General features: G+C 41.1%; 4 protein-coding genes across 10 annotated transcripts in view; 2 read left to right on the forward strand and 2 right to left on the reverse strand.

Annotated features, from left to right (window-relative positions):
- LOC146304733 (uncharacterized) overlaps positions 1–1092 on the reverse strand; it is an 8367-nt gene extending 7275 nt beyond the window's left edge. The window contains exon 1 of the mRNA XM_084713963.1: positions 830–1092. The gene's annotated coding sequence lies outside the window, so the exon portion shown is untranslated. The remainder of the gene's footprint in view (positions 1–829) is intronic.
- A 6744-nt stretch (positions 1093–7836) lies between these two features.
- On the forward strand, positions 7837–51860 carry LOC146304734 (sodium channel protein type 2 subunit alpha-like). Of its 5 annotated transcripts, XM_084713276.1 has the most exons (28): positions 7837–8348; positions 15068–15387; positions 17302–17419; positions 17758–17848; positions 20530–20658; positions 22097–22188; positions 23882–24178; positions 25670–25733; positions 27676–27817; positions 28322–28528; positions 30059–30337; positions 30699–31040; positions 32035–32167; positions 32307–32545; positions 32653–32826; positions 34083–34439; positions 35626–36153; positions 40898–41033; positions 42251–42405; positions 42832–43005; positions 43543–43665; positions 44588–44623; positions 44957–45232; positions 45740–45793; positions 45904–46041; positions 48603–48707; positions 48800–49070; positions 49407–51860. In XM_084713276.1, exons 2-28 carry the CDS (start codon positions 15121–15123, stop codon positions 50597–50599), a joined length of 6120 nt encoding a protein of 2039 aa, XP_084569402.1. In that variant the 5' UTR covers positions 7837–8348; positions 15068–15120; the 3' UTR covers positions 50600–51860. The 5 variants fall into 5 exon arrangements, with proteins under 5 accessions (XP_084569402.1, XP_084569399.1, XP_084569398.1 ...); XM_084713273.1 differs by lacking the exons at positions 7837–8348; positions 15068–15387; positions 22097–22188; positions 44588–44623 and adding an exon at positions 21761–21852 and having other exon boundaries at positions 17306–17419; XM_084713272.1 differs by lacking the exons at positions 7837–8348; positions 15068–15387; positions 44588–44623 and having other exon boundaries at positions 17306–17419.
- Positions 51861–56936: 5076 nt separating this feature from the next.
- LOC146304735 (uncharacterized) lies at positions 56937–63460 on the reverse strand. 3 transcript variants are annotated; one of them, XM_084713602.1, is made up of 6 exons: positions 63148–63460; positions 62625–62692; positions 60787–60960; positions 60418–60674; positions 59793–60104; positions 56937–58600 (listed from the first exon to the last, which is right to left on the reverse strand). In XM_084713602.1, exons 3-6 carry the CDS (start codon positions 60935–60937, stop codon positions 57461–57463), a joined length of 1860 nt encoding a protein of 619 aa, XP_084569728.1. In that variant the 5' UTR covers positions 60938–60960; positions 62625–62692; positions 63148–63460; the 3' UTR covers positions 56937–57460. The 3 variants fall into 3 exon arrangements, with proteins under 3 accessions (XP_084569728.1, XP_084569729.1, XP_084569727.1); XM_084713603.1 differs by lacking the exon at positions 62625–62692 and having other exon boundaries at positions 59808–60104; XM_084713601.1 differs by lacking the exon at positions 62625–62692.
- Positions 63461–81126: 17666 nt separating this feature from the next.
- xirp2a (xin actin binding repeat containing 2a) lies at positions 81127–142575 on the forward strand. Its single transcript, XM_084713278.1, has 10 exons — positions 81127–81535; positions 105655–105766; positions 118248–118405; positions 126762–126899; positions 129112–129195; positions 129425–129494; positions 129840–129943; positions 130881–140136; positions 142203–142336; positions 142438–142575. The coding sequence occupies exons 1-9, from the start codon at positions 81323–81325 to the stop codon at positions 142295–142297; spliced, it is 10230 nt and encodes a 3409-aa protein (XP_084569404.1). The 5' UTR covers positions 81127–81322; the 3' UTR covers positions 142298–142336; positions 142438–142575.
- The last annotated feature ends 1604 nt before the right edge of the window (positions 142576–144179 follow it).

Raw genomic sequence — 144179 nt, forward strand, 5'->3', positions numbered from 1 at the left:
AACCCAAATCTGTTCATTTTTCTATCATTGACTTTGAGGAAAACAGCAAATATTGAGCCACACAAGTACAAGAGACTTGAGTATTTCTGTTTTCCCCTACTTCTATAGGCCTATACCTTCACATAAAGTACTGTATATCTACCTACTATACTTCTACTCCACTCTACTAGTATTTTTTACTCCACTACATTTATCTGACAGCTAAAGTTACTAGTTACTTTGCAGATTCACAACTTAAATGTGAATATTTTCTGGTTTCTTTACTCCTCTGAGACAGTAAACTGATTATCTTTGGGTTGTGAGCAAAACAAGACATTTGAGGACATCATCTTCAGTTTTTGGGATCTTTTTCACCACTTTCACAAAGAAACAACTATTAATCCATTAATCAAGAAAATAATGTGCTAATTAATTGACAATGAAAATTATTTTTAGTTCCATTCCTTAATACAAAACCTAATTATTAGATCAATAAAGATGTACTGATCCCTAAAGAAAAGCAGGAGGATCAGTATGTAAAGTAATATATAGAATACATATAAATAATTCATAAATAATTTAAATTTAACACATTTGCCAACTTGTAACAGAGTATTTCTGCAGGGTGGTTTAAGGTTAAAGATCTCATAGATCTGAGTACTTCTGTCACCTTTGTTGTACAAATGTTATTCAACACTGACGATCTGCTGAAAAACAGATTCACATTCATTCAAAACAATAACAGGAAAACCACAGCTTACTTTCCAATGTCTAAATATTGACTGTTAGTCTATCAAATGCCAAACCCATTAGGTAAATAATATATACAGAGTCAAATGTCAACTGTTACCTGGAAAGCTTCTTCCTCAAAGGTGAAACATGACAATCCAAAAATCCCACAACCATCAAACGCGTCGCTGAAACTTCAGTTACGACCACTGAGTAACATTAACTGATTTTTTGCCGTTTTCCCGGAGCAACGGTCGGTAACCGACGGTGTCTGTCGTTGAAATTAAAGACACTCCTCTCGTCTCTGTCCAGGAATTTAAGCAGCCTCAGTCTTCACCTTTGACCTTGTGTAGTTCTTCAACACAGGCAGGAAAAGGCCTCTTTAAACAGTTTGATTAAAGTCACCGCCCTGCTCTCTCCCACACAGCTGTGTCTATGAGCTCATCAGCACGGACACTGACGTCATGACGTGACTGAATACGACACACACTTTAATTAACTTTAAATTTTATACCTCTATCACGTTATTTAATTTTTAATTTTATTTTTTTTTTTATTACTATTATTATTACAATTTATTTATTTTATTACTTACTTCACAGTTTCCTCCCGATGGTCTTATATATATATTTGTCACTTGAATTTAAAATTGTAAAATGCAAAATTAAGTTTACATGTGCTAGCTGATTGTTTGTATATATTCATCCTGTTGCAAAAAAAAATACAAAAAAAAAAATCAAAATACACAATAATAATAAAAAGAAGAAGAAGAAGATAATATTACAAAACATATTTGTTTTTATCCTCCATTTTTCAGTGTTTACTTGATTATTTTTCTTTTTTGTTATCAGCTCTCCGTGTTGTGTAACCTACTTTGGTATGTGTCTTACATAATACATTTATTATCATAATGCACACCATATAAACATTTGTCAGCCCCATATTAAATGCACAAAACTAAAATAATTCATTATTTATTTAGCTGCTAATGGACTAATTTATGTTTATGTATTTATACTGAAACACAGCTAAATTTTCAACAGCTATTCCTGCTATTTTAACATAAGCTGTTAAATAAATAAATCATCTCTTTCAAAAGTACAGCACATTAAGACCAGGTTAACACGAGGACCACTGATCCATTTGGAGAAAGAGACAAATAATTGCACATCTTCATACTTCTGCTGGTTAATTTCCCCTCTACGTCATTGCGATTTAAAACAAAAACAAAATTAAACTTAAGTCACTTTGCTATCTATCCATCTACCTGTCCATGACACTGTAAACAGTCATGTTTATCTTCAAACAGTGTATGTGAGTGACTCATACAGGATAAGATCCACGCAGCCTGTCTGTCTGCAGCCATGTTGTTCAAGCAGTACTGCTCAGTTGCAAATAAGCTTATACTGTTTCTCGAGTAAGAGGGATTAGTGCTTTTTAAAGGTCTCCTCTCTGCGTGCTGCCACATCCAGAAATGTTTAATTAATTATTTATCAATGCACCCATAGCTTGTTTCACTTACCTCTGTTCACAGTGTCCCATTCTGCTTCAACTTTCTCTTCTGTTATTAAGTGGCAGGAGGAGAGAGGCTGGAGAAGAGAGAGGGTTCCTTCCCCTGCATGTAATCCCTGTTTAGCAGACTAACCTACCACACCTACAGGCCCTGCCCAGTCATGTGACAGCACTTTGCATGTCTGTCTTTGTGTGTATCCTGTGTGGGAGGTGGTGATGGTGGTGGGGAGGCGGGGGTGTATTTGCACGGGCACGCTTGTCCTAACCTGGTGAACCAGTCTGCATTGAAAGCTCTTCCCTGACCACATCAATGTTAAAAGAGAGTACCACCCAATTTGTAAAAAGGCCTCTAATCCACATAAGCTACTGATCCTCTCTATAGAATCTGGCAAATTTACTGCTGATCAGCCATAATACAGTCCATCATACTGTATAGCATGCAGACGCACTTAATCCCCTTTTCTAATAAAAAAGACTTGGTGGACAATGGTGTTTAAAGGAATACATCAATTAATGTTAAAGGGTCAGCTCAATAGAATTACTTCTTATCAGCACAGAAAACTGGATAAACAAAGCATTATGCAATCAATCATGCAATCAGAAATTTATAAAAAAGGGTAGAAAACCCATTCTTCCCCTGACAATAGTCCAGAATTAAATGCAGCCGCTTTATTGGGCTTTCAGTTTTGCACCGGGTCGTTTTTGCTCCACTGGAAAATCCCGCTCTCTTGCACCTGCTGAGCCTTGTATAACACAGCTGAATGAAAGAAGTTCATGTCAGTCCTCCTCAGGGCTGTTAAGGTCTTCTGGGAAATGTAGTAAATCACTAATTGAGTATAGTTGAGCCAAGTTGAGGGAGTGTAGACTAAAAATAACACCTGGAATGTGTTAAAGCGGTGGTTCCCGACCTGGCGGTCAGGACTTTTAATAAGAGCTATTTATGGGGTCAGATTTTCCTGTAGTGTTTTGCTTTTATTCCCAGTGAACCACTGGATAATTTTTCCTCTTTGGGCCCCAAAAATATCTGAGAAGCATGGATAATGTATTGGTGACAACTCATAAATATACTGGCTTGTTAATATATAGGCTAGTTAGCTGGCAACAGCGTGATTCTTGGCTTTCATCTAGAATGTAAACATCACAAATTGGAAATATCTACAGGTGGAGCTTTTTATTTGACATTACGTTAACAATAGCAATGTTAGTTAGTCAGATTATATTAATACAGAAAGTAAACATAACAAACTATTTAAGTGTCTGCTTGTTGAAATTAAAATAATAATAATATACATTTATTAAACCTTTTTTATTTTAAGCATTGCTATACCATTTTCCTCCTAAGCCTAATCAAGACGGTCTTTCTGGCAGAAAGCACTGAAGACTAACTGCTCCCAACAGCACTAAAGATCAGCCTGTTAGCATTACTACATTAGCCACAGAGCCATTAGTCTTGCTAGATTAATCAGTTACATAACTTTGGATTAATAGGCTTAATCTCAGTATTTAAAACATCTCCAAGTGGTTGCCATGTAGAGGAAAGGTGTAAAAATACTCCAGTAACCTACTTTACACATGTATTTTTACTTGTTCTGTAGGGCAGCAGAGTAATTAGGGCAGTTATTTACCTCCAGCATTGATTCAGCGAAGGCTTTTGTATTTTTAGATAACATGTGATTAGTCAAGCATTCCTCACAGAGATAATGTTTTGTAACGCACTAATGAATTACAAAAACTTAAATGAATGTTAGCCACGAGGCACGCCGCTGGAGCGCCGCACAAAGCCCTCGATTCATCTGCATACAGTAGGTGAGCAGGGAAGCATGCAGTTAAGTGGGAGTTTTAATCAAATTAAGCGCAGGGAACACATGTCCGCACTGACTGTAATCTTGTAATCTCATTGTGGAGTCTGTCAGCGGAGTCTCAATGAGCCTCTGCAGCGGCTGGCTGCAGTAAACACATCACTGTGTGTGACTGTGTCGCCTAATGAACTTCTTCTGATGACTAACAGACGAACAGAGAGCCTGTTAGTCACACCATCATCCAGTCTGTCTCTCTGCATCATCACTTAGTTACCATGTGGTGAAATGGAAGAACACACACACACACACACACACACACACACACACAGATAAACAGGTACAATGTGTTCAACTGTCCATTTCCATCTTTCTTTTTTAAATGCATCTGCACTCTTAGAATTTAGGTGATAACTAGAACCAAAGGGTTCTTTGGCTTGTCCCCATTGGAGAACCCTTTTCGCTTCCTGGTAGATCCTTTTATAAAGGTTCCACCTCTAACATTATCAGAGAGTTCTGCCCTGAACCCAGCATAAAGGGTTAGAACGATCTGTAAAAAGTTTCACCCAGAACTTCCTATTCTTTCTATCATGTAATGGTTCCACCCAAAACCCCGTCTCTTCTACTACACTTAGGGGGTTCTACCAAGAACCGTTCTGATATGACAAGGGTTTTATTTAGAACCAACTCAGGGAGTTCTACTGAAAGCCTTTTAAATTCAAAGGGTTTCTATTGAAGCCACTCAGGGGATTCTACCAAGAACCCTTTTTATTTTTCAAGGGTTTTATCTAGAACCCACTTTTGAGGTTCTATGGAGAACCCTTATATGAGGATTATTGAGCTCCTTGAAAACCCAAAGAGGGTTCTTCACAAGCAAAAGGTTCTGAGAGAAGCTCATCACGTCAGGGAGAACCCTTTGGAACCCCTAGCATGATTTCCAGCCTGGACCAGCTGTGTGGCGAAATAAGTGGCGTGATGCTGACATGCTTTATTTTTCCTGTCAGAGGAAATCAAAATGGCAACAATGTGAATTCATTTCCTCGCGTTGGGATCACGTAAACTCTGCTCTTGAATAGATGAATGTAAACTCAGGATGTGCACCGCTGAATCTATGTTCTGTTTTTCGGCCTGAACATTTATAGAAAGCGATGTTTGCGAGGTCGTCCGGGCGACACAAACTCCCATGAACTGTCTTTTTTTTTTTTTTTTTTTTTACTATTTTCCAGATTTACTCTAACATAGACGAGGCCAGAAACACAGAGCTGAACTGGAGTGTCAGAGCAACGGAGTCAAATGAAGGCTACTCATGCCTCACTGTGGAAACACGGGCTTCCAAATTCATCACTTAGCTTCTAATGAGACGTGGTGTAAAGTCACAGAGAGCTGCCGAGAACTCAGCTTTGGAAATATCGTTCACACCAGGGAAACACTCTATATACAGGAGCTCTCCATCTGCTCTCTGCACTATTATATATCTGAATTAGGATGACTGCAAACCATAAGTATCTGCTATACAAACGATCACACATGCAGTCACATTTGTATGATCTGGTCAAAATCTTTTCGCTTCACTTCATTTGCTGCTGCAAAATTATAAGGACCTATTTTAAAGTGTTGATGAAATGCATTATAAAACCGATTATCATACAAAAGTGGTTCGTCAAAATAAAAGTCCTCTGCTCCTGCTCTGTTTTTATTCAAAGTGTGCCTGTTCCAAATATTGAGGGGGACCTCGATGTCTGATTTAGTGAGATGAAACCAATCGTATCAAAGCCTGATTGTAAAAATGTGTTCAAAGGAGTCATCAGTTATGGTCACATAGTGTGACATGCGACATGGAGCTTTAAGGGTGTGTCCACTTCTGCCCGCTGAATGTGTGGGGAATGTCAGGCATTCTCATTCAGGGGCAGAGGTGGGGCATGGTCTAAAAGACAAAAAAAAACTCAAGGGGAAAAAATAGTCCACCGAGCACCTCATGGCACTCCACATACCTTCATAAAGCTGTGAGCACACTCTGGTGAGAATATCCACATTATGATCAGTCTGTTGCTTAGATTTGGTTTGCTTGAGGGTCAGAGGACAAAGAAAAAACAGTAGAAATTCATCATGCATGAGGAAAAACAGGAAATGATTAGATAAATACTACAGCAGCAAAACAAGAAATTAAATTAAAGAGCTCATATTAATTCTTGCATGTAAAATGTGTTTAAAGGAGGAGCTCACATGCTGAAGTGAAACTGCTGCAGTCATGTGAGAGTGACGGCTGAAGGGTGTGTCTGTGAAGAATGGAGTTTACCCTCTTTTTCGTCTCCAAAGCGGACTTCTTGAATCAGTCTTTGATTATTTAAATCACAAAATTATGACATTTTTGTTTTAGCATTGCAGTTGTTTGTATTGCCGGATATATACTCCCACCTGTGAGCTTCCTGTGAAGAAAAACAGTTTCACAAGAGCTTGATTTTAATCCTATCTGCAAACTTTATTCCAGGTATTTGTGCTACTGGTGTAATATCATCAACTGTCCACCAGGTGGCACAAATGTACAAGAAAAAATGCAGAGGGGACACTAAACGGTGAAGTCTGTACCCTACAATGTGGCGTCCACGTGCCTTTGGACAACTCACCTCCACCTCCATGTGAGTAAAATCATTAATAGTCTATAAATATCACCTTTCATGTTAAAAATAACCTGTAATTACTGCCACCGACCCTCTAAACACAATCAATATCTTATGAATGACTAAATGTGGTGTCAACAAGTATGCCACATATTAATAAGCTATATTATGATATGTAGTGTAATCAATTGAGACAAATTTTCATTTCTAAACCTTATTTTTGTATTGTTTTATTGTCATTTTACTTATAACTACTTCTGGAAAAAGCTTGGAAAGCCTTAAGTGACAAAAACAAATATTGTCCCAAAAGGAACAAAGACCAAAAAAAAAAAAAATGTTGTTTTGTTGTACATCATGTTGTACGGGTCTGTCGTATTCAAATTAAAGTACCAAAAGTAAAAGTACTCCTTATGCAGAACGGACAATTTCAGAATCATATTTATTATATTACATGGTTGTCAAAAGAAAGGACAGGAGTTTTTCCTGTGTTTCACTCATGTAATATCTAGTGTGACATGCAAGTAAATAAAATACCTTGGCCATTTTTTCACTGTTTATTTGAACGATAACAGTGATATTTAGTATGTTTTCTATCAGTATAAAATGTTCATTATACAGCTCAAGTCTGTTGTAACTACTGGAAAAGACTGATGAATTGTTGTGTTTTTGTAATTGGTCTTATTTCCTTTTCTTTTCTTTTTTGTTGCTATGGTGAATGTGACATTAAGTTTTGATTAAACTGAATATAATTATTAATGTGTTCATCAATTTAATATTGCAGCTTGTAAAGGCAGAGCAAATTGAAATTATTTGATATACTGGTTGCTTATGAATTAACCACTGAAGATAAAATAAGTCTTAAGTCTTATCTTCATTTATAACAGTCAATTAGAACTGACTGATTAGACTGTGTTTTTTATAGACCTTTTTTATGGTGGCAATATTGACATGAAATAGTCGGGTAAACACGGGTGTTATCACTGCTATTAAATAAGGCTCTGTTCCATTTAGTGTAGCAGAGCTGCAGTGAGCCAACATGCACCCTGACACTGCTTGACCTGAATGGAACACATCCTTAATTAGCATCATTGGTTGCACATGTGTTTACACATGTGTTTACACTTATTTCATGTCAAAATAGCTGCAAAATGACGAGGAACTAAACTTATCAAATATAGTATGATGTAGTAATAATGAAAATACTGAAGTACGTCAAGATTGTACTCGAACTACTTAGTTACTTTACATGACTGAACGGCTTAGGCAAATAATTTAAATTTAATTAAATATATAATATTAATTTATTCAGTCTGCCTTGTACTTAAAGAGCAACACGATGATTTTCTGTTATTTTTTATCTTTTTATACCTGCCAACAGGTTGCTCTCTTTCACTTGTGATATTTTCTCTACATCCAGGCCATTTTGTGACAGTCACAGCTTTAAGGACATTCATTCCCAGCCTGATGCCTCACCAACAGGAAGCGCGGATTGATTTCTCCATGGCGAGCAAGGGCGGCTAAAAAAAAAAAAAAAAAAAAAAAATCAAAGGGAGCGCTTATTAAATGATAATCCATCAACCTCCGGACGGGATTTCACAAAAGGAGACGAGCTTTTAAATCACACGTTGACAAGCTAACCGGCTAAATCGAGGATTATTCTTTCGGATATGGGATGTACCTTCAGGGTCCCCACCTGCTGAGCACCGTAATGGTGGTGAGTATTCAGATCTTTGCCTCTTTTTTTTTTGACGTGACAGGTTACTTTAACTGAGGAACAGTCCGACTTCTATTCTATTCTTTACCGAGACAACACGACATTTGCATTTTAAATGTCTTTTGTGCTAAATGGACGCGACACGAACGAGGTATGAGGATTTTTAAATCGTTTTTTGTTTTAATTATGTTTGATTTTCCTCCGCTAATTGCGCGCGTGTCACACCGATAGAATGTTACTGTACTGTAGAATGTTACAGTTTAAAATAACGGTTACGGTGCAACGGTTGTTTTAACGTTTTTTCTCCGAAAAAACAAAAAATAGTTTAAACACGCAAAAAAAACATTAGTATTTACTTCGCAGAGGCTGCCATTTCAGTTGCGGCGTTATTAATTGACTCATTATGGACTGTCTGAGCATTTAGGCGCATATTTCCCCGAATTTTCAAACAAATAAACGAACGAAAATAACCTCCACGTCGTGACAAACAAAATAGGATTCAAATATAAGCAACCCCCCCTCCTTCCTCCCTCTGTGCTGGGAGGGAGAGCCCTCACAGTTACAGGCCTATTTGGTGTGAAAATGTCTCCTATTTATAACGTGATGCAATAACATTTCAATGGGTTTTGTATATAATGTGACAGAATAAACACAGGTCTGTTTCTATTTTGGGTGAGCCGCTGTGAAAGGGATTGATTACAAGCAATAGACACATCTGGCAAGGACACGCCCAGACTCATTCAAACCCATTCATGCTTAGACCAGGGAGCAAAATACACGTTTAGCGTATTAAAATAAGGTTTGACCTTCATATGGAGCATTCAACCCGAGTTGTTGGTCTGTATTTAATTGTATAATGATATGGAAGTGAGGAGAAAACAAGGATATATCAGTTAAAGGATAGCACTCGTGGTTTTGCTTGGAGCCATTTCAATCACAGTTCAAGAGGACCACAGGTGGCCCTCGGACCCCAGTTTGGCCACCGTTTGTTTCCAGGGGAGGTTGATGGGAGGCTGCCGACGCGACTGAAAGCCTCGAGCTCGGTCACCGGTGTGTACGTGCCTTCGTCTTTCTTGTTTTATTATTATTATTATTTTTGTCATTTCTTCCTCCTCCCGGGTGTCGTCGTATCTGGAGGGAAGGGAGGAGGAGGAGGAAGACATGATGGCCGCGGCCACTTCGACGGGAGGCTCTCGTCTGTGACCAAAGGTGTCGATTTTTCGGAGTCCTTGTGGAGAAAAACGCGGAGACATCATCATCACCATCAACATGGCGACAGCTGCTGCTGCTGCGGCCCCCTCGGCTCGTTTTGAAACCGCGAACGATTAAGGTGTCGTCTCTCTTTACCTTTATCTCTGTTTCCCAGTTAAGCCTCACAAACTGGTACCAGTGTAACTGACGCTCAGTCAGTCTCTGTCTGTTGCTCTGAGTTGTTCAGAAAATCAATACCTGTATTAATATCAGGTAAGTTTCCATTTGTTTTGGGTTTTTTTTCGGCGCTCTTCTTCTCCTTTAAGAACCGTGGACAGCAGCGCCCTTTTGACACCATGTCAGCTCAGATTGAAGTCATCCAGTTAAAATGTGGGTAACTCAGGTTAGGATTTAGCCCAGCGAGCGAGATGAGAGCGAATAGACGCCATATATATGTTATTTAACAAAAATGTCTGATTCATTGAGGCAGGTCTCCACTTGTTGTTTGTTCTCTGAGGCAGCTGCCTCTCAGGCTTTAGCACCATGGACAGAGAAACATCTGCACATGGAAAAAAAATAGACCTCAAGGCCACTTAAAGGAGGCAATACTGCTGTGGAGAAGTGATAGGTACTTTGTAAAGCTTTTATCTAATGAGTAAACTGATGACCTCTGACTAAATTACATATTTTATGCATACTTCGTATTATATTCAATGCCAGTAACTGATAAACTACACAATTATGTTTGAGCAAATTATTTCCTGTGAATATTGCAACAGAGATCAGTTTTCCTGAATTTTTATGCAACTTTCTGTCTTTATTACACTTTTTATATTATTTAACAATCATAAATAGCTAATAAGCTTCCTTTTTTGATCATTCAGTGTTTTCCCCTCCTTGATACTAAGCCATTGTTCTACATAGATGAAATACTAAAATATAGGGCTACTATAAATTAAAAAAAAAATCTTACACTACTTAAAATCGAGGAGGCTTTGCACCTCCCCATGAAGCTTTGGTGACCCCAGGTTGGGATTCAGTGTAACAATGACAGGTTGATGATTTTAAAACATCACTCACATGCCCATATGCACATTAAAACAACTTAAATGTTCCTCCTGGCCATACTGTCCACTCTGCAAAAAGTTTCTGTTGTCTGTAATGTTGTGTTTGCAAAAGCTGTAGTATGAGGATGAAACCACCACAGGGGGCCACCAACAAGTAGTATTTGGTGGCCACAGAGTAACTTTTTGTACACAAACCCTGTGTTTGTATTGTTATTGTATGACTTATCTACTGGGCCGCTGTACTGATACTGCCTGCCAACAAGATTTAGAGCATGATGAGGCCTTGCATCGAGGTTTCATGTAGTCATTTTAAAGGTTTTGAATGTTATCTTATTTTGTGGCCATTAATAAAGAAGACTGAGATCAGTTCTTTGCCATTTCCAAAGGCTTTTGATCTTTTAGCAACAATGTCAGTGCAGAAAAACAGTTTTTCGGTGCTGTAACCATGTGCAGGCTGTCTAAGTGTGAACCAGATTGCTTCTGATTTCATAGACACTGTGATTCCTCTCGGTGCCAGGATACAGTCAGTGCAGAAATGTCAGCTGTCCCTACATGTTGTCAGTCTGTCATGTTATATTTGACTGCAGGGATGACCATGCTGATAGCTGGGCTCAGAGGTGGGTGTAGATGTTGGGCCTACAGGGTCCATCAGACCTCACAACCCCCCTCCCACCACCATCACTACCACCCAGCAGCTCATGCTAGACAAGCTGTCAGGCCACACATCACAACACTGGGTCCCGGGGCAGTCTTTGGGACTCTAGCAGATGTGTTTTATGAGATGTCCCTATGGGAGAAGCTGCAATTAATTCCCAGTTTATGCCTGATGAATACTTAGAAACACATTTGCTGGCTACTTTGGCTTTCTAATAAGCCTCCACTCCAGATATAATGGAAGCCATGCTTGGCTGACTGGATTTTATGAGCCATGCCACTTATCTTCTCTGTTTTCACTCTAAACAAGAACTGGTTAAAGTTAAATGCTTTATTGTGTGTGTCATGGCATAGCAATGCATGGTTCTTTTTGTGACAAAAGGCTTGTGATTGTGATTACATTTTCAAATTTTCCAGTGCTAATTACAGTTGAATTTTTAGATAGAAATGTTTGGAGTTGAGGCTGTAATAGATGCAACAAGTACTAGCCAATCAGAGGCCTCAGAGTGCAGGCGGGATAAAAAGGCGTCAATCAATCAGTGTCACACTAAAATTTCCCACCATCCAGCAACTGCACAAATGGCGAAAACTGGGGCTCCACTGGAGTAGAGAGCTTAAATTAAAGAACCAGTCTGCAGGATTTAGTAGCACACAGCAGTGAGCTCACAGATTGCAAACATCTCATCTCACCTTTCACACACATAGGAGAACTTACAGTGGCTGCAAAACTTGCGTGAAAGGCCGCATCTAGAGATTCTTTAGATCAAAGTTAAGCATTACTATGTTTTGGGGATGACACTGTGTTCCCGACCTTCCCTTGAGTTGCTTGCTACTCCGGAGTGGCTTGAATGTCAAAATAGCTTAAAATTGTCTCTTGATCTACCCACTGCTCTTTAAAGTGGAAGGAAAAAATGGGTTGCAGGTGACTAAGGCGACCTCTGTTCCTCCATTTCCACTTGGAAAAAGTAAGACAAACTAGTGATTGAAGCAGACGTCACTTTTTAGACTCTGCCAGAGGGGAGGTTCCTGTTTTCTGGGCCAGTACAGTGTCCCACGAGGAGCGAGACCCACCTGTGAGACTGCAGAGACCAGGAGGCTCCAAGGATGTGGTGATAATGGCTCACCAGGGTTTTTTGGGAAGGTCTTGTTTGTGTGCCTTCCCTCTATTTCCTGTGGGAGCGCGATGGTCTTGTGGGTGTGAAGGGTGGCAGGTGGTATACAGGGGGAGTCTGCTGCTCATTGGTGCAGAAGAAAAGAAATCAATACTCTCATTTGTTACTTTCTGAAAGCCATTGTGAAAACAGTTCATTTTTTACTAATTTGAGGCCATCCACCGATTAATTATGCAATAAAAGGACATCATTTCCTCTAACTCTCCAGAAACCACTTTATCTAAATGCAGCAATAAATAGAGGCACACGCTGAGTGATAAATGAGGGAAAGTGGCGAGACCGCGTTCTCTTGAGACAGTCTTTTTGCTTGCTTGTTTCTCATGCTGTCCGTCTCAGTTGGTGCTGGCTATTTCTGTGTCCCTGTGAATCAGCTGAAGGCGTGTCACCAGCGTCAGACCCCCTATTTACTGCCTCTCTAAAGCCTCCATCCTACCTGTGACCTCTAACTGCTTTGATTCTACCCAGAGGTCGACGTGACACACAGCACCGTCTCTATTCTCCTTCACAGAATTTGAAACACTCATGTGCCTTTTAGCAGACAGTTTCCAAACTAGCTCAAAGCAAAAACGTTAGCGCTAGTCATGTTGATTCATTCTATTTAAAGCCGGTTTAAGATAAAGATGATGCTGCACTATTATTTGCAGTATTATTAGGATTGTTTTGTAATACAAACACTTCCAATAACTGCACAGCTTTTTAAAGTCCAAAAGGCAAAAAATATTGAGAAAAATAGATGTAATCAATTCCAAAATTCACATAATGTTTCTATCAAAACATAATATTCAGCTCCAGTCCATTTTGGTGGGAGTTCAGTCTGTCAAAAATATCTAACAAACACTAAAGTTAACTGTTGTGTTTATTCCAGGGCTGCAGCGTCTATAAATGCCAGAAAATAGTGAAAAAATGTCCATTCCAGTCCTAGGTGATATTTTTCAATGTCTTGTCAGTCCAAAACCCAAAGATATTCAGTTAATATGATAATAAACAGAGAAAAGCAGGAAATCTCCACGTTTTAGAGGCTGCTTTTTGTATTAAAGATGACTGTAACCATTAAGTGATTATCAAAATAGTTTAATTGTTGAAGTCTGTTTTTGCCACTTGCCCGCTCAGGCAAGTGAGCTGCTACATTTACTAGCCTGAGGTGGGACTTGCAGTCCTTATTGCTGAGTGCTGAAAGAAAGAAATGCTTGACGTATGTTATATATTTTGTGTACTTTAGCGCTGCAACAAGTAATCAATTAGCAATTGATTATTAAATTCATCACTAACTATTTTGATAAGCAATTAATCTCCTTGATTATCTTTAAGAAAACAAAGTAAAAATGAATATTTTCTGGTTTCTGTACTCCTCTATGACAGTAAACGTAATGTTTTTGGGGAAAACAAGACATTTGAGGACCTCATCTTGGGCTTTGGGAAACACTTATTGACATTTTTCAACATTTTCTGACATTTTATAAACCTAACAACTAATCAGTTCATCAAAAAAAATTATCAACAGATTAATTTTTTAACAGTGACTATTTTTTTCATGTGAGAGGGACCCCAAGCAGCTCATTGGATATCCTAAAAGGCATATATATATTATGTTTGTGATGTGTCGACATGATGATCCTGTTATAAATTCTTGTCATTAGTCATTGGTTATAAAACTGAAGTCAGAGGCAAATTGGTAGTAGTCATTCTGGATCATTTGCGTATGGAAATGTGCTCTCCTCGATATTTTTACCAGCCTTTCAGATGCATCTTTTTATCACCTCTTTAATGTATGTGTTTATCATGAAGAAGAAATTCATAAATATGAATATGAAGGCCATTTACACATCTCAGGTCATATTTCTTTCTAGTCACTTTGAGGCATTCGCCTCTTTATGTAAATGTGATGGCAATTTAACATTGTGGTCTAATGTCTGAATAAGTGTCTGAGTCACTTTTATGTAAAAGTCACAACTGCAATCTTACAGTTTTGTAACAGTTGAAATAAACAGACATTAGAGACATTAAATGTATGTCATGCATGTCTGACTAAGATTACTGTAATACATTTCACAGTTATGTATCGTCACCTACGCTCAAATAAAACAAAATACGTTATAAAATCCATCTCTGATCATTGATGCAGCCTGAAAACACTCTTCTTCCCTCATCTCTTACTTTCTGACTCACCGCCTCTGCTGTCGAATATTGTTCAAGCGAGCAAGTATTGTAGTCCTTTCCATAAATGTTTTTCATTAATGCAAATGCCACCAAAACACCATTACTTTAACAGCTTGATGAAATTAATGAAATCTAAAATATGTAAGAATAAGGAGAGTTTCTCTTGTTTTTGACAGTGTCTCCACTCTAAATGACACAGAAAAGCACAAAATCCTCACACTTAAGAAGTTTGAACCTGCAAATATTTTACATTTTTGCTTGACTGAAATGATTAATTGATTAGCAAAATAGTTGGTGATTAATTTTCTTTCTATTAATAGTTGATTAATCAACAAATTGTTGCAGCTCTAATCTATGTAGGTTTGTCAGTTTACTGCCAGTGTGATCCAGGAACCTCCACAGGTGAACACGCCAGCTATTTTCAGAATCCTGTTTGTGACTCTTGACCCATTTCTTCCTAATTTCCATCTCCCCGCAGCTCCCTGCCCCAGCTGAGCCCCTCGCTGCCCTCTGAAGGAGCAGGATGACAAGATGGCACAGCTGCTTGTACCGCCCGGACCTGACAGCTTCCGCCCCTTCGTCCCCGAGTCGCTGGCCGCCATCGAGAGGCGCATCGCCGAGGAGGAGGCCCGGAGACCACGGGCGGAGCGCCGCAGCGACAGCGACGATGAAAATGGGCCTAAGCCCAACAGCGACCTGGAGGCGGGGAAGTCCCTCCCCTTCATCTATGGGGACACCCCTCCCCACCTGGTGTCCACCCCTCTCGAGGACCTTGACCCCTTCTACAGCAATCAGAAGGTCTGTCTCAAAGTCATTTCCAACAAGGAAATACAAACTCAACAGACACCTTTACAACATGTTATTGGCTAGTCTGGCCATGAAGCATCATTATGTATACTGATTTAGCTTAATTATGAGTCACAAACTGAATTTTGATGCATTACAGGTTTTTTGTCCAAGCTTTTTAGCCCCTAAAAGCTTGCAGTTAATTGCCCGATGCTCTCAACAAACTATTTAAAGGAACGCATATGCAGACATAGCAATTTCCTCCCACGCAAGGCAAACTTCTGCTGGAGAAAGATAACACCTGAATACATTAATGTCCTGTCTTCAGTGTGGGCAGGTGTTTTTTTTTTAAGGGTATAGTGCAGCTCAAGTCTTCTGTAATCATGGTCACTGCCATTCAAGAGTTTTGTAGACTTTACTTGGCTATTCTCTGCCCCTTCATACTTCTACTCCACTTTGTTTGAGAGGGAAATATTGCAGCTTTTACTTCACGACATTTGTCTGACAGCTATAGTTTCTTTTCAGACTAAGATTTTTCATACAAACCATATGACATATTTTTACATTGCTGTTTCAGTACTGAATTATCTGAATATTTCTTCTATCACTGGTAATATCTTTATATAGAGGCAAAGACCCTTCCCTTCCAGTGGAACACTATAGGATTTCATTTGGGGTGGGGTGTTCGTCAATTTAAAATACAATTCTTTTTTATTCTGTTTTTTTGAGACTGTGAAAATACATATTTAGAAAGTTGCAAAAGTGACGCCATAACCTTGTAGCACCTGTCCTTCATGTTAGCTCTCACAGAACTGAGTAAGTCTGCGTTCAGACCAAAGCAGTGCCGCGATTCGTGCAGGATTGTGCTGCAGTGTGGGCGTTTATTTGTTCTTAGAACATAACCGCTGTGAAACCTTGAAAACAAAAGTTTTACTTCTCTGATTCACAGACTTTCCCGCTACCTTTCACGACTACAGCTGTGCGTTCTCTCTTTCACTCTCTCACATAATGAAATGAATACAAACCACAGGAAGCTAGACTGCAAGGAAGCTAGGAACTGCAAGCTAGACACAGATATTGAAGCTGGTTACACAAAGTAAACCAAGCGAGGACACAGCTGGGAGAGTATCATCATTTGGTCCATGAACTCTGCTTGGATAACACCCGCTAGTCTGATATCACGTTGCATTTCTCCAAAAGTTGGCTCTGTTTCACTCTGTTGCCCCCATCGCCACAGCCTTAACAGACGACCCCTGTCTCACCTTTCACATACCTGCAGCTCTCAACATGGCCAGACTTGTAGTGATTTCCACCTAAATGTGCCAAGATGACGTCCATGTTGGCGTTGGTGACGTACATTGTGTGAGAGGAGAAATGTGATTCACAAAAATCTAAACAGTACTTTATTATTGTTACACTTAATTCTTTAAAGCAGGGAACGTTTTGTGGTGATATAGATTGACAAACATCATATGTGTAATTTATTTGTCCCTCACCATTGACTAGGACACCAGGAGGAGTGGGACTTTGCCTCTGGCCAATCTGTTACTGCATTAAATGCAAACAATTAGCAGCATTAGCATTTACTATATCAACAGGCGAGATGCCCATTTCAACAGCCAAGTCAGAGCCTTTAAAGCATGAGCCAGCAGAGGTGCTAAATGCTAATCTGAGCTGCTGTGCCAGTTGAACTGCGGTGCCAGCATGTCCTGCCTGAAGTGGACTCATCCAGCTTCATTATAATAACAACCACAGAGGCTGGACGGCTTAGTCTTCTCTGCTGTTATGACTAATCACATACGCACAAAGGCAGATACTGTAGGACACACATTTCATTTCAGTACTGTTTTATGTCTCCCCTGGGTGCTGCATCTTTCACGTATAAAAGATACAGTGAACTAATTCTGTTCTCTCTCTCTCTTTCAGACCTTCATAGTATTGAATCGCGGGAAGGCAATCTTCCGTTTCAACGCCACTCCTGCCTTGTACATCTTAAACCCCTTCAACCCTCTAAGGAGGATAGCTATTAGAGTTTTAGTACACTCATATCCTTTCAGAGTTTGCTGCGGACACAGCTTGATTTGGATTAAAAGGTTTATCAGACAAAAGGAGGATTTAAAAGGACTCATTACGAAGACTAAATGTCATGATTGGTTTAGAATTTCTATGTAGACATGCATTAAGGCTTAACTGCTGCTACCAAGTAGTTGAAGACATAAATTATGCATTAAAGGTTTTTTAATACTTACCATAGCAATTATAGATGGGGAAATATTGCTGTCTTGTTTGTTTGTTGTGTATCATATATAGCATGCATGAGTACAAGGATTGGTGCTAAAAAAAAACAAATCTGTTCCCGTGTGTTCCTTAACTTTGTCTCTACGTTGTTTAGCATGTTGATCATGTTCACCATCCTGACCAACTGTGCTTTCATGACCCTCAGTAATCCCCCGGAATGGGCCAAGAATGTAGAGTAAGTCCACATTTTTTCTTATCTCAGTCTGTAAAACGAGGCATTTTTTGGTTTTGCGTTGGCACAGAAGTTTATTTAACCTTTGAGCCTGATTGCATTTTGCATCGAACGCCACAATCCTTGTTCTCAGAGTCATAACTCAGTCAAATCTTAACACAAAGACGTGCTACACACACACACATAAATGAGCATGACCTACACTTTCTGGAGTTATCAGTTTATTGTGGATAAATGTACAAATCTGCAAAAACAAATTAGAAAAAAGACAGTCCTTTTAACTCGAGAGCTTGCCTAATAATCCTCATGTTATGTGTTTTCTTAAGTATCAGAATTAATAATGCAGCATGAAAATCTGCGATGCAGATTTGGTAAAAATGTAAAAACTGGTAAGTTAGCGCTGAGTCAGTGTGTTAGCCCACAGCAAACTTGTTCCATCATCTACTCATTCATTACTACCTATATGATAGACAGTAGTTCAGTCTTTTAGTGAGGAGGAGGTGGTGTGGCGAGGTGTAATTTATGAGGTGTCAGACACTTATGAATCACCACGATTTGGTGGACAAAACTTTCATAGCTTGACTGGCTGTTGTGAAGCGTCCATGTTTGTTTGGTTTTCAAGCTCTTTTGCATCATGTATTGAGTGCCAAATTTGATATATCTGGGCTTTCTGAGACTCCAAATACATTTACGACTTAAATGTTGTTAATGCTAAGGAACTTTCATGTTGTGTTGATTGTGGAGGCCCCTGTGGACAGAAGCTGTAGTGTTTCCTGCACCACAACCAAAACATATAACATCAAAACTAAAATTATCTAAAGAAAAATCTCACAGCTGATCTGTAGGTCATATAGAGGCATCAGTTGAGACTGTTTTATAACCAGTTAACTAATAATATGCAAAAGATCGCAAGGTGATTGTTTTTTTTTCAGGAGACAAACCCATTTATCCCATGTGAAAGTCCAGTGTTTAACTCATGCATCCACCCCGTTGTGCTCTTTTGCTCTCTGTTGCTGTTTTTGCTCTTTTGCTTAAAGTAACTCATTTTAACCCACACCATGATCTCACCAAGTATTTTTAGTGCCTCACTCCAACTACACACTGATGAATGAGCTCCATTCTTAATACAAATCTTAATTAATGTTCTCAGCCAAGTGTTCTCTGCAATAGACATACCTCTATGCGGCAATGACCAGTGATTCCATGGCAACATGATACATCTTGCGGGAATCACACAAAACATGATGGGAACTGTAGTCCCAAAAATAACAAAAAGGGGGGAAAAAACAGTAAGAGTGGCGAAAAAAAGCCATTAACAGTGTTGGGCAGTAGCGGCGTTACTAGTTTAATCATATTTGTCAGTAACGTGGTCGTAACGTCGCTGTTTTCTTCATCAAATAGCTTTTCAGTAGTTTCCTATTTCTGAACCTTAAATGCGTCGCTTCCATTTGACGTCACGTACCTGCCCTCCTGCTGATCCAAAAAGATTCCCGCGAATTGTCGCAGCGGGGCAAGATGGAAGGTGCACAGCGGGAGACGGTGGCAGAGGAGGGGGCCAGAGACGTGTACGTGTCGTGAATCTCCATGGCCAAACCTTAGCAAGTTCATGTTACTTATCGAGTCTTCACAGAAAAGTTAGTTACACGTTCCGGTGTTTACTTTGCAACCCCCAAATGAAAAGCTCCTGTCAGCATCCAAGACGTCCAACACAAATTTAAGGACACACATTCAGGTATTTCCCGACGTTAACACAACCATCGCTAGCTAAGCTAATCATCACAACTCAGTGAGCAAACAACAACAGCTAACATGGCGCTAGCTAGCAACATGTCTTCTTCTTCTTCGGTTTAAATGGCGGACTACAAACCAACGTTAAGGTGCATGGCGCCACCTATTGTATCAGTGTGTAATATCATGACTTAGGTTCTTTTCAAAAGTCAAAATAAAATAAATAAAAATCATAATCATAATAATATATAATCATATTCTGGACATTAAACCTGTTTAGTATATGTACTTACTTAAACTATGTGTGTGTGTGCGCGCATGTGTGTGTGTGATGAAGATGTAGGAAAAATGAGAAGACAGGAGAAGCTGAAAAGTATGTTACTCAGAAATATTACTTGTGCAGTTTTTTTTTTAGACTTATCTACAAAACCAAATTGTTGTGGTCAATTTAAATAAATAATTTGATATTTGTGTAGATGGCTCCTAGTACAAGAGAGGGCTAATAAATATACTACTAAACACAGACAGACAGATACATAGATACTTTATTTTTACTTTAAAAAAATAGCTTTTATGTAGTTAAGCTACATTTGTCGTTTTATTGTAGATTTCTCTGGTGGGTAGCTCCAGTGTAGTGAAGCTTCATTTAATGTAGAATAACTTGTAGCTTAGCTCACTACATTTTCCAAGTAGCTTGTCCAACACTGGCCATTAACAAACAACATTTTTATAAAACAGCAGTCATATAAAAGTTGGAATTTCTGAATAGCAAAACTTATCCTGAAAATAATATGATTAATTAAAATGCTCACAGGAGATCTGGAAAAGTTATTTCAGTACAAAATAGTGCAGTGGGCAGATCTCAAATTCTCAAATCATTATTTCTCTCTGCGTGTATTTTCTGCCTCCCTCCCCATACTTCCTCTCTTCCTCACCCCTTTTTTTTTTTTTACCAGGTACACATTCACAGGGATTTACACCTTCGAGTCCCTTATAAAGATCCTGGCCAGAGGCTTCTGTGTGGGGAAGTTCACTTTCCTGCGGGACCCGTGGAACTGGCTGGATTTCAGTGTTATCCTCATGGCGTAAGTATCCTGACAAGCCAAGTTAGGATGATCTTAACATGATCTGGCGTAGATTAAGAGGCCAAATGCTTTTAATGCTAATCAGCTCCAGCAGCTTATTAAGTCCCATTGAATGTGAAGAGAAGAACAGAGAGAATGAAGATAATCTGCAGTTGAAAGCATGGGCATAAATCTCAACTCTGCTCTGTTGTAGTGGATGTGAGCCCTCAAAGCACGGAGTATCTTGGCCCATATTTGTCCTACGCTTCAGTAGCTGCACCTACTTGTCTAGAAACAAAGCCTTAAGCATTAGGTTACACATTGAATGTTAAAGGGATAGTTTGGTTTATATGACGTGGGGTTATATGAGGTACTTGTTGATATTAACTACAGTAGATGGAAGCTGGGACGACCCCATTTTGGAGAGGCAGAGAGGAGAACCAGCATCAGACAGCCTTTTCAATCTGAAAACTGCCATAATATAAGCCAAATATCACTCTCTCCAATGCCACCAGACTCCGTAGAGTGTGATATTTTAGAGTTTCTGGTCTACTGCGGCCTAGCTTACTTTGTTTCTGTTATTGTGTGATTTTGCTGTTTTAAAAAGATAGTCTAGATTCACAGCAGTCGCATGATAACTAACAGATCAAGGCAGCATAAACTAGCAGCTCCTGTGTTCTGCAAGGTAAAATTACTGATTTCGTCTGTGGAGTTTGGTTGGTTTGGAGAGAGCAGTATTTGTCTTATATAACAGTGGTTTCCTGTCAGAAAAGACTGTCTGATGGCATGGTAAAGTGGTGAAAATGTTCTAAATATAGCATACTTTTAAAAATGGCGCTGACCCCATCCACAACAGTGGATTGCTTAACTGCCGCGCTGGTACTCTTCTCAGTTTCACCTAACTGGCATCTACTGTCGGTAATACACTGATTATCGTTGAGTACCTCATACAGCTCCACTTCAAATAATCCAAACCATCCCTTTAATATGATCAGCCTGTAATCTTGTTTTGTCTGAGAGATTCCTGTCATTCATGATGCTGTTATGAGAGGCGGTTTTGTGCACGTGTAATGGGTTTGTGCCTGTGTGATGCTGTGTAGTAACTGTGCATTTGATCCTGCAGGTATATAACAGAGTTTGTAAACCTAGGCAATGTTTCAGCTCTGCGCACGTTCAGAGTTTTGCGAGCTTTGAAAACAATCTCAGTTATACCAGGTAAGGCTGCCCGTGCCTGCTGCCAGCACTCCTGCCATTTGTCCTCTGTGCGTGACCGTTTGCCGTTCCCTCCTCTCCCCTCCCCTTCCCACGACCCTCCTTTTGTCTTGTCACGCCATGTGTGTGCGGTGCCTGATTTGTGTGGGTGCGCGTATGTGCGTGTGTGTTTCCCACACCTTTTCCCGAATTGCCCTTCTACCCACCTCCTACCCATCCCTCCTCCTCCCCCTACCTTCCCTTACAGATATGTCACAGAGTTTGTGGACCTGGGCAATGTCTCAGCACTGCGAACCTTCAGGGTTCTGCGAGCCCTGAAAACTATATCAGTCATCCCAGGTGAGAGAGCCATCCAGGCCCATAGGATCAATGAAATGCTAACGGCTAACTGGCTAACATCCAAGCACCCCCCCGCCCCCCTCTCAGCTCATCTCACTGTAGCTAAGCCTGATGACGCCCGTCGCCGTCTCTCTCATGCTGCCTTCGCCCCAAGGCCAGTAAAAGCTGGAATCTGGCTCCAATCTGCACAGATTGACAGGATTCTTAGCTTTTAGAAACATCCTTTAAGGCAGAATTCTTTTTGGTTGAAATCTATTCTTGCCTTGGGAGACTTTACGAGTAGATTTTGTGCACTATTTGTTTTTTTCCTTTTTGCATGAGACATTGCAAAAGCCGATTTTCTGGTGGCAAGCACTTCTCGTGTGTGTAGGGTTCCTCCTTACCTTGTTTTTCCTGTGCATGTCTTGTTCAGTGTTGTGTGTTTTTTGGAGAAATTGTGGTATGGTGAGTGGTGGTTGGGTAATGGCATTCCAAACACTAACACGATTCACATCACAAACTAACAAAAAGGTCATATGTAAAGCACCCAGGAAAACTTGTCTTTGGCTCTTTGTATAAAGAGGATCATCTTACTCTACAATATACATTATTTATTCTAGCTGTCACAACTACATTTGGACCTAGGTTAAACATTTTGGGCTCTGTTTATATGGCAGTGCAAAGTCGTGCAAGCAGTGCTCACATATGTTTGTATTTTTCCTTCAGTGAACAGTATGTTGCAAAGCAGGAAGAAGAGGTGCATTAAGATTGAGAGTGGTGTTTATGTCAGGTCTGTTTTCTGTGCAGCATCACCTTTATATAGGAATGCTTTAAAATTTTGGGAAATAGACATACTGGCTCATGTTTTCATGCTAAATATGAAGCTAAAGCAAGCAGGAAATTAGATTAGCTTAGCATAGAAACTAGAAGCAGATAGAAACAGCAAGCCTGGCTCTGTCCAAAGTAAAACTACTAAAGCACACTATTTGACTTGCTGTATCTCAGCAAGTCTAGCTTAACTAGCTTTTTCTATGCCAGGGGCAGAGGTGTTTTTACATTTTGGTTTTTGTATGGCTTTAACAAATTATAATTTTAAAAACCGAATGATACCCAACCCATCAAGGCATCAGAAAATGCAACCCGTCATGTGACCGACTAAGAGGATAACGTCTCATCACCTCAGTTGATACACCACTTCACTCCAGCCTCTTGCACATACTGCTGGGCCTCCATGAGTAAAACAGCAGCTTGGGTACGTCCTCGTTGACCTTGTGCATAGTACTATACTTAGTATTGTGTGCTGGTATTTGCAACTGCACTAAAACAGAGCTCAATTAAATGTTTCAAGTGGCATTTAAAGCAGAAGACAACAACACAGACCCTCTGTAAATACAGAAAGAACAACAACACAAACAAAGGCATCATCCATTAATGATCGTTTTCCTAGAGACCAGTACCATTGAACTATAATGGGCATGAGAAACATGAGTTTCTCTAGTGGTTTATCCATGATTAGCAGTGATCTGTGTCAGCTTGGTTCCTGTATGACAGCACACAGTTCATACAGGAACCTCCACTGCAGATCCCCCGGCTGCTTGCTACTGTAAGCTCTTATTAGCAGCTTCTTCTCTATACAAGCTTGTGGCTGTAATTAGCAGGCAGTAATCACTCTGCGATGTCCCCCTCCCGCCCCCTCGCCCCCTCTCTTGTTTAGGCTTGAAGACCATCGTTGGTGCACTGATCCAGTCGGTAAAAAAGCTGTCAGACGTCATGATCCTCACCGTGTTCTGCCTCAGCGTCTTCGCCCTCATCGGCCTGCAGCTCTTCATGGGCAACCTGAGGCAGAAGTGCGTGCGTATTCCAGTCAACAGCAACGCCACCAACAGCAGCAACATCACTGCCGAGGACATGCTGTTCAGCAACATCAACAGCTCCCTGCTGGACATCAACACCACGTTCCTGCAGAACACCACGGAGATGTTCAACTGGACGGAGTACATCAGCGATGATCGTAAGCCGAGTGAAGTGGCGTGAAAGTGCTGTTACATGTCTGCCAGGCGCACGTAGGGGTTAACCGGGGTCAAGTTAGCATCAGACCCAGACGGCCTGAGTCAGATACTGGCTACTTCATATGCAGAAATGGGTCAGGGTGGTGGTGGTGGTAGTCGTATGGGGGAGGTCAGGCTCGCTGGCCCACTGCCGTGATAAGGAGTGACAGCAATGGCTGGGAGCAGGGGCCGCGCTCTCTAACAAGGGCTGGTGGGAGAATGTGGCAAATGTGGCAGATAATCGCCACAACAATAAAACCCTCGACTGCTTTACCCCCTCACTACCCTCCATCAGTCTCCCATAGCCCATCTGTGTGGCATGAGCAGCCTAAAGTGCTAGAGGAGGCTGAGTCACCGGCTGCCAGCAGGATATCGAGGAGACGTGCACCAGCTACATGACAAGCTGAGAGGAGAAGAAGAAGGCTGAGCTGATTAAAGCTGCAGAAATGATATAAAGTCTGGCATCTAAATTGTATCCATGACTATATTTGCCCCTAAAAAAATCAGATTGACAATTATGTGTTAAAGGGATAGTTGGGCTATTTGAAGAGGGGTTGTATGAGATGCCCTAAAATTGGAGAAGCAGAGGGAGTACCATGACGGAAGCTGCTGTGGACAGGGTCAGCAGCAAAATGTATTTTAGCCACTTAAAACAAGGTTAAAGCGTACGCTATATTTAGAATATTTCTACCACTTTACCTTGCTGTTCGGTAGCCTTTTCCAGCTGTTATATAAATCAAATATCACCCTCTCCAAACCAGCCAAACAGAACACAGGACTTGCTGACCTACTGCCGCCTCCACTTGTTCGCCTGTTTGTGTTATTGTGTTATAGCGTACGAAATTAACCTTTTGTAAAGGGACAATTCACCCCCAAATCAAATGCCAATTTTTCCTCTAACCTATAGTGTTATTCATCAGTCGGATTGTTTGGTTGTGAATTGCAGAGTTTTAGAGATATTGGCCTTCTCTCAAATATAATACGATTAAATGTCACTTGGCTTGTTCAAAGTGCTAAAAAACTATTTTCTTACTGCAGTAGAATCCACCGGAAAATGCTCACGACGTCAGCCTATCAAGACATTGCTGTTTTTGGTTTGTTTTTCAAACGGGCATCTACTGAAGATAACACACTGACTATGGATAAGTATCTCTTAAAAACCCACTTCAAATAATCTTAACTGTCCCTTTAAATGAGAACAGATTGCTTCCAAAGTCACCCAAGGGATGACTAATGTGGTTGGGTGTTAAAACGAAACAAATCACCACCTTTCTCTCTGTCTCCCAGCCACTCTACAACATTAAACCACAAACACAAACTGAAGAAAACCCACTGGGTGTGATAATATTGTCTTTCTGTTCCCCCACTCACCTTTTCTGTTTCTTCTCACCTCTGTGCTGAGACTCTGACTGATTCCCTCTGTCTCCCCTCTCCTCTCCTCTCCTCTCCTTTAGGCAATTACTATTACCTCCCTGGCCGTAGGGATGCTCTGCTCTGTGGGAATGGCAGTGGCGCTGGGTAAGGCTTGACATGTTTTATTTATATGGCCAATTAGATGCACCACAAAGCTGAGCATACACAATTAGTGTCGACACTCACCACCGCGCTGAGGCATCACAGGAATCTAAACTGCTGGTTAACTATGGGCGCGTTTCATTTAATGTGTTTTGGAAGACGTAACTCCCTCCTTTTTGCGTATGTTCCTATGAGAACTTTTTGATTTAAGTTGATATTTAAGACCTTTATCAAAAAGTCACTCCTAAAAGGCACACAGGCGTTGCAGTTTCAGACTTTCTCTTTAAGGTCAAAGTCAAAGGAACTGGATTTCCTTTACTCCCAGTCCAGGACTTTATTCCACACGGTCCTGCATCACTGCCTCCCAGTGCTTGGACAAGATTTGCTTATAAAAATTGTTACTGGATGAATTTTGAAAACACAAACACACAGGATGGATGGGAGTCTTGTTGGAAACCTACAAGATAAACAACAACAACATCAGGTGGTTGTAAACAAAAAACATGATTTATTCTGACAGGAAATGCTCTTTTCAATTACAGTCAACACAAACCATGTAAAATGAGGGATGGCAGCTCCTTTTTTTTATATATATATATATCTTTTGGCCGCTGAGCAGGAGATAATCCTGCAGTTTACCGGGTGCTGTGTCGTCTCCACCCTTAACGACAACAGGTTTAACATTTGACCAGCAAAAAGAGTAACTGATGTTATGTCACACGCTGTCACACTCGAATGTGATAAATCCAAATTAAAAGCAGTTTGATAAAGAAATAGCTGTAAAGACAACGTGTCAGCAGACTGAATGGACCAGATTGGAGCTGATTAGGGAAGGCAAGCTGTCCGCCACCCATGAGTTGAGTAGAAAGTTGTCTCTTTCCTCCTTCTACCATTAACAATTTGTGGATGTTTCTTATGTATTGGGAAACTGCATTTCCCCTGTTTTTTTGTCATGGCTTCTGAGGCCGTGACAAATTGGGGGCTCATCCTGGACTGATATTTACAGTACAGTCTTGTTTCAGGACCAAATCAGCTTTAGATTCTTGAAGACCTTTTGCCTTATACTCCAGCGTCCAACAATAAGCATTACACAATGGCTCGGGGCCAATAAAAAGTTATGTTGGGCCAGTAAAATCAATCAGTTGCCTGATTGGGCTAGTGCTTGAACAATCGTCCAGACGTTGCTTCACAAGCCGTGTTCTGTTTCTGCTCTACTCTCCGAGGCTCTGCTCTGCCTGCGTCTGTGCTCACGCAAATGTGGGTAGACAGGCTTATTTACTTTAATACTGACGTGAAAAAGCAAAAGAACGATTATTGAGTCTTGGACAAAGACACATGACTGGGCTGAGAATGATGACTTGATTCATAGGTTTGTCGTAAGTGCCCAGGAATGTCTGATAAATCAGGACTGATTTTTAAAAAGGGGCAGATACTTATTGCAAACCGCCAGACAAGCCAGCAACATGTGCTGAGTGTGGTGGGACAGAAAGTGGTGGAAAAGGGTTATTGTTGGACCCTGTGCTTTAAAGAAGCTTTTTGTATGTGAGGTGAAACATCTTCATGAATCTAAAGAAAGCCCAGTTGCCTGTGACGTGCTGCATTTCTGGACGCACCCGGATCTGGTTGATCTGATTATCATGGAAACTATAAGACTTTAACGTCCTGTAGGAAGATTGAAATGCTTCTTTAAGAAGTAGGATATCCCAGTATTTAATTTGGATCGTTGTTTGTTGTTGTTTTCCATGTTTCTCCAAGTTTGTGGCAGGAGTCAAGTCTGATAAAACAGGACGTTTCATAATCAGTGTTTGAATTCGTAACATGATGTTCAGTCTTCATGCAGCATCACAGTTTTGTATATGAGCTATTAACACTGATTTCTCAGCCTAATTATGTTAAAATATTACACATGGTACCTCCTGTTTGTAACACCTGTGTGTCCTGACAGGCTCTGTCCAGAGGGCTTCGCATGTGTCAAGGCGGGTCGTAATCCAGACTACGGCTATACCAGCTTCGACACCTTCAGCTGGGCGTTCCTCTCCCTGTTCCGACTCATGACCCAGGACTATTGGGAAAACCTCTACCAGCAGGTTGGTAGGACTCTGCAGGAGTGCTGTGACTCATTCATGATCACATGCGATATTTACTATCTGTAAAGTTTGGTGACAGTGAACAATATGGAACATATTCAACCCGTCATATTCTCAAACATGTCTGTTCTGTTGTGCGTGAAATTAAAACAGTTCGTTTCATCATAAAAGCAAATATTTGAGCAAACATATCCAGTTAGTTTTTTCAAAAGGGTGTGTCATCCTGTAATTACAGACTAGGCCTGTTATGTAAGAGGTTTTTTTGTCTTTTTGTCTGGTGTTTTGTACTGCAGCAGTACAATGCAGCAACTTGACTTTTGTAAAGTCATCAAACAGTGGGATGACCACAACTGAACACGACATATTGTGTTACCTCAGTTACAAAGAAAAGACAGAACAAAAGTCCATCATGACATCCTTCTTTTACTCATACAGATCTTGATTTTTCAATTAAATTCCTAACAACCTCCTGCTCTTCTTTCTGGTCTGTCTTGTGTCCATCAGACTTTGCGCGCAGCAGGAAAACCCTACATGATCTTCTTTGTTCTGGTGATCTTCCTGGGCTCCTTCTACCTGGTCAACCTGATCCTGGCCGTGGTGGCCATGGCTTACGACGAACAGAACCAGGCGACGATCGAGGAGGCTCAGCAGAAGGAGGAGGAGTTCCAGGCCATGCTGGAGCAGCTGAAGAGACAGCAGGAGGAAGCACAGGCAGGAAAATTCATCTTTGTTTGATCAAATTCAAGTTAGAATTGAGGATAATAATCTGTATCTAATGGAAATGTGTCCATTTCATTAGAGTGATTATCTTTTCCATTAAGGAAGTGAAACTGTTAAAGCGACAGGCAAGTTTTATATGGAGCATTTCATAACATAGATGAGTGGCCTTTGAGAATCTCTTTGTTACCGGGGAGACTCTCTGTTGATCCTTGTGCTTAAAGTCGTGAGCCAGCTGCCAAAAGCAGCGTTGCCTGGGGCAACAGAGGGAATTACTGTCCTGGATGACTGGCACCCCTCTGCCGCTCCCTCAGGGCTCAGAAGTCCTTGGTCGACCTACAGGAAGTAAAATTAGCAGACTGATTGGAGTGAGAGTGAAATGATGGATAATGGAAATATATTTATTGTAGCTTTAACTGCTGATTCAGTAATCTGTATGTCATCTGGCTCATTAACAATGGAGAACTATAACTTATGTTAAGATGAAATAGCTAACAGTAATGGATACATATGGATAAAAAAAGTTATCTAAAAAAAATGGATGAACAAACTACAATGGTTAGCTGAAAATAATGGATGAACAGTTGAAATGCTTCGCTAAAAGTAACTCATAAAGAGTTCAGGTGTATGTGAAAAAATATGTATAACAATATGTTCATCCTCTTCAATTTAGGAACATTAGGATGGGTTGATGAGTGGGGACCTGAGCTCATCTGATGTGACGTGGGGCTACGTGAACCACTGATACCTAGTCTGTATATTATAGCGTAAGATAGTTCAAAGCTGTATTTCACTTTTACTTTCTAGATTTCCTTTTGTGCAGTACCACATGACAGCCTTCTTATCTCATCCTCATTAGTGGAAGGTCAGATAGCTTGTCTTCTATATTCCTGCTTTGCTTTATGTTTTCACCTCTGGAAACAATCTGCCGGGCTCAACGCTGTCTTATCGGGCTCGTGCACACTCAGATTGTTGTTGCTGATCAGGCTGCAGTTGCTACGACAGACTCGTAAATCCTTATACAATAGTGTTGTATGTTTTGTGGGACACAGAGGCATTTCTCTCCATTAAAACAGAGGCAGTAGTCGAAGTATAAAAATCTAAATTGAGCGACAAACTGTATTCTTTGATTGTTTGATTGTTGGCTGTACAGTGGCTGATATTTTTGACAGTACAGAAAATCTTTTGCTTCTAAAACACCCGATTTTATCCACTCACATCCCCCCACCTAGCTTCAAAAAAGCATGTCATGGGTAGTAAATCATATTTCATATGATATTTTAGAAATTCTGTCCCTCTGATGTATTTTTTTCTTTGCGTTGTGTTCCATGAAATATTTTGATTTGCTTGAAAACATTCAGGCGTCCATTTTTAGATGGTGTCTGAGGCTTATTTGGCTCTTCATGCTGCTGCTGCTGCTGCTCTCAGCTGCCAGGCTTTCTCCTCCACTCCAGTCCGCGAGAGCCTTTGAGACAGGCACGGGGTCGCCATGACAACTGTGTTTGTGCTCTGATTGGCTGGCAGGTTGCCGCGGCAGCAGCCACGGAGAGCGGAGAGTACAGCGGGAGAGGGGGCCCCACCTCCGAGTCGTCCTCAGGGACGTCAAAGCTCAGCTCGAAAAGTGCCAAGGAGCGACGCAACAGGCGGAAGAAGAGGAAGCAGAGGGAGGAGGAGGAGGAGAGGGGGGCCCGAGACAAGTTCCACAAGTCCGAATCCGAGGACAGCATCAAGAGGTCCAGCTTCCGCTTCTCCATCGACGCCAACAGACTCTCTTATGAGAAGAGATGCTCCTCACCCAACCAGGTGAATTTGTTCCCTGAGAAGTGGTGCATTATGGGGGCTCAAATTAGACTGAAGTTTTGTGAAAGATCAATATCAGACATGTCACATCATGACAGTGGCAGAAAAAATAATTCAAAATAAAGTAAGATAAGATGATTCTTTTAAAATAAATAATTCTCTCTTTTTTTTAACTAAAACCTACATTTTTTTTATACATTTTATTTTTTTTATAACTTTTACTTTCTATTTATGCTTTTGATGATAGCAGATGTTAGTATATCATTTTAATCACATGGTATGAAAAAGGAATCAAAATATCAATACTTTTGAAAATCTTACTGTAACCCCACATTCCCTTTCTCTGTTTCTCTCTCTCTCTCAGTCTCTCCTCAGTATCCGCGGATCCCTCTTCTCACCTCGGAGGAACAGCCGCGCCAGTCTGTTCAGCTTCCGCGGCCGCGCGCGTGACATGGGCTCCGAGAACGACTTCGCCGACGACGAGCACAGCACCTTCGAGGAGAGCGACAGCCGCCGGGGTTCCCTGTTCTTGCCGCGCCGTCTCGAGCGCCGCTGCAGTGCCGTCAGCCAGACCAGCCTCGGCGCGCCGCGGGTCATGCTGCCCGCCAATGGCAAGATGCACTGTGCTGTGGACTGCAACGGTGTGGTGTCGCTGGTCGGTGGAACTTCTGTAACAACCTCCCCTGTAGGTCTCCTGCTGCCTGAGGTGACTTAACTGCCTGTTTCATGAATTTTTTTTGCTCATAGACCTGCTTTAAGTTTATATCTTGTAGTATATTTTTTATTTTAGCTAATTTATTTACTTTAAGGACACAATCATATATAATAACATGACAATAATATCATTTCAGTTGGTGAATCAATCTTTAGTCCCTCAGTAAATACTTTCCCACCTCCCAAACCAATTTGAGCGTCGGAGGTTGAGCTACTTTAACTTTTTATTAGCTGCTGCAGAGACTGGCATTAAAACTTGACATTCATGGTAGAAGAGCATGAATCCTGGTGACTTTGGTGATGCCCTGACTTTTTCTCGAGCAGCACAACGAGGATGACATTTCTGTTTTATCATGAAATGTCTCAACGGTCATTGGATGGATTGCTGTGAAGTTTGGTAGAGACGCTCATGTCCTCCACAGGATGAATTGTATTCACTCTGGCAATAAATATCAGACAGCTGCAAATCTAATGGCAGTCTCATGAGTTCATGTTGAGAGTATTATTTATTTATTTACTTTTATTTGACCAGATAAGTCAATTGAGAACTAATTCTCATTTATAAAGATGACCTGGCCAAGAGGCAGCGACAGGAAGCAAGTCAATATGAGACATCAAAACAACTCTTATTGATCAACAAGGAATCTCTGTTGCACAGAGAACTTGAATACATGCACAGTGGTTGTTAGTAGATATATTCATTGTTTGTTTTGCTCTTTTCATGGGATTTACACACAAGAAAAGTCTAGGATAGACTCCCAGAAGGCAACTGGTTTTGCCGCAAGTCATACATGCAGTACATAAAAGCATAGACACAGACAGTACAGGTTGCTGTCTGTCACAAACCACTGCAACAAGAACATCTTAAAAATACAAGCCAAAAAGACTGTATAAACACACAGTACGGGTTTTATACATATCTGCCTTTGTTCCAAACAGTGCTCAAATATGTTGGCATTAATCTGTTTATGTTTTTTTTTCCCCAGGGGACGACTACAGATACTGAGCTAAAGAAACGCCGGTCAGGTTTTCACCAGCCGTCCATGGATTATTTAGATGAACCAAGCGGCAGGCAGAGAGCCATGAGCGTGGCCAGTATCCTCACCAACACCATGGAAGGTAAGAGTCAGGACATACATTTTAGGTCTTAGTCTTTCTTGGCTTTATCCCGTGACCCTTTATTTAAAGTATAAAAGGATAATCCTACAGAAACAGAAATGAATATTATAAAGAAATGTGGTCATTTCTCCTTTTCCAGAGCTTGAAGAGTCGAGACAGAAATGCCCCCCTTGCTGGTACAGATTCGCCAACACCTGTCTGATCTGGGACTGTTGCCCTGTGTGGCTGAAAATCAAGGAGGTGGTCAGCTTGGTGGTCATGGACCCATTTGTTGATCTGGCCATCACAATTTGCATCGTCCTCAACACCCTTTTCATGGCCATGGAGCATTACCCCATGACTGAACAGTTTGATAACGTCCTCTCAGTTGGAAACCTGGTGAGTATTGGCTGATATGCTCAAAAACTAGAGGACACTTAAAAATAAATCAGTTTCATGATGCAGATTCAGGTTTAAAAGTATAATTTTCCTCTCTTTGTCTTTAGGTTTTCACAGGCATCTTCACAGCAGAAATGTGCTTTAAGATCATCGCCCTGGATCCTTACTACTACTTCCAGGAGGGCTGGAACATCTTCGACGGCATCATAGTCAGCCTGAGTCTAATGGAGCTCGGCTTGGCCAACGTAGAAGGCCTGTCTGTGCTCAGGTCCTTCAGATTGGTAAGAGCCCCTGCTGAGTAGTTTCTTTTGACAAAAGCTGAATTACATGATTCGTCTGTCCTTTTAGTTGAGAAAAGTTAAGATGTACCTGTACTCGGAGGGTCAGGCCCCGATGGCTCTCAATAACATTCATGTTAATAATGAGGTAGTGATGTAATGAGAGCTTTTGTGCAGCACATGAAAGGCTCCACTGAGAGTTGTTGTGGCCTTTGGGGCATGATGTGTTTTTTTCTGTTCACCTGATTACCTTTCTGAGTGTTGCTGTGCTTCAAGTTTCTTTGAGGCCACACTCAGTCAGCTTTTATACATTGAAATACAACCTATATTCGCCTGATACTAGATTCTCGAGTACTTTAAAAGCTGATGTAATATTACAGCTTCATAAAGTTTGTTCTACTTTCCAATCTGGCATTTTGGGAAATGTGCTCGCTTTTTGCTGGGAGTTAGATAATCTTAATACCACTCTCATATCTGTCCCTTTAAAATGTAGAGCTAGATAATGTTTTAATATTCTACTAAAAGTCTTCATATAGGCGTATCTTTTTAAATCAAACCAAAAAACTTTAAAGGGGCCAACAACAAACAAATTTTAATTTGTTGTATGTGAAACAAAAACAGGAAAGAGAAGGAAACCTGGGAATAATGGATGAGGAGCCATCAGCTCATATTATCTAAAAATCTGGAAGCAAGAGGAAGATTTAACCTCTTCAAAACAGACCGATCAGCACCTTGCATGCTCACAAAATAACACACTATATATATATTTTTTTTTTAACCCATCCAAAAACTGAAAACAAAGGACAAGTTTTGGGTTTATGGGGAGTTACGTGCTGTGGCTATTTAGCCAGTTGCAGTGACCTCTGGCAGTCTTGGAGTTGTTGTGAGGTTAGTGGTTAGTTGGTTGCCAGATATTTTTTTTAACCTTTATGCTTGCTGTTTCCCCCTGCTTCCACTCTAAACTAACCATCTCCTATCTCTAGCTACATACGTAGCATACACACATGAGAATGATATCAATTTTATCATCTAATTTGGGGCAAAAAAAGTGAATAAGTGCAGCTGCCAAAATGTCAAACTATTCTTTCAAACGTCTAAAAGGTGAGTACGTGTTTTAGTACCTGAAATTAAATACTTTCCTCACCCAATCTCATGTTTAAAAAAGTACTCTCTAGTCTTACCTTTGTGATGAGTGCAGTACTTACACACTTTTTGGTTAAAAATGTATTTAAAAATGTTTGTCTGTCTGTTTGAAACAGTTGAGGGTCTTCAAACTTGCCAAGTCATGGCCCACTCTGAACATGCTGATCAAGATCATCGGTAACTCGGTGGGCGCTCTGGGGAATTTGACTCTGGTGCTGGCCATCATCGTCTTCATCTTCGCCGTGGTGGGCATGCAGCTGTTTGGCAAGAGCTACAAGGAGTGTGTGTGTAAGATTTCTGAGGACTGTGAGCTGCCTCGCTGGCACATGCACGACTTCTTCCACTCCTTCCTCATCGTGTTCCGGGTGCTGTGCGGCGAGTGGATCGAGACCATGTGGGACTGCATGGAGGTGGCTGGACAGAGCATGTGCCTGATCGTCTTCATGATGGTCATGGTCATTGGAAACCTGGTGGTATGGGGTTCTTCTTCTTTATTTCCTTTTTGTAATCTGGATAGCACTGTTATGATTACAACAACAGTTTAATTTAATTACCAACATTTTGTTTGATGGAATAGCTGGCAGAGCGCTTATTACAAACAGATACTTACTTCTTTCCTCTAAGAAGAGGCAGATATGGAGGGACTTTTCTCAGATATTGATTGCAAACAGAAAACAACCTCTGAGACAAATATTCTTCTTTGTATTCAGAGTATATCAAAATCCAATCATGCTTTATTCCCCTAAAACAAAATATGACGTGTGCTTACCTAGGCTTGAACCAGTTTCAAGTAATAATATCACAGCATCCTCCGATCGATCCAATCTTTCACATTTAGTTGCACAGGGTGGGCGCCCCTATAGCTCAGTCGGTAGGGTGTGCGCACCATGTATTGAGGCTGTTAGTTCTCTGCAGCAGCCGCTGGTTCGAATCCCGCCTGCGGCTCATTTGCTGTGTGTCATCCCCTCTATCTTCACCCCCCTTTCCTGTCATACCTTCAGCTTTCGCTATCAATAAAGGCAAAAAGCCCCAAAAAAAATCTTCAGTTGCACAGGGTTAAGAGTCATTAGTTAATGGGTAGAGGAGTGCTTATTACTAATGCATATTTGTTTCCTGTAGAAAGAGACAGCTATGGACGGATTTCTTGCAGATATTGATTGGTGTTTACTGTAGTCAGTAGCGCTGCATGTGCATTAGGCGTCCCTGTAACTGAACTGGTAACACAGTTGGACAAAGACCAAAAACAGCCTTCTAAACCGACAGAGTACCAAGGTGGTTTTCCTGCCACGTTTGACTCCCGGCACCATGGGGCTGACCCATTTTCTCCATAAAATGTGATCCAGTTTCACCCAAAGCAGTGTACAGAGTTATACAGTAGTAATTTTGTAGCTAAGGTGAGGCGCACTTCACTCCTGCATTTTCATAAGACATAAACCAAGAAAGTGTTTCATTGGATGCAAAATAAGTGCATGATGAGTCATCAGCATTTTCCAGGAAAGGACTAACTCTAAAATACATTTTTGTTATTGTTGGGCCAGATACTGGCGTCTAGGTGACATATAGCTTAAGACGTGATAAAAAACACATGGCATTATGGGAAATTTAAGGCACAGATGCTCTATTTACAAGTAATAATGCCTTATGTCCACTTCTTCCCAGGTGCTAAACCTGTTCTTGGCTCTCCTCCTGAGCTCGTTCAGCGCTGACAACCTGGCAGCAACTGACGATGACAGCGAGATGAACAACCTGCAGATCGCAGTGGGCCGGATCCAGCGGGGCATCGCATTTGTCAAAACCACAGTGCGGCATTTCCTCCAGAGCGTTTGCTTTGGTGGGGGCGGTAAGGGCGCCGGTCTGGCTGAGGAGAGCAAACCCCTGGACGAGCTGCACAGCAATGGCAAGGGCAACTGCATCTCCAACCACACGTCAGTGGAGATCACCAAAGACCCCAGCGGGGTGTATATGAAAGAGGGGAATGGACGGCCGGGAGGAGGGCTGGTGGTTGGGGTTGTGGTTGGTGGGGACACTACAGGGAAGTACCCGATGGACGAGTGTGACTACATGTCATTTATTCATAACCCCAGCCTGACAGTCACGGTGCCCATCGCTGTGGGCGAGTCGGACTTTGAGAACCTGAACACAGAGGATTTCAGCAGCGACTCGTCAGATGTGGAGGGCAGCAAAGAGGTAAGATGAACGTCTTTCTTTAGACGACTGAAGTGTCTGTCATAGGAAATCTCTTGAGTCACACAGCCTTTGTATTTGATTAGCTCCTTTATATGTGTGATAGTTAAGACCCGACGCAAGTCAGTCAGTCGATATATGAATATGTCAAGATTTGCATAGAGATGGCCTTTTCAGAAGATCTTCCAACAGTCACTCAGGCAGTTTGAAAATAGCATACCTGCTGACTCATTTGTACATTCGTCACGCTGTGCCGCTGAGGGAATCTTCTCGAGTCAGACTCAGTCCTGAAGCCCATAGCAGCAGAAGAAAGAACCATGACAAATAATGACTCAAATTAGCCTCTGACCTTTGTAGCAGGTTCACTTTCTAGATGCACTCATTAGAGTGTCTGTGTCAGTGTGTGTGTGTGTGTGTGTGTGTGTGTGTGTGTGTGTGTGTGTGCGTACAGTGTTACATGGTTGAATTGACAGCAAGTAGTAGTAGTAGTTCACTTTTATACACAGACTGCTTAATTCATTGTTCTATGCTTCAGGGGAAACAACATGCATATAATGTGCATGTGTTAAGATGGAACTAATAAAACTTTTTTTTAGAAATGGATAGAGTTGATCTCTTTCTGAGTAATAGTGCACCAAATTAATTATCCATCTACATCAGAATCTAAATTAGATATACAACATTGTATTAGTGCAACTGTAGATTAAATTGTGAGTTTTTCTAGTACATTTACCACTTTAATCTCATAGAATATCCAAGGTTTTCTCTCATGAATTTACCAATTTAATCTCTGAGAAGATGCATATTTTTTTCTTGTAAATTTACTACCTTAATCACCTTTAATCTCTAAATTTCTGAGTTTTTATCTCATAATACCCCCATCCCACGCCTGTAATTTCTTGTGTGTGTTTTTTTTTTTTTACCTACGGTGGTCCTATGAAATATTCTGCAATTTAAATAAGATCAAATACTTCACAATTGGCAAATAATTTGCATGAAAGGCTTCTGTTTTTCTTTTATTTTTTTGTAAATCATTGGCTATTCCAAGAGAGCAAATGCCAGGTCTGCTGTTAGGTGTTGCCAGGCTGACAGAGCATTGGGACTGTGCTCCCTGGTGATGTCAACCTGCCACTATGGGTGTGGTGCCAATTCCCTGTGATTCAAAACAACCCAGGAGACTATTTCTAGCTATTGCACCACATGCACACCACATGCACCATCCATATCTGGATCAAGCACTGCTGTCTCACGTCACTGCCGATCCAAACACCCTGTAGACGGGGGTCATGATTTGTTATAGTTAAACGCCAGTTAAATATATTGGGACACTTCTTACCTACTTTTGTCTTCGAGTTTGATCAAAGTTGAGTTAATTTATGCATTCAGAGTTGCACAGTGAACATTTGGTGTGTGCTGTTTGTGTGCCTGTTGTGTGAGAGGAGTGTCAAGTGTCACTGCCCTTATATAAAAACAGTATCCCACTCTTTTCTAATAAGGAATATGCTTTCAGGGAAATCTTAATTGTTGTTCTTTGTGGCTAACGTGTTCCCCCACTGTGCCTTGCAGTGAAAGGAGACTTGAGGTTGTATGCTGGCTTTTGGTGTGTTTGACTTACTTTGTTTAACCCCCCGTTTGTTATTGCAGCTGTGTCACAGGCGCTCTCAAGGTTTTCTGTGAGAGGAGAATTGTAAGACCACTTTATTGTACCATAGCACTAACCATGAGGACTGCCTATGCCATTTACAGACAAACAACATATTTTTTCTCATACCTTCAATGGATTGCCCATTTTCGTTCTTTGCCTGGTCTGCCCTCCGTCCCCTGCCCCCCCACCCTACCCTCTTTGCTTTAAACCTCCCCTTACCCATACAGCAGCACAATGCTGTATTCTTTTCAGTTTTCCCTTTACCCCCTCCCCCCTTTCATAACTTATCTCCAAGCATCAGGCTGTATTGCAGTTACAAACCATTAGGAATGAGCAACACCACCTTTTCCATCGATAGACAAACTCATCTAACATGATCTTTGCTTTTGATTTCATTGCTTGGTTTTTGACTTGGTTTTGGGACTTGATTGGCATCCAACACTCCGAGCTTGAGAATGAAGGAAGAGAGGAGGTGGAGGAGAATGAGGAGAAAAAATAGACAGATGGAATGGAGGAATGAATTTTGCTGTAGTTTGACAAAATTCATTTGTCTGGTTCATAGCCCATGCATACACACATGAAAAACTTGAATGTACTTGTTTTCTGTGACACTCAAATACTAGTGGAATGATGAAAGATTCTTCACAGAATTCTTTCCAAGGACATAATTTTGAAATACAAATGAATCAATACTGATTTTTGCAGGGTGGCAAAAGAAAATAACACATGGCACTTCATAATGGATCAGACTTATTTATGAACAGTGTTGGTGGTAACCTGTTACAATAAAATATTAATTTAGCAGCAGACAGAAATTAGTTACACTAATAGGATTCAGGTAATATTATTACAATTACATTGTCAAGTACCACATTACCAAAGTTGATGGGGTCCTGTAAAAGTGACACATATATATTCACATATCAAGTTAGTTAATGCTTGCAAAACACTGGCTAATTATCTAGCTAGCGATCAATATTGATTAGTGTTTTTCTAATACAATCCATCAGAAGTAGCTAGCTAGCTAATGACTGATGTAGATTACCTAGCTGGTCAGGTAGCAGCAAACTTAACAAACCACTCAGTCCAGCAGAATATGCATGATGGGAAATGTGGGCAGTTGCTTGTCACTGCAGTATAACCTGCATTACAAACAGGAGCAGAGAAGCAGAGGACAACACACTCTGCTCTGCCTAGGTTGCAAAATGTTGAATATGTTTACTTAGTGCTTTTTTATCGAGCATCAACCTTGCATTTAGGCGCGCACTGTCGATGAAACAGAATTGAAGTGTAAACATACACTTCAGGTTGTAGTTAATCCCGTGAGACACAGCTGAGTGCGCCTACACAGAGCCAGTGCAGACATGGGGTGGATGGGAATAATTAGGCTAAAATGTCTTTACTGTAAGTGTTGCAGTATGAGGGCATTTGTGGGGCTGCAGCTATGAAACAGCAGTACTCAGCACTCTGCACAGTCAGTAATATTATAAAGTAACTTATAACTTCCAAATTAAAGTAACTAGTAATAAGTGAGATATTATATTTTGAAATTAACTTGTCCAACACTGTTTATGAATGATAAGCAGAATTTATTCATTCTATATCCTCCTCAAATATAAAATTGGAGAACCTCCAGTCCAAAGTACATTGAATGCTATAAGATAAAGTGCATATACACAATTTTTGTACACTAGCCTCCCCTATTTATGTGCTTTTACGCCTGTGTTATCCGCTTTCCTTCCACTGCAAATATCTGTACAAATACAGTAAAACTTGCCAACACAATCTTCCATAGAAAAGCATGTTAGGTTAAAGAGTAAAAGCCTCATAAAATCCACAGCAGAGGAGGTAAAATGGGTCTCTTGCTGAAGGGGAGAAAGAGAAATCGGAGGGAAACACCCCTCCAGAAAGCGATGCACTTGTGAGCAGCATGCTTCCATCATTCCCATGCCGTATTAGCTGGGTCCCACGGCAATCAGAGCTGCTGCACTGTCTAGGATGACATGTTCTTGTACCTCACACCCCAGGCAGATCAGACATGAGGCCACATAACACCATGTTTGCCCAAAGAAAAACAGACAGGAAGCCTTACGACACCAAAAAGTCTCACAATATGCAGATGATGTTGTAACATACATACAAAGAAATCACTGCATTTTAGGGGTTTCAAAGGAGTGTTTCCAGGGTTCAAAATCAGAGTTAGCAAGGACAACAGAGTAAGATTAACTTTAGAACGGCAGCAACACTTGTCCTTACATGTGTTTTGCATATTACTGAGAAGAAGGAAGAAAACCGTACCACACTTAGTCCTGTATGTTTTCTGGGTATGCATGGGTGCTAATTCAACATGTTACAAGCATGGGTTAACAAAAAAAAAGCCAGACCACATGCTGTCTTATGAACAGTGCACAGTACTGGTTTTTGCTGGTAAGCTAATGTGGTTATCCGTCTACTTCAACACAAACAGAAGAAGCTTGTACACTGCTTTCAAGGAATGGAAATAATGTGTTTTCATGTCACTGAGGAAGGTGTTTAGTGGTCCTTCTGTGGGTGGATTCTAGCTTTACGGGAGGGGAAATCATTATTCATAGAAGCAATGTTGATATAATTGGGATAAATTCTAGACAGACCAACTTGATTTGGGGTCATTTTTCAGTGGACATGAAAATACTTAAGCACATGTTCTGCTTGGTACTATTTCAGGCTTGGATTGATAATGCACTGGAATACTGCATGCACTCTTCCTCGAACTGAGGTCACATCAAACGTACCCACAGTGCATTTCTGTAAGGCCAACCTCCCTGTGCCATATGTTGCCACATAATTTGATTTGAGCTATCTGATAAAACTAATATCAAAGCCTGTAGGTACATTTGATCGATGCTGCATGTGATGATGACACAATGACTTGAAAGAGCCCAACTCTGTGAGCTATTACAGTGCCTAGTCTAAGGTATACAGTAGTGGCACTGGAGTAGATGTGAATGGAGAATCACAGTGATAACCAGCTCAGAAGGTTGGCTCCAATAACCACTGAACCACCATTGTTTTAGGCACTGCCACGTAACTTTGTCCTCTTCGTCTTCTTCCTCGTCCATGCAGAAGCTCGATGCAGAGCCCCAGCGTCTGAGCTCATCCGAAGGGAGCACAGTTGATATCCGCCCCCCAGGAGACGGGGTGGATTCAGTGGAGCTGGAGCCAGAGGAATCGCTGGACCCAGAGGCCTGCTTCACGGAGGGTGAGAGGGATGTGAGGGTGACGGGTTTTGAGAAAAGTGGGACAGAGCGAGAAAGGTGGGGGGCTGAAATGCTTCCACGGCCCATTTCAAGACGTAGAGTAAATCGCATTAACTGCTTGTGCTTAGCACCGGTGTGTTATACTCACCGCTGAGTGACAGTGGATACAAATGCTCAACAGGACAGAAAGAGAAGTAGTCTGTGCGATTGTCTGGGTTTGTAATGTAACCTGACATTTAGTCGGGCACACCTCCAGCACAATTCTGAATCAGCAAATGCCCCTTTGGTCTTCCAGTTTGGAATACAAAAATAAAATATGATGGTATTTACCTTTAATTGGTATCTCTAAATTGTTTGGATGTTTTGTTCACTTTCCAGGTACCACTTTGCATTAGATTACAAGCTGCTTGGCGAGGAATATACCAGGACCTGTGCACCAGAACAATTAACACAGCAAATAGAGTTGCTAGAACTATGTATGTTTCCATCCCCCTGTTTTTATGCACATTTTCAGCTTGTGCACAAAAAAGTTCAGCTTTCTGAACTGATTCTGATACCTGATATTGATTGATTCTTATAACGTTACAGTGTGTTCATGGTCCAGTGCAAACTACACCTGTATTTCTAACTCATAGAGGTCTAATGGATATATTAGTTGAACTGTTTAAAATTAATCAAGTTGTGCCACAACACATGGGTATGGGCTTAAAATCACATTATTACATATAATTTATAAAAACATCAGACTATGGAATCTGGATCGGTACACAGATCAGCATTGTCAGTCCAATATCTGATATGTTAATTACATCAGTGTTGGTATCAGATAACGTCTCTGGATTACATCACTGAATATCTCTCTAAATATTACAGCCAAAATAAGTCCTAGGCACAGAAAAACAGGAAATAAAATTCTTGTTTTCATGAACAACCTGCACACAGTGCTGGTACAGAATAAGTAACTGAACACTGTCTGGTTTTGCTGCTGAGGGACAAATTTCAGGACAACAGAGACTGAAATGAAATGAGGTCTTGAATGATGATGTTTTTATGGCTTCAGTAGTTTCAGTGCATCGATTAATGGATACTATATCAATTTAAAACATGTGGCATCGAAAGCATTGATCATTAATCATGCAATCACCTTTAGTCAGCATGGATCCTATATATTAATTCCTGTGGTCATTTCTTATGCCTAACATTTCCCCCCTGCCTGCAGGCTGTGTGCGCAGGTTCCAGTGCTGCCAGATCAACGAGGAGGGAGCAAAGTATAAGAGCTGGTGGACGCTCAGGAAAACCTGCTTTATCATAGTGGAGCACAACTGGTTTGAATCATTCATCATATTCATGATCCTGCTCAGCAGTGGGGCGCTGGTGAGTGGCTGTTCTTGTATGTGCTGTATGTGCGTTTCCCTCGCTTCGGGACCCAAAATGGGTTTAAACACGCAGCGCTGAAACACCACAGCAAGGTTTGAATCTTAGCTCTGGTAGTCTCTGTGTAGAGTCGTATTTTCTTGCCGTGTGCACCTGCGTTGCGTTCGGGTGCTGTGGTTTCATCACACAGTCCACACGCGAGCAGCTCAGATGAATCGAAGACTCTAAATTACCCCAAAGTGTCAATATGCCTGTCTTTGTACTGATTAACCTTCTCAATTGATCTCGAGGATTTACCAACGTTAATTCATGGCTATTGCTTTATTTCCACCCTGAACTACTTGAGCTTCTGTCTTTGCATAATTACATAATTCACCCATCAATGTTTCCACCAGCAGTCTTCATCATCTGTTTCATTCTGTTCAGGCGTTTGAGGACATTTACATCGAACAGCGGAGGACTATCAAAACAGTGCTGGAGTATGCAGACAAGGTCTTCACTTATGTGTTCATCCTGGAAATGCTGTTGAAGTGGGTTGCATACGGCTTTGTCAAGTACTTCACTAACGCCTGGTGCTGGCTCGACTTCCTCATTGTAGACGTATGTACAATATATTCAAGTCCACACACATAAAATTATAAAAATATAGCTTCCGATTTGGCATTAAATCAAAGACAATTCAAGAAATAGTTTGACATTTTGGAAGAATACACCAAAGGCTTTGGACAGTGTCAGGGTAGCTGTTTTCCCCTGCCTCCAGTCTTTATGCTAAGCTAAGCTAATGGTCTCCTGTAGATTCATATGTAGCATATGTACAGAGAAAGTGGCATTTGGGTTATTTCCAAAATATCAAACTATAATGGTTATCATACAGATATAAATAGCCTATGACTGACTCTCCTCATGTCAGTGCCCATTCTTGTCACGTCTCTATATCTGAAATTCAAAGTTTTTGGACGTACTTCTGTTATTTATTTTTAAACACATTAAATTCTTTATTATCTCTTTAACTGTGCAGACTGATCATTAATAACTAATTAATGCTCTTGTTCAAACACTCAGGCTGGCACTGTGCAGAGGGACCTTTCTCATCTCTCACCTTTCACCCTGCTTGTCTCCGTCACTGTCTTCTCTCAGGTGTCTCTCATCAGCCTCGTAGCCAACGCTCTGGGCTACTCTGAGCTGAGCGCCATCAAATCTCTGAGGACGCTGCGAGCCCTGCGGCCCCTGAGGGCCCTGTCTCGATTTGAGGGCATGAGGGTGAGGACATCTGGAGTGACAACAACATGAAACCCGCTTGTAAATTCTGATTGTTTGTGGGCAAGCTGAAAGCCAGCATACTCGTACAATTTCTTAGATTACCTTTAATTAATCTAATTCACTTTAAAGCTGTTTCCTCTTACCAGTGCAATGCTATGCTAAGCTAAACAATTCCTGGCTGTTGCTTTATATTTAACAAACCGATATGAGAGTGGTATCAATTATCTCATCTAACTCTCGGCAAAAAAAGTTGGAGCAAGGGCACTTCCAGCTGCTTTTAGCAAGCCCATCAAATTTTTCAAATATATATATATAGAGAATTTTTTTTCTGGTCACATTTGTAAAGTTATGGACACTTTCTCAGTGTGGGCATAAGGATGTTTAAGGAAAATGCCCCAACCTAATTAGGTCTGTCACAATAATTGCGCTACTGATTACCATTACAAGACTTTGGTGCTCCACCTAAGCATTTCTTCACAGCGACTGACCCATATGAAGAGAAAAAAACTGTGCTGTGACACGTTTCGCTGTCAGTGTGTTCTTACAATGTCAATAATATAATTTATTGCAATATTTCTGGGACAATTTATAGTACAAAAGCAGTTATTGTGACAGGCTTAAGAATAACTAATATTTTCACTTTTAATAATTTTCTGGGTTAATGTTTGATGTCAGTTTAATGGTTTTACTTGTTAGGGGGCCTGACTGTAAGACTGCATGCTTATTACAACTTGTGTAGAATTATCTTCTCCTTGCAATTCAACACTGTACTTCTTCTCTCTGCATGACTTTCTTCACATTGTGTCAATGGATTATTGTAATGTTTCTAGCTGTTCTGAGGCATTGTTTTCTGACGTTGCTTGTGTGGTGCCTTTGACCTGTAATTTTTTTCTTTGTTGTGTGTCTTTTTTCATTTACAGTCAAACAAAATGTTGTGACTTCATCCCGCCTCTCTAAGGTTTTTTTCTGTTTTGCTTTTTTACCTATCAAATGTTGACTTTTTCGCCTGTCCACCTTCTTCTTTCCAACTGTCATGTTGTTAAATTCTCTCTGTAGACATGTATGGTGTTAGGAGCTTTATGTGTGCAGACTTTACATTTTAAATACAGCTTTGAATAATATAGGAGTACTATGAATGCTTAAATCAGTCTTGGCTGTTGTTCTGAAAACCCTAGCTTCCCAGCTCAATCCAATCAGGTTGAGTGATTAGATGATTGTAATGGCCTCTTATCTGAAATCAAGCGGCAGGCAGGAGGTTGCTGAGTTTGTCCGTGTGCTCCGACCTCTCCAGGTTGTGGTGAACGCGCTGCTTGGGGCCATCCCCTCCATCATGAACGTGCTGCTGGTCTGCCTCATCTTCTGGCTCATCTTCAGCATCATGGGCGTCAACCTGTTCGCGGGGAAGTACTACTACTGCGTCAACACCACCACAGACGAGGTCTTCCCCATCCATGTCGTGAATAACAAAACCGACTGCCTGAACTTGGTCAACGACAGCGCCCGCTGGAAGAATGTCAAAATCAACTTTGACAATGTCGGGGCCGGATATCTGGCTCTGCTGCAAGTGGTGAGTTCGGTCTCGGTGACACAGGCGGCGTCATGTGGACGTAAACAAAAATGTCAGCAGTAAGTAAGCTAGTTTCGCCATACAATAAATGAAACAAATGCCAAAATATTGCCCATATATGTCCATTCACCCAACCCCAGTACTTGATATCAAACATAACCTGTAATTAAGCCTGTGATCAGGGAAAATGGGTCATCAAACATGGGATTGCAGTATATCTGAGGCACCGAATGAGTCCAGGTTGACGTATCGCAACAGAAATTCTTGTTTGTTGCAGAGCAGTTTCTGTAGAGGCTGCATGTCGCCTCCAGTCACAAAAATCAATCTCAAAATCACTACATTTTTATCAAACCTTTGTTTAAAGTTCTCCCAAATAGCAGGCCAGATGGGAGTAATTTCATAAGAGAGCAGATCAAATTTTATAATATTCTACTCCTTCCTATAAGAAGTACTAATACTTACGATGATCCCTCTACCCCCATCATCATGTCTCTCATCTGCTCTCAGGCAACATTTAAGGGTTGGATGGACATCATGTACGCAGCCGTGGATTCTAGAGGTGTAAGTGTCTCTCAGCACATTTGTTTTCTTTAACATACATTTTTTATTAACATGCACAAGTCAGTGAAAGCCAGTGTCATTTTTAATGTGTTCTGTCCGTCTTATTCCAGCTGGAGGACCAGCCTGAATACGAAGTGAACTTGTACATGTACCTCTATTTTGTCATCTTCATCATCTTCGGCTCCTTCTTCACCCTCAACCTGTTCATCGGTGTCATCATCGACAACTTCAACCAGCAGAAGAAGAAGATAAGTTGCATTTAGTTATATAACTAAAATGTAGTACGTGGACTTATTAGTAGAAATGAGCAAAACTGCTTAAGTGTAAAGGAGTGACATGAAAATTGTGTTTCAGTTTCATAGTCTCCTTGAAATGCTAATTATTATGATTATAGTATGTATGATGTGAACACACCAGAAAAAAAACAACAACACATTTTTGGACATTTAGCCGTCCTTTGTTCAAGGGTAAGGGTCTGTATTTTTCAATCAGGACCCTATTTTCTCATGTTTTTGTGACTAATGGAGAACAATTTTTGAAATTGGTCCAGTATTGTGCGCTGCTGCCAGCAGAAGTGTAAGCTACAAAATAATCCTCATGGGCAACTGTGATCATCAAATGCCGACTAAAAGTGCTTGTTTTTGTTTTGCTTTCTGATTTAACATTATGGAAAGGATCACTGCAGATGTAGACCTGTTTTTAAAGAGTCAGATAGGCTGTGTCTAAACATAGTACAAAGAGTTTTACCTGGTAATACTTCATATGACCTTGCGTGTCACAGTCAAGCACTTTTAGTGGATGTACCTTGAAGCCGTACAGTTTCTGTTAAGGATTACATTGTGCCTTAGTTTTGTTTATGCGGGCTGCAGCGCTCTCCCTCAACACTGGAGCACTTTCAAAAATTGTTGTCCCCATAAGTTACTTAGACACAAAAACTTGGCAAATTAGGGCCAAGGTTGAAAAATACATAAATAAAAAGTTTAATTTGGCATTTTAGGCATTTTAAAGATTCAGATTCATGAGCATAGAATGACACAGGTGATGCATCATTTCCTATAAAGTGAAGTTTCTCAGTATGATTATTTCTTGTAAAAATCAGTATATGTTTTATATATTTTTAGAGTAGGATATACTTTAATTGATTTTTTTTTTGCTCATGGCCGAAGACAACTAAACAATAATATTTCAAAGTTAAGATGAAACCTCAGGCAATCCCGCCAGCTGTTATTAATGTTAACGCTCACAGTTTTGGTTCTGTGCTGTGTTGTTGCAGCACAACGCCAACAGGTAGCAGTCCTGTGCCACACTTTGCCAACGACACGCTCAGTGTGGGTCCAAAGAGACTGAACAGCGCAGGTTTAGCCAAAGGAGGCCCACAGCTGTGTTAAAGAATAATGATTATCTGCAGCACGGTGACGACCTGCTGCCATCGAGGATTACTGAGGGAGCATGAGTCACTGAGAAACACCCTGCCTGCACACACACACACGCAGTGTCACAGTCTGGAAATGTGCCCTCCGTTCAACCAAGCACTAACAAGTACGATTGGCAACGCCCAGGAGGGGGAGGAGGAGGAGGTGGGGGTGTTTGCTGCATGCTGGCAGGTCTGACTGACTGACTGACTGACTGAGACAGTGCATCAGTCAGTGTGGTTCAGCAGCCCCACAGCCACAGCAGCGTCACACAGATGGTTGTTCAGCGCTGACACCAGTCCTCCCTCCAGACACGCATCATACACTCACTGAGCCGCACTCAGAGTGAGATGATGTGTGTGCTGCATGGATGATATCACAAGGAGGTTTAATGCCTTTTATTAATGAGAACAGAGTAACTCTGTTGGCCCCCCAACCCAGAAAAATGTTAAATAAAACTAAAGTAATTACAGAAGCTAATAAATAGATGAAAAACACAAAAGAAAACCCCACAGTGTGACATTTAAAAGAGGAGAGACTGAGCTTCCTGCAGCAGGTGCAGTTGCTCTCTGTTGATTGGTGTCTCATGCTCCGATGGAGGCTACGTGCTTAAATACGTCAGCAGATTTGTCAGCCTATCGATTAAAAATCAATTTGCCAAAAAAATAGCACACAAGGTGATTCTTTTGCTGTTTTTGTCCTGTGCAGTGACGCCTTTTTCCCGTTTCGCACGCCCGTTTCCTCTTATGAACGGATTGATCAGTTGTGTTGCCCTGCCTTTATGGGGTTATACAAGACACAAGACAGCAACAACAACCAGGGCCTCGTTTCCCAGAGCCTCCGTAGCGCTACGTGCATCGTAAACTGTACCTTTAAATCTCCCTTAAGCCTCCTTATACCTTTAGATCTTTAGATTTATCTTTAGTAGTCATAGCTTCCTTTGGTGTACTATTAGAGTGAGGTAAAATGATTATGGCAATACTTGTTATATTAAAACGTTATTTATGAGCCTTTACAACTGATCAAGTGATGCGTGCACTGCAGCAAAAGACAGCTTACAGCTTACGATGTACCTTAGCAGCTCTCTCTTAAGGGCATCTGCTAAGGGACAGTCTGAGAAACACTCATAGGAGAAGAAGATCCTGTGCCAGGGAATTTTTGGCATTTAAACTTATAATACACCTGTTCTGTCAGTCGGTTCAAGGTCCACATCACTCTTCTCCTGATTCAATTTTATACCCTCTGTGGAGCTCATAATTTCATTAAAAATATGGAAGACCCAGAGTGCTTCAGAGGTATTGATCCAAACTGAATTATATGGTTCCTCTGTTGTTCGCATCGCTTTCTGAAATGTAAAAGTATGTGGTTATAACCAGGTTTTGTTTTGCTCCCTTTACTTTGGAGGTCAGGACATCTTCATGACAGAAGAACAGAAGAAATACTACAACGCCATGAAGAAGCTGGGCTCCAAGAAACCACAGAAACCTATTCCTCGGCCTGCAGTAAGACTCTTAAGTGCTCAGACTCCATTACTCTCAGATGCACAACAAATAGAGGTTTATCATGTAAAATGTCTGTCCTGCTCTGCCCCCAGAATGCATTTCAAGGCTGCGTGTTCGACTGCATCACGAAGCAGGCCTTCGACATCGTGATCATGATCCTCATCTGCCTTAACATGGTGACCATGATGGTGGAGACAGACGACCAGACAGAAGATATGGACACAATCCTCTACTGGATCAACCTGGTCTTCATCGTGCTCTTCACTGGCGAGTGTGTGCTGAAGATGATCTCTCTGCGTCACTACTACTTCACCATCGGCTGGAACATATTTGACTTTGTGGTGGTGATCCTGTCCATCGTAGGTAAGGAGATGTTTAAAGTGGATGGATAAAATGGATCAAATTGTATCAAAAGATAAAATTACTGATGGATTGCTGATGGAGTTTGGTTGTTTTGGAAAGAGTAATATCTGGCTTATATAATAATGTTTCCCATAGGACAAGACTGTGTGATGGCAAAGTAAGGCAGCCAAAATATTCTAAAAATAGCATACACTTAAATTGATATTGATTTTTTTTTTAAGTAGCTCTTACAACCTCACTTCACATAATCCAAACTGTCCTTTTAAGGCGCCTCAGCTCTCCAGCAGACTGTGAGTAAAATCATGTGTTAATTGTGATATTTTTTTGTGTTCACAGGTATGTTTTTATCTGAAGTTATCGAGAAATACTTTGTGTCCCCGACTCTGTTCCGAGTGATCCGTCTGGCCAGGATCGGCCGCATCCTCCGCCTTATCAAAGGTGCCAAAGGCATCCGGACGCTTCTCTTTGCTTTGATGATGTCACTCCCCGCCCTCTTCAACATCGGCCTCCTCCTCTTCCTGGTCATGTTCATCTACGCTATCTTCGGCATGTCCAACTTCGCCTACGTGAAGCGGGAGGCGGGAATCGACGACATGTTTAATTTTGAGACCTTTGGGAACAGTATGATCTGTTTGTTTCAGATCACCACGTCGGCCGGGTGGGACGGCCTGCTGGCGCCCATCCTGAACAAGCGGGAGCCCGACTGCGACAGCCAGATTGAGCACCCGGGCAACTATTACAGAGGCAACTGCGGCAACCCATCGGTGGGCATCTTCTTCTTCGTCAGCTACATCATCATCTGCTTCCTCATCGTGGTAAACATGTACATCGCCGTCATCCTGGAAAACTTCAGTGTGGCCACAGAGGAGAGCGCCGAGCCGCTCAGCGAGGACGACTTTGAGATGTTCTATGAAGTGTGGGAGCGTTTTGATCCGGACGCCACTCAGTTCATGGAGTACAGCAAGCTGTCAGACTTTGCAGACGCTTTAGATCCGCCGCTGCGCATGCCCAAGCCGAACATGATCCAGCTCATCTCCATGGACCTGCCGATGGTGAGCGGCGAGCGAATCCACTGCCTCGACATCCTGTTCGCCTTCACCAAGCGAGTGTTAGGCGAAGGTGGCGAGATGGACGTCCTACGTGGGCAGATGGAGGAGCGCTTCATGGCGTCCAACCCCTCTAAGGTGTCTTACGAGCCCATCACCACCACGCTGCGGCGCAAACAGGAGGACATGTCCGCCATAATCATCCAGAGAGCCTTCCGCCGCTACATGATCCGCCAGGCCATGAAGAAGGCCTCCGCCCTCTACAAGGAGCAGCTGAAGGAGGGCGTCCGCGACCCCGACAAGGACGTCATGGTCATCAGCAAGTTCACGGAGAACTCCACCTCGGACAAAACGGACATGACGCCCTCCACGGCCTCCCCGCCCTCCTACAACAGCGTGACAAAGTCAGACAAGGACAAATACGAGAAGGAGAATCGGGAAAAAGAAAACAAAGGGAAAGACTTGAAAGACAGAAAGAAATAGACTTTTTAAACAGGAACAAAAAAAATTAAAATGCATCAGAGACATGAGGGAAATTTGTTTACAGCTTCTAACGGGGGTAGATAGATGTACGCTTGTGTGTTGATTGTCCAGAGGCGAGGAGTGCGATGCCAGGTAGGCCTAAAAACAGGAGTACAGTTCTGTCATATGTGAATACAGTACATGGGGGCTTCTCAGAAACAAACGATCCAGCAGACACTGCCAGAGATTGACTGGAACATGGAAAAGCCTCTCTGCAAAACGCTTGTGATTTTCCTATTGGTTGTTGTTACTATCTGACACACTTGAGTGTACTGTTAAGTTGTCTGTAGCTAGTGCTGCTGCTACTACTATAAATCCAGTGTCTTGAATTTAACAATCGCTGTATCACTTAACAAGTACTCTGCATTTTTTTGGGGGGTCATTTTTTTGGTTACAAAGTTTCTTTTTTAATGAGAAAGAATGTTTTCTACTTTTTTGTGTCATTGTTATCGTGAGAATGTGTCCACTGCTTTCACTGTTGTAAAATCACCAAGGGCAGATAAAGTCAATGCTGGAAACTAAAACCACCGTCTGAAACTCGTACAGTGCAGGTCAGTGCCAGAACGCTCGCGGTTCATACAGCATACAGAGCTGAAAACACAGAGCGCGCCGCTGAAGTGCAATGGACAGACACGTTGTGCTCGCTGGTGTGCCGTCAGTGATTGTTGAATCTGTATCGTGCTTCTATCTGGACTGCCATCTCCCCGTTTCAACAGAGAACACAAGTCTCTAAATACAGAGAAGCTGAATGTATGCAAGGAATGAGACACGTTTAAAGAAGTCGTTTGACATTTTGGGTAATATTCATAGTTCCTTTTTGCCAAGAGTTGGATGAGGAGATTGATACCCCTCTCATGTCTGTCCTAAATATGAAGCTAGAATCAGGAGGCTGTTAGCCGAGCTTAGCATAAATACTGGAGGCAGGGGAAACAGCTGGCCTGGCTCACTTCAAGCTCAACGATCCGCTTACAGCACCTTTAATGCTCACTAATCAACACATATCACGTTTCTCTAATCCATACAAGAAAACCCTACAACAGGAACGAGGTGTCGTTTTACAGGCAGTTACAGGGAGGGATGCACCGATCACACTTCCTGTCCCGCGGAGTCGAGTGCACAGAATCAGGATTTTTGCAGATAACAAGTACTGATTTGACACAGAAGTAAAATATGCTGCTTTCTACTGTTTAACTCACCCTGTCAGGAAAAAGCAAAACAAAGACAAACTTTTCATTAATCATTCATTAATCTTGGTGGGATAAGATGATAAACTTACTGAACCAAAAGTTGAGAAAACGTCTGAATCGACTGCAATATCATGTGCCGTACAAATCTGTTAGTTATCTTTGAAGTATCGATAGGTTTATACACGTTAGCTTCCTGCTGCAAATAGAGCTGAACAATTAATCCAGGTTTTACCAAAATCACAATATGGCCTGCAGCAATTTTCAAATCACTGTGTGAAATGCAAAATGTTTGTCAAACTACCATTTTAAATTAAACATGCTGCAGAAATGTCTCAGTCTACACATCATGTTTTTACAGACTTACTGACTTCAAGATGTTTATTGGTGATATTTTTGAGCCCGTTTCCCCCCGTGCTGCCAGTCTTAGGCTAAACTAAGCTAATCATCTCCAGGCTGTAGCTCCGTACGCGCATGAGAATGTGGGCGTCACGCCATTATTAAAAACACAACAGTCCGAACAATGTCATGTTGAAACGAAAAGCCCATTCCTGCAACAGCCTGCTTTCCAAAGACAAAAACCTTTTGCTCCGAACTTCTGAACACACTTGGCTAAGGTCACTAACGTTCTTATTTTAACACAAACTGTGATCTTTTCCTAAACGTGAGCCTAACCGAACTGCGGCAAAGGTCACCTCATGTTTGCCATTAAATTCACTAAGATAGTTTATTTTTGGAACAGCTGACCTCCGGAGCAGCAGGCGTTTGTTTTTGGGATAATGGGCTGTCCATGAGAAGCGCATCAATCCTCTCATCTAACCTCTCACCAAAAAAAAAGCAAATATTCCCAAAATCCCAAAACTGTTCCTTTAAAGTGACACTCATATCTACTGATTCATCCGCTGTCGTACTGCAGTGTCTCCTCTAACACATTTGTTGTCCTCCCCTCTCTCTCCCACCTCTCCCAGAGCTCTTGTAAAGAAAATATCTTAATGAAATATACAAAAAAAAAGAATCAATCTTTCTAACTGCTCTCGAGCTAGAACAGTGACAATATATCACATTTAAAGCTTATAATATCACATATGTTTGTATGACATTCATGTTGTTTAACTTGAGAAGCGAGTGGTTTTAATGTAGTGGTTTGGTTTGTAAATAATATAGCTATTTGGGCCCACAGTATGCATCACACTTACATTTGATGTAAGAGCACTTTTTATCCCCACTGCTATGTAATACCACGTGTGGCGGTCATACATGTAAGTGTGCGAGAGAACGACCGAGTGTGTGTATTTGTATGTCTATGTGTGTATTTGTAAAAGACTGTGAGGAGAATGTAAGCATCTATCTTTGTGCGAGCGCGTGTGCAACTGGGGTCTGCGGGTTGTTTCTGTTCCACCGATTATAAATAACATTTTTACTGTAGATATGAGTGCATTTTTCCAGTCTCCGGATTTGTTTTACATTTTTTCTAGGACTCGTTTTTTTCCTTTTCTGCACTGTAACACATGACGAAACACATGTATGGTCCCCTCATATCTGTAGATACAAACCATGAAGCAATCAGTAGCCATCTCTCATTGCGCTTGTAGTGTTTTAGTGAACTGCATGCAAGAAGTGACTACTGTCCGCTCATATGGTCATATAATTTTAAAGCCAAAAGAATAAAGGACATATTTTTTGTAAGTGCTTGTTTATTTTCTCCATTTCCTTTTTTGTTTTCCAGCCTTTTTCGTTCTCTTGTTCGATGGGTTCTTGTTCGATGCTGTGTGGTCTGAAGCTGACGTGTGATTGCTGAACATGGCGGAGAAACTTTGGTTGAACAGGATCATTCATGTGGTTCAAGTACATGTTACACTTAAACTATGTATCGATTTGCAAAATGTGACAAGTGACTTTTTTTTTTTTGTTATAACCAAAGATGTGGCAACAAAACACAAAATCTAGATTTTCCAAAATAAAACCTATTTTGGGAAGCATATTCTGCATGCAGGATGGATTCATTGTGACGTGAGAGAGCGCTCATGTTGCTGGAGACGTGATGGACGAGGTGAGACGCTCAGAATACATTTTAACTACACTTACACATTTGTTTGATAAAAAATGTATCTTACAGGATTCACTCCAGAGCTTTCAGCCACATCTCCTGGCCTTCATCATCCTGTATATAACCACTGTACTATCATGTGACTAAAGTTGCAGGCTGAACCATCTGCATGACAACTGAGGAATCTTCACTCCTTGATGAAGGTCACAAGATTTAGCTGAAAGCTTTGGAAGAAAAAGAGCAAGTGAGTTAAAACAGTTTTTCCCCAATCAAAGTACAGATTTTTGTTTTTTAAAATCCAGTATGATGTGAAAATATTTAGTTGGATCAGAGCGTTTGAGAGAAAAGGATATTAGAGAATGAATGAATGAATGGCAATATGATTTTTAAGTATTTGCTATAAATGGAGTCCTTTAACAGTCACAGGGTGTCTGGTGCCGGTTCTCCTCTTTATGCGGGATCGAGTCTCGTCGACGGTAAGAGCCAGACGTGCACATACAGGGAGAGGAAGGTGGTGTAGGGACAGACAGGAGGTGAAACGCTGAGACTACCCCCACCCGCCCAGCACAGCAGCCCCCTCCTAACTAATGCTTTGCTGCTTCTCCCTTCCTGTTGCCTGGCAACCTAACATTACAGCTCCCCTGCCTGTGATTGATCAGCAGCGTCTCTGAGCTTGCTTACCCACAATACCTTGCTGGCTTAAAGCAAGCAGGCATTCCCAGCTCCCCCCCAACAGTGGACCTACAGCACACCTTACTGGTTTGATTATATAAGGAAAGGGAGAGGTCAGGTGATGACCTTGTGTTCCTAATGAAATCCAGTGTACAGCATCTGTACTGTACATGTGTGCGTCACTGTCGGAAGGTCATAAAGCGCCTCTGAACGTACGTAAGGTCTCTATTGTGTCCAGCACCTGTTGTGTGGTTGAAAAAAAGATATCTATACATGAAAACACTCCAATGAGGTGGAAGCACAGAGCTTCTTCTCGCCCTTCTGATCCCCGCCTCACCTAAAACTCAGCAGTGCTCTCTAGAGGCCACATGGTGCAACAGCCTCCAAACTGGAAACACTGGTGGAGCACATGAATGAAAATGGGACACCAGCAGGGTGACACAGCAGTTAGACAGTCATCCTCTGACTGGGAAGGTGTGCGTCAAAATCCCCAGAAGCTCGCCTCCTACGCTCATTTATTTTACTTTAATGTGAGACAAAAACAGTCTGAATGATGTCGGCGGTGACAGAGGACAGATGTTCTGGCAAAACCAATGTCACAGATTGTCCTGAGACAGAAAACATGTAATCAACAGATTTACTGACGTCAGAAAAATAGATTTAACCCCTTCATGTTGGACCATGCCAGTGGAGAGAAAGGTGAAGTCAGATGTTAAGCAAAAGGTGCCATCTGCTGGTAGAAAATCAGAATACACAGAGACGTTCAAAGATGAAGGACGTGTTATTTGTTTGTCTTTTTAAATCAAGTCAATGACATTTTGGAGGCTAAATACCATAAAAAAATAAAGTATTTGCTTTATCTTTAAAAAGTTAGTTGTAAAATTTTAAGTTGAGGTAATTTTTTGATGATTCAAAACAAAAACTAAGACAATAATAAAGATATTAATTATAGAAAGAACTATTAAAATGGTTACCGTTCAGGCTGCCTTAAAATTGTAAGTTCACTAGATTTGACAAGTTCGGGTAAATTTGTAATGATTCAAATAAACCTTTCTAGTCAAATAACCAGTCTGTTAGTTCAGTTGTACTTGAGAAAACACGTTTAATAAACTTATTAGATAATTAGTGAACCAATAAGTCTTACCTCTTACACTGCAAACTGAAATAAATAAATAAAAGTATTTATATTACGTTAATGAAAAATTAGTTGATTCCAGTAATTAACTAATTATTTTTATTGTTACAGTGAAGAGTAAATAACTTTATATTTATGTAACCACCAACACGATTAATTAATCTGTAAACTGAGATGGATGTCAAAAGTTTTTTATTCACACTCATGGAAATATACAGTTGTTTTAAAAGGAACATGAACCATACTGTGTTTGGCCCCCAGTTTTGGCAGTATTGAGACAAGCCTTAACTTAAATGAAAACACTGTTCACATGCCTGTGAAATGAGAAATAACAGACACAGACTAAAGTTTCTTTAATAATACTAAATGCTTTGGCACATGTAGGTGTTTGAAACATGAGCTTGAGATCTACAGTCATGCTAGCAGCTAATGTCGGCATGCTAGCCTGTTAACAATGGCAATGCTAATATGCCAGTGTTCATTAGCTTTATTTACTGGGTAATATTTGCTGTCATTATTTCTGCAGGTATTCGGTCATAAAATAAAATAGATACAGAAATATTTTGACCTGACATAGTGGGATAAACACAGGTGACACCAGTGATACTAATCAAGGTCATATGAAAAGCGCCCGCTGCATAAAGAATTAAACTATGAGCGATGAGTGTGAACCAAAACACAAAAGACAAAAGTGCTAATAAACATTTTGTTGACGTGCAGAGCGGCCATCTTGGATTCTGAGATCAGGGTCGCTGAAGTTCCTCCAATGTTCCGAGTTGGAAATCTCACTTCAGGGGGTTAATGTTGTTGTGATTTCCAACTGCAAACTTGGAAATTCCTACTTCCCAGTTCAAATGGTACGCGCCATATATCAGTAGCTAATGATTTATGTCAATTAGTTAGCTCTTCAGCCAATGTTTGCTCACATTAGTGATCAGTTGTTTTGTTTTGATGTTTTTATTACTTAAAATATCTTTTAACCACCTCCAAATTTTTTAATTTTCAACATCAGTGATCCTAGCATATAGGAAACAGGGAAAGGGAAAACTGATCGAGGTACCAGCTCTCATTCGAGCACGTCATGTGATCTATTTTTAATATAAAAATACTTGTTATGACTGCTTTAACGCAGGTCCAAAGTTATTAAAATTCAATCTGCAGGGAACGTGAATGTCTGTACAAAATTCCATGGCATATCATCCAGTGGTTGTTAAGACGTTCATACTGAGCAAAGATGTGGCCAGGCTGCCGTTGAGGCTAAAATCTGAGCAAAATGAACAAAAAAGACCTTTAGTATGAATTAAAACAGATTTATGAGTTTTTATCATTTTACAGTTTGTGTTAAGCCTTGAAACATCTTACGTAAACTGAACACATGCTTTACAGACAGGCATTTACGAACGATCAGCAGCAACGATGAGACACCAGCACAATGGATAGAAAATAGTGAAACAATACAAGCACCTCGAAACCTTGATTTGTCATAGATGCTGGTCACAACCACTAAACATGCTGTCATGATCAAAGACTTTATAACAGGTCATAAATTATACATCGAGAAACACTGTTTTATTGAGCTTTATCATTAGTTTTATAGTCTTTTTATCTAAACCAACAATCTTAGAAAGGTTTAGAGCTAAAATTAGATCTCCTCTTTGAGCTTTCTGTGTCAAAACCTGCGTGACTCATTCTCTCCATGGAAGTGCACTTATCAAGAATAAATCTGATCGGTCAAGGTCACAATTCTTGAATAAAGATTTCCAGATATTAACTTCTCTGAATCATCAGGTACTGTCTGTTGAGCATGGCGTGTTTGTTGTTTGATCTCCCTGCATTTGCAGTCCCGGTGTCGGCTCCCTTATTTCCTCCTCCGTCTGCTCCACAGACCCCGCCGCCGGAGCCTCAGTCTGTGAGTCATGACGGTCTGGATTGTTCTGGAGGTCTGTGGAGAGCTGCAGTTCGCCGGCTGCACCAGCGGGGGCAGCGTCGCCCTCACGGGTGTCCACATGTGAGCAAGTTTGGAGAGTCAGGGGCTGTGTGGGGTCGGGGAAGTGGCAGGGAAGGCTCTGCTGCTCAGTTTGGCAGTGGAGTTCTGTGTTTATTTCAGACTCTAGTGCGGTCTCTACTGTGGGGAGTGTGGGGGTGACGGAGACGTTTTCACTGAGGAAAGCAGGAGTGTCATTCACAGAGCTGTCTATCTGATAGTGCTGCATGGAGGGAGCGTTGTGGAACGGGTTACTGAGGCTCATGAGTGTGTTATTATGTGAGTAACTCAGCACTGAGGGGAGTGGAACTGAATAGGGTGGAGGACCCGTTCCGTGCAAAGAGCAATCCCAGTTTTCATCCTCTTCCTCTTCCTCGTCTTCCTCCTCCTCATCGTCGTCCTCCTCATCCTCCTCGTCCTCTTCTCCGTCCTCGGGGCTGATTGTCTCTAAGCTGTGTGTGCTGCAGTCCGACAGCCCGCTGCAAACACTGCTGCCGTCCTCGTCTTCCTCGTACGCCTCATCGTCCTCGTCCTCTTCGTCGTCCTCCTCCTCCTCCTCTTCCTCCTCCTCTTCGTCTTCTTCCTCTTCCTCCTCTTCATCTAGATGCGAGTCCGTGTCACCCGCGTTCTGGAGGTGCATGATGGGAATGTGTGGCGCGCCGCTCATCAGTGGAAACTGCAGGTTCGGCTGCTGCTGCTGCTGGACCAAGGAGGAGGAGTCGCCATGGTAACCGTTGCCGTTGGTTACGAGCTGCTGCTCCAGCTGCTGCTGCTGCTGATGATGCTGCTGCTGCTGCTCCTCTCGGCTCTTCTCCAGCTCCAGCTTCATGATGGTGTGCAGGAAGTGGGTGCGCACCCGGACCGGGTTGAACTCCAGGCGTCCCGTGGTGTTACTGCAGCCCTCTTTGGTGCAGCCACAAGGGAAGGACATGCGGTCCACCTGAGGACGAAAGATAAATAAATTAAATCCACTAGTGTCGGACAAAGGTAACAGAAAAAGTAAATTCTGCTGCCACCATAGCTGGACATGCTTGAAGAGAAGAATCCAATGTAGGTGTTACGTAATTAAACACCTTCATGCAGTAGAACTTCATGAACAAAAAAACACGAAAATCTCGACACAAACTTCACTGGTTTCCATGGTTTTAAAATCAAGAGGACGGTTTTAAAAAGTCCTCTCAAACCTTGAGGATGAATTCAATAATGCATAAAGCTTAAAGTCTCTGAACAAACATTAGACAAAATGCTTAAGAGTCATTTTAGGTAGCTGATGTATATTCAGATGTTAAATTTTCAAATAAGTTTGGTTTTAATTAGTTATTTGATGCTATAAAAAGTGTTTTCATGTCATGATTGACAGCGGACTGCAAATATTCGGGTTACTTTGCTTTCATGTTTGTACAGTGGAAAGAAATGGAGACTAATTGTACATCTTCATATAAAGTCTATGGTCAAACCTCAGCAGTACCTTAGATTAGGTCTAAAGTAAATCCAAGTTTATTGGTGTGCACGGGAGAGAAATTGAGTTTAAATAATGACTAATTTAAGTACAAAAGAAGGGGGTGAACATTGCTTTGCATTGTTTTCTAGCTAGCTAAAAAGGTAACTATACATTATGTTGTTTGGCAGCTGGATAAAATGTTTGCCAGGTAAATAAAAAGTTAGCCAGCTCATAACGGCTCAGCAGAGAAGCTCTGATTTCTCCTTCTTTAAGAAAAAACGTTTTAAATTGGAGTTTAAAGTTTTTGTTGCAACAGAATTAAATTTAATTGAGGTTGAGAGTAAAAACTGCAGTGTGGTTTAAAGACAGGTGCAACACAGTAAGTTAAACCATGATTTATTCTGGTTAAACCCAGCTGTGGGACTAACAGCGGTCCTACCTGTTCGACTGCCTGAGTTTCTGAGGGAATTTAACTGATATTTGAAACTACTTTAAGGATTCTCCCACACAAACAAGGCATCAATCGAATAAGCCTGGACGCTGTCTGTCACTACCAAAAATTCACACCTCCTGGAGAAACTGTCACTTCAGAAAAATAAGTACGACTTCGGATTACGAAGAATCAGCTTTCAAGAAGTTCTACTGCACAAACAGACATGAACAACACTTTAGTATTATAGATGGGCCTCACCACAGTTCCATTTACCTGGCACTTAATGCCGGCCAGGCTGCAAGCACAGGTCTCCGGGTCGCATATCCCCCTGCAGCGGCACCCACACTCCTCCCGGGACATGCGGAGGGCACGCAGCTCGTGCTTCTCCTCCACGTCGATGCGTCGCACCCCCGAGGAACGGAGAAGGGCGCGGCGCCGCCTGGTAGTCAGAGGCTGGAGGAAGAAGTAATCGTCCACCTCCGTGTTGTCCACATCCAGGTCGTCTTCGGAGATGTCATCGAGCGTCAGGGTGTCCGCCTCCATGGATGACACTGTGCCGTTCTTAGTCAGCTGGAGGACAGAAAAAGTAAGTTAAATTATCAGATAAAACACGCCTACACAAACACTTAGACCCTCAGGATAATTAGAAGACTGCAAAACAGGATGTACATTATTAATGACCTGACTTACTTAAAAACATGAGTAATGACTACTTTAAAGGGTCAGCGTGTCGGAGAAACTACAGTGACCACGAACTTGCAGCCTCAATAATCTTACACACTGGACCTTTAAGGAAGAAAAGTCACATTTAAGAAAACTCTCATGATCTAAAACTTCCACCAGACTGCAGGTAACTGAGGCGACGCTGAGTCGCGACACTGACTTTGAGTTTGATGGCGTTGAGTTTCTCCTCTTTCAGATGATCCCTCAGCATGTTCCAGTGGCTCCGTTTCTGCTCCATGGCGAACTCCCTGAGGGTGAAGCGCTTCACCCCGCTGTGACGCGGCGACATCCCCAGGGTGCTGCCGCCCTGTGTGGGCACGCTGGTGAAGCCCTGCCGCCGGTTGAAGTAGTAGACCGTCACGCTCTCGAAGTGCACGTTGCGGCCTCGCAGGCGCTTCGACTTCTGCTGCAGAGTGGCTGAGAGAGAGAGAGAGGGACAGAGATACTTTGTTATGACAACTTGACATTACCCAAGACTACATAAACATAACGTAGCGGCAGTACGTAGCAGTGTGTGATGTGATCTTACAGTCCAGCAGTCCAGAGGGGACGGGATGGTTGAGGCTGTCGCTGCTGTTGCCGCTGTCGCCGCAGGAAACCTCGTCATCATCGGAGCCCTGCAGGGACAGGTAAGGGGACGGGCCCTCCTCAAGCTTCCTCTTCAGGATCCCGCTCATCATGTGGCTCCTCCCACTTCTCGCACCTGCACAGAGGACGAGGGGGGGGGGGGCGTTTACTGACCGCAAATGTATATAAGCTAGAATAATGATAATGAGAATAATAAATCTGATTTTCCTGGAAGGTTTCAGGGTTTGGTTGAGTCATGTCATGAAATAACTAACACTCTGCAATCATCATACGGACAGTTCAGAAGAAAATATGACTCACTTTCACTTTTCCCAAAACACACAGGTGATTCACTCTGTTTTTTTGTTTTTTTTTACTAACATCAATGGTCAAAGAAAAAACCTTCATGTTGTGACACACAGGAGCTCCAAAAATTGTGTGTTGTGTTTTTTTAGATTGTTCCAAAATACTTTTGTTTAGTTCAAGAATAGTGATGTTCTCTATCTGTAATGGATTTTCAAATCATTAAAAATGTGTGGAAATAAAATCTACTCTCTCATTCTCAAGTCTGTTGCCATGTTGACCAGACTGACGAGGGAATTACCCATGTTCCCCATGGCACCAGCCACTGTGATATAAATATATATATGTATGTATTTATTACACCTTATTACGATCCTTTGTAATGAACTTGCAGAACATTTAGAAAAGAACAGACATATTTGATTTCTATTTTTGGAAGACTGTATGTGTACACAATGTCAAAAAACAAATCAAATTAAGTTTAGCGAAGAGCTCAAAAATCACGTATTTTTCGTGTTTTATGCAAAACTTGGCACCACACTCCTAAGTGTTGCTATAAGCGACGTTGCCAAAGTTTGTGATGCTTCAAAAGTAGAGAATGACTCACGTCAAATGAAGTGTTGTGCTCATTAAGATTTTGATTAACTGATATGTTGTTATCCTGCTTGCATTTGTGGAAAATTGAAACTACGGTCACACCTCTGATAAGAGATGATTAACACACAGGGTGGCTCTCTACTTCGAAAGCAGCCGCTGATTAGACGGGTGTCTTTCGCCATCCCTCTGCACTTTGCTGACACTTTAATTCAATTCTTAGATACTTAAATACACTTAAATTAAGTAAAGGAAGTATTTAGATGGTTTACATAAGTAAAATACCAATACAACACTGAAAAAATACTGATGTTAATGATGTTTTGTTAAATCTACAGCCCAACCCTCAAAATTATTTCAAAAAGTTAAGATAATTTTTAGCGGGACTTTTTTTTAAGTGGCTAAAATACCTTTTGTTGCTTAGCTTTTGTGCTGTTGCCCTGCTCTGCTTTTCCAAACTGTGGGTGTGCTGACCAGCATCTACTGTAGCTAATACACTAATTATTGATGCAACCCCACTTCAAATAATCTGAACTTTCCCATTAACCTGGAAAGTAACTAAAGCTGTCAGATAAATGTTGTGAAGTGGTAGATGTAGCGGAACGGAAGTAGAAAGTGGCACAAAAAGAAAATACTCAAGTAAAGTAAAAGTACCTAAATTGTGTACTTTATTATGGAGTAAATGTTCTTAAATTTCAAATTTTGTAGAAACTATTAAGCTGACTGCCTGGACTGGTGGAGGATTACATCATATGCAGCAGCAGAGCTGAATGCTGGCCCAAGCTTTTCCTCACTCACAGGCTTTGTCTCCTTTCTCTTACTACCTACTGCAAATATTCCTCAGTGCCATGTCCTCTCCTGCCTCATCTTCATTTTTATTCTGTATTTTTTTTCATTTCTTACCCTCCTTTTTATTGTTTCTTTTGTCTCTTTACTCTCCTCTATCTCCAGCCTCCCTGGCACTGGCTTTTCTGTAAAAAAAAACAAAAAAAAAACCTGTCAAACCATAAAGATATGTAGTACAAGAGACATTAAACGCATCATAGTACGTAACATCTCTCTATGTATGTGATGTCACAGAAGGTGTTGCAGTTTCCTGCCTGCCCATGCCTCTTTAACCTAAACGTCCCTGGTCGAGCTCTTTTAACCGGTGCCATTTAGAGCACCAAACCTGCACACACACACACACGCACACACACACACACACACACACACACACACACACACACACACACATGTAGCAGCCTGCTCACGTGTCTGCATGCATGCGCAGCCTCCCTTCCCCTTGCATGGTGTCCACCTCCCCAGCACTAACAGGGGAATTCTTATTGACAAATGTAAATCAGCATCATCCTGTGACGTGATTGTGCCGGATGGCGCTGCTGCATGCACAAAGGCTCCCTGTGAGTGTTTGACCGTCACTGACCTGTTTCCTTGGCTCGCCTTTGGTTTCCAGGAAGTCCTCGACTCTCTCCTCTGCATCAGCAGCAGCCAAACATCCCCATGTGTCGTGATGATGCAGTGAGAGCTGCCATGATGCCTGCTTTCTCTCCCTCCTCTCTTCTCCTCCTCTGTGTTTCCAGCAGCCTCTGGCACCACTGTGCAGCACTGAACACCTCAGCCTCTGTCACTATCTTATGCGTCCTCCCTCTGCACCCTCATCCTCTGCTCATACTGTCAACTCTCTCACTGTCTGATTCTCTCCTGCTCTGCTCTGCTCTGCTCTGCTCCCCCCCTTCCCTTCCCTTCCCTTCCTCTCCTCTCCTCTCCTCTCTCTCTCTGCTCACAAAGACTTGTTAGCTCGATGCTGCTGCCGGCTGGAGCGCTGGAGCTTGACTGAGGTGAAGCAAGCCCTCCGAGATCACAGAGAAAAAGGGGGGGGGGGGGGGGGGGGTAGTAGATGTGGTGGTGGATGTGATGGGGTGGGGGTGGAAAGTGTAGATTCTGCGATGTGAAATACCTCTTTTACACAGTCTTTAGGAGAATTCTTAAGCAGTATTTCATACAGTTTCCCTACAATTACAAAACAAAGACAAATAAATGGAAACAGTCAGTTGTTTTCCACTCCCTAAAATATTTTATTTTATCACATGTTACTTTGCAGGGCATTCATAGTTAAATTGCATTGTGATTTTGCTTTGTGACATCCTTCTTTTTGTTTTCATGAAGCTTATTTGAAATTTAAATTGATAGACAAATAGATCAGAGGAAACTGAGACAATGACTGGGAAATCAATCATTTCCACTGTGCTTTAATACAGAAAAATATTCTATTTTTATATATATTATATAACTGTAATGGGTCACTGACATGCATCTAAAGGGAAGAATGACACTGCAGAAACAGGTTCCTGCTGCTGACCACTGTGACTAAAGGACCAGGTAAGTTTATGTATGTAAACTAATCAGCACATAGGAAGGTTGTTACTTCAATTTATGCAACTTTAGGCTAATAATGACAGTAAATAGAATTCATCGCCATCGAGGCTACATAATATCTAAAAATGCATGTACTTGCACTGTTTACCAACAAAATGTTGTGTCTATAATATGTAATTCATATACAATTTAATGCACATTAAACATATTTTTTTAAGGAGCATTGTGAGGGACTTGGTGGCCTGTGGCAATGGAACCACAGCATTTAGCCAGACCTTGTGATCCAACTGCAAATTTGATTAAAATAATAAAGAAAATTAGTATTTATAGATTTTTATAATGGTATATTAAACTGTTCTTAGAAAAATGTGGCTCTTTCCTTTAAAACTAAAAAAAAAAAAAAAAAAAACTTTATGTGCGAAAAATTGTAGCAAATCAGGAGAAATATTTGACCCGGGAAGAAACCGGAAGAGGGCAAAGAAAAACGGGATTCTCCCGGGAAAACTGGGAGGGATGACAAGTAGGAGCCATTTGTAATGATAAAAAATGACGCATTTGTACTCCTGTTTATATAAACAGTGATTACAGAATCATTGCAGTGATAAGGTGCAGCTAAGTAAATATCACAACTTACATTTCTCACACAGGAAGCCGAGCAGAGCAAACTTACACAGCGCCCCCTAGTGACAAAACCCTCGAAAATAACCCGTCCTGCTTCATCTTCAGTAGAGTTTAGTTCGATTTTTATTTTTTGGCTTATTTAGTTATATGGAGTAAATGAATTAGGAAGATGTCACTTAATCAAAATATGTGTTTTTCAATGACAGATAACCCCAAAGGAAAAAACAGTAACTAAATATACAGTCAAGCCCGAAATTATTCATACCCCTGGCAAATTTTGACTTAAAGTTACTTTTATTCAACCAGCAAGTTTCTTTTTGACCAGAAATGACACAGGCTTCTCCCAAAAGATAATAAGACGATGTACAAGAGGCATCATTGTGGAAAAAAAATATTTCTCAGCTTTTATTTACATTTGAACAAAAAGTGGCACGTCCAAAATTATTCATACTCTTTGCAAACTGTCACAGTCTATAAGAAAATCCAAAGTTCTGTACCATTCCAAATAGTCCAAGCTGTTCTAAAGCATCCTAATTACCCTGATTCATTGGGAACAGCTGTTTTAATGAACTCAACAGGTGAAAAACAGCAGCTCTTTGCAGTTGGTTTGTGAAGAGTCATGGCTAAGACAAAGGAGCTCACTGAGGACCTGCGGCTGCGCATTGTGGCTGCTCACAAGTCTGGAAAGGGCTATAAGACCATATCCAAATGTTTTCAAGTTCCAGTGGCTACAGTGCAAAGTATTATTAAAAAATACAACACGTTCCACACTGTGGAAAATCTCAGAAGCCAAAAGTGACACCTGTGCTGGCCAGGAGGACAGTGAGAGAGGTGAAAAAGAACCCAAGGATCACCACCAAGGCCATCCTGGTGAATCTGGCCTGTGCTGGTGGCAACGTCTCAAGGCAGACAGTCCAACGGACACTGCACACTGCTGGGTTCCATGGACGCAGACCAAGGAGGACGCCACTTCTCCAGATAAGGCACACAAAAGCCCGCTTGGCCTTTGCAAATGCTCATCTGGACAAAGAAGAAGACTTCTGGCCTTCTGTTTTATGGTTAGATGAAACAAAAATTGAATTGTCTGGCTACAATGATGTAGCCTTCATTTGGCGTAAAACAGGAGAAGTCTTCAACCCTAAGAACACCATCCCCACTGTCAAACATGGTGGTGGGAACCTAATCACAGTAAACAGCACCATGAAAAAAGAGCAATACATCAAGATTCTCAACAACAACATCAGACAGTCTGCAGAGAAACTTGGACATTTCAGCACGACAACGACCCAAAACACACAGCAAAAGTGGTGAAGAAATGGTTAGCGGACAAAAACATTAACGTTTTGCAGCGGCCGAGCCAGAGTCCTGACTTGAATCCAATTGAGAACCTGTGGAGGGAGCTAAAGATCAGGGTGATGGCAAGAAGACCCTCCAACCTGAAAGAGTTGGAGCTCATCGCTAAAGATGAATGGGCAAAAATACCAGTGGAGACCTGCAAAAAGCTGGTCAGCAATTATGGGAAGCGTTTGATTGCTGTAATAGCCAATAAAGGCTTTTCTATTGATTATTGAGAAGGGTACGAATAATTTTGGACATGCCATTTTTTGTTCAAATGTAAATAAAAGCTGAGAAATAATTTTTTTCCACAATGATGCCTCTTGTACATCGTCTTATTATCTTTTGGGAGAAGCCTGTGTCATTTCTGGTCAAAGAAAAACTTGCTGGTTGAATAAAAGTAACTTTAAGTCAAAATTTGCCAGGGGTATGAATAATTTTGGGCTTGACTGTATTTTAGCTTATCTTCTGTTAGCCTTTTAGACGTCAAAATATTCAAATTAACGCAAAATAAATTTTGACCAACTGTGTTTTGGCTTTTTAGGACAGTGTAAAAATTCAAGATATGCATAGGCACATGGATAATATCTGGTATTTGCAAAGAATATCACTGTTCATTTTACTTTAACTATGATTTTAATTGTCCACCTTCCAGGGAGAGAGACGAGAGAGAGGCCGAGTGGACGGACAACACTGATCTTTAACACAGAGGAGATGAAGCTGGATGTGACAGTGAAGGACTTTGCGGTGCACACAGCTCCCAGGATGCCATTCAGACAGGTGAGTTAGTTAAACAAGTCACTCACTGATGATTCTCTCTCTCTCTCTCTCTCTCTCTCTCTCTCTCTGTACAGAGTCAACGTTGCTAGGCAACGGAGCGTTGTGTGCGAGTGTGTGTCTGCCGCACATTGTGCAAAAAACTGTGAAGCTCTCTTTGCTTCAGCGTGTGTCTTTGTGGCAGGGGAGTTTATATTATTTATACACCTCTGTGTTGTCTGCCTTGGTAGTAATTTATTCTACCGTTAACTCAATGAGAAGTTATTTAATTTCTGTATATTAATATCGCCTGTTGCACTTCTTGCAAAGTCCATAGCTCATTATTTGTTAGTCATTTCTGAGTTTTGTGCTCCTCTGGCAAATTATAGTGACGATACACTGCAGAAGGCCGAGGTAAAAGTACACTTGATAATTATTTGTATGCACAGACTACAAAGCGCTGTCTATGGAAATAAAATGTCACTGTAAATACTGACATTAGTCACCTTTTGACATAAGAAACACATACATGTGCATTAATAAAAATGTACTTGACATACTTTCTTTAATTAGGACAAGACTGTAATATTAAATTTAAAGCAAGAAGTCAGACTGTAAAAGTTGTCCCCTTGGTCAACAACGATTTAGGCCAATCATAACACTGGAAAAGATTTTTTGTGCATGGCTCAGATTCTGTTAGATGTGATCGTATGCATTCAAAGCAAAACTCTGTTTCTAGTCTCCCCTACTTGAAGTTGGATGGATGGTGTGTGAAGTTTCATGTTAACACATGGAGACAAAGCAGGCAGACTGACATGCATGCAGATGGTGGTAGCTGTTATTAAAACACAACAGGAAGCATGACATGCACACCAGGAGTGAAACAGCTGCACTGCCACCATCTTTATTACCATTATTAAAACCACAACCACTTCAGCTGGTTCATGTAGTGCTCACGTGCCACAATGGGCGATGAAATTACACTTTCAAGTGAACAATTTTGAGGCAGCATGAGACGTGCAATTGACTAAAATTAGAAAAAGCTGTTTTTGTTGCTCAAGGATGATGACTCACTGCCTCTATTTATATGTAGAGCTCGAAGATGCACACATGCAACTTTCAGGTGCTTTGTCATGTCTTTGTAAAACGTTTTGACCAATTAATTAACACATTTTGTGTGTCCCTTAATGGTAGGTGGATGAATTAAAAGCCATTAACTTTTGTCACAATTTCAATATTAAATCAAAAATCAGTTGAAATGAATTCTGTTTCAGTAGCTTAATTGAGATCAGAGGGAGAATTGGCAGTTCTCTCAGTATTTTTTCCACCTCTGCTTACTTGTGGCATCTGGTGCATGTTCAAAGAAAAAAACAAAACTTCAAAGCTGACACAGCGTAGCTTACCGCCCACTATATTGGAGTTGATACCATTAACGCTATCTTTTTACAGAGGAATTTTAAAATGTCAAGCCCGACCAGCCCACCAAGCCAAGACCAACATGCCCACTGGAGCACAGTTGGGTCCAAGTATATTAGTCACAAACACAACTTGGGCTCTGAGCGTGAAAATGACAACCGCGTTGGTCAGAAACTAGCGCTGACATTTACACTGAGCCACTTTGCAGGTGTACAATAAGGCCCCTAGTGTTGTTTAACAAAAAAAACAGTCAAACCCAGCATGAGCAGCCAGCATGCTGAAACTAAAGCAGCTAAATGGAATTCAGCCTTCATTCATTTTATTATTTACACCTGTGCTTTTCCCTCTGTCATCCCTCTGTGGCATATAAATATAAATCTTGTAACCATGTTGATAAAGAATTATTATAGATTTTAGTGGTTTAGAATATTAATATCAATGGAAACAACATTTCTTTCAAAAAATATGTGATTAACCACCCAACCCCCACACACAAGCCCCTAAACATTGTTGCTATAGCAATACTAGACCCTGAATGTTCCCATTATAGTAGTGCTTGGTTGAAAAAAAAAAAATCAGGAATAAAGCTTCCAAGAGCCTTAGCCTTGAGTTTGTATGTAGCCTACTGTACACGGAGAGAGAGAGTGTGTTAAAATGATTCATCTGTCAGTTAGACGTTTCCTTTTTTTTCTTTTTTCAATGCACCACAGAGGAAGTGGGAAACAGTACGGCGTCACGAGAAGCGTCTAATTTCTGGAATTAGTTTTTACAGCCTCTCAAAGCTGAATGAAAAATACAAAACTGTACTTTTAATTGTTTGATTTATGGTAGATGCCACTTACAGAAACGATCAGTCATAATCAACCTAATTATTGTGCTGTGATAACATTTCATGCAAGAGGCTAAAATATAATTGTTTGAAATGACTAAATAATCTGTCATGGGGAACATAATTGTACTGCGTCAAGATCTGCAGCAGCTCATTATTGTCTTCTGTCTCTGCAGCGAGGAGCTTCAATTATTAGCTCAAAGGGGAATTAAACAGTGCTGAAGTTTGTGTTCTGTCTAGAGCTGCAACGATTAGTCGATCAAAAGTAAGTTAGTTGCCAGCTGTTTTTAAAATGGATCTTTTCAAGCAAATGTGTCAAACATCTGATGGTTCCAGCTTCTTAAATGTGAGGATTTGCTGCTTTTCTCTGCCATTAATGAAAGTAAATGAAGAGTCTTTGGGGTTCGGATTGTTGGGTTCTGGGAAATTGTGATGAGCATTTTTCACCTTTTGTTTGACATGTTATACACTAAGGGTTCTTCCTGAAGAGCTGAGGTTCTACCCAGAACCATTTGCTTCTGCAGAACCCTTTTTTGAAGAAACGGTTTGTCAAGGGTTCTCTGTTTTTAGCTAGCAACTTTTTATCTTGCTTGCAAACAATGTAATGTTTTGTACCTTGCTAGCAATGGAGCTCTGCTTTTAAATCTGGATTAGCTCATTTTAAACCTGTTTTTATTAAACTCTGATAAAAATTAATCCTAGATTAAATTAATCCTCACTGATGCCACCCAGTCTAAAAGTGTAGGCGAAACGATTAATTGTAAAAAATAATCTGCAGATTAATTGACAATGAAAATAGAAGAATGAATGTAGTTGCGGCCGTGGTTTTGTCAGGATGCTGTATGGAGTAAAATGTCCTTGCACATAACAACATAAAATTATTTATTTATTTCTGCACAATTTGAGATTATAGGTGTTTTAGAGGTTGGTACTGTTAAGAGTAGAAAATTTAAGGAGTGACATAAAAAGTTACTGCATTTTTTAAAAGAAAATAAACAAAAAAACACTATGATTTAAACTGAATTATCAGTTTTTTAATATGTAGTTTATTATTATCGTCAGTAACTAATACCTGACCTCCTCTTGCTGTCGGAGAAGGACGGTTTTTGGTTTCGTGCTCTGAATCGCCCTGTTTCCTCCTGGCAAAGATGGAGTGGCAATGTGCTGGAGAGACAGAGTGATCCTTCCAATCAGCTTCCATGGCAACGGGCCACGAGAGGGAGGGAGGAAGAGGAGGATGGAAGAGGGAGGGAGGGAGGGAGAGTTTGAGTCGGAGGAGGAGGAGGAGGAGGAGGAGGAGGAGGAGGAAGAAGCAGCTAGAGGGGTTGTGGGGAGGTGGGGGCTGGGATGTGGCAGCTCCTAACGCTGAAGCATGAGGGGAACGCTGGAAGAGGTCTGCCTTTTCACAGCGAGACAGAGAGATGCCGTGTGTGCGTGTTTGGAAATATGAACAATGGGAGCGCTGAAGGAAAATTAGACATTAGAATAACTGTCTATCAGGCATGTATGAAGGTGTATAAATAACCTTAATGGCTCTTCCCTCCACATACAGTATAATGGGGGCTCTCTCCTCCTGTATATAATCTGTGTCTGTGTTGATGTGGGTCTTAAGGTCACTAGAGGACACTGCAACCATCTGTACACATGAATGTAGTCCGTTAGAACTGTCCACGCACAGTATCCTGTAATAAATAATCAAGAAAACACACTAAGATCCATTCCCACTGTTGTTATTGTGTTTCATGTCAGCAGGAAAATAGTACCAAACACAATAATCACTGTAATTATCTCGTATTATTCCCTTAAAGGGACCTGCAGTGTGTCATTTGTAGCTGTAAGTGAGTTTATAGTGAGCTTACTGACCATCTGCTGCATGATGACAACTTTCCCACGTGTAGTGACATTATTTAGGGGTATTCCTAATTCCATACTGGAGGAAATGCACAGAGCATTAAAAAGTAAAAGCAGAATTACTACAGTGTAAAAATACCAGAGAGGAATCTAAATCATTTAAGAATTATCGATGATGCTGATGATGTGTAAGCAGCATTCGAGCTAGTGAAGGTATTTGCTGCAATGAAGCTGATTTTGTAAGAAAATGAACCACTGCCTGCAAAAATCCTAAATATATAAATATAATAAATACTTGATTTCAGAAGAAACAGATGAAAAACAGGTTTTTCTGCGGGTGCAGTAAGATACTGACACTGCGTAAGATTTCTTCATGTAAGAAAAAATATCAAGAAGAAGAAGAAGTGAGAAAAAAAGGGTGAAATACTTCTTCCAGGCTGTATATTAAGTCAAATAAACTCAAAATTAGCTTGTCATTCTTCTTCACTGTGAGAAGATCTTAAATCGAGAGCTACAAGATGATTCCTCTTAATTAAAAAGTTGTCATTAGCTTTTCTCTCTTATAATGAGACAAAGCATTTACACTAAATGAAATCAAGCACACATAATTGACATTAATAACACTGTTCATTCAATTGAATTGGTTTCGGAAAGATTGCTTTGTACAGTGACACACAGTCGTCTTTTTCTCTTTCAAAATAGTAACAGTTATTTAAAACTTCACCATGTTTTTGCAACATAAAACATCAGCTGATAACCTGGAGGTAATAATTGATATGATACAAGTGACATGTGTTAAGTCCTAACCTGCAAAGTAAATATCATATCAAGAAAATATCACTGTTAACTAATATTTATTTTTATCATCAGTTAATCTGCTGATTATCTTAGCGATTAATTGATTAATCATTGAGTCATTTAGGCTATGAAATGTAAAATAAATTGTGAAAAATGCTCATCACAGTTTCCAGTGTCCAACAAACAGTCCAAAACTCAAAGACTCTTCATTTATGATCATAAACGACAAAGAAAAGCAGCAAAATCCTCTACAATTAAGAAGCTTGAGCCAGCAAATGTTTAAGATTTTTGCTTAAAAACAATACTGAAAAACAGTTGGTAACTCATTTTCTTTTGTTCGACTAATCCAATAATCAACTAACTGTTGCAGCTCCTCTGATATCTAATGTGTGTATCAAGTATTGCAAGTAAATACAGCTGTTAACTAAATGTGATAGAATAAAAAGTACTTCAAAATTTTACTTTAGCTGCAGTAAACAAAACTTTTACATTCAAAATGATCAAATGGCTGTGGGTTTGTCATGATGAGGCCTGAGACGCCTTCGACGTTGCTCAAAGATCACCTTGTTGTGGTTTTCTGGCTTTTCTTTCTTTGGGTCACTCTCACCAGTATCATTTCCAGACACAGCCGGCAACTTTTCTCATCGAAAAATCCCTAAAAAAAACCCACTGTACACAAACTGTCCGGCACCAAATGGTAGACAAACAAAGTTGGCAGCTAGCTAGCAAACATAGCGGAACATTTAGCAGCGAAAGAGCCAGATATTTTCTCAAACCAAAAAACATTGGTCTTATGCTCAGCTTTATTCGTGTAGATTTAAGTACAGTACTTAAGTAAAAGTACAACTTTTCATCATTGATTCCGACTGCACGGCATCATGACAGTCTAATGATATTCCTGTGGGGATTTATTGCATTTCTGTCCACTATTCAGCCACCATAACCTGCCTAATACTGCCTTAGGAAGTTATATATAGTTTCTAATTTTGCTGTGGTGTTCTTTGCAAGAGAACCGAGATGAAGTGATTAACCGATGTGTCAATGACCAGCGGGGGGTGGGGGGGTGGGGAGGGGGTAGTTCTTGGTCAGTGACACCATCCTTTCACTGTAAGTTTTTGCTTCAACTCCAGTCATAAGCCCATCATTAATTCCCAGCCCCTGTCCGGCTGTGCTGCCTGGTCGGGTGTAATTGTTTCCCCAGGGAGCCAGATAAATGGCTCAGCTGTCTGCCTGCTCCGTGACCCACAGACCTGTGTGTGTGTGTGTGTGTGTGTGTGTGTGTCTCTACCCATAAGAGGGAGAGAAAAGGATGGGTTGAGGGAGTTTCTTTACCTCAGGGGAACAAATAAATGGTCTGAATTACATCATCTCAAGATAATCTATTTGCTGCATTTCCATTTTGACCAAAGCAAACATTTTTACAGCTGACATAAGATTTTTAAGATTTCACACACGGGATTTACATATAAAACTCACAGTTAACATAAAAATAGAGGTTTCTATGATGCCAAACATGCAGTTCAGTCCTTACAAACACGATGGCAGCGACGGTAAAAACAGCCGCCAAACTTTTCTTCTCTGGAGTCATAAATGTCACTGAATTTGAACTGAAAATCTGTAAAAATCCATTCACTCTTCCAAGTACATGAATCAGATTACTTGCTTGGCAAGTTTGTGTTCCCACCTGTATCCCTCGCTGGGACTTTGTGCCATGCATATTTCCACTCATGTTGTTCCATTCAGCTGTAATTAGCACATCAATGATTCATTGTCCTCCTGTTGGCATCACTCGGGGAACATTTTGACACAAACGCTGGATGTAAAACTAAACAATGCTGAACAAAACTGTTTAGAGGACTGTTTGTAGGCTTAAATGTGACATAATTAGCCTAGTTTTTTTTTATGCAGAGTATTTTTAGGAATTTAAACATTTTCTCCAAATTATATCCAAACATTAGGTCGCCCATATGGCTTAATTGTAGGGGGTGTAGGGGTCCATAGCATATTTCTGTGAGAAGTTTCATGTAGGAACTTTTTTTCCTACCAGACTACACCATCAGCCATCTATCAACCCCACAGTCCTGAGAAGAGGTCTACTCAGGCTTAACACAGTGGGTTAAAACACCTGTGTGGGTGGACCAAGGGTGTACATGACCCTAAAAAACAGCAGTTACTTTGATCCCTGACCCCCCAAGATCCAAAATACTATTGATTTTCTACTGCAGCAGCTGTTTAATTACAACTGCATTCATCTGGTGTCGCAGGAGTGAATCAGACTCTCCTTAAATGGCTAAAGCAGAAAATGAGCAAAAAACTGAAGTCACTTAACTCCTGATTTAGTTTTAAATTGTTTGTTACCAACATAAATGGCTTCCAGTGCTGCTGTCAGTCAGAAATGCCTCCCTAATTAACGTGATTCTGTCATAAATACAAACTTGATTAACAAATCTGCACCCTGATTCAATTCATTATCCCTTTAATTCCTAAAATGTCAACATAATCAAACTAATTGATAAGTGACAGGTGGTTCAGCTCTTCAGATATGGTGCATTTCCCACAGTGCACAGAAACCTGCTGTTTTATTCACAAATAAGCTTTAAAATGGCATGAAGCAGATGATTTCTTCAACAAAAACTGATATGATGTTTTTAAAGTTTCTGAAAGAAGAACATCACATTTTACTTTGCTTCAAATATCTTTTATTGAGCCATAAAATTATAAATACTGTTGTGTCAATGCTCTTTTTCATTTATATAAAAAAATTACATAATCATATTCATGTACATTCTGAGTAGCACCCAGCTGATACTAGATTTTGGGGGCTGACGCCAATAATCATATTAGGGAGTAAAAAAATCTGATACTAATATATTACTGACTAATATTCTTTATACAAAATCTAATATATAGAAAGCAGACGTTTTTTTTTTTTTACAATGATCCTTCAAACAAGGTTAACACTGGTGAAGAAATTTTATTGTCCCAAAGGTACTTTTAATAATTATAAATATAGGTGGACATTTGACAACATGCTGACACCGATATAGATCGATATAGCTGTGATAGGTCAATATTGGTCCAATAATATCAGTTGTTTGACATATCGGTTCACAGATTTAAAGCAGATTATATAACAGTATAAGGATTGTATTTTGAGTTTAGAACAGTGTCAAAATAAAGTATCCTAAATAAATAAAAGAGACAAGACATCACCTTTGTTTTTTTATTATCCTAGGTTGTATTTCCAGGAGTTCACCACAAGAGGGCAGTATTGTCATTGAAAAGAGATTATAGGCATGTGATAATGGAATAAAAACAGGGGAACCAGAGGGTCTTTCTAACAGATGACTCTCATTTCAAGATGAATGCCCAAACAGCCTCATTTAATAGCATATTTTATTTTAAATTGCATGAAATTATTCATTTTACCGTCCACAATATATGTGGAAATGGGGCCGTTTTGCAAGAGGCTAATAGGAACCCATACAGAGACCCTGGAAGACGTCAAGACCTTGCTTTGAAACCCCTATAAAAGCCTGCTGTGTACACAGGGCTTTCTTGTTAGATTGAAAGGGATATTTCTTCTATAAAACCCCAAGGTAAATGAGATTTTTCTAAGCGTGTCAACCTACCGGCCCAGTGAAAGACCTGTGCAGCCCTGCAATTTCTCAGCAGAGGCTCTACCTTTCCAACACAGAGCAACTCCATCTTTTACCATGTTTTATTGCTCCCTTTAAACCGGGGTATAATGTCGCAGCCAGCTGTGATGAATGTGAAAAAGACGGGACAGTCATTTTTTCCTACTTTCCTATGAGGAGGAGGTGGCCGTGGCTGAGAGCTGGTCAGGAGAGCAGATGGCATCCCCGTCTGTCTGGTCTGTTTAAAGAACGCTGCAGGCGAAGCCCCAAGTCAAACAAGCCCACTACACGGCCTGGGATGATCTCAGGGCCTCCACTCAGGCTTTCCATCCTGCAGACATCAAGATTTAATACCTTCTTTGAGCTCCAGATCGGTGCACAGTGCAGTGAAGCCCACCCTAAAAGACTTTTCCTGGACCTAAGTGATTTGTAATTTAAAGAGAATATGATGACACGCAGCATAGAACCCAGCATTCAGTGATTATGTGCAGCTGCTAACGAAGAATTTCAATCTTTATTTCCATGCATTTACCACAGCTTCACCTTAAAAGACTCCTGTGTGTGCAGAGCTCTGTTTTCACTATTAGTAGATCAGACTGTTACTACTCTTCATTACTCTGCTCGGGCGCTATCACATGACCTGTTGCGTTATATTAGAGCTGAGGTAGGAAGTAAAACCTCAGTAGCTGGAGTCATGTAGCCGTCATCCGATCCTTACTGACTGCTGTCTCTGCCTGTGTGCCTAGAAAGTAAGCAGGAAGTATCATGGTGTGTGTGTGTGTGTACTGTAGTGGGAAGTACGCTGTAGTAATTTTCAGGAATTCTGTAGTTGTGGATAGCTTCTATGGTGATGTTTGGGGTGGCTGTTGTGTTTTATTGTATGTTTAGTTATGGCACATCAGCAAGTGAAAAATAATTCTTGTATTCAGCCTGTGAGTCTCATTTGTTCTGATTACTTCCAATTAGTTTTTCCATAATCCTGAATCCATAACTAAGGCTCGATTCAGCACATTCCCTGTTGCCATCAGTCGTGAGGTGCCGCTTGGGTATATTCTTGATCATTTAAAATGGTCAAAATACTATTTTTTATTATTATTTTATTGATAAAATGCCAGAAAATATTGAAAATTTACAATCCCCTAAGCCTAATTTAGCACATTTGAATTGCATGTTTTTTTCCAACCAGCACCTCACAACAAAAAATGATTTGAAAATGAGTAGAATCAATTTTAAAAAACTGCAAACTGACCTCAGTTGAGATTATCGACTGGTGGTTGTCTGATTTAATTGTGTGTGTATTGCATGTTGGTTGCATGGTTATCTGACTAAGTGCAGTACGCTGCACAGATCCCTTGCAGGCAGGTAGTCGTGTGTAATTTTTATGAAATATGAATTAATTTAAACTGTTGTCCATCTCTTGGAAATTTTAGAAATTGTACAATTTGTTGACATGTATGTTATAAGAAACTTCTTGTCCTCTGTTGAGGTCAGAGGTCTGCTACATGAACCTGGGTTCTCGAGAAAATCGATGCTAAAACACAGCTCTGTGTGATACATTTTACTTCTCTGGGTCCATTTGGCTGTTTTGGTGGGTCAGAGGTCTGCAGGCTGCTGGTCAATAACATGATTCTCTAACTGTAAACTCCTCGTTTCACTTCGGGTCACAAGTCTGTCTATAATCCCTGACGCCCTGATTTGACTCTGTATGCCATAATTATCATAAAGGGAAGACAGAGAAATAATCCCAACCAGTTACATACTACAGAGAGCTGGCGAAAGGCATTCTGGTAAATCAAAGAAATAAGTGCCTGGAGTTCAACCAGTGGAGGTGAGCTGAGGATAAACGATTATAATAATACTTTCATAATAAACTTTGTAAGAGAATGTCTGTGGGGAGATTTTTCATTTAAGATGAGCTAATAAGATGAAACTTTATTGATTCTCACTAAAAAATTAGGTAAGTGAAGCGTCAAACTAATGGAGAAACAGCAAGACGAATAGAGTAATATAAAAACCCAACAAAGAAAATCATTAACCATTTAAAATATTGAACAATGAGACAATAAAATAAAACGTTAACAATCACAGGGTGCTGTTAACCAATGTTTTTGTCAGTTATATTAGTAATTATGCAGGATGTGGTGGATGAGTATGAACATTTAAGAACTATACTGTAAAAACCACAGATCACTCTGAAGTAGGCTGAACATGTACAAATACAGAGTAATGAGTGAGCAACTTGCTTTTAAATTCAACCAAAAATGTTACGATAAGATAAAATACTAGCCTGTAGGTGTGGTTGTCACTGCAAGTCATTTTTTTCACACTGCACATCGTCCTTTGTGCCATTGATTAATGCCGTCTCAGTGAAAGTTATGATTCATCAGCTTCTTTCAAGAGTATGAGTCTACTAATAAGAGATTGGCTTCCAAAGACCTAAATGTCATCTTTGGCTGAAATACTGGAATCAGAGCATTTCTTCTGAGTATGGCATTCTCTATAATATCAACAAACCAACAAGAATGAAAAATGTGTGGTGAGCTGTGACAGATTTTCCTGGCAAGAGTCTCTAACGGTTATTCTAGTTGAATCGATGTCAGGACTGTGAGATGTTTATATATTATGTTTTCTGCATTTCCAGACTTTTTCTTGGGAACCAGAGGGACCTTTTGGCTCTGTAAGTAGATGCCATTTTAAACTAAGTGGGGGTATTTACTGACAGCGTCTTTTAATGGTTTTACGGAAACATCTGACGTACGCGTACTTCTTTTGGACACCGTAGACAAAATAAAATGAGAATTGTTACTTCGCCTTATCTTATCGGAGGGATCACATTTCAGTCTGTCCTCTAAATGAAGCTGTCTGGAGCCCTTGGCCAGGAATTCAACATGGGAGCAAACGCAGAACCTGCAGCATATTTTATTTAATAGGAGTAGACAGTGTTTTTACTCTGGTGTATCTTCACCAGAAAGTCTCTGAAGCCCCACCAGGCCTGAAATATTGTCTTGTTGTATTAAAGAAAAGCTGCTCTGGAGCTTTGTGTTAGCGGGGCATTATGTTTGCTCTCACACCGAATTCCTCTCAGCCCTGCACTTAAAAGTGTGTGTGTGTGTGTGTGTGTGTGTGTGTGTGTGTGTGTGTGTGTGTGTGTGTGTGTGTGTGTGTGTGTGTGTGTGTGTGTGTGTGTGTTTCTTTTTTTCACTATGCAACAAATCAAGATGCATATCACAGAAAATCTTTACTTCTCCACTAGTTTAGAGTGTGTCCTTAGTGTCCTTTCTCTCAAAATTGACCCCTTTTCAGTTACTGAAATTAAATAACATCAGAAAAAAGTCAGTAGAAATTCATAATCTATAGACAGTCATTTCTGCCAGTAAAAGAAAAAAATATTCCTCACAATAATTAGATAAAAAAGTCTAAATCTAAAGTCTATTTTTTGTCTTTTTAGCTCATAATTGACCATTTATTTCATATTTAGTTAAAATTTTGCAATTAGAAATTAGTCATAATTGTGAGACAAAAAGTCATAGTCATAATTATCTCACAGTTGACTATTTGTCTCATAATTTCAACTTTTTATCTAATATGTACAACTTTTTATGTCATAGTTTTGACTTCTTAACTCATAGTTTTGGATTTTTATCTCACAATTGACTTTTTATTTCACAATTAATCAAAATAATGAGATTAAAAAGTCATAATTGTGAGATAAAAAGTCAAAATTATGAGATGAAGTCCTAATTATTTCATAATTCTGACTTTGTATCTCATATTGATTACTTTTTATCTCATCGTGATTACTTTTTAACTTTTTAATTGGACGTTTGAACTCTAATTTTCAATTTTTGTTTCAGAATTTTGATTTTTTTAATCCATAATTTTGACTTTTTGGCCCATTATTCCATCTTTCACACTTTTTAATCACATAATTGACTTTTCAGCTCATAACTTTGACTTTTTACCTCATACTTGACTTCTTATTTCCTAATTTATAAAATAATGAGATAAAAAGTCAGAATTATGACCTATTGTGGATATGTCCTTCTATTATTAGCAGAAATGAGCCTCCATAATCATCAGACATGACACTGCATTTGTATTTGTTTCTTCCTTGTGTATGTGAATAACTGCTGTAAGCTGAGTGGACTCGGTGGACACAGGATCCAGCTGAAAGTGACACACATAGCTCTGGCCCTTTCTGAATAATGTATCTGCCACTGGAGTGATAGTGTGTCTTGCAAAGTACTATCAGATGCATATATCATGACCGTTCATTCATTAAGATTGGATTATCTGGATTGCCTCCCCACTCCTTTCTCTCTCTCCCTCTGTATTGATGTTGCTATTGTGGCTCTGACAGACTGTTGTAACTCTGCTGCCTTTGTTTCTACCTGATCCTGTAACTAAGCTGTCAATCTCTCAAGGCTTCCCCTGTCAGCCCCTCTTTACTCTCCCCTCCATCATTTGACCACCTGCTCCTCTCTCTCGGCTCACGTGAGCATAACAGGGTGACAATTTTGACTCCGGCTGCTCCCTCCAGGATGCAAATATAGCGAGAATCACGCCTTAAACATGGCAGGATGAGAGAGGAACGGCTGAAATGTGAGTCACAGAGGAAGCTGAGTTAACGTGTTAATTTCCCTTTTCATGCCAGGACCAAGTGAAGGAAAACACTCCCCAGGAAGCGCTGGTGTGGCTGGTGAAAAATGAACAATATATCCACCATGATGGCTGTAGGGCAGGCCAACAGGGTTAGTTGTTGTGGGCTTTCCTTGATTTGTTCAGGAATAATGAACTTTCCTACCCACCCCAGACCTGGTGTTGAAGGCAGGATGGGTGAGGCAAAAAACTGTTAATCTGTTTCCTGAAAGCCTGCAGAAGTTCCCTCACTGTACGACCTGTTCGTCAAAAACTGTTTTCATTTTTGCAGGCTTTTGTTTTGTTTTTTTTCCTGGTTTTACTTTATCAGTATCAGTTTTGAGGCTCCCACATTCCCTAAAGCTGTATGTATAAAATCATCCCTTCTGACCTTTTTAAAATCCAATATGTAGGAAACCATAGAATCATAATTATATCATTTGCCACAAACTGGGCTTGCACATTAAATTAATATATCATCAACATCCATTTTAGCTTAATCTTAACACAGCACTCAGGTGATGCACTTACCAGTGGCTAGTCAGCCACGCAACATTCGAGTTAACAGGAGTTTAGTTTTGGCAGAAACTAGCGGCCTCAGTCTGGACGCCTCTGGATGCCTCCAGCTTTTGCTTCAAGCTAACGTGCCCCAGACGCAGAGAGGGAATTAAAGCCAACTCTCCATCAAACTACTATGGACAGCAAACAAGCTGAGTAAGGCAACATTACTGGACTTAAAAGTAAAAGTCCTACATTTTAAATCTTACTTAAGTGAAAGTACAGAAGTAACATTGGAAGTATGGAAATAATGTAAGTATCAAGGTGATAAAACAATGTAAAGTGTGTTTGAGATGTTAAAGAGGATTCAGGCTCTCCGGGAAACAGACATTTCAGAATTTTCTCTTCCTTTTTCTCCTTTTTCTGGCATCCACTCTCTCTTTCTCTTCTCCTTGTTGTCTGTCACTCCTTTGGCCTGCTTTCACAACTCATATCTCAATTTGCTGTGCTGAGCCCACATGTGAGTTTACATAGGCTTCTGTGTGTGTATGAGTAATTACAGGGCAGAGGGAGAGAGGGAAAAACTTCCCCTGTGAACTTTTTCTTTTCTCCTCCTCTTTTCTTCCAGACGCTTGCTATGTGCCTGCACAACCCAGAGAGCCTCCCAGTCAGAACCAGGGAGGAAAACCCCAGCAACTGCTGCATCTCCATCTCTGTTCCTCACCCACTCATATCTCCTTCACTTCCTCACCCCTCCTGATTCACCTCACACAATAGACTTCCCCTCCAAGCACCAGCCTGAAGGGAAAAGAGGGGGAGGAAGATTCGGTTTCTCTACAACAATGGAAATTCAATCAGGAAATGGAGAGGAGGTGGCGAGCGCAGTGTCGGCGACCTCAGGCTTCGTTTCCCGTAGTCCCTCTGGGTCGCAGGTAGAGGCATCAGACGATCCAGGGCGCGGAGAGGAGCTGCAGGCTGCTAAGAGGATTGAGAGGTTTGACATCCCACTTGATAGCCTGAAGAGGATGTTTGAGAGGCCTGCTGTGGCAAACACAGTAAGTGAGCCCGCTGTGGATTTTTATTTCTATATTTTTTGTGTGAACTTTACTTTTTAATGCATCGAAACTCCACTTTTCTTCAGGTAAATTGATTGTTACGTAACTGCCATGGCTTGCACTTTGTGCTGAATGTGTCAGATAGACGGATGGGTTCGATGCAACCTGCATTTTAACAAATTGAAAAGCTTTTGAAAAGTTCAAAGAAACTTGGAAATGTAAAGTCAGTAGTGGTGACATGACTGAGGTCATGCCTCCGGCAAAACAGATCTAGTTTCTGAGCGGTGAAACTGTACACTTTGTAGATTTCACTGTTGCAAGCCGTAGTTCTTTATGTAATGACTCTGTTGAGGATCCTATGAGAAGCTTATTTTTATATATAATCGAAGAGAGCACACTTTTAAAAATTAGGGTTCCAAAGAGGAACTCTCTGAAGGGCTTAGGTTCTACCTTTAATCATTTGCTTTTGAATTACCATTTGTTGAAGAAAGGTTTCATGAAGGGTTCTTTATCAGCCAGAAAGTTCCATTAAGAACTCTTTGTCTCCAAAAAAAAATATATATTTTTTTTTTAAAGAAAGAATTCTTCAGGGATTGTTGAAATCCTTGAAGAGCTTTTGTGTCAAGGGTTCTTTGTACCATAATATTAAAGGGTTCTCAGTAGAATGCAATGATTTGCAAATACATTTTGACCTATATTCAGTTGATATTTAACTCTATTGTTTTTAGTTTCAACTGGACATTGATGCCTGCAACATGTTCCAAAAAAGTTGGGACAGGGACATGTTTAACCACTGTGATCCGTCAGCTTTTCTTTTAACAACAGTCAGTAAACATTCAGGAACTGAGGACACTAATTGCTGAAGTTTTGAAAGTGAAATTCTTTTCCTCTCTTGCTTGATATAAGACTTTGAGTGCTCAGCAGTCCAGGGTTTCTGTTGTTGTGTCTTTTGCTTTGTAATGTGGCGCACATTTTCAGTGGAGGACAGATCTGCAGGCAGAACTCTTTTACTACGAAGCCACACTGTTGTAACACGTGCAGAATGCGTCTGGGTGTTGTCTTGCTGAAATAAGCAGGGACGTCCCAGAAAAAGACATCTGGATGGCAGCATATGTTGCTCCGAAACCTGTGTGTTCCTTTCAGCATTAATGGGGCCTTCACAGATGTGACAGTTACCCATGATGCCAATTTGAAATGTGAGTTCATGAGACCACAGCACACTTGTCCACTTTGCCTTTATAAAAGGTTCTCCTATGGGGACAAGCCAAAGAACCCTTTATGGTTCCAGTTAGCACCTTTATTTCTCAGAGTGCAGACAAAACGGCATGTTGCTTATCTCTCCATTTGATCCAGTATGATTCACACGCTAATAATTCTTGGTGTTTTTCCGTCATTTCGTTGACTCTGGCCAGGAGACGTGCGCTCTAAGTGTTTTTCACCAGAGCAGAGGAGGGTGAAGGCCTTCTCTCTCTCTCTCCCGCTTTGTTTTTCCATCTCAGCTGGCTTCTCTCAGAGGAAAATCTAAGTCTGCTGGAAGTGAAGCGGGTCATTATGTGAAAACCTCCCATTTACCAAACGTCTGATGATGAGACGAAAAAGCCCAGATGACCTACTTTTTGCTCCTAATGTGGTTGTGACATCAAATCTAACCCCTCGAAATGTTCCAAGGACAATGAGCTCAGTGATGGTGCTTGGAAACCTCTCTCCTCATTGGATCCAAACTTTTAAAGGGATAGTTTGTATAGTATGAGAGGAGAAGCAGCAGGGAAGAAATTTACTGCTGTGGACAGGATCAGCAGCGAAACGTATTTTAGCCGACTAAAAAAAGAAAATTAATATCAGTTTTAAGTTTAAGAATATCAATTACATTTAAACTGGTATTATTTTTTTTAGGTACACCTTTTTTAGGTGGCTTAAATATATGTAAGTGCTGACTCTCCACAACAGTGCATGCATAGCTTCCTACACAGTTGAGCGCCATCTACTGTACATAATACACAGAGTATCGATAAATAACTCATACAACTGCACTTCAAATAGTCTGTACTATGCCCTTAAATCTTGCAAGAGCCAATGCACTGTGGGGAATGTAGTTCTCGCTGTTTGCCACTGCAGACTGGTGGCACAGATACACACCGGCTGCATCTGTGCAGTGCCACTGGGTTGCTGATATTTGAAACCCTGTTATTTGAGTCCTATTTCGGGGAGCTTTATGGTTAAGCAGGGTTTTAAAAATAGCCTTGTAATTGGTATGTCGGCTGCTGCTGGAAGCAGCGCGAAGCTTCTCCATCAGGCTGGAGAGACAGAGTACAGAGAGACATGGATCTATTAGAATCAAACCACATCTGGCCCCTGTGATGAAAACATTTTACAGATTACTGTGGTTAATGATCCGCATCGCTGAAGGCAAGAGTCAAAGACGGCGTCTTTTGAGGTTTTCTTTTGCTTTTCAGTCCAGCTGTTCAGGCTCCTTATTTTTGTCATCAGACATGTGTGTTTGGGTTACTGGGGTCTGAGCCGTAACAGTCTCAAGAGATAAAAAGCTCCACTAACTCTCTTATTATGGCTCTTTTACATTCCAGTGTGTCATTGACCATTAAGTATAAAACTCCTATCTTCAGCTCACCATTAGAAAAAAACTTTCTCAGCCTTTTGGTAAACAAAGACTCACTGAGCCCTTTGTGTGCTTCAGTGTTATCAGTTTCTCTTTGACAATGGATCAAATAACTGTGTAATGTGAAAGGAAACTAAGATAATTAGCCACAAAGGCAGCTCTGTGGAGCGTTTTAGCATCTTTCAGCTCATCCTTTTGTTTTTTTTGGTCCCTTAAGTTGTTTTGTTTCAGACTCACTGCTCTTATTAGCAGCGTTTCCAACCATAACAGGCAGCTGTTTTCTGTGAAAAAGTTCCAAAGCCCCAGTGTGGACTACCTGCCCAGCACCAACCAGCAGACGGAAACAGCTAACGACTAGCTGGTGAACACAGTGGAGCGTTTAGCAGGTAAAGAGCTGAATATATCCCCCAGGAGCTGGTGGAGACATTCATCACGGCAGAGTGGCATCGTTGTCAGTTCCTTCCGAAACAGTTACAGATCACTGTTGCAGAAATAGTTTTCTGATCTGACAGCACTGGGAGTGGGAAAAGATCAAGATTTGTGTGAAAAGTACTTCCTCATTAAAGGAGCAATATGTAAAAAATTTCCAGAATTTAAATTGAAGACATTCAGAAATGAACATTATCAACACAATGTGAAGAAATCACAGTTAGGACTTTATGCCACAGACGTCTATGCATTGTGGTGCAGAGATATTTACTGAAGTTTGTATGCTAATGAGCTAGCCCTGGCCAGTCCTGCCACTTTATGTCTCAAGAGGTGGTGTTTCCGATCCCCCTGTAGGTTCAGCTGGGAGATGCGAGCAGCGAGACTGTGACTTTCATAAGCTCTTTTATCTTTTTTAGTTTAATAATTAAACAAACTGTACACCTGCTGAATTTAAGCTTCTCTCTTTTACTGAACTAACAGAACTGAACTGAACTGAACACACTTCAAACTCGCAAACACAAAGTAGAACTCAACCTCCCAGAGTCAGAGTCCTGGTTGGAGCTTTTGTAAATCAACTCAGTACTGTATTTCCTGTGGTCAAGCTGGTGCCTGTCAGTTTCAGAGGCTGTTTTCTGTCTTGCTTCAGCCATGTTCATAAAAATAAAATCTCCACCAGTGCATCGAGCTGCAGGTCTGACCAGACTCAGGTTATCATAGGGCCTCTAGCTGCACAGCTAGTAGGTTAGTTACAGCCAAACATAGTTACAGCAAAGAGTATAGTGAGAAGCAGTGGTGATACTCTGGTGATATGCTGCCCCGTTTGTTTGGCGTTGGCTTCGACAGGTGGGCATGTTTTACACGTTGCCCCTTTAAAAGCTTAAGCATCAAGCACTGACTGTTGGTGGGAAATAAAAAAACTTTCCGCTGCGTCCAAGTACAATGTTTTGTTGACCCATTCAACCACCCTAACCTCCTCCCTCTGCGGACTTTGTGGCCCTGTACCGACATCACATGACTTCCTCCTTTACTCCAGACCATTGACTGTAAATAAGGATGGATGATGCATCTCCACTTCCTCCCACTGCACAAAAACGAAGCCAAAATATCCCGGATGCGAGCGCTGCCATCTTGCACTGGTGACATCATTTGGAGCCAGAGGACGCACAGTAGTCTTCAGGATTAGAGCTGTGTTTAATCTCTCTTTTTTAAAATTTCCAAGCTTATATTTACGTCTGTACTTACTTGGGCCTTTGTGTTCCCGAAGGAACATAAGCCATTGACTAAAGCCCTGCATCCCTGCCCTCCATTTCTATCTTACATTTAGTATATATTTAGTCAGCAGTTGATTTCATAAACTGCATATATAAGTTAGTCTCCTCATTCAAGCATGAATTCTGCTAACTTCATCCTTTGTGGAATAATATACTCTGACCTTTTCCTGACATATATCAGCTAATCGACTTGTCCCTTTACAATCATTTCCATCAGATTCATGTTTTGCATTTATTTTCTTCTGCTTCCACATTAACCCCTCACTGTTTAACCCGGGGGAGAGCAAACGATCATTTATCTATATTCTTTTTTAAACAACAAGCTCTCCAGCTGGTCAAAGAGTCTGTGTGTCACATGCTGGCATTGCAACACATGCTGTATCTTGGCATCGTATCATGAGTGCTTACTCTGTTCCTATCTTTTCTTGAAAAAAGGAGCCTGTAGTCAGTGTTAATGGAGCGTACGGGCAGCGTTCCCAGATTCCCAGAGAGAGAGAGGAGAGGACTAGAGCTCTGCAGCCGGCTGGTTATAAAACATGACCTTGTCTCCAGCTCATCTGTAATGCTGAGCTTAATATTTGATGATGCACTGTATTTTTCTTTCTGTGCACCATTTCATTTATTTAAACGGTGCGATGTCATTGGACGGACAGCCATAACAATGACTGATGGATTCCCAGGTGGTCGCTCAGCTGTGGCCAAAAATCCTCAGCGGGGGGAGGGAGGACAGTCGGCCGCACGCTTCCAACAACCGCAGATGTTGAAGTGATGCAACGGTTTATCTCAAGTGCAAAGAGCGTGTTTTTCCGCTTGTGTGGCGGGCCGATCCTCGAGGGACACTGGCTTGTGTTTACAACATCTGTTTGACCTTCTGGTCATGACTGTGCACACACAAGAGAGAAAACACACATACTGATGCACATGCATGAGACAGATGAGGTGAGGTGAAAAAAAAAATCTCAGAAGCTCAATGGCACACACTGTCACACTGACATGAATGCAAATATGCACAAAGAAGGGCCACTAATGAAGGATGTTTGCACTTTGGAAAATGTCCTATTATTTTGCTCCAGCTCATTAAAAAGTCTGTGCATTAATTAGCAGTTACGTAACTTAAACGATTCTGACACCCATGACCTGACTTGGCATTCATTCATGCTGTGATGGCCGCTGTGGGCCAGTGGGTGGCAGTGTAGCATCTGTGAGATTGAGAGCTGATGTTAGAAACCGTCACTATATAGAAGGACGGAGGATAAATGATGCGCTCTTAATCAGGAGTTTATCTCAGTGAGACAATTACTAATCACCTGGTGTTAATTGGAGTTAATTCCTAATGCCTGGAAGGTGTCTTAAAAAGGCTTTTCTCTTGTGTCTGAGGCAGCCAGATTATCAGGATTTGCATAATTGTTGAAATATCTAATTCTGATGTGTTGGGTAAATTTAACACAACATAAAGGAATTTAAAAGGATTTCATACTGTGGGATAAAGACAGTCACACCTGGCTAACAGGATAACATGGTTAAGCAGGGAGAGGGGAACTTTTTTAGGTGTGTTCCCTGGCCTCTGAATGAGCTGTCGACATAAATTCAGACAGTGGCACTAGAGGTCTGGAATGCTGCCTTGGTTTATTTTCATAACTATCGTCACTGTCACTAACTCCCCCTCATGTTTTTTTATGCGTCTGGCTGAGCAGACTGAAAAGGTACTCGTCACGGCCTGTTTTCAAAAAGGCCGTATTCAATTTAAAAGATCCTAAATGGAGTAATGGATTAGCCTTTTCATATGGTCCGCTTCTATATCTTTTTTTGAGTCACCTTTCTCCTGCTTTTAAGCAAAGAGTGTGAATTCCGTCACTCTGCCGTGCTGAAAAATCGCACTTTAAAGTGTCAAATGACAGGCTGAAAGATGGGAATGAGACATCCTTTTTGGCTAATAGTGAACCATTTTCCCCATAAAAAAAAAAAGAAATCAATCAATATGCGCCGCCGTTCCTAAACGCACTTAATTAAATCTTAAATAAACTAAAAGCTACAGTGTGTCTGCAAGAAATTGATCCAGACTTGATGAGGACACCGGCGTCCTCATCAAGTCCATTGAGCTCGTAAAAATTCCATTAACTTTTACCAGGCATCTCTTTCGTCTCAGTTTCACAGATTCAAATCTTTTAATGGAGCTGGCAGCGGGGCTGTGTGTGTGTGTGTGTGACGCATTGCTAGTCTGTTGTGTGATGATGACTTGTTGCTCACTGCCTTGGCTCTGAAAATAGTTGCACTGTTACGTGGTTTGCCAAACACAGCTTTGAAACTCCTGCTTCATCTGACTCATTCAAATACCTCAGACTCATTTGCCTACACTGTAAAAAATAAAGTATTTAGGATTTTTTGCACAGTATTTATATATTTTTTAAATACATAATAACAATAACAGAGAAAATAGGCTAAATATTAGAGAGAGCAGTTTATTTTAACTTAAAAAAATAGTGTGCAAGGTGCCTAAACTCATTATTTCAAGTCAAAAGACAAAAGAAATAGTTGTTTATAAGTTCTGAAGGGCTCTGAAAATACTATAGACACTAGAAATTGATAGAATTGATTTGAATAAATAAAACACATTTAGGTGAAGTTGACTGAATTTGAAAAGACAAGTTGAGATAATTTTGTAATGATTCAAAACACATGAGTTGACTTGAGTTAAAATGATCAATAAGATATTAAGTTATCTTCAGTCACACGGACAGAATTTGAGATAACTTTGTAATGATTCGATAGAAATGAACTTTTCTTGTCAAATAAACTTGATATTAATTTAATTACTTGTGGGAAAACATGTTCAATTAGCTCAAGATATTAAGTCTGCTAGTATACTGATGATGCTTTTTTACAGTGGCGTTCCTTCTGCGTATGGATTCGACAAATTGAATCATACATGAAAGTCGGCTCTGTATTGCTGTCAATACTTGTTAAGACAGCCGTTTTTTTCCCAGAGGTATTGTGGTAGTATGTGCATATTTACTTCATCGTATGATAATCCATTCCCATCACTGGGTAATGAATGCATGTCTCCGGGCCTTTTTCCATACAGATTGTGGTGTGACTCAGATTGTCTTTTTCACTAACGCGGTTTGACACCCACAGCCTCACAAGAGCATATGTGTTCAACAATTAGTCAAAGACCTCAAGGCTTCCTTTTTCAATCATTTATTATGGCACTATGTCATCGCAAGTTCAGCACCACGCCATCTCTCATCTCTGCCATTCATGGCAGAAAAGAGGAAGCAGTCTCCAGAAATGGCTTCCCATGCAAATCTTCTTGGCTGTGAATCATAAAGCTCGATCATTATACCTTTCGACTGGAGCAGAGAAAAACAGAGACACGACGAACAATGAGGAAACAGTTTAATATGGCTGAGAGTCTACAGCCCTGCAAGCAGCTCTGTGAGCTCTGAGCTAAACACACCGGTAATCAGTAGTTTTTATAATTTTATTAAAGGTAAGGCCATATCTAAATTATTTATCTTATCTAAAGTGCTTACTTTTAGGTTTTCTCTGTTTATCCAGCCTTTTTCTCTTTGCATGTATTTTAGAAAGTGTTGACCTTCATCTGATTTCTGCACATGAAATAGTAACATTTTGGCATTCGGTACTCATTAGCTCTGCACTGTTGGAAGAAACCGGTCTCAGTTGTTTCATTACCTGTTACAGGTGCTGGAACGGCCGGGGAAAAATGTCAGGATGCCGCATTATGGCGTCATGTTAGTATTAATCGATGGAAGCAGCAAACAAAAGCTCCTCAATAAGCGTTTGTTGTACATCAAAAACAAAGAAAATAATTTGGATTTCTTGTTTGGCCACTCATTGTGCTTGAAGAGCACAACAAGTGACACTCAGTCAGTGTCAAAATGCCTGTAGCTATTTAAAAACATTAGATTTCAGCATGTGAAAGGATTATTTTAGCACCCTGTATCAACCAGAGAGGAAAAGTTATGCTGAAAAACTCGCTTTTCTTGGAAACATGATCCCACTGAATGACCAAACATTAAATATTTATTTTACAACTTATATTTACAACTGTTTTGTTGACTCACTGGGTATCTTTGTTAAGGTTACTGATTAACCTGACACAGACCAAAGCCAGGTCTTTCATAGTTTAGTTAGCTTCAACTGCTACAGTTTGTCAGGATAAATTAGCTACTGTAATTTAAGCAGTCAGGATCCCACAGTTTTCTCATTCTTCCAGCTGCTACCTCCTGTCTTATTGCCTGGAGGCTCCGTTTTTGGTTCGGCAGTTTATAATAAGGTAGTTCTTATCCCGCTGGTCGTGTATCCAACCACATGGCGGCTTTTTGACGTTTTTCTGCGGTTTGCTAGCAAATGTGAAGTGAAAAAGGCACCGTCAAGCAATACAAAGTCAGTGAATTGTTTTTCCCTCTGGTGTCGATGGGACTTAATTGTGCTCTGTTTCTATGAGTCCGAATTTGATGCATTACAAGTTTGATAAAAAATTGGAATTGATTGTTTTAGCCATGCTAGCAGCTCTTTGAGGTTGAGCCAAATACTGACATCAACAATGCTGACATGCTGATTTTTGACAGGTATGAGATTTACTATGGTCTCCAGTTTAGTTTAGTGTGTTAGCATGCTAATATTTGCTAATTAGTACTAAACACAGCTGCATACAGCTGAGGCTGATGGAAATGTCATTAGTTTTCCTGAGTCATCGCCAAAGTTATTACGAGTCAACTGGTGGGGAACATCAGTGTTTGTAACAAATTTGGTAACGCCTCATTTTACAGATTACAGTTTTAAGTACAGTTTCCTAATAATTTCCCCTGAATTTACCTTTATTTGTGCGTAGGAAAACAGAGACAAAGTCATGCAATTTCTTTTATTTATTTGGAGTTTAATTAGTTGTGTTGACGTCATCAGTAGTGGTTGATTTCCTGCAGAGTTCCCTTTAAAAAAGCTTCATGTAAACTCAAGCTATCATTGAAAACTTTTTTTTAAAGCCTGCGAAACCATTTATGTGTTTTTCCTGCAAGTCTTTCGAGGAAACTCTAACAAAATTATCAGTAAATTTCAGACCTGAAAAATACAGCGTTAGGCCAGATTTCATGGTAATCCGTGAAATAGTTGTTGAGACATTTTGCTTAAAACCATGAACCTCAGTCTGGCAGTGGAACAAAAGTCAGCGTGATTCATCCTCTGGGAGCCTGACTGCACAACATTTTGTGTGATTGCTGGGACATTTCAGTCTGGTACAAAGTGATAGGCCATGCAGGTCACATTGGATTTAATATGTATGCTAAGGTGATGTGCAGTTCATCCACATGCATGAGGTCGCATTACACATTTGCACAATTATAGATTTAAATCCCCAGAATATCAACGAGGCATGCAGCATGTCAGCCGATGTCAGAGCCGTGGTTCGTGTATATTTGGAGAGGCTGAAAACAGAGCCGGATCCCGGGCCACTTCAGAGTCGTCATGTATAAATAGTAGTGCCTGGTGATGTTGGCAATGCTCAGTGAACATTAAGAAAGCACGGAGCCTGATGAAAGAGACTGAAATATGATTTACATTCAGTGAGCATAGGGCCATATTGTGAAAGAGAGGGCTCAGAAAGTGGATGGGAGGGGATGGCCGAGAGTGAGGAAGATGGAGATTGATAGGGAGTGATAGAGATTCAGAGTGAATCAGCAGGAGTGTTAAGAGGGAGAGAATCAAAATGAAGAGCGAGTTCATATTTTAGCAGGTAAAGCAGGTCAGACTCTGATTAACAAATTATATTCATGTTTCAATAATGATAAGCTTCATCAGGCCCCACTTCTGGGCTGCGCAATCTCTCACGCTGACCTTTTTTTTTTTTTTTACCCTTTTTCTCAATTTTCTCCTTTCCCACAACTTTTCCCTCCCTGGAGACAAGCACATGTCTGTCAGGTTTCAGTTCTGGTTAAGAGCACTGATAATCAGGGGAGAAAGGCCCAGAATACAGAATGAGGAGCTCTGCCACAGGCCACAACATAGAAAAACTAAATATGTGAGCTCATTAGAACCCATACATATTAGTGGGATCATATGTCAGTGTGTTCATATATTCACTGACCTTATCTTATCTTGGTTTATTGTACATTAAGGTCAAGACTTCCATTCATGCACATGCCTACACGAGTTAGCATATGTTAACATGTATATAGCTATAGTATGTTAAATGGATAGTTTGGATTATTTGATGTAGGGTAAAATGTTTTCACTGCTTTACTTTGTCATCAGACAGCCTATTCCAACAGGAAACTGCTGTTACACAAACCAAATAACAGTCTCAACAAACAACCAAAATCAAAATCAGTAATTTTACCTCACAGGACACAGGAATTGCTGATCTATCACTGCCTCTATCTATTAGTTTGTTTGTGTCATTATGTGACTTTGGTGTTTTAAAGCATTTCAGCAGATTCACCAAAGTCACAAGTTAATGCAAACAAACTAACCAGTCGAGGTAGCAGTAGACCAGCAGCTGCTGTGTTCTGTGACACAAAATTGTTGATTTTGCCAATGGAGTTTGGCTGGTTTGGAGAGAGTGATATTTGGCTTTTATAACAGCAGTTTCCTGTCAGAAAAGGCTGTCTGAGGGTAAAGTAAAGTGGTGAAAATATACTGAATATAGTGCTGTACTATGGATAACCCCACTTCAAAAAATCCCAACTATCCAGCATTGCAACAAGTCAACTTCAATAAACCCAATCTCTCCCTTTAATGTAAATTGGCCTCTACATCAGTAATTGTGTGTATGTAACAAATGTCACATTTATACCGCCTTTATGAAATGCACAATTGTGAAATATTATAAGTTTGTTCCATAAATGCCGATATATCTATTTTCTGTAAAGGCCAAACACACCTCCAGTCTGCCTTAATGGCCTCTTAATGTCCCTCTTAGTTTCAGCACTCAATACACACAGGGAGTTTCAGCAGCCAAGCTTTGAAACTCAGAATTATTGGACGTCTGTCAAGCTTTAATTTATCTGCTGCCCACTAGATCTGGGTCAAATTTGTCATTTGCAAATGGACCCAGTTGGGCAAGCTAAATGACTCTCTTCTCCTTTAACAACTTCAACCCCGGAGTGTCCCTGAGCAAGGCACTTAACCCCGAAGAAACGCAGGGTCAAGCACACAAACCCAGGCTAAAAGCTGTTGGGAGTTTAGCACCAAGTGAATGTCACAGAAAACATTATGTCTTGTATGGTTGGTGAGTGAGTCAGACTGATATTCTCTGTCTTTTACTGCTCAGGCCTCGTCACACCAGAGCACATAATCACAATGGATCCACGAGCTTGTACATGATTTCAGTCATTTGTTTTATTGAAAACAGGAAGTCCTTGCTACCCTGCACACTTACTAGCTTACTTGCTATGACTGTCCGCAAACTGTTCCTGTTTTGTGAAGCAGTTAATAACAACAGAGGAAGTTTAAATGAGCCTATATGGTGACACACAGCCTCCTGCATTTTTGGACTCTCCAGCTCTCTCTTCCCTCAGATGTCGGCGGTGTTACAGCGGCTTGCTATTTGTTAATGGCACAAATTTGTGGGTCAAAGTTGACCTAAGTTGAACCACGCTCTCAAAGATTTACTTAGACCCCTCAAGCGAATCCATCGACTGTGGCGATTTCATTGGAATGAATTGATTTCGCAGCAAAACTTCGACTTGATAAATCCTGGTGTGACCAGACAGACCTTTAAAATGACTGGAGCAGAGTGTTAGTTCAGGCAGAACTCTGAGATTGTGCTTATGTTAGGTGATTGACATCTGCTGTAATGTCAAATCATACTCATGCAGGTGAACACTGCACTCATTATAACCTGAGACTCTCACTCAGCCTTATGTAGTGTACCTTTATACTGAATCTAACTGTAGCCTATAACCATTTGCTATCAAACTCTTTGATATGTGTCTCTGATTTAAATCCTCTTCATTGGAAATTGGAAATAAATATGTATGTTGCCGCAATACTAGACAATCCCCTGCCTTCAGCAAAGATGAGGAGTGCTAGTAATGCTAAAAATAGCATCAGGTTTAACCTCCAGCTGCTCCAGTGAAGCTGCTCAGTAGCCAGCAGTTGGCAGCTGTGGCTTGACTCTGTGAGGTTTGGTTTTTGTGCACCAGTTTTGGGAAATGTTTGCCAAATACAGCAAACAAAAAGTATTTTGGTATCAGATTCCTGTGACTAAAGGCCTGGTTATAGCATTTAAAACAGAACGATTCACTGCGATTTCAGTTGATTAGCTTAGCATAATGTGATTTCAGAGTTTCTTGTTAGCTTAGAGCATAAACAGAACAACAGGGACAAAACGGAGAGAATCTGCTGAGCTGTTGTGGCTGATTAGCATTGGCATTAATCAGTTTGCTATTGTCAGCAAAATACTAACTAACTAGCTTTGGTTTTCTTTTCAACATAGATTAGCCCAGCACACAGCAGATCTAAGTACAGGAAGCAGGAAAGGAGAAAGCAGACTGAGGTTCCAGGGGGTGCCAAGCTTGCTCAACTGTTATTGGAGCAAAATGCAAAATGTGGCTCAATAGGTTGGTTCAGGCATGTCATATTTCCTTTCACAGGAAGAAAACGTGAATGAATTTTCATATGAGAATAAAAAAAAAAAGATATTTTGTATTTTTGTGGGATATATTAGGATTTAAAAGGCATTTTTCACTTCACCCTGACTTTAATACAGCAACTGTCACAATATAAATTGTCCTGAGTCAAAATATTCATTAATAAAATATGCCACCCATGTTTTTACCTCGCTCCATGAATCAAATGTTTAAAGGAGTGAAAAATAAATAACAGAAACCACTGCAGTGTTCATCAAGCAGACACAGGAGGAGGATTTTGACAGGACAGAACCACAAATACAGCTGATGGAAAACTCTGTCTAAATGTTGCATCATGTACCCGAAAAAAAAAAAACACACCAAACAGTCTCTTTCACTAACACGGGATGGGTTGAAAACACATCAGCCAAGTTTTTTATGTCTCAAAACCTGCCAGAGAGCAAAATGAAGCACAAGCTGTGACCAGAGCAGCGATATATGTGCCCTGTGCTCATATATCATGGCAGGAGAGCTTCAGTATGAACATATCCCATCTGTTGCAGCTCAGCTCACCATAAATGTGAATCATATATCCCTGTAGGCTTTGTTCTGGCTTACTATATGCCTGTGTGTCTCTCAAACTCTCTCTGTCCCGCGGTTGTCCGCCTCCTAGCTTGTCTCTGTGACTCCGTTTGGTTGTTTGGCCTTTAGTTAATCCTTTCTGTCCCAGCTGGCCTTGGTGAAACAACTCAAACCACTATTACAAACCAGACTCCACCTCCCACAGTCGCCTCCTCAGCCCCTCTATCACTTTCTTTCTGTTATTCATCAAGTTTGTTTTTCCTGTCTTGACTTTTTTATGCCCTATACAATGCAACTCTCTGCCTTTTTCCACTCAGACTCACTTCGTTCTTGGCCTGTGGCTCATCTTTTTCTCTTCTCTCCCTCTCTGTATCTGGACCGTGTCTCTTTTGTGCCCATGTTTGCCCATGAGTGCTTGAAATATTGATGTGCCTCTGTTTAGTCATAATGAGGACAGTCGATAGAGGATTGAAAACTGAAAAAAAAAAATTGTTTTCATATTTCTACTGGATTGCAAAAGGGAACGCTTATGGCACCCGGCGCAAACAAAAACACTGGCGAAAAGAAAGCAGCTGCCAAAGAGGAGGCAGAGAGGAGGGAGGGAGTGGAAGGGAGGATGGCATAAAAGCTGAGATGACCTTCAAATGAACAATGCACACAGTTGCATAACACCAACAAGGAGGAGTGATAGAAGAAGGCGACTGATTAGCCTTGAGATTCAAATTCAGGCATTAAAAGAGTCGGCTAAAATGCTTTATTAGTGTTTTCACTTTTTGTGAGTGCTGCCTTCTCTGCATGCTTTTAACAAACGAAATAGTCCTAAAAAACTTGATATATTCTGCACAGTCTATAAGATCCTGCTGGTGCCGTTTGACCTGCAAATAAATTAACTACGTGGCTTTTTAAAAACCATTTCAGTAGTTCAGGTTGCTTATTTTCTCCACACATCTTCCAACAACGTGCAGCTGATTCTAGTGCTTCTTTGATCAAGGAAAGCAATCTTCAGAGGAAAAGAAAAGGACCGGCTGACTTGGATCCTTTAATAGTAGAAACAACTAATGTTTCCACACTACTGTGTCTTCATCAGAGTGAAAATAGACATGGACATGAGGCATTTAGTCAGCCTAGGTTGAACAGGATTGCAAATCAAATGGATAATAGATCCACGCGCAGGAGGCGCCTGAGCCGCTATAACCACAACAGAATTAAAACACAATTGTCTTTAAAGTAACTTAAAAGTTACATATATCAAGTGCAAAAAGTGCAGGAGGTATAATCAATAAGAGGAGACATGATAATATATCATCTTGCATTTTTGTTTGTCCAATAGACCAGGCCACAAGGACATTTCAGAATATATACAACATGTGTGCTGCTGCAGATTTTATCGTGTATTTTTAGCCATGCTAGCAACATGTATCCATGGCTCTTGGGGTAGCATTGTTAGTCTGTTGGTTGGCTGGACAACCACTGAATTAACCAAATAACTGTTGGATGGATTGGAGAGCATGTTGCTAACATTACCATTTGCTCAGAGCTACGTTGTGCTTCAGTACAGCCTCACAGAGCTGTTGTCATGACTGTAGAATCTGCAGCCCCTTTCACTCATGCAAATCAACTCTGTACTTTGGTGGACGCTACCTGGCAGAGCTGTGTGTGTAAATTTTAATGTCTGCATCAGTTGCCCTGAACTTAACCCTGCCAGCTCCCTGAACCAAAGTCCAGGTGAGCCTCATGTGTGAATAGAGCACATCGCAATCAATCATCAATGCAAAAACATAGTGTTAGGTAGGTAGATCAATGGGCTAATATTTTTTTAAAATCTGGATCTGGACAGTGCCAAACGTTTGTCTCTCTCCACTCTGTAGTACAGTACTCTGTAGTTGGTGGCACAGAGCTTTGGTTCCATCTGCTGCCAGTCACTCCTGCACAACATTTAACCTCCACAATGATCCATCACAACAAACACAGAGCTTAAAAGAAAACTTTTAAATTAAGTCATTTTTTCCATTATGCTCACTATCAATCACCTGACACCCAGCCAGAGATGAAGTCTCCCAGGAAATACTCCCTGAAGAAAAATGTTGCCTAAAAGACTTTATTGTTATATCCGTCTTTTGTTAAGTATAGCAGCTGATTTTTAGCTTCACTCTGCAACATTTAGATTAAAATGTCAAGATGAAATAATTAGCTAATGTTAAATAAACTAATTACATGATCTGGGTACATGTGAACTCCATTTAGATTAAAGGAAATGGGCTGTATTCTGCAGATGAAACGTTTTAGATCTTAGTGCAAATCAGTCTCTTCTCTCACAATAGGCGTCTCTTTCAGGACGACGGTTACCTCGTGTAATTAACAAAACCTCTCACAAGGCACTCATGCATTCATTCACTCATCTATTTATTCACACAGCCTGAATGATTTAGCCCCAGAGGCTGAGGCATCGCGGGGTCTCTATCCAGCTGCAACCACCGCAGCTGAACGTCGAAGCCAGAGCAAAGAGTGCCTCAGGATGGCAACTCCTCTAAAAGCTGCGAAAAATCTCAGACTGTTTGAATCGATGCGGCAGAAGATGGGATGTCCTGACTTTTAGCCCCTAGTATGGCTCCATTTTCCATGCTACATTTCCCAAATTGCGACCAACAGCAGGAGCGTGAAAGTTCATTCTTGGAAAAGTAGTCTGACATAAAAAAAATAAAAAAAAACAGCAACAGCATCAGGGGATCAGGAACCATGAGACGTGACTGAAAGCTCTGAAAAATACTAAGTGGAACTTGAGTCAGGATTTTTTTTTTATCAATGCCTGAGGGAATTTTTATGTTAGAACCTCAGTGCTTGGTAAATACCCACTTTTCCTTGCTAAACTCTATTGAAACAGATATAGCAAGTATACAGCAAATAAGTAACAATACAATGTGTGTTTACAACCAACGCAAGGGGGGACAAATATTACTAAAAGAAAAAAAAAAGATGCGTTTTGATATTTTTGCTAATATATTCAGCTATATATGAATGTATTGTTTGATAAACACACCAGCTCAGAAAAATATGACCTTGTTCTTGTACATATTGATTTATTAATATCAAATTCTGAAAAGAACACATAAATTAATTAAGACTCGACAGCAATAATCCAAACAATAGTGTGAGTCTCCGAGCCAAAATAACCCTAATGAAGGATCAAAATCCATCCAAATCAGAAAATTTGTTTCTTTTCTTCAGGCCTTTGTTTTTTTGCAAACACTGTCTTGTTTTCCTCTCTGTTTTGGCAGTAGAAGCAGCGTTATTCAACTTTGAACTGTCTTTCTGCACTGTGGGAATTCATTACTTGAGGTGGAGAGAATCAAGCAGATGGATGGTTTTTTTTTAGGTTATGGAGCCAGGTTGCAAAATTAACTTTTTTGTCCACTGGCCAAATTGGTTGTGTATGTTCAAACTTAACCAGCTAGTTTACCTTTTTTTTTTTTTTTGGCCGATGAGTAATATTGCATATTTGAACAGTATTTGGCTGGCAGCTGGTGATAATTGTGGTCCCTGTGTGGAGCGGAAAGAGAGCAGGACTGGGATCTGACGGTGCTTCCTTCAGGGCAGCCGATCAGTCCCAGTGAATGCACCCTGCACCGGAGAGCTGCTCAGCCTCCTCCTCAAACTGTCATACTGAAATTTAAAAGTCATCACATGCAGGCCTGGAATTGGACCAGGGCCACTGCAGAGGACTCATAGCCTCGGTACACCAGGCACATGCTCAACCAACTGAGCTACCAGGGCACCCAGTGTATTTTACTTTCTTTAAACTGCTGCTATTGAAAGTTATCAATACTTTTGACAACCATAGAACACAGTGAAAAACGAGGCAGAAGCTGGACATTATGTGTGGGGTCACATGGGAGTGTCACACCTGTCCCATCCCGTCCCAATTCCATACGAGAGTAAACAAAATACCTGACCTTTCCCAGTCCCAGATGAATGACTCCCGTCCTGTTCCTGTGTTGTATGGTTTGTTTAGGGGAGGGGTAGGAAATACAATGATTTTGATTGGTTCTCGCTATCCCTTTATAAGATTGCTTTGTGTTCTGCTGCACAGTTTTGTATTCACACCGTTTGGCCAGTAGGTTGCATTTGCACCAAGTACACTGTTACCTTTTGTAATATAGCCTTAGGGGTACATTGCACATACACACACTGAATATTAAATATAAAATATGATAATCAAGTCATTATTCTTAGTATGATTCCCATCTGCCGGCTCTCGTTGGCTTCTTTTCCTGTCCTGTCCGAGTCACGTGATGAATAGTGAGATTGACTTCCATCCTAAAATGTACTACTTACGGGGTGAGGTTGTGGGAAATTTCAGGTTAGGGGTTGTTAAATCCATGGTTGAAAAGTGCTATTTGAATCTATTACACTCTAGTTGTGTGTTGATATTGTGTATGTTTTGCCTCGGTGAATATCATTTGTTCTCTTCTGGAGTATCAGTGTTTAATCACATATCAGATTAAAAACTTCACTAATGGTTCTGTTGATCTTGTTTGAGTTACCCAGCTTTAATCACTCTTAAGACAGGCAGATTAAATGGAGCTTGCTTTGTGGTACAGATCAGTAACTGGGGAACAAACCCAAACAGCAAATGTTGGGTTGCTCCTCCTGGCTTTTTGGAATGACTGCTCAGACCTTTGGCTCACTGCTTCGAATTGTTGGAGAAGGTCAGACGCGTTTAGAGAAATAAGTCCAAAGCAACTGGTCGCCTCGGTCAGCCCAGTGATTTGTTTACTGTTGCACAGTCTCATGAGTCACTTTCGAGAGCAGCCACTTGTACGTCATGCCAGCAAACCCATAAGGCAGCTTTCACAGCCAGAAGCGCTCAGTCCAAGAGCTGTCAGAGTGAGCGTGCATGTGGCTGAAGTGTATGTGTAAATACAGTGTCTACTGTCCACATGCACGGATTCACTGGTGTATGCACCATTTGCCAACAAAGGAATACTGTAATTTAAAATGAAGTACCCAAACACTGAGTCATGTGTGAATGACTTCTTTTCTTGGCAGGCCCCTGCAGTCACTTGCCATCCACCAGCCAGAACTACAGCGCTACTCCAGAGACACTGTCATAGGCATTAAATTAACGGTTTCATTTGCAAAACGCCAAGAGGACATGTGGCGTGCTAATCAGCAAGGCCTCTGGGTGGATTTGAGAGGAGTTTCAAAAAAAGGAGAGCAAAAAAAAACAAACAAACATAAATAGAAACTATGAAGAGAGTTTCTCCAAGCTGGTTGATATGGGAGCACTGGTCTCAGGTGCTCCCAGTTCCACTAACAGCACAACCCAGGCCACCATTCATTCACCTGCAAGACAATCAGGATAACAAGCATGCTGCAGACACTCAACAGGCCAAGGACCCGTCTTAACACAAGAAAAGAAAAAGAAAGAGGAGGATAGGGGAAGTAAAATGAAAGAAAAAGAGATCGAGGGGGAAAGGTACTGAGAGTAATCCAAAAATAATACCTTAAAAGTGTTTAAGAAGTACAATTCATCCATGTGGGTGCCCTCTCTCCTCCAAAATGTCACATCTGATATCGAACCGGTGGACCTTATCGATTTTTTTTTTGCAAAAGCACTCGGAGCAATTTCCGACCTATTTGAGTCCAAAGTAGTCAGGTGCAGGAGAGACGGATAAATGCTCTGGCAAGTTCTGGCATTGTGGTAACTTCAAACTCGCCGTACCCACGTTCATTTGCCCAAATCATACTGACTGTAATCCATTTTCAAATCACAGGCATCCAGTGGTCTTACACTTCATCCAATAGGGATGACTTACAGATGTCGTCACCTTGTTCTTTACAGAAATAGTTTGACATATTGGGAAATACACATTCACTTTGTTGCAGATGTTTAAATGAGAAGATCAATACCATTCTCATTTGTCTGTTATGTAATGCAGCCAGCAGAAGTGTAACTTAGAATAAAGACTTGGAACAGGGGAAACGGCTAGCCTGATTCTGGCTAAAGGGTGCAAAATCCACCTACCAGCACCACTAAAGCTAACTCAATAATACGTTATATCTCATTAGAGATCTCTCCCAGAGTATAATTACTCCCATAAAAATGACTCAAGTAAAAATAAAAACGTACCTGGTTAATAAAGAAGGCCAAGTACAGGCTACTCGGATGACAACAGTTTGTTAGTGGGCAGATTTCAGACTGGTCCAGCTCTTTCCAGGCTTTGCTAAGATAAGCTAAGCTTTCTTGCTGCTGGCTGTGGCTTTATATGTAAAGATCTAAGCGTGGTTTTGATCTTCTTATCACTAATCCCTTAAGGGTATGCTTGAAACAATCTAGTCCCTATGATGCGTCATCCAACCGTATCTAAAGGCAAATGTGTTAATCTTGTTCCGAACAGCCACAGTCAATGGCAGGACGAAAAGCCTGTGGTCAAAAAGTGAGACGAAACACTGTTATACTTTAAACGGGGATGGTGCACATTTTCAGCCAGTCATTCATGTGTTGCACTCAATTGTACATACATGAAAAGTTGCAGGCGGTGTTGAAGAATCAACAAAAAAGAGCTTGAGAGGGGTTCACGTCCTGTTTAATTACACACCAGGCCAACTGCTTTGTGAACTGAGCGTGTGCATCCGATCGCTGGATTGGGAAAGTTACAAAAATTTGCACCGTCAAATGTTAGGAAGATGTTTGGGGCAGGGGTTTTAGACCATTTGATGATCCAGCAAACAGTTTTCTGAAGCAACCGAGGCCTTTAGTTCAATTCTTAGTTCACCAAACCAAAAATAATCCCTAGTCAATTTGTGAGTGAAAAAAAAAAAAAAAAATGTGTTCAGGACTGACTTCTATTTTCTTTCCCTTGTGAAAAACGTTATAACAGGCTGAGGTAAACCCGCCTGATTCAGGTGAAGACATTATTAATCCATGTAAGAAACTGTTACACCCTTTCAGCTGACATTATCTCACCCGCCTGACACATTCCCTCACTTGAGCTGAGAAAAATAAAACCTTTGGTCTCAATTCTTGCCTAATTGACTTATTAGGACTGACATTTTTTAAACAGAGGATGACACAGGAGGAGAGAGGGGGAGGACAGACAGAGAACGTTTGAGAGGAGAGAGGCGGACAGCTCTCCTCAGAGACCGTCCGTGGACCACGGCGTGTCGTTAAAGTCATACTGGTTGGAGCGCCGCTTGTTAGAGGATGAAAATGTCAACATTTGTCATCAGACAGTCAGTGATAAAAGTCCCTGCACGTGTGACGGCAAGCTCACAGTTTCCTGGATCGTCTCCGCTCTGCTGATGTCTCCCTCTAATAGGCACCACTGCTGAGGTGGATGGTGTCACGGTGTCACCTCCCCAGGCTAGCAGTGCATGTATTACTATTTCCTGTTACCATGGTTTCACCATCACAGGTCCGACTGGCCTCTTTGTAGGCGTCTGTCACACATGAAACGGTCCCAGATGGCCAGCATTGATTTCATTAGCCGAGGATCCAGCGATTTTTTTTTTTTTTTTTACACAGGGATTATCTCTCGCGACAGGCCAGCAGCGTTTAGACAGATTTCACCGAGCACTGTCCCTTATTAACTCTGTCAGTCTGTCGGAGCTATGCACAGACATCCACCGCCGCCGCCACTTCCCCCCTCACTCTTCCTCCTTCCTCTGTGGCAGCCGGCGCCAAAGAGAACATATGGCAGGGACTCAAAGCTAGATAGCACTTGGTTGCATGAGACATTGAGCTGTGGCACTGCTGCTGTTCATCCGGTGATTGTATTTCATAAAATGGATAACTGCAGTCCTCACTTCTGAACAGTGATCCTCTGAATTTCCCCAAGGGGATGTCTGTCTGTCTGCCTGTCTGTCTGTCTGTCTGTCTGTCTGTCTGTCTATCTATCTATCTGATATCTGTCTATGTAGACTTCCATCCATCCATCAATCACCAAATGTAAATCATGTGTTGTCTTTTGAATCGACTGATGCTGATAATCGATTAGTCCCCACATTCTGTTTCTCTGTAATACCCCTTTATAACAACATCCCTGTTTCAATGTCCTGCAGCTCATGCCGTTTTTTAGTACCGTGTTCTCTGAAGTTCTCTCTGTGCCCTTGACCAACTTGCAAAGAGGTTCATTGGTTTTTGTCAGCAGAATTACTGCACATTATCAATCTCTCCTTGCAGGCTGGCTATTTTTCTTCGGTGCCTGAAAATTGCTTTTGTATGGCCTCTTCTAGAAAAAAAGCACATTATTTTACCAGTAACATGAATAACTTGTTTACTCGTAACTCACAAAATTCACCAACTTCAATTCTAATTTTCAGTCTTGCGTCAGTGGCAAATGTAATACTGAGATGGTCCTGTGGAGAGATTTAAATTATATTGGACTCGGATGCTAGAAAAAGTTTTTTTGGTACTTTTTTTTAGCTTAATCCTGGAAACCTTGCATATTTTTTTTTCACCTCAGCACACCTAACCAATAGCTGTGTGAAGCGGGGGATATTGCCAGTTTTGGAAAGTTACAAATATTGTGGAGAGAGGAGATTTCAAGCTTTGTTAAAATGACTCAACAAGTACATAATTAGAAGCATAACAAAAAAATAGCACAATATTAAAAGCATTGGATTTCTCTTGTTACACAGATGATACACTGCTCTACGAGAGCACGAAAATTATAGGTTTATAAGTCAATCAAGAGAAAATGCTCTTTGGTTAATTGTTATTTTAAGCAAAAATGCCCTCCGAAATTATTTTATTATTTTCAACTTCTCTAATGTGATAGGCCTAACATTATACTTAATAAGATTGGATTCTGGACATTTGCTTGGACAAAACAAGACATTGGGAAGTAGAAAAGTATGAAAGTAATCTTTAGTATTTTCCGACATTTTTAAGACCAAAAAAATTATAAATAAATCCTCATAATCAGTGTAATAATACGTGGATTAATTAATGAGGAAATTTTGGATATTTGGGTCTTTTATTCTGATCAATTGTTGAAGTCATTTCCACAAAGTCCTGAAATGACGTTGTCTCGATGCTCCAGTTTTTGGAAAGGGTGAAGATTTAGAGTGATAGGTTCAGCCTGGTTAGGATGTACAGTACTCACGATAGTGGACGTGCACGCAGCCAATTCTTCATTTAGACCGTATATCGCTCCATCTGCTGTGATGCAACTGAATACCATCTATTTATGTACTGAGAAAATCTTTCAAAATGTGTTTTTTTCCACACCCACATACCACATGTACTGGATGCATCATTTACTACAGACATTGGCTTTAAGTGAAGTGTAAACAAGCCCATCAGACAACCAAAGAGAGATAAATGTTGAATCCCTTTAATGGCTCTCATTCAGTGACTTTCACTTCTGTAACCAGCTGTAATGAGCTCCACAAACTTGCACACACATTCCTCACACACAGCATCCTCAACGCTTGTGCACTTAATCATCCCCTGAGCAAAGTAAGACCCCGTTGTAGACAAAATACTGTGTTTAATATCAGCATGCAGACAGAGAGCACTGGGGAGCTGTGGTTAGCAGCCGGTTTGGACCGTGTGCTTTTTGTTCCTCGCTGCTCACTGATTTGAGTTTCATTCGATGCGAGTGCTACTTCAGGAGCAAGAGAGGGAGACCGACAGTGACAGAAAGGGAGAGATTATGTTTACAACCCGGTGCTGCCATACTTTGTGTGTTTGTGCGCGTGAGAAATACTGTAGGAAAGTATGCAAATCACCATGCACGTCTTTCAAGGATTTGCTAAATGGGATTTTTTGAGAACAATGTTTTGTCCTTTGGTGCATTCCTGAAATTATGTTTGACACCTTCAGCAGAGAGATGGAGACCAAGCTAGACAGACACAGGTTTGTTTGTGTGTGTGTGTGTGTGTGTGTGTGTGTGTGTGTATGCGCCACGTGTGCTGAGTTTGTTGTCACTCCGCGTTGACGCCCGGCAAGACGCTGTCGAAAAAACGCTATTGGGAATACATTTGATTTGCAAATGAAAAAAAAAAAAAAACACCCGCACATTGCAAAGACACACACGCCTATGCACACACACACAAACACAGGTGTGTTTGTTCCCCGCGGGGATGATTTGCAACTGAATAGTCGTGTTGCACTGGCTGACTTCTAAGTTTTGACAAAATGCTTCAAGGGGAAAAACAAGCCTGTATGCACCAAGGACATGCCATTTACCAATGTTGTAGCTTTTATCAATAGACGGCTGTGAAAACACCTTTAGTTGCAGCTTGAGTGGCTCTATTAAAATTCAACCAAGTGCTGTTTGTACTAACTTTCCAGTCAATGCCTACTGTTCACATTGTGTTCAAGGTCGTCTCTCTTTACACTCGTAGGGGTGTGTGTGTGTGTGTGTGTGTGTGTGTGTGTGTGTGTGTGTGTGTGTGTGTGTGTGTGGTTGTATTGTCTGTGCAGAGCATTGAACAGCAACAAAGATTCACTGGAATCCAGAGCTTGACTGTATAATTTTTCATAATTAAAGTATGTGTTGAAGCATGTGTATCTTCTGTGTGTACATGCAAGGTGATTTGGGCACAGCCAGCTGGTTTTGATGACCCGTAGCGTCACCTCACAGGTGTTTTCTCTGATAGCTCTCCCTCTCTCTTTCCCTCTACCAGGAAGTGACAGCCGTCCACACCTCCCCGTCCAAAAGACTGACATCCAGCAGTCTCACTCAGGCTGACCCGTCAACAGATAAGACCATGGCCTCACGTACGGACACAACTTCTCGTGAGTATTTTCTTGTTTTTTTGTGTTTTTAAAGAGTCAAAATGTGACTTTTCAGAAAGAGCCCTAGCTCTTCGATTTCATCTCGGTTACACTCGTCTGTCACACGCACAGCCGAGGCTGCAGGATGGTTAATGCAACATGGTGTCCCATTTGTTCTATAAGATAAACATTTGGCAGAAAGCAGGTTTTGAAAACTAGATTGTTCATGGTCAGATAAGGCTGCCTCCTGGCAGGTTTTTAATGGGAAGCTGGGGCTCACTAGATACCGTGCTTCCATTACTGTGATAGCAATGCTGTGGTGGCTACCTCCAGTTTGTTTTCCACTGACGCTGATAGCGGTTGTACACACAGATGGAGCTTACCGTGCAAGGTGCAGGACATTTTATTTAACTCTGCGCAGATCACAAATAAACTAAAGGGAGCAAGGTCTAACATATCAGCTCAGCTCCATGTTGATCATGGAGTGTTACATTTGTGGGAGTGAAAAAAAAAATCAAAACTTTGGATAAAACACCCCAAGAACGAGAAGAGTGCACTCAGTAGAGTGCAGATCTCTGCCAGGCAACAGACAATGAAGCACCTACTGCAGTACCACCACTTTCAAATGCAATCAGCAGAGATTTGTAAAGTTTTTTTATTTAGTATACTGTAGTATAAGTTTTCTTTTATAGCTGTATGCATAGTTTTTAATAGTTTTTTGTATAGAATAGTCTCAGTTTTCTTTAAGATGCATAGAACAGTGTAATTAACTGAGCGTCCTGAATAAGGAAACAATAAACAAAATGGTCAGTCCAAACTCCTCAGTTTAAACATTAGTATTAATTTAGAACATTATCAGCAATATAGTAGTTTTAGAAATCTACATTTTTGGGCAAACTCACAAAAGCTGAAATTCTAAATAATTTACACTTGATTTGAACAATGAAATGCTGACTGTGGGGACTAACATCCTCACACATAAATACAATGGCGGTCGTTGAATCCACAAGAGTCTCAGCTTTCCAGTCGTACCCAATTTTTGCAATTCCAGTCCTGTTTAGGGACACTAGTATACAGGAATATTCAAATACACTCCCTGTAGAATTAGGAAACTAATGCATTTATACTACATGGGGAAAAAACATTTTTTTACCCCAAACTGCATGGAATTACTATAAAGTCGGGTACCAATAGAACCAATACAAATAGACACTTTCTTTTATCTCTGTTTTTGGTCTCCACCACCTGTTCAGAAAAATATGTAGCTCTTTAGCTGCTAAACGCTTCACTTCGCTCTCCAGGTAGTGGCTAAGTTTATTTGCCTGCTGTTTGTGTACGGGCCATAAAACCAAAACACTGAGCTGACAGGCAGTAAAAGACTCCATAAAACTGCTATTGGGTGATAATTAGCTGTGGGTCAGTTCACAGACAAGAAGTCATTTGAAACATCACTTTTATAAAATTCCTGAGTACAGCTGCTTTAGATTTCACTTTTGATAATTATTTTCTTGTATAACCTTGGTGTCTTGTGTGGTGTTTTGTCAACAAAAACAAGACAAAGACAGGGGGTGACTGTAGAGACTAAGAATCTAAAGTGATGGAAGTGTTGACAGGGCTCAAAGTGGTGTCAAGGTGAAAAACGCACACACACTCATGAACTCATCCATGCATGCTCGCTCTCAACATATTCACAGCCTCTCCATCTCTACCTGAGATCAGTCAAGCTCTCGTGTCACACTGTGCGTCTCTAAATCTCCGCGCCGTGTCTAAAATTGGAGCTTCTTGTCGATCCTCTGCATTCCTGTTGTCCTGACTGAGCGACGGCTTTTGTCTTTGCTGACAAGTTGACATGCGAACGCTGCGTAAAACCGCCAGGTCAAATGACTGACGTGGCGGAGGTGGCAGGGGGCTGCGGCAGCCGCTCCCTGTAAAGCTGCAACATTTAAATAAAGCACCGTGGCGGAGTAACGGCGCTTTAAACAGATGCAAAGCTCAACTCTAAATCTCCATGCTGCTGCCTTTTCTAAACAGACGTCCTTGTTTACTTGTTTCCTCTCGTATTACACCGGAATCACCACCATGACACTGTGGCTGGCTTTGTGGCACATAAACAATGGTGGGAGTTGAACACGAGTGCTTTATTATTGTGTTATTTAAAAGTTGTGTTTATTTATATTAGTCTTTGGCTGATTAAACCTGTCAGACGCACTTGGCCCATGAGAATTTTTCAAAGTGTGCAAACGCTGCCAAATGGAACTGGATTTGCCAAAAGACTCTTTTTTTGTTTTAATTAATCTCCTCCCAGATTTGCATGCCAAATGATGATGTCTTTATAACATTATCCTCAGGAAAAACAAAGATTTTCCTCCCGTCACTTTCAGATGTGATCCCCTTAGTGGCTTTTACGGGACACAAATTGGCCCTGAGGATATGATTGATGTTTGGAAATTGAAAATCGAGTTTTGGCTCGATCGGTGTATTGATGTGAGGTGGTGTGTGGTTCCTCGGGGTGAATCAATACAACATCTATACACTTTATAGGTTTAGTATTTGTGGAAATGTGTAGAGTGGTTGTTGCCTGAGATCATTCACATTTAATCGTAATGTTTCTTATAAGGTCTTACAATCTGAATGTGTTTTATCGTCATTACACTGTTATCATCTTTGGTTTCACCTTGAGCTCCAGTCGAAGCACCGTTTATCCAGGCAGCTTCATTGATATTTCTTCTGTTTACTGTCTGTTCTTTTGTGTTACCTAAATTTAATCTTGAAGGCGACATTGTGTAATTTTTAAAAGAAAAAACACAATTTTGCTCTCACGAATGAAAAGCTGAATTCAAGAGCAATAAAATAAACCCTTACTCAACTGAATACACTCAGGTACTTTGCCAGCTAATTAGCTAATTTTGATAGCTAATGCTAGATAACTTTTGATGGACAGTGTGTGAACTTTATAGCGTCTGTTACAGCAAGTTCCAAATAATAAAAAATGACAAAAGTAATGTCAGAATAAATGGTGCCTTTTTACTTTAAATTCTTGCTTTTTCAGATAATATGAGTATAAGAGAGCTGACAGGAAATAATGGGAAATAGAGAGATAGGGCATAACATGCAACAAAAGTACCTAACTGGACTTGAGTCAAGGACAATTACAAGAAAATGTTAGGAAATTTATTATAATTGCTGCTTCTGGTGACAGTGGGCACTATTCAGCAAAATATGTATAGTCGCAACTAAAAGGAATAGTTTTACCTTTTGGAAAATGTGCTTATTGGCTTTCTTGTTGAGAGCTAAATGAGTACATTGGTAGACTGAGTAGAGTTAGCAGCAATAAGTTCAGCTAAGCATAAAGACTGGAGGCAGGCAGAGACAATTCTGTCCAAAGCATCTCTACAGCTCAATAATTAACACAACGCGTCTCATTGTTTTGTCTGTCTGAAAAGTATTTTGTTTTAAGTCCCATTACTCATCCAGCTATCTAAGGGGGAGTCCCTTTCTGTGAGGACATGTGAAAAAATGTTTTCTTTTTATATTTTCGCCTTATCTTTCCTTGTTCTTCTTTAAAGTTTAAAGGTTCTGGATCACTCACGGTTTAAAAAATAGCCCTGGTTAATGTTTTCATCACTGAAGCCATACAAGGCCAAACCACCTTCCATTAAAGCTCAATTATACAGCAAAGTTCACATTGCTGTAGCTAGTTTAAGTATATTTTCAGCTTAATGTTAATAAATAATATAATATAATGTAATACAATAATAAACTTTATTTGTAAATCACTTTTCAGGACACAGTTATAGTTCTGCAAAAGCACAAATAACAGTACAGAATATAATGCCTGATAAAACAAAGTGTAACTAAAACAAAGTCAATAAAAGCCCTCCTACAAGAGCAAGTTTTGGTGAGTGATTTAAAGGACCAATTTGGAGGATTTAGTGGCATCTAGCGGTAAGCTTGAGGATCGCACTCAGTTTGTCTCTCCTTCCTGTTCCTAGTATGTAGGAGAACTGTGCAGTGGCTGCAAAGCTTGCAAAAAACATGGTGTTGCAACATGTTGGACTCTTGCCCTTTGTAGATAAAAATGGCTCATTCTTGGGTGACAAAAATACAATGACTCTTACTTTCAGGTGATAATACACTAATGAAAACATACTGAGAAATATTATATTTAATTACTGCCATATTCTGCCAGTAAGTCCCTGTAGCCTTACACACTGGACCTTTAAAATAAAGTAACAGAGATTCAGGTATTTGCACAAGTTAAGCTAATACACTTTGTTTTGACTCATCAGGAAGCAAAAAATGTTACACTAGCATAGCAACATTAAGACTACAAACACCCATCATGCAACACTAATAACTACTCTTGCAGATACATAAATGAATACAATGGAACCCAACTTTTTCAGACATAATATCTATAAAAAAAATTAAAAATACTTTCTAATATTTGAGTCAATATGGTAACCTCATTTTTGTAAGAGACATTTTTGATAATATCATGACACTACTTTGTCACATCTTTCTTTTTTGGCCAGTCAAAAACGATTCTCTAAACCTGACAGCTTGAAAATAAAATTATCAGGGACTGGGAATGCCTTGACGTTGCATTCACACGGACGAAAACCCCAGATGAAATTCTCCTTGAGTCTTTGCCATCGATTAGCACATTCCTACTCAACCTCGATGAGTTAGACCCACTGTTATATAACATTGAACAGTCAATCTCTTTATCGACAACTTACTTTAACAAATTAAAGATACTAATCGCATTCAGCAGTTTATTTTCTGAGAGTTATTTTAGTTTAAACTCACCTGAATGTGGACTCTGAGATATTCTCAGGCCCCCTCATTAGGTATTCTACAGGAGTATGTTTATTTTCCACTTTAGGAACAGGAAATCCATGTGCAATTTCGGCGGGATTATCAGCAGAGTGCAGCTTCTCCACAAGCCTGATAACCACGCTGTACTCTAGTCAGTGTGTTTCCAACAGCTCCTCTCGGGGTGGGCTCCAGATGAACACCTTGTGTTTCATACATGAGGCTGGAAACAGTCATGATCACAGGAAAGAGAAGAGAAAAGACATAAATGATTCCGGGGTTGTAAAGTCGGAATCTCTAGAAGGAAGGAGGTCGAAAAAGAGTGAATGAAAGGCCTCGGGCTGATCACACACAAACATGAGGTCACAGGTTTAAAAGAGGACCTTTGCCACTGCTTCAGGGCAACGTATGTCCAAGAAAGAAGTAGAAAGGTGGGAAAAAAAAAGAAAGAAACAGAGTCAGAAAGAAAGAATAATAACACGGTTTCCTATTGTCCACCGATTACCTGCTTGAGTGTCTTGATCGTTAAAAATTTCTAGCTCAGTTCTCTTGTGCCTCCTCACAGCAGGCACTGCAGTGAATTTCCTCACTTTGCGTCGGTTGTAGTGCCTCTCTGTCCATCTGAGGAGCCGTCTTTGAAAAAAGTTCAAAGGCATCCTGATGGCAGGCATAAAGTGAACGAGATGGGTTTTTAGAGGGAGCAAAGGTTTCCCAGAGAAAGATACACTCAAGTCTTCTCGGCAGAATGTTTTAAATCATTCACTACGTTGAAAAGTTGAGCAGCTTTTAGCTCCAGACGGGCATCACAAGCCTGCATGTCAGACCAATACAACAGTAGGTTTTTAACACATTGAACTTGGTTTAGGAGCTTTGCTATCAACGCGTTTCTCAGGGAAAACACTGTCAGAGAGGAGACATTGATAGAAGCAGTGTAAATAATGCTGATCACATGAATCAATAATCAGTAATACACGTAGAACGAGATGCCTGTGCAGAGAAGAGGTATACTAGTGTGACATGGGCAAGTCTAATTCCCAGCCATCTGTTTTAAATGAACAGCTGATTAGCTTAGCTTAGCATAAACACTGGAAGCAGGGGGAAACTGCCAGTCTGCTCACTCCAAGGTTCAAAAGTTCCCAGTGTCTTCATACCTAAGGTTTAGACACCAGAAAAACTTGGTCATGTGATGTGTTGTTAGATTTTTTTTGTTTGTTTGTTTATTTGCACATTGACTTCCTCATCATTATGCTAAACTAGGCTAGCTATATTTATCATACAGACATGAAAGTGGTATCAATCTTCACATCTAACTGCCTGAAAGAAAGTGAATAAGCTATTTCATAAAACGTAGAACTATCTTTTTTTGTTTTGTTAACATGTCATAAGATGCTATAAGCCCTCTCACATTCACAGTGTGCTCTACAGTTGTGTTGTCAATGAAGTAATGTGTATGGAGTGTATCACCGCTGTGTGTGCTGAGTTATGAAATGCCATGATATTTACCATGCTAACAGGCAGTGATTTCAAATGCCAAGTGTCTCTCTGCTCTCTGCTGCTAAAATGAAGTATGTCTGTTTTCCGGCTCCCAGTGAGGGACATGTGTGTCCATAAGACCACTGTGACATAAGGTTAAGGGCATGTTGGGTACCTCGATACTGGATACTAAGAAAAGCCAACCCACATCCACCTACCCTCTCTCCCAAGTCCATCCTATTTTTTACCAAGGGGGACTTCTAAAATAAAATCAGCTGTCACTGGATGCCAGGGCCTCATTGAGCTGTGGAGCACACTGCTGGAGCTGGTCTCCAAGCCTCACTGTCTGTCTCTGCCCAGGATCTGCTCTCTGTGTCGGGTGAAGGCCGGGCGACTGAGCCCTTTTCATTCTCTGGAGGTCCAAGGCCTTTTTCTATTTTGTTGGATTCTATTGTTGTTTGACGTACAGCGCAACGTGTAAAGAAGGTAAGAGATGTATGTGGACTATCAGGATTTCAAGGCCGACGCTTGCGTCAAGACACAGCTCTTTTAAAGTGATTTTCCACTGAAGCACAAGTGGAAGGAGCTGGATTGGAGACGGTAGATGACATTTTAGCCGATAATGAATTGGTTTGATGTGCCCAGGCTTCAGAGACATGATGAATCTGTGGTGTAAAATTGGAAATAAGACGAAGTGAAGCTGCATTGTGTTGGAACACCAGGTGCTGCAGCTTCGTAAAGAGCGAGACATGATATCCTGTGATTCCACCAGGATTTGTGCATTGTCATAAAACATGCATGAGCCCTTCCTGTTTCCTTCCACCAGACATAACCGGCAGCAATCTGATCTGGAATATTCTGAAAGCATAGCAAATTGGAGACAAAGTGCTTAGCCTAGCATAAGGAAGCACCGGAGGGCAATCCAGTCTCCATGTAAAGAAGTTATTTTGATAGATTTGACAGCTCAATTATTGTGCCTGTTTTGCTCTCGTCGGTAAGGAAGAAATCGCCCTCCATGGCTGACATTTCAATTAGTGTAGCTCGATTTGGCTCCCCTGTCAAACCTCGCCAGCCAAAAGCTTTGGTCAGTAAGTAATGAACAGAAAATTGGGTTGCTTAAGGCTTCTGTTGTGTGGAGAGGGCAGAGAAAGGGGTGACACCTCTGTGATTAGCGGACGGCCCCTGCTTGACACAGATCTATGGGCCTTGATTTAGCTTTGAGCTACAAAAGTCAGGCCGCCTTTCTTTTGCAACCTCAAACTCTCAAATTACTATTTTGTTCTTTTTCCTACTTTCCTGGACACATTCTCCTCTGTTGGCTCTTGCTCCAAAACCCCAGGTCGCCCTTCACCTCCCCACTTTTAGCTAGCGGGCGACGCAGCACCTCACCTCTGATCGCTTTAGCGCAGGCAGCGGCGAGGAGGCAGTGACAGGGAGGTCATGGCCCCTGGCTGGGCTCGATATAGCCACTGAGACGTGCATGGCGGCAGCAGCATGGCCCTCCCTGTTGACTTTTCCTGGCCTCTCCTGCTTCCATTACCCCCTCCCCTCTCCCTGTCTGCCCACTGCCGTCACTTATGCTGCCGCTGTGGCAGTGAAGAGATAAGAAGCTAATACACTGAGAAAAAGAAAAAAATAGTTAGCATGGTGGTGAATGTGCCTCTAAGCACACTGAATTGCACCAACAAAGAATAATTTAATCTAAAATTAGTTCTAATCAGAATTTAGCAAAACTGGGACTAAAATGAGTAAATGCGGATTTAACATTAAGCAGAGCCCTGTTGCACAATTAAAAACTAATTTTTTACAAATAAGTAAATCGTTTAGTAAAAAGTTTAGTTAAGTAAACAAAAATTGAATCATTAACTAATCAATACATGATGAATATATGATTAAGCAATGTGGAATTTGTTACCTAAAAAATAAAGTTGAGTGCTGTCAGTCTGGGCATAAAGAGGAGGGAAATGGTTAACTCTCTTCTGCTCTGTATTCCTAAACAAAATGCTGCATTGTAGCTTAATTGATTTTTAGAAGGTTATATTGTTTGTGAGCAAGCTAAAAAAAAGAAAAAAGTTATATTTTCGCTAGCTAACTAAAAAGTTAACAAAACATTACATTATTTGCTCGTTTAAATGTTATGTTTTTGTTATCAAGCAAGAATTTATAAATAAAAACTACATTGTTTGTTAGCTAACTAACAAGTTAACAAAGTGTTACATTGTTTGCTAGTTAGCTAAAAAAAAAATTAAATGTATCATTTGCTAGCTGCTAAAAAGGAAAAATGGCATATTTTTTGCTGGCTAGGAGTTAAGACTTGGTTAGCCTAGTGAGCCAACACATGATCATAGCTTAGCTGAGAATTATTTTTCTTGAAAAAGAAAATGAATCACATTTAAACTGAAGTTTAAAGTTTTGGTGCAACAGAAGTAAATTTAATCTAGGTTTAGGGTAAAAATGAAACTGAGGTTTAAATTGATGTTTCAATTTAATTTTTTTTCCCTAAGTTTAAGTTAGTTTTAAGGTTTGGTGCAGCATCATTTAAAGTTAAACTATGATTTAATCAGGTTGATTAAAATTTAATCCTGACTGGTGCAACCCAGCCTAATCAGTCGTATATGCTCGCCATTACAAGCTGACATGACACAGGTTATGAGTGTAAGCCTGTGGAAAAGTTGTTTTCCTGATATCAATGGCACGCTGTAAACAGAGGCTTGGCCCTCATTATGTCAGGGCATCTTAAGCAATGAGACAGTGTTTGAAAGCTATTATTAATGCTAATTAAACATCCGTTGGTGCCAGTACTAATTAGTGGTAGCATGGGGAGATGGTGAAACAACTTTCAAATCTTTGAAAGTGTTCTATCTCATTAGAAGTTCTTCAGTTTGGCCTCTACTTTGTTTCCTTTGTTTCCTTTTATTCCTCTCTTACGCACACTTCCACTCCATAAATCTCCCAGCTGTCACAGGGGAACATGACGCTGCAGACAGAGCCGATTTATAAAAAGGCTGGGTTTATTTTTTTTCCCCAGTCAGCCTCCTCCTTCCCCCCTCGGAGCCCCGGTTACCTCACCTCTGTGTTATGGCAGCTTTGCATAAGGCATGCCCTTCTCAGAAGCCAGAGATATCCAAAGCGTTGTTGTCACCGCTCTCAGGCATCAAAACCCCCTCGCGTCTCTGCCGCTGTGACAGCTCCAGACCATGACTTCAACATTTATCTCGGGTGATAAATGAGAGCATTATCCTTGTGTTTCTGTCATCGAGCCGGTATTAGGTTACACCGCGGCAGCCTCAGGTGTAGGATTTCTGACCCATATTTATAGGATGCTGCGGGTAAAATCCCTGCTTATTTTCAGACGCTGCTGTCTCCGGCAGGCTATTTCTCTCCCTGACGCGTTATTGGTTACACTAACACGCCGGACGTAGCAGAAAGCTAAAATTGGTGCCATGAGTAGAGCATGGTCTTGTCACACGGCGTCTGTTTTAAGGAGCGCTCACACCAGTACGTGGCACAAATATATCCATGCATTGTTGCAAAATATTTGGTTAAAGAGGCTCGGTGACTCATGAGCTATTTTCAGGGCTAGTTGGTAAACAGCTAACAAACCCAGGAACGTGCTTGTGCTCGCCAATCACAGTAGCTCCCAAAACCTTTGTCATTTACCCCACTGGCACTTGTTTCTCAGGACTGAACATCATTTCAGTCAATAAATAGTTACTGAAGAACGGGGGGGAAAGCTCTCTCAAGGAGCTAATGAGCTTGCTAACTGACAGTTAACAAGATCGTTAGCTTGGCTGCTAATGGGGCAATAAATCCACACTTCTTATTCAAAAGTCTTATTTTTAGGCTACCATCAACTTTTGTCTCATAACTGTCTGCAATCCATTCCTCATTTGTGGAGCAGTTTATTCTACGACAGAGCGAGTTAAATAAAATCAAATGATGCAACGCGGCTAATGAGAGTCGACACTTTCTCCATTTTGGACCTTGCAGCTCTCCATTCAAAGGTCAGCGCTGTCAAGGCAATTTGCTGTACAGTTGTGAATTGTAAGGGGCTTTTTCAGCTCCCCCTAGTTGTCAAAGTAAAAGTCCCATTTATTTTTCCAACAGAAAGTATTACATGACTGACAGTTTCGATGGACATGAAACTGTCCTCGTTAAATCGTCAGTACAGAAGATTAACAAATGTTTCAAAAGCTTGTGCTCATAAAAAAAAAATCAGTGAAGAAGTTATATTCAACTCCCAAGGGGCATTGTGGCAAGAAGTATTTGATCACCAAGCTCAAGGTCTGTGCTGCTAACATCAAGTGGACGTTAAAGATTACACTGTTGAGAGAACCGTTATAAAAATTTTATAACCTGCAGTTTAAATCAATTCCATTTAAGATTAAGGGTGAGTTCACACCTAAAAGTCTAATTTCTGAATTGAACTAATGTAAGGATGATGCATTGTTTTAATTTTCCAGCTGGAAATACGTAGAAGATGCCATGGAGTAGAGTTGGATTATGGGAGTTGTTTTTGTCACTGGTGAAAAAAAAACAAAAACAACCTTTGCTAAGAAAAATCTTATCTAAAGTAATGGAAATCATGATCACAGACAATGTCAGTAAAAGCTTATTTCACATTCTATTATTCATGTTCACCAACTTTCCTGAGGCGTCATCTGTAATTTATAGCCACTGGAGGTGGAAGAGGGGACACGATACCAGTGATAGGCGACCAAAAACTTCAAGTTAAGGTTAACAACTCAATAAACTATATGTCATATGTCAATGTGGAAATTTTTCTTTTATTTTTTATTTAATTTTAAATCAACTGATTTTACAAACCTCTATTTTTAAAGCAGGCGTGAACTGACGTTTAGACCAGATTTATGCCGGGAACCATGTGGTTTTATCAACCAGATACAGAGATCAAACCAGTGGGTGTTTGATTTCTTCATGCTGATGACAGGAGCTGGCTATATCAAGCCAGTGTAGTCATAGATGTACTATAAGTGGGCTGAGAGAAACATTTAGATAGCTTTCTCTGCAGAGCCGTGCATGGACGGTATGTACTGTACCACTAATCTCTATAGTACTGCAGCACCAAGGACACCTTCATTGGACCCATATGCATTTAAGAAGCAGCTGCTCTAAGACTTTTCAAACAAAGATGAATCTGTTTTGAAGCACAATTCACGCCAACTTCAACTTTAAGCTAAAGTTATGCTCGTAGCCTACACATACACATGGAAAAAGTATGTAAGTGCTTGCCTGGTGCAAAAACAAAGCAAGGAGGAGGATTTTCAAAATGTCAAAGGGTTACAGTGCGAGCATATAATGAGAGAGAATAATTTCTATTTAGGGTCTTCTTTCATCCCACGGTGTTGTTGCCCAGAGAGAGAAAACATGCCAAGAGCTAAAAGGTCCAGTGTGGGTGTATACCGAGCCTTAATGGAGACTTCTCTGTTTCCTAATGATGCTTTGTAGCGCAGAAAAGTCAAATGTAAAATCAGTGGTGTTCTCTAATTGGCTATCCGCAGGGATGAGCCGAGCGGTATGAAGTATCATAAAGTAAAGCGCCGTGATTGATGAGCACGCCGCTTCAGTTTCATGTCGATATTTCTTACAGATTGTCTCCCTCTGGCCATTTCTAGGTTAAAATATCAACACTCTTAGAAATAAAGGTGTTAGCTAGAACCAGAAAGGGTTCTTTGACTCATCCCCATTTGAGAGCCTTTTTTGCTTCCTGGTAGAACCTTTTCTAAAGGTTCTGCTTGGAAACCTTTCAGAGTTCTACCTAAACCCAACATGAAGGGTTATACCCAGAATTATCTGCGAAAAGTTTCAACCAGATGAGGGGTTCTAAAGGAGAACCCTTCTATAGTGTACTAGCTCCACCCAGAACACTCTCTAGGGGCTTTTTCTAAAATCTGTCCACCTTCTTGGGGTGCTCACAACTCTTTTATATTTCATGTGTTTTATCTAGAACCCACTTAGGGCACTCTGCACAGAACTCTTTTATATTATAGTACAAAGAACACTTGAAGAACTCTTCCAAAAAGGATCTTTTGGATAAAAAGGGTTGTTAGTCTTACAGAACCAAATGACACCTAGTGTCAGAAAAGCCATATATATTGTTCCTTATGCGAGTTACTAAAGGACAGGTTTGATTTGCATGTGTCACTGAAGAGTATTCACATCTTAAAGGGTGATTTCTTTGTTTGTGTAGCTGCAGGCAGCACAGGTAGATCCAAGTCAGGATATCCGGAGGACTGGGCCACGTGCGCCGAGGACCAGGAGGCCGAGCCGGTGTCGGTGAAGGAGCGCCTGGCGATGTATCAGGCAGCCGTGACGAAGAAAGAGACCAGCAGTTCCTCCTCTGCTGCGGTAAGACGATACTTCCACACGAATGTAACTGGAGATGGCGGTGAGGATGTGCGCAGGCAGCCAGGGAGACAGCAGACTGAAATTCTTGAATTAACAATGTGATGTTACTGATGTTTATGACCAAATGTGCTGTCACTGACACTGTCCTGCTTGTAGGTTACACTGTCGAACAGGAGAAAGGGGGATGGGTGCTACAGGGCTTTGGTGGGATGGTAGGATTATTCATCATACGTGTCAGAAGACTCTGCACAGGATGGGTAAACCAAACCTCTAGAGTGTGACTGAGAGTCATGAGGAATCATCTAGCGCGGCGTTTCACCAGGACGTATCATTCATTTCTCAACATACATTTATAAAATCATAAGACGGGTTCAGTGCTGAAGCTTTCCACCTGAAACAGTGCATCTGAAAATGACGCTAAACTCAGTTGAGACTCTCAGCATCATTTCTTATTACATGACTGTTTTGTCGCAGACATTTACTGGCCAGTATGGTGGACAGCCTTCAAAGATTTTCTCGCCGAATGGAAAATCTACCCAACAATTTAGAAAGAATATTAGCTGATAGCGATCGGTGGCCGCTAAATCGGCGCACCCTTAATCAGAACTGTTTTTTCTTCTTTCCTTTTCCATTAATCACCTCACAACCCCTCAGATTTATCTGGTGACCCTTTGGAGGGGCCTGATCCCTAGTTTGGGAACCACTAGACTAAATTAAGTAATGGTGTATCCACTGATGCATCAGCATTAACAATCTAATATCATAATTTATAGTATTATCCACAGGGGTCTGCAGGACCAGTACTTTAACTGATGATACTTTCAGAACAGTTTTCTGATTGTACTTCACTTATTTTTACTTCAGCAGGACTTTTTTTTACATTGTTGTATTAGTACCTTTACTTAAGGATGTGAGTATTTGGTATTCACACACATGGTTTGTTAACTTGTGATGTGATGCAGGACCCTGTCGTGAAATGGAAATCATTATTTTGCAATGATCACCCACTTGTTCTACATGATCCCTGCTTGTTACATAGCTGCTTACGAAAGATTGTTGATGATTTGAAACAAAATATTATAAAAAATGATGTCACTGCTCCTCCAGAGTCTATGATCAGAACTGACGCCATAGCAACAGTCTGATATTCAGACATAACGGACCTTAGGTCGCAGCAATTGACCAATCAGAATCAAATGTTTTACAAAGCCATAAGTATTCAACATTATTAGATGAAAGACACTTTAAATCCACAACTCTATCATTTTGATTAATGTAATTTCAATATTAAATGTGAAAAACTCTTCTTCAAAGGTTGTTTTTTTATCAGATGACCTATATATTAATTCTTGTTTAGACAGTCAATTACACACACTGATAGAGTCAAACTCGGAGTGATAATGGAAAACTGTTGACTTTGTTCAGTCCTTACAGACATATGTACACACTGATAACACACAGGCAGTGGTAGCTTCACATACACACACACACACACACACATCTTGTTATGAAGAGGCACAAAACCACCCATAACCCTTACAGAGTGATTTTAGCTGCATATGTAGAGGAGCAAGCTGTGTATATTGCAGCAAATTCAGTTGAACCCACACAGGCAGCAGCACATCAGCAGGCCTTCACACGTTATCTCTCCTTTGATTAAACACACAAAAAAAAAACATTTCTGAATATCCCTGAGTCATTAGTCATTACCGTGGACCAAAAAGCTTCAGCGGCTTTGAAGAGCCTGCGTGCACTTTATAAACCCAATAATTCAACTGTGTGAGCAGTTAGTCAGCCAAGGCCATTACAGCAAGTGAGCTCTGGATCTAAAATAAAACCTCACCTACTGGAAAATCTCTGTTCTTTCCTTGTTAACTGTGGTCCACAGCCACGGAACAAAACAAATTAATGGAAATTTCACTAAGAAGCATACCAGCGTTATCTGTTTTAAAATAAAAGCGGCGTTTGATAAGGCCTGGTTGTGACTCTAATTGGCAAACTTGGACAAACCGATCAAATTTATAAAAGCAGAGTTACTCCAGCAAAGGACGGAGACAACTTCAAACACTCAAACCATCATCAGGAGCAGGCAAAAGTGTCTGTCGGTCTGTCAGCTGATTGGCCACTTGAGGCAGGTTTATGTAAACGTTTGTTCCAGGTGTGAAGGCTGATTGAACATTTTGTGATATCAGTTAGACGTTTGATGGTCACTGTGTCAGATAACGTGATTATAGTCATTAATTCTGAGCCGAGAAACATGCTACACGTTGCTGACCAATCATTACTTCACAACATGCAAGTACACCAATTATCTGTATCTGTATCTGTTCAACCAGCTAAATGATCTGTATCTGGATCTGAATGATTTTGATCACAAGTGTAAGAGAACTATCCTAGACTCTATCCATGACTGCTCCTCACAGATCTGATGTAACCTTCTTCACATAATATATCACATTTCCATTGTGTTTTCTACATTGTTTTCAGTTTGAGGTTTGACTGGTGCTTTTTTTAATTACGTCATCTTGTTGCACCTTCTTCCTCTGCATTGATTTAGTGGTTTTCCAACTTGAAAATTGGCGCCACCTACTGCTTATCTTGATGAACCAAATCCTAATTATTGCATAGCAAGTATTCATTCACATTTTCTTTTGCCAGTTCACTTGAAGTTCTGTTCAAATTTGCAACACACTTGGATGAAAACACAAATTATGACACTGCATAGGATAAAATGAACAATTGCCATGCCAAGCGCCTAATGTTGTTCCTGGTCTGACCCATTGTCTGCTGGTTCAGGCGATAACCAGGCTGATATTGTGTCGCCTGAACACAGTGTAAAGCCTGTATTTAAGATTTGTGAACCTTTTATAGCATGGAAGCATGGAACACTTTGTCCTCCTGATATATGAAAGACCCACACTGAGGTTTAATGCAGGTATAATAGAATACAAGCGACACCGCTGAAAATTACATGTTTCGTTTCATATAATGTACTTTCCCAGAGTTCTCCAGTCAGCTCACCATCAAGACTAAAAGAGCTGCAACAACATGATACCTTTCATGAGCTCACCTTTCTTTTTCTCACAGTGGCCTCCTGCATTGATATGTATTTTCCTCACTTTAATGGCTCACAGCAGCTCCAGTCCAGTGTGACATAATTGAAGAAGCCAGTAATAGGTACTTAAGTACGCCGATAAATCATATTTTATCTGTTTGCAGAATCAATCTTGTCAAAGGAGTTTAAAGGTTTTATCACAACTCTCCCACACTGATTTTCATATCTTATTCAATCACTGATATTTTGGTTGAGCTGACATCATCAGGCTATTTAACTCATTTTTCCTCTCATACGGCGTTCGTCTCACAGGATGAATGAGCGCTTTTCTCTTCGCCGAACATTTAAAGTTCAGCTGCAGAAAACTTTTTTTTGCACTCCATTGCTTTTCAGACGCGCACGATATCCCCCTAAACTGGGAATGAAACAGCATCCAGTTTTTCTTTGCAGCTGCAAGACAACTTTATTTTTCATATCGTCTCAAGATCCTACAGCTTTGCAGTTTATTTAAGAGTTCTGTTGTATACGATTTAAAAATCCTGGCTGATTATATGAGCAACGATCAGCACAAATCCATAGACAATGGGTTGTTTCTATCCAATTTTAGTGTCGCCTTTTATAGTACTGTTGGCTTCTTATATCTCTACCTCTTTTTCCATGTCGCCTTTTTTGTTACTGATTTAATTAGATTAAACTCAGTTTTGTATAAATGAAACCATTTAATTGATCCAAATGAGTCGTATAATGAACATAAAACTTGATAGCTAAAATTATAAATGAAATTAATCTGAAATTACTGGAAAAAATAAGTATATTCAACATGAATAACAATAACAGTCCGCTTAAGAAAAATATCTGGATTTAGATCAATTTAATTAGTGTAATGTAATGAGTTAATTCAGCATATTTTTTCTGTCTAACTCTTATTTCAAGGCAACCTGCTTTCCTAAAGTCTTGAGTTTGAATTATTATTTTGGTGCTTGAAAATTAAATGGTTGCAATAGAAAAAGTTAAATTACTACTTTCACTTTGACTGTAATGGATTTACTCAATTATTATTGATTTTTTTTTTTCTAAAACTTTTTTTTTTTCTCAAAGTTTATTTCAAAACTCAAAAACTTTGTTTGAGTTTTTCCACTATTTTGGTGCAGGGTTAAATACAGTAATCCAAGATTCACATCCAGTGCTTGAATCTTTTGGCCCGTTAGATGATAAATAATCAATGTCCAGCACATCATCCATCAGGCCACGCTTCAGTGCGTTTGCAGAGGGCAACCTGCCACCTTCTGGTGTCTTTGTACGTGACGAGAAACAAAAGCTTACTGTACGTAATGACGCACAAGAGGCTGTGTTTTATACTAAAACACACAGAATTAAAAAAATAAATAAATAAAGATAAAGGATTTAGATATTCCTGAACTAATTAATAGTAATAGTAATAATAAGCTGTCCTCTTGTGTGCTGCCTTAGTTAATTTTCGCAGTGTAAGTGGTGATTTTCAGTGAGTGCATTAACTGTCACAGACCTGCAAGCCACTTGAGGCTGAGTTTTACAGCCGTTTCAGAGTAGATGAGAGGTGTTGTTAACATAACACAGAGTGCTTTTCTAACTGCACTAACTTCAACCTCAAGCGGCTTGTTGCCTTTTATAAATGGCTGTAACACATAATTATCCTTCACATAACAACCATTCAAATAACAGTTCCAATAAATCTTCTATAGTTTTTTTTAATTGATAGTTTAATATTAACCAATCGAAAGGCAGAAGTGTTCCTAAACAGCGGCTCACTGAATCATCCTCCAACACTTCACTTCAGTGATTGCCAGTGTGCAACCTCGGTACTCAGTGGCGAGCCTCATGTCGTGGTTACTGACAGCTGAGCGTGTGTGTGTGTGTGTGTGTTGAGGAGGGGGTGTAGAGGTGTTGGGTGGGTGGGCAAGTTGCCAGAGGGAATCAGCACAGGAATCTTGTTTTTCCCCTATACCTTTGCAGCTGTTGTCTGCACGTCCACACGCGAGTGACAAGGTGTTTAAAGATAGCAGAAGACTTGATGGACACCGTTCTGTCCGGTCTGTCATCCCTCAGACTCTGTCTCCTACAAATCACTCTGAACACACCCGACCAGTCTTCTACAACAGCAAATACGTTTTGTACAAAATCTATCAGGATTATGAATGCAAAGAAAATGTTGATAACTATTATTACCGTTATATTCAGGCACTCACAGCAGATTATTAACATTTAATCAGAACTACAATCTTCCCTTGTCTTAAAAGAACTCTTTATAGCTATTGTACTTCAGTTTTGGTTAAAGGGAAATTCAGTACTTTTCAATCTGGACCCTATTTTCTAGTTTTTGTCTAACTAATAGGGACATTATTTGAAATGGTTTTTAAATTGGTCCAGTATTGAGTGAGACCGCTGCAGCCATCAGCCATGGGCAATTGCAAACCATCAAAGTATGTCCACTGAAAGTGTTTGTTTTTGCCACTGACAGGCTCAGATTGTCTGGATCCCTACAGAGACAGACCTTTTTGTTAAAGATTACAATCCTTTTTGTTTAACCAGGAACAGCTTTTAGATCAGCTTCATGAAAGCCACCAGATTCCATTGAAAAATAAAGCCGTTTTAACTTGCAGATCATCGTGAAACAGACTTCATTCATACTCAACAGAAGCAAAATAAACCTCACCAGAACATCTTGGCTCGTCTTCCTACTGTTCCAACAATCAGCAACTCTAGTTTGATTGAAATTAAACCTTAATTCACAGCGTTAGGTGTGAGAATATTGGGGAAGTTGTGAGAAGAGGTCAGACATCAGAGAAGCAGCGGGAAGAAATCAAGGCTTTATTTCAGCCAAGAGTTGGTGATTGTTGGAACAGCAAACCAAGTTTGTCTTTCCAACCGTCTGCGCGTTTTTGATGAATTTATTTTGTTTCTGTCGAGTTTTAATAGGTGTGTTTTACAGTGATAAAGTTACTGTTTCTCTAAATTGAGCTTTTTTACAGGTAAAAAAAGGAAGAAATCTGAGGGCGAGCCACAGAGGAGTGATTCCTCTCCCAGGACCGACTGACATGCAATAAATGTTGCAAAGCAAATGATGAAATACATGTGAAGAACGTGGCCCGTCAGTGGCAAAAACTTTCAGTGGATATACTTTAACAGTCACAGTTGTGTGAATAGGGTCTAAAATGATCAAAGTTACCCTTTAATCTAGTTGCTAATCTAAACCGTCTCTGTACAGATCTGAGAGTGGTGTTGATTTTATTTCATCTAATCCTCGGCAACAAAGCAAATAAGCGTAATACCCAAAATGTAAAACAGCTCAGCCTGAATCAAAGTGCTTTTTCTGCTGCTGCAGGACTCAGAATACAAATCTGAATTTTTATTTAATGCTTTTTACATTTCCTCTCAAGACGTAATTAACGAATCAAATAAGTATTGCACAATTTCTCTGAGAAAAGGCTGATTTCAGTGCTTCTGTCTGTATTGATTGTAATTATTCACACGATTCCAAACAATCAGGTGAGTAAGACGGAGAGAAGAGATTCTATAGTACACAAATTAAAATCAGACACCAGACTCCCTCCTGTTTGAACCTGCCTGAATGCTCAGGTGTTAATTATGTCTCCAGCAGTCATTTTAAATGAGACATGTTGATTTCACATCATATCAAATGAGCTGCTGTACCCTCGAGTAGTAAAATATTGATAACATGCTGCCCTGCCATAAAATGTCACCGGCCTCAACTCCTCTCCAATAACTTGCAAATTACATTGTACTCCTCATTTGCATTAAAAAGGAAAGGTGACGGGGTGTGTGTGTCCAACATATGGTACATTCACACACACACACACACACACGCACACAGAGTAACAAACCTCTCATATATATTGCTGTTTCCAAGAAGCCATATATGCAGAAGCCGACATCTAAATGTTTTATTAGGAAAGTAATTGACAATCCCAGAAGGAGATTATTGTATCAAATAGTCAGGATGCATTCTTGCCCAGATCTCGTACGATGAAGACTGCATCCTCCATACTGATGAGATTTAGAAAGTCGTCCTCTTTCCTCCTCCTCCTCCTCTTTGCAAAGAGGCCAGGCTTTTCTATTTTTCAGCTTTAAGGAATAATTCTTTCCGTGGTTCAATGAAAAGTATCGAAAAGCTTTTTTGTTCCATTAAACTGACTAATCTGAAAGACTACATTTTCTATTGATGTTTCGCTCTCCGTTGCAGGATAGATGTGGAAAAAGTAAATCCATTAAAATTGGGCGCCTGCCATCTTTGCTATTTTTGAGATTTCTGCCAGACATAAACACAAAAAATGACTTCATTTCTTTTCCGCTGGTTGTATTGTATGTCCTCTGTGTGTCCTTACTTTATGTTCATTACCTCGCCTTCTGCTTTTCGCACCACCTAGTTTGGAGAAGTCCAGAGGGGCACCAGCATCAAAGCTAAAGAAAGTACTGCTGTGGACAGAGTTAGCAAAACTAGGTATTTTAGCCACTTGAAAAAAAGGGCCCACTTTACTTTGCCATCAGACAGCCTTTTCTGGTGGGAAACAACCAATCTATAAGCCAAATTTTACCTTGCAGAACACCAGTTTGCTGGTCTGCCTCTGCCTCAGACTGTTAGCTTGATCGTGTTATCGTCTGACTTCAATGTTTTAAAAAGTCACACAGTAACACACAAAAAACCAGCAGATCAAAGCAGCAGTAGACCAGCGACTCCTGTGTTCTTCAAGGTAAAATTTCTGACTTGGTTTGGAGAGGGCAGCAGTTTCTGGTCAGAAATGGCTGTCTGGCAGCATAGAGACTCTATCCTAAGTATAGCACACATTTAAACTGATATTGATTTTTTTAAGGTGGACCTTTTTCTAAGGTTTGTTCCAGACCTTCTCCACAGTTCATTGCTTAGCTTCTGTGCTGGTGTCCCTCCGCTTCTCCAGAGCAGCAACTACTGCAGTACCTCATACACCCCTGCATCAAATAATCTGAACTATCCCTTTAATGTCTTCAAATTACAGTATTCACACCACGTTTGAAAGAACATCAACACCGCTGATGCTTCTAAAAGCATTAGCATAATGCCTTTTCATTCAGTTTTATATTTGCATAAGTGAATGTATAACATATTCACAATCAATGAGAGAGGGTTGGTTCACCAAGGTCAAACACAATCTCTTAAATCTCGAATAACCTGTCCGTTTACAGCGTGTTTAATGTATGATACGTACACAGATGGATTTCCAGGTGTATTTCATGTTGTTGCATCTGTCTTCTGTTCTGTTTTCACAGATGATGGATGAGTCAGAGGCTTGTTCGCTGCCTGGTGGCCTGGCCAGCGTCAAGAAGCAGTTTGAGAACCAGGAGTTCGCCTCTTCGTCCTCTCAGTCCACCGTCACACAGTTTCATTTCGAGCAGAGATCTGTCCAGGTGAGAATGTAATCATGCTCTCTAAAAATCTGCTGCAGGGTAGATTCATGTATGTGACAGTAGCTGTGGATGGAGCCGTGTGAATGGAAGATGGTATTTCTGCATGTTCGTCATAAGAAAAGGTGAGAACTTTTGAAGCAGTAGTTTGACATTTTGAGAAATATGCTTATTTGGTCGACCTTTTCAGGCAACGTTCTCCTCTCCTTTTGCTATCAGTGTGTTCGATGTGTCCCTGTCGCTACAGTTAGCAATCTGCACACTGAAAATGGCAGGTTACCTTAACCTTCCTGCTAACAGTATGACTGTGAATGGGATTCATGCATTTTAATGGATTTGCAAGGGCACCATTGCTGCATTCTGGGCGTTAAGTGTTTTGTGTCTGCTTGCAGGAGCTGCATGGCTTTTGTCATTGTTTTTGTCTTTTTGTTGTACCATTTGGTCTCTGGTGTCATTTTGTGCCATAGTCATATGATTGACTTTAGCAATGAAATATGAACATACCCTTTAAATAGATGCTGTGGGCCCCTGGGTAATCGTAGCAGTAACTTTCTAACATTTTCCTTTAAGGTTTTGGTTAAGGTTGTTGTAGGCTTTGAAAACAAAAACTTGAATACTCACAGAAATCTTCTTATGCAGGAAACACCTCTCTCATGAGGCCAGAGTAATGAAAGAAGTGAGGCTGGAGTACAAATGTGATAATATCATCAGATATTGAATATGCATTTTTCTTCCTCCTACTTAAAGTAAATTTGGAAGACAAAGTACTGCTGTCTCCTCTGTTCGGGGGCTCTGTGTAAAGTGAGAAAATCACAGAGCGATTTACATTCTACTGTAGCTCTTTATTGGGAAAAACTTGGCTGCTCGGGCTGCGACTCCGAGGCGTTCTTGTAGGTCAAATCAAAGAGGGCACCTTGAACTCTGCTCGTCTGCGTGGCACTGTCATCCAGTGCGTGAGCAAAATGCCAGAACACGTTAGCAGCCTGGGACGGGGCCGGATCTGAGTGAAGTGAGGTCAATTCCACTCCTCCATGCATTCTCCCCCATCTGCTTATTCAGGCGGGAAGCAGAGTGGATTCATCGAGCGCGCACCGACCTCGCTGAATGCTAAATTTTACATAGGAGTTTGTGAGGGGAAGTGCCTGTTTGATCGAGTTATTGCTTCTGTGCTTCAGCGGCGAACCACTTTCCGCTCAAGTTTTCTTCTCAGGTATAATATCTGAGCTGTGTTTTAAAACTGGTTGTACATCAGGAAAAGAGATTATTATCCTGACATAAGTGGTTTCAGAAGTACTGGGCACCCCCCACCCTCCATGTATCTTTCATGTTAACAGCAGATGATACAAGCTCAAATATTATATTTCTCTTTCATCTCCTACAAATTGCATGAACCCCACTGGAGGAAATGGCTGATGCAGTTTTGTAGAGTTTTTGTAATCTATTGCTTTTTCTCTCCAATACTGAAATCGTTCTTCAGTGGAATTTAAACTTAGCAGTTCCCACAGAAGCAGCTCTGTAATGTGAAAACATCTGTTACCAGACAGGAAGTTTTATTAACTGTAACAATATAAAAATTACTCCCCTTCCCAGTGTTTCTTACAGCTCACTGTAGGGCTGGATATCATTTAAAACATGACAAGACCAATACCAGTACCAGCACCGTTCAAGTGATACCTATAGTAAAATAGAGAACTTCATTTGATGGATTTATTTTTCTACTTCATTCAGTACTCATCACGTGAATGTAAGCACTCCTGAAATGCATCTTTTATCAGGGAAGTTCTTCAAAATGTAGATTTAAAGAATTTGAGTTCATAAATTATATTCACATAAATGCACACTAATATAAACATAGCTGAAATAATTGTATTAAGGCTTGTCTAAATTAATTACACTTTAATTTGATTTTAAGTAACTATGAACATTTGAACAAAACAATGTTTGCATTTTAATAGAACTTGTTAGTCTCTCCATTATGCATATTTCATAAATAATTTTTTAACCAGTCTTCTAATGTTTGAAAATCTGGTTGGAGCCACTTTCTAGTCAGGATGTTTTTTGTCCTCCGATAAGTAATATTCTCATTAAGGATTTTATTATCTAAAATACCTTTTGTTGTCCAGTGCTTAGCTTCCATGCCATGTTTGTGTGTCTGTGCATGCATTTTCAGTGAGCGAAGGATTCAGCGTGTCCACATTTCTCTTGTGTTTGACAGGAGATGTCGAGCTCCTCAGAGGTGACAGTGAGGAGCAGTGCCAGAGAGGTCATCCCCACCACCACCCTCTTTAACAATCAAGAGGTACTGGCTCTCACACTCAGCAGCTGTACAGTAGCATCTTACCTCTGACAGGCTGATAATAAACCCTCTCTGAGTTCTTTAGTTATTTCACAACTTTGTGTTGCACTTTATGTGCCCTATATAGAAAATTAGCCTCATGCCAAGCCCTTAACTCCTCTCTGATTGAAAACAGTCGGAGGCTGCAGTGCAGTTGCTGGTATACTAATGATTTGCCACTGTGTTTTCGCAGGTGATCCATGATGAGAGAGTCCACCACAACAATGTGGCAGCCAGTTACGGAAACCATTACAATGAAACAGGTTATTCTGCTCATGCCTTTTATATTGTAATTTGCACGTTTTTATCACAGCACTGCTTGTGTCCTGTATATTAATGATTGTTCCGACTACTGCTGAATAAGGGATGAGCTACGAGAATGACTGCAGATGATTTTCTATTCAGTGCATAGCAGCAAATCTAATCAGGGCAAAGTCAGGAAGGTAAAATATTGGAAAGTGGAAATTGGGCAATCACCGCTGCATGGTTTCAGAAAATGAAAACTACTCAGGTTTTTAATGAAATGATTTATTTCTCTTTCCAATCCCCCTGAGCTCCCTCAGTGCGAATGACTTAATGAGGCAGCCTTCTTCTTGTGTCTAATTCAGTTATGCTCATTGGAGGAGAGGACCTACCAAAGGTTTCCACTCAGGCTTTGAAGCAGCAGTATGAAAAAACGATTGAGGAAGCTGCACCAGCCAAGGAAATTAAGGTAATGATGCTGTCTGTTTATCTAAATAGATTTCAGTTTGGGTTTTTATATGAGGTATCAGTATGAAGATGAGGCCACATCATGAAATCATCAAAAGGAAATTGCGCATGCCATGAGCTGATGGAGAATAAATTGGGTTGGATAAAAGACATCATGTCATTACATGGACAAAGTCTTAAACTTTTTTTTCTCCCCCTCAGTATTAAAAAAAAAAAAAAATCCAGACTAAAACAAAAACTCACATTACTGTCAGCAGTTAAAGTGATCTTCAATGAATATTTCAATCAAGGCAGTAATTAGGAACGTGCATTACTGAAAATGTCCAGGCTTGACAGGCTCGAGATGACTTTGTGTTGGTGCATTTACATCCAAATTAGGTTTGTTTTTGATGCTTTTCCTTCCAGCTTTGGAAAATAAAATTGACTCAGCTGCACAAATCATAGAAATAACCAGTGGTGGAATGTAACCAAGTGCATTATTTCAGTTTTATGCAACTTTACAGTTCTACTCCACTACATGTAAAAGGCAAATATTGTACTTTAAACTTAACTACATTTGTCTGGCAGCTTTAATTACTAGTTAGTGTTAGACTTCTGTGTGTTATGCACCTCCTATTTATAAGAATTGTCAAGATAAAACCAGGTTAAAAAATTAGGCATTTATACCTTTGACAACTAGTGGGTAAAATTTACCCAACTACATGATAGAGCTTTATACTTTACACTATATTGTTGCATGATCAAAGTTTTTCTCTAACATTCTTATATCATATCAATATAAATTTTACCTGTTGGTTGTTTTAGGTGTACAGCAACTACTGGTGGTTCTAGTGTTAAATGCAGGACTTTTTTAAATGCAGCATTATAACTGTTATTTTAGGTTGAAAGTTGAAGCTTCACAGTCTCTTTCTCCTTAACCAAAACCACTTAAAAAACAGGTTGATGTGGACTTCAACCAGTTTCAATGGACACCAGTAAACCAATCCTCCAAAACTTCAACCATGACAAGCTATGACACCTCCTCCTCCACCGTAAAGACCACCACTGGCTCATCAGTCGCTAAAGCCGCCTCATCAGTGGCTTATGAGATGACAGATCACCTGCCTCCCCCGCCATCAAACCTGCTGCAGGAAACCCCAGAGTACACCTTCTCCCAACCTCCAGAGTCAGCCTCTGAAGTTAAGCAGAGTGTGAATAAAGAGCAGTACTTTAAAAACAAGAGAATGGCTGAACTAAAGCGCCTCTATAAGCACATTCACCCAGAGGTTCGAAAGAACCTGGAAGAGGATTTCTTGAGTCAGCTCACTGAAGCAGAAAAGAAGGCCCTGGAAAGTGAGGAAATGGTGGGAGAGGTCCAGCAGGCCTGCTATATGTTTGAAAATGAGGGCAACAGTGGGTGTTCAAGCCCTGACAGAGAGTCTGTGGAATGGGAAGAGATCCTTAGAGGCGAAGTGCAGTCCGTGCGCTGGATGTTTGAAAACAAGCCACTGGATACGATCAAAGATGAAACCCCGGATGAGAACGAGGGGAGGAATATCGCCCAACAGGAAATCATTGCTGGCAAAGATGTCAGATACACAGCTTGGATGTTTGAGACTCAGCCCATGGATGCTCTGGGGACAGAGACTACTGATGCAAATGAACAGTCACAAAAATCAGCCGAACTGGCGAGAGGAGACGTCCGCACTGCGACATGGCTTTTTGAGACGCAGCCACTTGATTGTCTGAACAAGATCTACCAAGAAGATGAGCAGGAGACAGATGTTGTCGTTACCAAAGACATCGCCGGCGGTGATGTGAAAACCGCGAGATATCTGTTTGAGACCCAGCATCTGGACTCCCTGGGTAAAACAGAAACTATTGAGGAGAGCCACTTCCTAAACCTGAAGTCTGAGCTGGAAGAGATCAAAGGGGACGTGAAGACAACCACTCGCATGTTTGAGACCCAGCCCATGTGCGTCATCAGGGGGGATTCTGGAGAGATGTTGGAGATCACCACCATCCGCAGGGAGGAGACTGAGAAAGGAGACGTTAAGACATCACGCTGGATGTTTGAAACCCAGCCTCTGGATATGATCAACAAAGATCCTGCAAAGGTGAAGCTCATATGTCGTATTTCCATGGAGGACGATGTTCAATGTGGCGTGAACAAAGGAAGGTGGCTTTTTGAGACTAAGACTCTTGACACCATTAACGATGAGGAGTGGGAGAGTTCCAGGAATCAAAAGGAAGAAATAATTGGTGCTGATGTGAGGAAGCACTGTCTGGTTTTTGAGACTCAGCCTATGGATACTCTGAAAGACAACAGCAATGCGAGACCTTTACCTTCAGAGGAGATTATGGGAGGTGATGTCCGATCAGCCAAACATCTGTTTGAAACAGTACCCATGGAAAATCTGAAAGAACTGCTTGAAGTGGGAAAACTTAAGAAAATGGTGGCGTCTGAAGAAGAAAAGGGTGACGTGAGGCATCAAAAGTGGGTCTTTGAAAGCCAGCCTCTGGAGAATATAAGGGAGGAGAAGAAGGAGATTACAAGAACTGTGAATGTTGAAGCTCTTGACAAAGGAGACGTGACAAACTATAAAGAACGGTTTGAAAGTATGGATTTAAGCAGGTGTGAAGGAACACAGAAAATTCAAGTTGAAGGTGTCACAAGTGGATCCGTCAAGTCCAACAGAGTTCTCTTTGAATCGACACCAATGTATGCTATGCAAGACAGCTCTGGCCATTACCATGAGGTGAAGACTGTCAGGCGTGAGGAGATTGTGAAGGGAGACGTCCGCAGCTGCAGATGGATGTTTGAAACTCGTCCTATTGATGAATTTGATGAAAGCATCAATAAGTTCCAACTCATTAAAGGTATATCCAAACAGGAGATTGAGTCAGGGGATGTCAAAACAGCCAAGTGGTTGTTTGAAACTCAACAGCTCGATGCCATTAAATCTTTTTCCGAGGACGAAGAACATAAAAGTAAAGAAGATATTAAAATTGAGAAAGGGGACGTTAAGACTTGCAGGTGGCTGTTTGAGACTCAACCAATGGATGTGCTGTATGAAAAGGTGGAAAAGAGTGAGACAGATATCCAGGAAGTGCAAAAAGGTGATGTCAAAACGTGCACTTGGCTCTTTGAGACGCAAACGCTTGACAACATACGCGATCATACAGAGTCTGAGTCCGAGACCATCCTGAAAACCTGCACTGTAAACCAAGAGGACATCCAAGGAAAAGACGTGCGGCTGGCCCGCTTCCTCTTTGAAACAGAGAACCTCGAAAACCTCACAGGACAGGAGGACAGCAGCTCTTTCAGGAGAGTTACAGAAATCGACATCCAGTCGGGCGATGTTTCAAGGATGAAGTACATCTTTGAGAATCGCTCCTCTGACATAATGAGCTCCACCTCTGAGGAGATGATGCAGAGGCTGAAGACACAGCAGGCCAAGGACATCCAGCGGGGAAACGTGGTCAACTGCACCTGGATGTTTGAGAATCAGCCAATCGATGCAATCCGTGATGAGGCGAGGGAGATTTGCACTACTGTGACTGATGTTAAGGGAGGCGACGTTGACAAAGGCCGCTTCATTTTTGAGACCTACTCTCTGGATCAAATTAAAGATGAGTCTACTGAGACTGATATTTCCAAACTCACTAGTATCTCTAGAGATGAAATAGAGAAGGGAGATGTGAAAAATTACACCATGATGTTTGAAAGTCAGCCTCTGTACGCCATCCGCGACAAAGAGGGTCATTACCATGAAGTAACTACAGTTACTAAGGAAGAAATTATGAAAGGAGACGTGGTGGGGGCCCGATGGTTGTTTGAGACAAAGCCGCTGGATTCAATTAGAGATTCAGAGGAGGTCTATGTAATTAAAGCTGTGACTGAGGAAGGCACCAACAAAGGAGACGTTAGCTCTGCGAGGTGGAGGTTTGAAACACAACCTCTGGATGAAATTACAGAGGAAATAAAAGTCAGGTCAAAAACAGTCGCAGATATCCAAGGCGGTGATGTAAAGACAAACAAGCAGCGATTCGAGACTGATGAGATGTCTCAAAAGTACATCAGAACTGTTAGCGTGAGCGAAATCCAAAAAGGGGATGTCAGATCTGCCACGTGGATGTTTGAAACGCGCACAATTGATGAGATTCGCGGCGAAGGCGCAGAGTATGATGGCATGGAGAGGGTGACAAAAGAGGAAGTAATGAAAGGCGATGTCAAACAGTCTGTCTGGCTCTTTGAGAAGCAGCCCCTTGACAGTATCAAAGAGACTGATGGCACAGAGCTTGTTGTCACAAAAGAGGAAATCCCACAGGCCGATGTGAAGACAACAACATGGCTGTTTGAAACCACCCCGTTCCATGATTTCAATGACAGCAGAATGGAAAAGACAGAAATAATAGGCAAAAGCATCAAAGAGACACTTGAGGAGCTTTACAGTCAGAAAATGGTGGACTCTCAAGGTATTCTCATCGAGACAGATGAGATCGGTGATGTTCGCATGGCAAAATATAAACTCATGAACCAGGAGGCTCCACAGATTCAAAAAGAGGAGGTCATCAGAGGTGATCTGAGCAACATAATGATGAACCTCCTGAACCGCAGGGAGACCACTGAGAGGGGGATAACTATTGACAAGGAGGAGCGGGGCAACATCAACACCACAGTGAAGCAGCTATTCAACCAGGAAAGAGGAATCAATGTTGAGAAAGAGGAAATTATCCGCGGTGACATTCAAGAGGCCATAAACAGTCTCCTCAAGAACGAGGGCTCGTCCAAGCGTGGCATTCTCATTCAAGAGGATGAGAAAGGAGATGTGAGGATGACTATCTACTCCCTCTTGAATAAAGGGGAAAGGGCCAGCATGGAGAAAGAGGACATCATTCAGGGTAACGTCAGCAAAACCCTTCACCGTCTTCTCTCCAACTCAGGAGAAGAAGACTCTAAAAGGATAAAGATCGGAGAAATGGAGAGGGGTAATGTCAGCTTTTACTCCACATGCATTGAGTCGGGAGCCTTGGATTACCTGAAGCAGCTCCAGTATGAGCCAGATGAGGCTCAGGAAAAGGTGGAAAAGGAGCATATTATTGGTGGTGACATTGAGGAGACCAAACTGTTGTTGCGGAAGAACCAGCAGCAGATAGGTCGCACAGTGGCAGAGGACGATATAGTTCCTGGTGACGTCAACAGCACTGTTCAAGTCTTTATGACGGAGCCTAAGGTCAACTACAGAAACCTGGAGAAAAAGGACATTGTGAAAGGTGACCTTAGCGCTGCCCTGGACTCACTAACACAAGCCATCAATCAGAAAGTGATAATAGAGAAAGAGGAGGTGGTCAAAGGAGACATTCCCAATACTTTGAAGTCTCTGGAGGAGGCTCAGCGTCAAGCCCGAGAAATGGAAAAGCCCGAAATTGTCAGGGGAGACATCAGAGGTGCTCTCGAGTCACTGGAGAAATCTGCAACCACCAGTATGGAGGCAACTGTTGAGGATTTAGTGCCAGGTGATATCAAAGGCACCCTGAAGTCCCTGGAGGAAGCAAAGCAAGCGGTTAAAGAGGTTGAGAAAGAGGAGATCGTCAAAGGAGACATCCACACAGCCATGCAAAGTTTACATGAGGCATCGAGCGAGAAAAAGATTTACCAGCATCAAGTGAGTGAACAAGGGGATGTTAAAGGCACTATCCAGCTCTTGTTAGAGCCAACAGCTTCTCAAAGAGTACAGCGCAGGGGGAGCATTGAAGGAGATGTGAAAACATCAATAAAATCTCTTTATGAAGGGCAGGAGACAACACAGGTGGAAAAAGAGGAGGTGGTAAAAGGCGACGTTCAAGGAGCGATAAAGTGCCTAATGCAAAGAAAACAGTACTCGAAGCCAAAACGTATGTATTCCTCCAAGAATGCAAAAGTGCCCGTGAAAAATCCATTAAGTGCAAAGCAAGTGGAGCATGAATGCTTACATGAATCTAAGAGTGAGAGTGTTTCAGTCAATCCAGCCCCCGCTGTGAAAAACCTTTCTCAGAGCGGTGAGTCACAGAAGCACACACACAAGCACAACGAAAGCAAATCGGTGAAAACACAGGTAATAACCCAAGAGGACCACTCTGTTACTGTAGCCAAAACAGACAATACTACTGGGGCCTCTCAGCAGAAGAGCATAATAAAAGAACAGAAGCAGAAAGCGCTGCCCGCACAGAAAATACAAGCTCCCAAGCCTGTTATGATAAAGAATAAACAAATGTCTAGTAATGATCAAACAGAGAAGAAAACAGCTGATGTGAGTGTGATGAAAGAGGTGCAAAACACATCACAGATGAATGTTTCAAACAAGCAAATATGCGAGACAAAGACAATCAAACAGGTGCAGACGACGGTGACGGAGAAAACTGTCACGCATAAGCAAAATTTGACCGTGTCCGAGCAAATGTCGACATCTCAAAAGCAAACAGAGAATAAGGCAATCACGCAAAAGCAGAATGTCAAAAATATGAAGAGTGATTACCGTAACCTTGACATGAAGGCGAAAGGTGTGATTAAAAAGGCGAAGCCGGAGATTCACTTCCCCCCTCCTCCCTCCTCGCCGCCTCCACCCTCAGAGTCTGAGCTCTCCCTCCCTCCGCCGCCATCGCCAGTGCTGGAGAGCCCAGCATCATCCCGGGCTCCTTCCACCATCATGAGGCAGGACAGCGACCTGCCACCTCCGCCCCCTCCACCTCCCATGGAGCCTGAGCCAGAATTCTTCCCTCCTCCTCCACCTCCTCCACCTCCGCCCTCTGTGGCAGGACAAGATTTTCTACCACCGCCTCCCTCGCAGCAAGAGCTCAACGCAATGCCTCAGCCTCCCCCTGCGAAACTGGTGAAACCCGTCGGCAGGCCTGTATTCAAAGTGCCCAAGCAGCCAGAAACACCGAAGCAGCCCATACAAGTTAAACCAAAATGGCAGAAAAAGCAGCCGACTCCTCCACCGCCTCCACCACCTCCACCTCAGCTCCCTGCTGATCAAGAAAAAACTGTGTCGGCAGAGCATAAGGAAGAAGTGAAAGTTCATGAAGTGAAAAAGGAAACAACCCAGCAGATTGAAACAAGCAAGCAGATTCAGTCGGAGTCAAAAACAACTGAAACAAAGATACCGAGCATTCCCGCTGTGAAACCAATGCAAAGAGAAAGCCCACAGCCTCCTAAAAAAGCGTTTGTCCCTCCACTTAAACTGCCTCCAACTCCCGAACCCACTCCGGCACCAAAGCCAAGGCCTTATGCTCGCAAATTTAAAACCCCTCTCATGCTTGCAGAGGAAAGATTTCGCCAGCAAAGGATGGAGACAGAGGAAAAGGAGAGGAGTAATGTCACAACTCCCACTTCTCCACCAGTTAATAAAATCTCCTCTGCTGCCAGTGCTGAAATTTCTGAAAAAGAAGTGGCCACAGAAGCAACAAAAGCAAAGACAGAAGAAGCTAAGACTGTTTCCAAAGTAGAAATATCAGCGCAAGAGTCACCTGCCAAGAAAGCCCCCTCCCAGATTCCTTTGAGCAAGCCTGTGATCTCAGTGGTTAATAAGAAATCAGCCTCTGGATCCTCAAATGTGGCCTTAGATAAAAAGCATGTTACCAGCGAGCACTCAGAAAAAACACTTGCTTCAACTGATGTTAAAAAGAGTCAGACTGCACCCAAGAATCAGGCTGTTTCTGTTTCTCAGGCCTCAAATATTGACACCCAGTCATGCTCGAACGTGGTCGCTTCTTCTTCAGTCACGGAGCAGCAGCAGTTTATTAAGAAATCCAGCGCCAAGTCTATCGCCGCCACACAGAGTGCTGTCCAAGAAAATGTAAATCTTCAAAGCCAGACTGCGGTCACATTGAAAGCCGAAGATGTAAAGAATATTAATGTGCCTGTGACACAGGAGGGGAAAATGAGTTCCTCTCAACCCACTAAAATTCCAAAGGTAACTCCAAGTTTCAAGGTGAAAACCTTTAAGATGCCAGTGGAGAAGAAAGAGGATAAATGTGACAGTGTGGGACAAAAGGAGTCAATGAAAAGTGAAATCCATTCACAGCAAGAGAAATGTAACTTAACACAGAAAAGCGAAACAAAGGTGAGTCAGGAAAGCAACCAGGTGACGTCAGCTAGAACAGAGATGAAAACAGAAATGAAGGTCAAGGAGAAGAAAAGTCAGATGACCTTACCTTTAAAGGAAAGCGAGGTGGAGATTCAGATGAAAAAAGGGAAGCAGGTGCAAAAGAGTGAGAGTGAAGTAAAGCTGTCACCATCGGTTACTGTTTTAATGCCTAAGATGGCTAAAATAACATCTGCAGCAAGCCATCAAGGACAAGGCCATGTGTCTGTCTCGCACAGTCAGCAGAGCATGAAGACAGAGCACATTCAGAGGCACGAGGAGGTGGTTGTGACTGAGAGCGTGGTGAAGCAAGAGGCTGTTCAGATGCAAACACAGCAAGTAAAGCAGCAGGCAGCAGAAACAAATAAAATGCAGATAAAGGCAGCCAAGTCCAAAGGTGAGCCTAAGGATGTGTCTGTGAAAGGGATGGGGAAGATGGCTCATAAAGAGGAGGTTAATTCAGAAGAAATCACAGATTTAGAGAAATGTAATGTAATGCAAAAGCTGCTTACTCAAATAAAAGAGCTGGAGGGCACGCCAAGCAAAATAGACTCCAACGCTGTCAGGATGATTATAAGCGAATTCCCTAGCTGGGTGATGGGCTCAGATGAGAAGAAGAATTTAAGTGAAATTACTAAACAGCAAAGCAAGAAAAAGCTGAAGGAGATGATGGTTTATGTGAGAAATGTTGTTCAGGCAAAGCTCACATTTTTTGGTGAGAACTTAACAGCCATGGAAAAGCAGGAGAAGGAAAAGGAGGAACTGCCGGTGCCTCCGCCGGCGCCTCCGCTGGTGCCTCCAAAACCAGACAAGAAGGTTTTTAGTGGAGCAACCACAAAGATATCAAAGATTAGCATTGGATCATCCAAAACTGAAAAGAAGGTGGTGGAGGAGAAGAAGCCAAAAGCGCATCAGGAGCTAACCGAGGCGGTGGAGCAGAGAGTGTCCTCGCCGTTAGCGAGCATCCGCACTCCATCGCCGACGTTTATCAGCATCGAATCGAGGAGAATAGAGTCGCCGCTCAGAGTTACTCCATCTCCTCCGCCCTACAAATCAGTCGGGACTCCACCGCCTCCTCCCCGTAAGACATACACGCCAACTTTCAGCAGGGCCACACCGTCTCCCACCCTGAGCCGCTCAGAGAAACTGATGAAACTGAAGGATACAACCTCAAAGCTGTCTCGAACTGGCGCGACTCCTCCACCTCCCATGCCAGTGCCGGAGTATTTTGCCGCTGAAAGGGAACAGTCTTCCCCGTTTGGTGACAGGGAGACTCCCACAGAGAGAAGTGAGCAAGGACTGGTGGACGTTGCGGAAATGGTGGATTCCATGATGACCGTGAGGGATAAAAAGTCGTTCTTTGAGGAGGCGCAGAAAGCTGAGGTGAGCCGGACATATATTCGGAAGGATCCCATCGATATCCCTGAACGTTTGGGGCCTGACGCTGAGGAAGGCACAGAGACCATCACGATTGACCTCCTGAAAGAGGATCTCCCAAAAGTTGACCTGTCCAAGCTGGTGAACAGATTTGAATCCCCTAAACCGAAAGTCTACAGCAGAAAAGAGCCGATTGTGATCACAGAGAGGCTGGGGAGTGATACGGAGGAGGCAGAGGTTGAGCCACACACTCCAAGAACTGAAGAGATCCCAACATTCAACGTCAAAGCGATAAAGGATGTGTTTGAGACAGGTGAGCACAGTTCTCAGGCAGCCCGAGAGCTCCGAGAACAAATAGAAAGAAGAGAACCTGAGTCAGCCTACTCCGAGCCGGTGGGTCGCTCCGAAATGACAGCAGTCACTGAGCAATTCTGCACCGTTGACGACTTCGGGAACATGACAAGGCAGTCGAGGAGTGAAATGCACTCTGGGAGCTCCCTGACCCGTGGCAGCCCTCCATCCTATGCCGACGTGGTGAGAGGCAGCATCCCAACGGTCGCCGTGCCCCCCGAGGCCTCCACCGAGGAGCTGCTGAGGAACTTCCAGCAGTCGTGGGCTGAGAGTCAGGGAGTTTTCCAGAACCTGGGCTTCAGTGTCACAGAGCAGAGGACCTCGCAGTTCGTAACGCACCAGCAGGAGACCGTCGTGATGGGTAAACCGGGCTGTGCAGCATGAGGATACTAAACAGGCGTGACGGTGTGTTTAACATGCTTGAAGTTTTCCTGCATTGTGTGGAAAGAAAAGAGGCATTAACATTGGTCTGACACTGTTATTTGTGTCACGTGGTTCCCTTTGATGTGTTTTTCTTTGATTTGAAACTAAAGCTCAGAGCAGCTTCCAGTTTACGTGCTGTCAGTTTCACACATTTTAATATTCACGGGTTACACTTTGTCCTGTTTATTCATGCCTCTGATGTGTGAAGCTGGCAGTGACGTGAACATATTGAACTAATATCTCTGGGTGTGTGTGATGCTGTTTTCATCGTGAGACAGCAGAGAATGGTTCAAAATGTCCTCAGCAAGAAGAAAAAACACTTTAAATTTGTTTTTATTCTTCACCTGAAGATAAGCTTTCACCTTTCATGTTCATGAAAATAAATAAAGTCACTTTTTAAAAGATGATTCAATTAAACTGCAAAGGTTTTGCAGGAAATATGATAATCACTCCTAATCCTTCAAAAACAAGTCATTTTAGATAATTAATTGCAGCTCTAATGGTGATACTAATTACAGTGTTAAATTTTGTTAAAGTGTGTTTTCTAACACCTACAAGGATCCACACTGTCTTGTTATTGCACTTTTATTTTGTTTGTCACTTATAACTCAGTTAAAGTAAAGTTTGCTTTGTCGTTTTTGGTGATCTCCTAATCCTAACAGTCCTAACAATTTCCTAGAAAGTTTCCTGGTGAGAGCCATTTCATTTGATAGTAATTATAGATAGAACAGGAATTACTCTCTCTACACCCAAGTAGATATTAACTCATCACTCATTTATTATTTGAACCTTTGTTATCACTCTATGTTGGATTGTAATTTGCAGTAGCTTACATTAATGTCTAAGGAAAAAAGTTTAATATTTTAATATTTAAACTTAAAGCAAACAGTCTTCCTCTTACTAGTGATGAATAGAGTCGAAACACTGCTTCGTCTTTCTGGTGATGACATACAGGTGCTCTTTGGATGCTTTGGGTCCTTATTCCATCACATAAACGGTGAAATATGGTCTCAAAAAAGAAAATGGGCTCGGCCAAATTTTTTTCCTCTGCTCTCATCTCCAGTTTCTCTCCTTCAATTCCTTTTTTTTCTCTTCCATTTGATTATTTATCTTCCCCTTATATGGTAATCATGATAAGAAGTCATTCAATCATTGTGAAATTATTTAAATAACCTAACAGTCTAAGTTTATGGGTGTTTACAGTGTTTATTAAAAGATCATCATTTTATTAGTAGGCTAATGAGCCCATTCATCATCTCTGTCTGTTGTTAAGCACAGTGACACTTATTTTAAAAAGTGTTAACAATTTAGGAGAGTAAACTTTTGTACATGATGTTTCTTTTCCCATTGTGAAAAATAATAGAGTGTAGAAAAAAATAAATGGTGCATTGTTTTACACATTTAAATATATAACTTTACAGGTCAGACGGGAAATGTAAATGTGTGATGTTTTTTTTATTGAGACCATATTTCACCCATGCAAAGAGCCCTTCATAAGACAGAATAACCTACAGTATGGCCTCACACCAGTGTGTCCTCACTCTGAGGTCCTCCAGGAGCCTCCTCTCTCCTCCAGAGAGAGGAAATGACTTCCAGGTGGCGGGAGGAGAGAGGAGGAGAGAGGAGGAGGAGGAGGAGGAGGCATAATTCAGCGTAATGGAAAGCACCCTAAGACCATAACTTGTGCAATTCAGTTTTATTTCAGTGGCAGCAAATCATAATAGAAGTTATCTCAGGGCACTTTTCGTGTAGAGCAGGATTGTATTTGCAGAGACCCAAGAGTTAACAGGCACATACTGCTTCATTTGAAGAGCTCATAGAGCCACAGAAGTTAGGAAAACACTGTTAGATGAGGAATTAATTTGAATTAATTAACTGGAAACGTGTCAACTCTTTTTTTTTTTTTTTGTACCAAATGACATGGTTCTTTACGGGAAATTTCTTCGGAAATTAAAAGGAAATTGCAAATCTGTGAACTAAAGCATTATGTCAATTTTCTTGCAGAAAATTCGAGTTCCAGAGTCAGAACTGTGCAGGGTGTGTCGGAAGAGGGTGTACCCCATGGAATCGCTGATTGCAGACAAACAAAACTTCCATAAAAGCTGTTTTCGTTGTGAACACTGCAGAGGCAAACTAAGGTGAAACTGATTCACGGAATCTCACAAAAGCATTCTGGTGGTTTGTTTTTCTTTGCACTACTTTAACCTCTTGTTCTCTTTGTTTTGTTTTGTTTTAACAGTCTTGGCAACTATGCCTCTCTCCATGGACGAATGTACTGCAAGCCACACTACAAGCAGCTGTTCAAATCCAAAGGAAATTATGATGAGGGATTTGGACAGAAACCACACAAAGAACTATGGAGTAATAAGAATCCAGATGAAATGACAAAAGTCAAATCGCCATCACCTGAGAGAAAGAAAGTCACGGATTCCAGATATTCCACCGCTCCGACCACATTAGATCCTCAGGATAACGACATAAACAAATCAGCGAATGAAAACAAAAAGCTCTCAAGTAAGATTTCTGTAGTGTGGCCGCCTCAAACTGATTCTCCAAAGAAATCCTTCACTATCGAGGAGGAGTTGAAGCTGGTTAAGCCATCGTGGCCCCCGAAGGAGGGCTCAGCTCAGGAAAATGAACACCTAAATCAGCCCGTGAAGCCTTCATTAAAAGAGACTGATATTCCCGCGGCTAGAGTACAAAATGGGCCTGGGGAAAATGACAGGGTGCAGGAAGAAGAGAGTGCCTGTTCAACAGAGAATGTGAGAAAGCCTGAAGAGACTCCGGCAGAGTCTGAGGCTCCGGCCTCCCCTGCAGCAGCCGCTGAGGAGCCACACACTCAAGAAACTAAAGAGTCAAACAGTGGCTCTGAGGCTGCGGCACAAGTGGGTCCTGAAATGGACTCTGAAGTGCACCCCGGAGTGGAGGAGAAAGAACAGAGCGAGGGGAATGATGGTGATGGTGGGGCTGTGGACAGCATGAAAGTGCCGGGTGAGAATGAGGAGAAAAGCGTAGAAAGGGTGGAGGAAGTCAAAGTAAATGGACATGATGGGCAGATAGAAAGTGGGAGCCAGGAGGAGATAGATAAAGGAAATAATGACGGCGTGAAGAATGGGGAGGCGGTAAAGGTCACGTTAATAGATGAGGAGGCGACAGGACAGGCACTGAATGCTAACTCCAACAATAATAATAATAATGGCCAGACACTGCTCGACAATGAAATCCTGTTTCAAGGCCTCACTGAGAGAAATCAGTCCCTCTTTCTGACAGAAACAACCAGAGCAACAGATTTCTTCCAAGCTGATCACTGCGAAGAATCAAAATGGATGCCAAGTGAAGTGCTGCAATTGGCACAGAGGGAGGATGCTTTTGTGCCAGCGGGTGCCAAATGCACTGAAGCCACAGACTGCTATTCAGACACAGATTTCTTTACAGAGACAGCCGAGGGAGCGTTCGCTTTCAGAAACGAGGCCACCGAGCCAAAGATTAGCACATCAAGCTTCCTCGAGGACATTTTCGCCGGCCTGAGCACCAGCAGCTCCAGCCTGCTATCTGATTTCAAATCCGACATCTTCAGCCAATCTGCCGGGGAGACGCCTCTGGTGTCGGCGCTGGATGACCTTTTGGATTTTGGGACGGAGGCGAGAGAGGAAGGCGCAGATAAAGCGGGGAAGGATGAGAGCGACGACAGGGGCAGGGATGGCACTTCTTCTTCTTCTCTGTGGGCGAGCGATGACGACGCCCTGACAGTGGAGGAGCAGATCAAGAGGAACAGATACTATGATGACGATGACAGCGACAACTCTTGAATTCAGGCCCATTATTCAGCTAACAAACAGGCAGCGTTGACCACATGTAATTTCACATTTATGTCCATGGAGAGATGAACTGCTCTGATTTAATCTAGGGTTTTTGTACTGAGTTTTAAAATGATACTTCTGCTCTTTTATTCAATATCTAGCTTTGTTTGATGCTGATTTA

The sequence above is a fragment of the Lutjanus erythropterus genome, chromosome 24, assembly GCF_056507025.1.
Source record: "Lutjanus erythropterus isolate fLutEry1 chromosome 24, fLutEry1.hap2, whole genome shotgun sequence".
Classification (NCBI taxonomy): Eukaryota; Metazoa; Chordata; class Actinopteri; order Lutjaniformes; family Lutjanidae; genus Lutjanus; species Lutjanus erythropterus.

What these genes read in the sequence shown, in the direction of transcription:
- LOC146304734 (XM_084713276.1), top strand. Translation starts at nt 15,121, where the DNA reads ATGGCACAGCTGCTTGTACCGCCCGGACCTGACAGCTTCCGCCCCTTC. An exon ending in GACAGCAGGAGGAAGCACAG is followed by an intron (nt 28,529 to 30,058) that starts GCAGGAAAATTC and finishes ATTGGCTGGCAG; the next exon opens with GTTGCCGCGGCAGCAGCCAC. An exon ending in ATCTGGCTCTGCTGCAAGTG is followed by an intron (nt 45,233 to 45,739) that starts GTGAGTTCGGTC and finishes ATCTGCTCTCAG; the next exon opens with GCAACATTTAAGGGTTGGAT.
- xirp2a (XM_084713278.1), top strand. Translation starts at nt 81,323, where the DNA reads ATGGAAATTCAATCAGGAAATGGAGAGGAGGTGGCGAGCGCAGTGTCG. An exon ending in GGCCTGCTGTGGCAAACACA is followed by an intron (nt 81,536 to 105,654) that starts GTAAGTGAGCCC and finishes TCCCTCTACCAG; the next exon opens with GAAGTGACAGCCGTCCACAC. An exon ending in ACGTACGGACACAACTTCTC is followed by an intron (nt 105,767 to 118,247) that starts GTGAGTATTTTC and finishes TTGTTTGTGTAG; the next exon opens with CTGCAGGCAGCACAGGTAGA.
- LOC146304735 (XM_084713601.1), bottom strand. Translation starts at nt 60,937, where the DNA reads ATGATGAGCGGGATCCTGAAGAGGAAGCTTGAGGAGGGCCCGTCCCCT. An exon ending in CCCCTCTGGACTGCTGGACT is followed by an intron (nt 60,675 to 60,786) that starts GTAAGATCACAT and finishes TCTCTCTCTCAG; the next exon opens with CCACTCTGCAGCAGAAGTCG. An exon ending in TCAACGCCATCAAACTCAAA is followed by an intron (nt 60,105 to 60,417) that starts GTCAGTGTCGCG and finishes TCTGTCCTCCAG; the next exon opens with CTGACTAAGAACGGCACAGT.